The 144,179-nt window shown below is 37.3% G+C and overlaps 2 protein-coding genes across 2 annotated transcripts; both read right to left on the bottom strand.

Annotated features, from left to right (window-relative positions):
* Positions 1 to 35,560: 35,560 nt before the first annotated feature.
* Positions 35,561 to 80,169, bottom strand: SCFD1 (sec1 family domain containing 1). Its single transcript, XM_030452471.1, has 25 exons — positions 80,108 to 80,169; positions 76,915 to 76,985; positions 75,886 to 75,974; positions 74,457 to 74,547; positions 73,658 to 73,780; positions 72,383 to 72,470; positions 68,647 to 68,736; positions 67,944 to 67,999; positions 67,308 to 67,393; positions 65,465 to 65,564; positions 64,638 to 64,777; positions 64,132 to 64,222; positions 63,706 to 63,779; positions 61,325 to 61,406; positions 54,504 to 54,600; positions 50,258 to 50,328; positions 49,295 to 49,374; positions 48,482 to 48,544; positions 47,432 to 47,507; positions 45,324 to 45,377; positions 41,142 to 41,194; positions 38,541 to 38,574; positions 37,237 to 37,302; positions 36,674 to 36,742; positions 35,561 to 35,786 (listed from the first exon to the last, which is right to left on the bottom strand). The coding sequence occupies exons 1-25, from the start codon at positions 80,136 to 80,138 to the stop codon at positions 35,763 to 35,765; spliced, it is 1,899 nt and encodes a 632-aa protein (XP_030308331.1). The 5' UTR covers positions 80,139 to 80,169; the 3' UTR covers positions 35,561 to 35,762.
* A 2,427-nt stretch (positions 80,170 to 82,596) lies between these two features.
* On the bottom strand, positions 82,597 to 103,225 carry G2E3 (G2/M-phase specific E3 ubiquitin protein ligase). The gene is made up of 16 exons (XM_030452561.1): positions 103,009 to 103,225; positions 100,375 to 100,425; positions 98,906 to 99,003; positions 97,975 to 98,076; positions 97,254 to 97,378; positions 95,407 to 95,572; positions 94,589 to 94,695; positions 93,934 to 94,050; positions 92,513 to 92,637; positions 92,282 to 92,411; positions 91,480 to 91,605; positions 90,688 to 90,995; positions 89,836 to 90,017; positions 89,499 to 89,671; positions 87,666 to 87,865; positions 82,597 to 87,099 (listed from the first exon to the last, which is right to left on the bottom strand). Exons 2-16 carry the CDS (start codon positions 100,409 to 100,411, stop codon positions 86,867 to 86,869), a joined length of 2,229 nt encoding a protein of 742 aa, XP_030308421.1. The 5' UTR covers positions 100,412 to 100,425; positions 103,009 to 103,225; the 3' UTR covers positions 82,597 to 86,866.
* Positions 103,226 to 144,179: the final 40,954 nt, after the last annotated feature.

Raw genomic sequence — 144,179 nt, 5'->3', positions numbered from 1 at the left:
ATACCTTCAGCTTTTATGGAATTTTCATTTTTGTTTCATTCCTGGACTATCAGCTTGTTAGTAAATCAAACTCAAAATACGCACTTGGTAAAAACACCTGGAATAAATAAAAACATTTAATCCAGAAGAAGAAAGCAACTGAATGGTGGAAGCTCTCACAGTCTTTGAGATGGGTGTCTATGGACTTGACACAGTGAGGGACAGGTGAAATGCTTGCATATGTATATATACATACATGCACACATCCATACAGTGTTAAGCAGCATCAAAGCACAGTCTGGAGCGCTGGATCTCTGCCATTGCTCCTGTCCCACTGTCAAAATGCTCCTTGTCACCGCTGTGGCCCCCATCAACCACTCAGCTCCCAGCCAGGGCTCAGTGCAGAGGTTACTCCAGCATGGGAACTGTGTCAGCTCTTTCTTTTGGAGGCTGAGAATGCTCATGGTTGTGGGCAGGCTCCAAACCTCAGCATCTAGCCAAGGCTCATGGGGGAACCTCAGCAGGAACGGCAGAGGCAGTGGGCATTGGTGGCATTGTACAGCCTGGAGTTCTCTGGGAAGGAATTGCTGCAGAGGGCTTCTAACCAGATGTGGTGGTGAGCCCTCCTCCAATAAACAGGTCTAATTGCTCAAGCACCAAGGAAGACAGGCAGCTACATACATAGGAGATGGTCTTTAAGGTTTCTTCCAATCCAAACCATTCTATGAGTCTGTTTCACTGGCATAAGGATAAAAATGAAGCTTGGGAACAAAATAGTAGAGACAACAGCAAACAGTAAATTTGCTTCAAGCAGGAGTTTTAAAAACACCTACAAAACAGTGACAATTATTTCAGGAGTGGCTAAGGACTCTAGATTAATTAAAAAACTTTGCTTAGGCAAGCATTTTGAAAGCATTTTTCTATGTGCAAACACTGAGGACTCTTAAATAGTTAAAAAGACAAGGATGGGTACCCACTTCCATCTGCTGCTCATTCACTCTTTCACTCTGGGCAGGGACAACATTGTGTGCAGGAACAAACTACCAGTCAGAACTTAATTATTTTTTTTTAACCCTGAGAGCTGGGGATGCTGATCTTCAGAACAAAACTCAAAACATGCTTTCTGAAAAGATGATGACTTCTCACCATTTGAAATCCTGTTTCTGCAGCTGGCACATCTAGTCTGAGGGCTAACCCCTCAGTTCAGTCAAGAGGACAGAGGTACTGCTTCCTTTTCCAGTGCCATGGATTTCTTAGAGAAACATCCAGCTTTGGGTAAGTGAGGTGCATTTTTCTGCTGTGTGTAAACATTATGATAATCCTGAATGGGAAGTGCCTGGTCAGAGCCTGCCTGTAGTCATATGGCTGTTGTTGGACATGTGGCTTCTGTTATTCCTGGCTCTGCAGTTGGTGAACATGCTGTTCCTTCCACTTCCTTCAGTTATGGTCATCTGCACATTCTGAGGGTAATCCAGGGCACCACACACACATTGTAGCCATTCTTAAAAACATGGCTTTTTTGTCTTTACTTCGTGAACACTTATGCTTGCACACAGTATTTGCAAGGCTTTCTAAATGGAAAAGATATTTTCTGATTAAATTTATAAACTGAAGGTACAGTGAATTCAGTTTATCTGCTTTAACCCCTTCCTTATATTTGCAGAATGGGATAATATCCTTGTGTTACAATTTAAATTGGCAGTCAGATGTAAAGGATAAAGAAACAAATGAGAAATATTTGTAAAGGTGCATGACATGCAAAGGTCCTCTGTAGCATACATTTATTGATATTCCAGAGAAGTACACGTTGCCAAAGCTAGTTGGTGCCTGGCTATTTTTACTAGAAGAAATGTGTCACTGTTGGATTGCCCAAAATCAGACCAATGCAAAAACATTTTCTTTTATAATTCATAGGGATTTTGAATATCGAAAACTAACAAAAGTCTAACCTACCTATGGCTTGTTCACTGGTAGGAAAAAATGTTTTGATGAGTATTATTTAGTCATTTATACAGATGGCTGAAGAGATCCTCTGAGCAATTTCTAGAAAGAACTGTTATTAAAACACCTTACATTGGCATATTTTGTTTAGAATATTTTGAGCAGAACTTTAATAACAGCAAAATAAACAGATTTATTTTAGCTATTTCTATATCACTGTATCACTATATATTTAATACTGAGACTCTAATAACACTCAGATGTTTCAGAAAGAACTGGGTTCCTGCTACCACTGCAATAGGGACTTGCAGAAGAATAAAAGTTGCTCAAGCAAAGTTCACTAGAGAACAAATGTCTCTCAGTTTAAATCAAGGACACTAATGTCTACCAGTCTTTTCATAAATTTCAGTACAGATTTCACTTCAGCACTTACTGTGGTTTAAAAATGTTTACATATATGTGTGTTTGTATTTTGCTGCTGAAAAAAATCTAGCCTTTCGTGTTGTTGAACCACTGCTTTTTACACCTTGAATTTCATTTACACTCCCACAAGTCAGCTCCTTTGGCATCTCAGCTTGAACTCATAGCAGTTGGTGGTAAACCTAGCCTCTGCTTTTTTTGTAGTTTAATTACTACCCATAGCCAGCAAAAGATGGAGCTCTGAGTATTTTACTCCATTTTATTCCTTCATTGTTCTTTTTCCCCTCTCCAGTAATGTGAATACCTTTTCTCACCATAGGAATTATCCACCACAATACCAGTTAATCATAAATCCAAGCTATGCACTTGCTAAAACACAACCTCTGCAGTAACTGCATCTAGGATATGGAAAGAGCAGGCAAAGGGCAGAGCTGGAAGGAAATTGTTCACTCTGAAGGCAATACTGATTGCCAGCTTAATTCTTCCCATAGAGGGAAGGAGCTGTGGACAGTTTGCAGCACAAGTGAACGATGTCTGAGGATGCCTGGGTTTGTCTGGTGTCTGGTTTTGTGGAGGTGTGAAAAGGTGCTTGGTGAGGCTGCTTAACTCTTCTTGAGCCAGGCAAAGAGCTCAAGACAGGCAAAAGCAAAACTTCACCGTGTGTATATCCTTTACATCAAAAAGGATTATTTAAATCCAGAATGATTCAGAAACCCATCCTCAGCCAGGCTGATCACTTGGGCTCTGGTTGGGTAGGTAACGGGGAGAGCAGCCAGGGATATGAGGGTAAAGACAAAGATAGCACCTACACAGGGATATGTAAACCCATGGTTTCCTTCAAGTGTAATGGTCATAGTCTGTACGTCTGTGTACAGCCACAGGCTGTTTCTGCTGGTGAAATACGTGGCTGCCTTTGGTGGTGAAGCACTGCTTTTCAGAGGAATGTTTAGCACTGAGGGTAGATGTTTTTAAGGTCCTCTAGGGATTGCTGCAGGCATTTTTCAGTTTATTCTCTATGGCCAGTTTTTCTTGTGACATATTTACAGCACGGTGGGTCCGCTGTTTGTGAGGCTGCTCTTTGTCTCACCACTTCAGTGTATGCATTGAGATAAGGAGAGAGAAGCCTGGCTGCTTTTGAAAGAGCACAAGTTCAAGAGGAGAAGGCAAACAGTGTATTGGCCTCTGGCTCTACCAGTTCCAGCCAAATCAGAGAGATGATTTATTATAAGAAGAGTATTTAGCACAATGTTGGAGTGAATAATTAGTTTCTTTAGAAGTTGCTTGAGTGAATAGTAGTTTTGAACCACCAGAGTTTTCTGGATGAGTTCTTTCTTTTTTTATTGATTTTATTTCCTACTTTCAACACTGTATTCTGTCTTGGTAAATGAGTCTTAAAAACTCACTCAGATCATGAAATCAAAAGAGAGGAAATATTTTCGCCTCCGCAACAGCAGAGACTAAAAGACAGAAAAAACAACACTGCTTTTATTTTAAAAAGTCTTTCTGAATTATGAATACAGATTTTCACTTTGGCGTAATTTTTTTTTTCCTGTATAAATGGCAGTGCAGAGATTAGTGGCTGTCCATCTTTTTTTTCCCACGGAAAACTTCTTTAAAAACAGATGCTGTAACCCTTTGCGATAGGAACTTAAGGCACTTTATTCACATGTAGATGGCGCATTTTTGACAGGATTAGGATCTCTACAAACTAAGTTCAGACCTGTTTAGGAAAATAGTAAGAGTAACACTGGGTTTGATAGAATTGTTGGAACTGTTGATGACAGTGTTTACCTTGATGTCTCTGAGGCTCACATCCTGTCAAGGATTTAAAGGCGTTAAACTTGTACGCTTTGTTCTCAGATTTTTGTTTTATTTCCTTCTGGTTTTACTGTTATTTATTTCCCCCTCTTTTGTCATTGTTGTCTATGTTGGCTCATAAAATGTTACTTAGATCATGATATCAAAAGAGAGGAAGTATTTTCTTGTATCTTCCAGCTTGGCAGAGGGATAGGCTAATTCTTAAAATGTGAATGTGGCATTGGAATTGAAGTTCTTATTTTGTTACCCCAAATATTATCGTAATTTACTGTACCTGAGTTACATATTTATTTGTATATATTGTGACTTTTGCTATTGGGATGCAAGTATTTTCTTTTTATAGTAACATTTATGATACAAATTTATTATTGCTGAAAAAGTAAGTATTTTTTTATTTAAATCTGAATCAAAATTTAACATAATCTTATTTCAATTTGATTCTAAATGAATTCTTTGGTTTTATTAATTTCTTCATGTCAAAAATTTTAGTAAAATTAAATGTAATTTTGAATTGAAAATATGGCCAGTTTTACTCATAATAAACCCCCTGCTTTTCTCAAATGAAACATCTGATTTTGACATATCCTAACATCACAATTAGTTAAAGGTAGAAAATCTGAATCTTTTCACCAGACTTAATTTTTTTTTTTTTTGTAGAACAGCTCTCTGCAGTTCTGTTCTCTGAATAATTAGTTAATATAAAACCAGATTTCCTCAGTTGTTTTCTGCCCTTTTATGTGTTTTCTAGTAATAAAGAAATGTTTACCCAAATCACTTGATATAACAGGTGATTCTAATGCACGCAGTGAAACAGGAATGCTGAATGTTTAAGTTTGGTGTGTGTGGAGCAGTCAATGTCTCTTAAGATGGAAAAATTAAATCACTAAGGAAAATCTTGCTTTTCAAAACTGTGGAGGGGTAATTTACAGGTACATAAACGTTATCAAAGTCCTAAGAGTCTTGTAGCTGTGAAGGTAAAGAGAGAAAAAAATATATGATAGACTGGAAAACATGGATGAAATATGAAAGACGTGGGATAAATCAATAAATCAACAGGGGCAGTCATTGATGAAGCCTTGAGGTTCCCTGGTGGCTTCCTCTTCACTTTTCCTTTCCAAGCAAGCTCAGGTCTCATGCAATGGGTGAACATTTTCTGGGGTGTCTGTTCCTCCTGCAGAGGGTTGCCCAGCCCCAGACACCCTACAGCCCTTCAGCCCTACAGCCCTTCCCTACAGCTGAGGGGGCAGCTCAGGCTGCTGAGGGCAAGACAGGAACTTTTGGGAGTGTGCTTGATCTATTAACAAGATAGTAGATAGTGTGTCTATCAAGTAGCATTGTCTACTACTACAGCTATCTTGGAGAAACCACTTTGCTTCTCCACTGGAAAGTGGGCCTGGAAAAAAACCCAAACAACTGGGTCAGCCATGAGTGAAAAGTTAAATTGAGAACATCATCATCCCCAATAAACATTAGGATAACAGTTCCTTGGCTACTTAACGAGGCCACATCTGAAGCCACAGGGACTTTTGAGTGAGGTTGGATCCTCAGCAGGCGAATCAATGATCAGTACAAATAGGTTGATCTGTAGTTAAGACTTGTGGCATTCAAGTGTCCCTAAAGCCAAGTACTCCTTGTTTTTTCCGCTGCCGGTGGCAGGCGTGGCAGGCTCACATTTTTTTCCATGGATTTAGCTCTCCAAGATATCTGCTTTTATTAGCAGCAGTTGATCTCTCTGTAATGAGGTGACCACATTACAGTTTTGTCAAATTTCTTCCCAAGAATGGTACTTCATGTTCTGATTTTCTGTTTATGTCACATAATATCACACAAAGAGCTGCTACCAGCCTCAGTAGTTGATTTATTGCAAGCGTGTCTTACTGAGAAAGATTATTTTTATTTTTTGTGAATACGCATATTTTCAACTTTTACAAGGGAAGATTACATTCTCAACGTTTTTGTTTGTTTGTACTGCAGCCATTTAATTAATTTGTTAAATTAAAATACAGAATGCCTTTCAGGAAATGATGATTAAGGAATGTTTAAATGTGATTTTTAAAAATGTTTCTGATCCAACTACTGACCATTTATTAAAAGAACACTAGTAGGAGGTCCATTCTTGAGTTTTATAAACATTTTTTTTGCCGTACTATGGCCCACAAGACCTGGGATAAGGCCAAAGTAGACCAAAACCAAATTGTCCAAAACATGTACAGAACTTGAGGCCAATATAAATCCACCTATGAAATGTACGAGTATGAAAGATCTAGGGAAAACAGTTTGAAGAAGACCACCAGCAAATATATCACACATTAATGTTTCTTTCATGTGCCAGAATCAGTGCAGAGATGCTATGACAGTTTTATTTGTAGACTGTAATTTATTGTATCTCAGGAGAGAAACTGGTGTTTTACAGCCATGTTCAATCTGAGGGATGTAAAAAATGACCTATTATCCCTGGCCATGGCAGTACAGCTTGAATCAGGTCATCTTTAAGGTCCCCTTCCAATTCTAACCATTCTGTGATTATGTGGCATATGGAGGGAAATGTATAAGTTTTTTAAAGAAGAAGCTTTCATTAGTGAAGCAGTTATTAGAATACAAGAAGTATGTATCTAAATCTATGTTACTATGTAGTGTGTCTCTGAAGAAATGTTTAATGGTTTAGCAAATGCTATAAGTATTTCCTAAGTTAAACTGATTAAATATGCGTATATTTATATATATATACAAGCTACCACTATGAATGCTGTACTTCATCAGAAAATTTTAATAATGCATTAGATGCTCGAAAGATATCCCAAATATAAGAAAAAACCCACTAAAAATGTTATTTGTAAAAGACCTAAATGCTGTAACCCACAGTCACGTTCACATGAGCCATTTTGAGGTCGCTGACAGTAAGCACTGTTCTGCCTTAGCAAGGGTTGCAGATTTGCAGTGTTTATTAGGATTAATTCTGTAATTCCAGCTTTCAAAGGGAAATGTCACACTAATGCCAGCATTTATCAGTATCCAACAAAATTTAGAGACAATGAGCCCTTGCTCTTTCAAAATCAAACACTCTGTGAAGCAATTCTTTCCCCAGAAAAGGATTTGATCTCATTGTCGCATCTGGCATATGCAAAGCCACATCTAACTGTTTCTTTTTTCCTTGCTTCCAGGAGAAAAAAGCCTAAGTGCAAAGTACCCAAACAAACAACCTCCCTTCACAACCCTGGCTACAAAAAATATATTGTGCTGCAGCTGTCCCTCCCTTGCCGAGTTTCCCTGTTCTGTTCTTTGTTATTGGAGATAATGCTTTCTTTTAATTTTGAATAGTTATTGGAGACATATTTTAAGTATTTTTTTCATAATGACCAAGTATTAGCTTAGCTTCTCTATTCAAATCTAATGGTATTTGTTTTTATTTGCAATATTGCAATTCAGCTATCAGTAAAAATTCAAAATCAAAATTGGATAATTTCATGGCGACATACCTGAGTTAGCTAAGACAATTTTCTCATTAGAAAACTAAGACTTCATTTTGCAGGTTTTTGAAGAAAATAGAATATCTCATAGCATAAGTTTTGCCTTATATTTTAAATACAAAATGACTGCCTAATGATGCTAAGCCACATTAGATACGATGCAATACACATGCCAGTGACAGCTAGAATTGCTAATGATTAAAATGGGAATGTTGGCTATTATTTTATGGGAAATACTCATTACCACCTTATTTTGGATTGCAAGCCTATCTGGTAATTTAGAAATTAATCACCCCTTTCTTTGCAGTTAATACAGAAGGAAAAGCAGTAACCTCCTTAAGATGTACTTCACTGAAAGAAGGAACCAACGGAGCCTGGCTTTCTTCTAACTCCTGAACATCTTGCTGGTGTGACTGATACCTGACAGAGGGAAGAAGATGATTTAGAAGAAATCAGACCTCTCTTCTATAAGTAAGTGCCTTTACTGGTCTTGTGCCTGTGACCCCACTTGTTCCCTATCCTGCTGGGGTGACCCAGGGATTCTGGCTGGTGATGAATATCCTGTCTCCACAATTAGCAGGACACAAAACATTGATTTCCACTATGTGTAAATCTGAACTCTGCACACCAACGTGAATGTGAGTTATGGAAAAGGCAGATGAATATGTGAGATGATTTTCCACAAAAAGCTGAAATCAGGGTGGTAGCATGGCATCAGCCAGATCATAGTTTTTCTATACCAGGGATAGATCAGATGATACTGAGTAAAGGAGCACTCAGGAAAATCAGAAATTAATCTACAGGTGTTTTACATGTAACAGCAGATTGGAGGAAGTTGTCTGTAAATGTCAGCATATATACATATATTTTATGGGGGTGTTTAAAACCTGATATATATACTTATATAAATATCTACACATCATATGTAGATGTGTTCATAAAGTATGGAACCTCTAAGGGTAAATATGATGGGTTAGCAGCAGGTTTTCAGCATGTGAAGGATAACAAAGTAAATAGCAGGCAGTGAAAAAGTCAGCGCTGCGAATTTTAGGGGCAAACGCAACAGTATGCATTGGATCATATTTGCATTGTAGATGAGGCCCATTGCTACCAACTTTTGCTGGAACAGCAGTTGGTTGCAGATGTAATTTTTTAATGTTTGATATTGCTGTGGCAACAAGATGTCACCTGGAGTTTGGAAAGAGAAGCAGTGAACTCTTGGCAATGAGGGTGAGACCAAGCAAGGAAAGCTCAGAAAGAGGCAGAGAATGAGGCACTGAAAAAAGTTGACAAGTGGGATACAGAAGGAGAGAAAAGGCAGGGAAAAGAGAACTGGCTGGATGGGATCTATTTGTAGTTCCTTTTTGACTGTTTATCATTTGAAGCATTGATTTTGTTCTACTGTTCTCCAAAGTTCTTTGAGGCTTTTGTCCAACCAGGAGTTACAAGAAGGAGTAGGCAGACATGGTAAATATTTATTGACTTAACCAGAGTATAATATTGTCAACAAGGCTAAAGCCTTTTAGCTACATGGCAAAGAATCAGGTTTAAATAAGACCCCAAATCCTTCCTGGCTGCAATATCAATCCCAGATCAGTCTCAGTGAGTGAGAGTTGTGAAAGCATTAAAAATAATCTAAAAATAAAGACTAAAATAGCTAATATTGACTTCCTGTTTAGGTACAGAAACACTGATTGAACTGCTTGTTCTTACAGATTGTTTTTGCAGCCAGTCCTTCAAACAGGCAGCCAGGGGCCAAATGACTATTGAAATGTGCATGGAAGAGCTGAAAAAAAAGGCTGTGGGCATTTTCTCTCTCTGCTGCTCTCTGAGCTTGGAAACTTCCTTTTTATTCAAAAAATTCCTCATAGCAGTTAGTTCCCAGAAGCCTGGAGAAGAGAGCTGATTCTGAGCAGCTTCTATCAACAAATAAAGGAGAGAGCTTCTTAGGAAAAAGTTTTTTATTCCTCCTTCCAGTGTTTATTCAATGTTTATTGCACAAGTGCATGAACAACTGTCCAGTCTGTGTATGAGGATTCACTCACTAATACAGTTCTCCCATTTTTCAGAGCAGTGCCCCTCTTCACTCGTGACAAAAAATGGTTTCTTTTCCTGGTGTGCAAATATTCTTTCTTTTATTTCTACTACTATTTCCTTTTTGTGACACCATCATTAGAAAGGTGGTCTAGAAGGCGCAGTGCTACTAGGGCTGCGAGTAAGTGCTTCTGCTGTGGATAGATGCCATGCAGTTTATTGGCAGAGGGTTCACTTGTGAATGTCTCTGACACCCCATGACTTGGCTTTGATGGAGTCCTTTAGAAGAGGCACTGAATTACACCAAGAGGATAAAGAAAGTGAAGGAAAATAGTTATTTAATATTGCAAGAGATCTCTGTGTGTATATTTAGCTACAGGGACACACGCACAAAAAAGGGAAAATAAAAAAGTATTTTAATGATTTTTTAAGCATTTTGGGACTTTGTTGTTCTCTTAAGGGTATGACAAAAAACTCTGTATTCTCTCTGCTGTTATATATATTGTACACACACCTGGTATACGCAGATGTAGCTTCACAATGCTGTACCTTTAGGGGTAGATTCAGGGGGTTCCTCTTGCCCCTCTCCTCACCCCATGCTGTCGCTAACTTGTCCTGCAATGCTACATAGCCCCATGCAACACAGTGGCTTCTCAGGCCACCCTGAGATGATCCAAAGAGATCCAGGTTAAAAATAACTCTCCCCAAGATTTATTTTCTGCAATCCGGTTCCCCCCTGCTCCCACCAGCAGCTGTTCAGGTGTTGCAGGGGGCGGAAGCTGCAGCGGAAGGGCCAGGCCCACGCAGCCTGGGGTGGGAAGCAGCAGCTGACGGCAACGCCTTGTGGCCCTGTGCCGGCAGTCCCGAAATCATGATGGACTCTGCTGCCACTAGCACCTTTGCAGCTCTGGGTTTGATCCTCTTCTTAGAATCATAGAATCAATCATCTGGGTTGGAAAGGACCTCTGAGATCATGAAGTCCAACCCTTGATCCACTACCACTGTGGTTACCAGACCATGGCACTGAATGCCACATCAGTCTCTTCTTAAAAACCTCCAGGGACAGAGAATCCACCAGCTTCCTGGGCAGCCCATTCCAATGCCTGATCACCAATTTCTTCCTAATATCTAATGTAAACCTCCCCTGGCAGAGCTTAAGTCCATGCCCTCTTGTCTTACTGGTATCTACTTAGGAGAAGAGACCGACCCCCACCTGGCTACACCCTCCTTTCAGGGAGTTGTAGAGAGTGATGAGGTCTCCCCTGAGCCTCCTCTTCTCCAGGCAAAACACCCCAGCTCCCTCAGCCCTTCCTCGCAGGACTTGTGCTGGATCCCTTCACAGCCTCCTTGCTCTTCTCTGGACCTGCTCCAGAACCTCAATCTCCTTCCTGAACTGAGGGGCCCAGAACTGGACACAGTACTCGAGGTGTGGCCTCACCAGAGCTGAGTACAGGGGCAGAATTCCTTCCCTGGACCTGCTGGCCACGCTGTTCCTGTTACAGGCCAGGATGCCATTGGCCTTCTTGGCCACCTGGGCACACCTCTGGCTCATGTTCAGCTTCCTGTAAATCCAGACTCCCAGGTCCCTTTCTGCCTGGCTGCTCTCAGCCGCTCTGTGCTCAGCCTGGAGCTCCCCATGGGGTTGTTGTGGCCAAAGTGCAGGACCCGGCACTTGACCTTGTTGAACCTCATCCCATTGGAATCAGCTCAACTCTCCAGTCTGTCCAGGTCCCTCTGCAGAGCCCTCCTGCCTTCCAGCTGATCCATACTCCCCACCCCAACTTAGTGTTGTCTATGAATTTGCTGATGATGGACTCAATCCCCTCATCTAAACCATCAATGAAGATATTAAACAGAACTGGACCCAACACTGATCCCTGGGGTCACCACTGGTGAGCAGCTGCCAATTGGATCAGCACCATTCACCACCACTCTCTGGTGGCCTCCAGCAGTTCCTAACCCAGCACAGAGTGCTCCTGGCTGAGCCATGGGCTGGCAGCTTTTCCAGGAGAATGCTGAGGGAGACGGTGTCAGAGGCCTTGCTGAAGTCCAGGTAGACCACATCCACAGCCTTCCCCTCATCCACCAGGCAGGTCACCCGGTCACAAAAGGAGATCAGGTTGGTCAGACAGGACCTGCTCTTCCTAACCCCGTGCTGGCTGGGTCTGATCCCTTGTCCATCCTGTAGGTGCTGTGTGATTGCCCCCAGGATGATCTGCTCCATAACCCTGCCAGGCACTGAGGTCAGGCTGACAGGCCTGGAGTTTCCTGGGTCCTCTTTCCCGCCTTTCTTGTGGATTGAGGTGACATTCACCAACTTTCAATCATCTGGATGATTCATCTTGATGAAAACAAGAGGCTTCTTCCCAGTGGTGGTAACCGGGAACAAGAAGAAGGTGGTCTTCTATGGAGGTAATGGTAGGAAGGGGCACTGGGGGTAGTTTAGGTTAGATATCAGGGAAAAGTTTTTCACCCAGAGGGCAGTTGAGCAGTGGAACAAGCTCCCCAGGGAAGCAGTTATGGAATTTGAGGCATCTTGAACTGCCTGAGTTCAAGAAATGTTTGGATGACACTCTCAGGCATTATCAGGTATGATACTGGGGGTGCCCTACACATGGACAGGAGTTGGACTTGGTGACCCTGATGGGTCCCTTCCAACTCAGCAGATTCTATGATTCTGTGATTCTCATCTCAAATCACTAAAACTGCAAAGATTTTTGTTGGATTTTGTCCTCTGAGAACACTTTGCTGTCTCTTTCCTACTTACTAGCTCTACAACTATCCTAAAATGAGCCACTCATTTCTGTATTCCCATGTTGGATTGTTTGTGTTGGTTGCATATTTGCATGTAAAATTAGAAACCTGCCATCAAAAATTAGCAGCTGAGAATATTCTGCCATAAACCAACACAAAATTCACTTCTGATTTGAGTACACAGCTAAAGCAGATGTCGTTACAAATTAGCATAAGTTTTTTTGGGTGTGTTTAAGATATCTAAAATCTGAGCTGAATGTGCTTTCTCTGTCAAAATTTTTTTTTTCTGTTTCTGAACAACAAAACTGACTGGATAAAATTAATTGATAAAATAGGTTTTAGTTTGCAATTTTATATTTATAAACAGAGATTTTGGGCATTTTCCCTCAGTCACTTAAATTAATTGAATGTTTTTTGAAAATATTTTCTTGAGCTGGGACTCCTGTGTCCTACATGTCACTTAAGCGTAACACAAAAGAGTATTTTCATAATATTAAAATTGGAAACATTCATGTATAGTCCACTTGGCTGAGAATAGAAAGCTTGTGAAGGTGTGTGAGAACTTTCCCTGTTGCCTGCCTTCCAACTTGACCATCTGGACAGATTTAGAAACTGCTGTACAAATCAAAAACTTTAGGCACAAAGAAAAAGCAGCAGAGGGAAATGTATTTCATTATGAGTATTAGGCAAGATGTGGTGTCTTAATGTTTACCTGCTCAGTTATTTAGTATGAAAATACTGCTTGTAATTATCTTGTTATAAATTAAGAACTGACACAGCTTCCAACTCTTCCCTGTCTCATAGTGTTGTGGTTACAAGGTCTGGTTACCTCTAATGAACCTCAGCTGGAGCTTTTATTTGTAAAACTCTCCTGAACCACCCCGATGTCACAAAACCCCTTCATCTGTTTTCTTCCCTTTATCTGCTGCTGTGGAAGAGAGTGGTCATTCGCAGGCACATCCAGTGCTTGGACACAAGGAGATGAAATTTCCCTCTTTGGTCACATCAGCTGACTCCTCCACGTTGACCTGTTTCACATTTTTTTGCCCAGCAGCCTCTTCCTGTGGAGAGAGAAATTCCCTTCTCTCTCCATATTGGCGTCAGGTTGCTCATGGCTGCCCCATCTGATCTGCAACAGCTGTGTCCTCCTGATGACATCTATAGAGCAGTCAGAAACCAATCCTGGGATTAAAGAACATCAGGTCTTGTATTTTTTAGGTGCCGACCTACGCAGGGATGAATTTCCAACCCTCTGACCACCTGCCATTCTCATCAAGTGCTGTGGGAGTTAACAAACCTTACAGGATTTTGCCCAGTAATAATGGGAGCAATTTGTAAAATGGATGTGAAGCTCTCCATGCAAACTGTAACCAATCCACAGAATTTTTCACAGGAAAGTTTAGATACCAATGGCAAACTTGATCCTTAGGCTGCAAAGCTGACCAGGTGTCAGTGTTGGTATCAAAATAATTTGTATGGTGCTCCCATTGCATTTCAGCAACATTTAATCAGGAAATTATTTTAAAGCTATATGAAAAATTATTTCAACCACAAAACTGCTGGTAAAATTATTAAAGTTGCAGTTGGTGGGTATTATTATACATGGAAAAATGTTAACTATCATTCCAGTAAAAAAGGGGTTCATTTTACTGTTTGTCATTATTGGTACTAGGATACACACAGCTTCAGAGGTGGGAGAGTTTACTGCTTTTCTTAGTGTTTTAGTTTTTCTTAGATGCCATTTCATGGAATGAACAGTGATACTAGAAGTTATATGTCAAAGACTTTTAAAGATATATTAAGAAAAGCATCATGTATTTTTAAAAAGGAGGAAAATGGGCCAACAGTGGAAAGTTAAGTGTCTTACAAGTATTGTCAAAGAAACAGGTCTATGATCTTGCTGTTTTGATGAGATTGTTATAGTGCCAGTGAGCTCTGCAAAAATAATCTGTTGACAGGCACTCACAAAAATGAATAGAAAGAAGCCAACAATCACAGTTATAAAATACTGCTTCTAAAAACACATTTCTAGCACTGATATGTTCATTCAAAACAGCAGCAGAGGCTATGCTCCTTTGAGATCAATTCTGATCCTGAGATTTACTTTAAAGAAACATATAACTTAGCTTTTATAATTAAGAAAATGTCTCAGAAGGGGTGCTAGTGATCAGGAATGGCTTTTTTGTTCTGAGACAGTTCATTCAAAGTGCAGGAGATGATATTGACTATCTCTTTAAAATATTTTGGGTTTGGTTTTTTTTTCTGTTATAACAAATGACCTTCCTGATTCCTGAGAGCAACTCAGAAGGAAGCTCTGCAGTAACGTAAGGGTGGTTCAGCAGAGACATGTAATTATACTCTGAATTTCAACTTCATGCTTCACCTTACTTTGCTATAATCTGTGGCCCATGTTTCTTCATTGCATGTGCCTCTCTTGCCCCAGTTTCTTTCTGGAAATGAGGTGACATATGTGTAGAAATTGTTGACTGTAAGTGTATCAAGATGCTTGCAGTCAGATTCGAGCTACCCACTACATGCAGCCTGAAGGAAGCCAGCTGGATCACTAAGCAGTGATAATCCATCAGAGAAGAAGGGGAACAAAATGAGTTTATTTCAGATTCAGACTTCAGAAGTCCAGGCAGTGTACACAGATATGGCTCTTTTCCTGTCCACAGAGGCAGCCTGAACACCTATGCAAACATAGATCATTAGAACTATGGATATTGCCTGTACATCTAAAACCCAATTCATACCTGACAGAGACTTAACAGGAGAAAAAGGTTTAACTTTCTCAGCTTCTATGAAGATAATCATACTTTGTTCTCAAAATTAAAATCCAGTGCCACTTCTCTCCTTAGGCTTCAAAGAGACAGATTTATATGCAAATGTCCCCTTGTAACCAATGCTAGATCCCTGTGTCTGCCAAACTGTCAGAACTTCACCCAACAGCTACAAGGCTTGGCAGAACCAGACATACATGCATACACACATACACACACACACACACATATATATATATAGGTTTACAGAACATTCTGCCATTGTGTTACTCTGTGGTCTGGAAAACAGTAATGTTTGAAAGTTTATGAAATGTTCCTAAGAAACTTTAGAATTATGATGATTAGAAATTATTCCCAAAGTATTAGAGTATAATAGATCAGTGGTTACATTTATCATATGTCAGTGAGAGGTACAAAGAGATGAAACAATCTGCAAGAATACTGAATATGACTAGTTTCTGTGGTTTTCCAATCATTAGAACAAACTATGATTTCTGACAGGACCAGATGGAGCTGCGGTCTGGACTGGCAGCACAGATACTTGTCACCAGTATAGAGATTTGTAGATCTGGTGTCCTTGATGTCTTGCAAAGCTGCTCTTGGGAGACTACCAGCTTTGCTAGTTTTGGAAAAATACTTTAACCCCTCTCTACCTCAGTTTCTTGCTCTGTACAATAGGGATAGTAATTCTCTGCTTGGTGAGGCTGCTGTAAGACACCAGTGCTTGCACATCTTGCTGCCATTTTTATTTGTGAGTTTGGGACCAGCACGATGGAAGTACTCTGAGAGTCTGAGAGACCCAGCAAAACCTCAGAAGTTCAAACAAGCATTTACTTAAGATCAGAAAAAAAGGTAATTTCTCTGTTAGCTACTAACACTCAAGCATTAATCTATTTATTAGTCATGCCTTAGGTATATGATGATGCAGGCCTGATACCACATAGCTTGCTTGGATGGTTTTGGTGGTTTTTCTTTCTGAGACTGGTATGGCTGTGCTCAAGAGCTTTTCCCCAACAGAAAAAGTGAGGTTTCCTGGGCTCCACAGCATATCACTGATGTTCCCATATGCTTATCTGTGGACCAAGAATTGTCTGGTCCAAAGGATTTTTTTTTTTTTTTATTCCTTTCATGGATCAGCTTCTCTTTTGGCTTTCTGAGGATTGTATTACCAGCTGGGTGTCACCACCAGAGTACCAGTCTATTCTACCTTGTTTGGAGCAGTGCTACTGCCTGGCAGATTGTGTGCCAATTCTCCAGTTCCTTCTAATAGTTGTGGACTGTGTAATCCTAACTTTGTTTTAAAGACATACAGTTTGTTCGAGATGTACAGAAACAAAACACAAAAAAGATGTTTATGCTAAACTGAGTCTGATGGAGCCACTCCAGAGATGTAAAAAGTTATTTTGGTGTAAAAAGTCATTTTGATAGCATAAGAAATGTAACATTATGAACAGGGATGTAGAAAGCCTATTTCAAAAACACATTAGAAAATGAAAAGTTAATAGTGCCTGAAATGGGATGGTATGCAGGGCTATGACACTTTGGCACCTTTTGGAGTACTAACATAAACATGTCCTGTTTTGTGGGGGAAAAAGGGCTGCATCTGTATTGCAGAGGAGTCAGTCTCTACAGGTTTGGTCTCTCATGTATCCTTTACTATCCCATCACATGCTCTGTTTTCCTGCAAAAGGAACTGGAAGCATGTCAGCATGGAGGAAGATCAAATCCTCCCTAATTGATTCCCTTGGATAGTCAGTGAACCAGGATGCTGCAAACACACTTGTCCTGGTACTGGGACACATCCCCTGCACTGTGCACCTAAGATCAGGACTAAGAAGTGCTCTGCCTTATCTTACAGCCAGCAAGAACTGTATCATGGCAGTGACTGTCTCACCTCTTTGCATCTCCTGACCATAAATTCATTCCCTCCTTTGTATTTATTTCCTTCAGTTCCAGCACTGCATGATGCTGACATGGTGGCTGATCCTTGCCCAGCAGAAGGGCTGCAGACCATTGGGTCTCAGGGCACACAGCCTCAGCTGATAGAGATTGACACAAATGAACTTCTGGATATTTACTTCAGCTGAGGATTCCATTTGTCTGCTAGTTTGCTTCATAAGCCTTTTTGTAGCTGGGCTAGTTAGTTTCTTATCAGCTGAAAGCGATATGGGGAACTCCAAATTAATGAGCAGACAGAAAAAAAAATTGGGCATTGAGAAACATCATGCTTCAGGAGAAAGGTAGGTGGTTCTCCATCCTTATTTCATTGCACTAATTTATTTTATATGTGTCTCATTTTTCAGTTTTTAAATTATTTTGGTCTGAGATTATTAGTAGTATTTTTAAATTGTTGATAAACTCTATCCTATTCAAACAAGTGATGAAGAACACTATTTACCTGATAGTTTCTTTCATAATCCTTTCTGTAGTTGGGCTAACTAGTTGCTATACAGCTAAGCGAATCTTTTGTCTCCATTTGTGGCACTAGAAGCATTCTTTCTGCCAAAGCCCCTGTTGAAATCATTGCTGTATCTAAGAACTTTCTGAAGGCTGGGTTGTAAACAGCTCACAATAAGTCAGTCTGGTTTACTTATTTTGTATCATATTCCTCTAGATCTGTTGACATTTAGTCATTCCAAATGCATTTAAAAAAATTTTTAATGCATTGGGAAGGTGTGAAACATGCAGCCAAATGTGAGAACTTCTTATGGACTTGGGTGTATTTCAACAAAATAGTCCACCTAGAATAAATAAATGTAAGGGATGGTTGGATGGGATTTTTTTCCCCTCCTGGACTGTGCAGTGAAAGGCTGCAGTATTTCCTAATGATAGTTCTGCTTTAATCATGTAACATTCTTATAATAATTGGAAGCTACTTTTGGTAGACACTGTTTAAAAAAATCTCTTTGTTCAAATGGTAATTTTGCAATATCCATAAACTTGGATAGAAAAAAAAAAAAAAGATTCCAGCTTGTGAGACTAACATTTCTGATGAATAGATCTGAGTTTTCAGGTCCTCAGGTGCTTAAAGAGTTCCATAGCTAATCTAATTGCCCCAAAACACTTCAGTCCATGGAGGCTAGAAGTCATGTACTTAAAATACATTTAGGTATTTTAGAAAAAGCTTTTTGAAGGAGTAATATGGCAGGATAAGTAGGAGGACTGGAAGAAGAGAGCAGTGGAACAAGTTGTGAAATTAAATCTTAGCACTGTTTCAATCACTTGTTTTGCTGATTTCACTTGCCAAATGAGTTTTCTGTGAAGCATTCTCTTTATGAAGCTTGGTTTGTGGTGAAGATTTAATGCTTCAGCTAGGTAGTAGGTAGAATTGTTGACTACAGCTCTTTATGTGTAGAAAAGGTCTTAAGCTGTGATGCTGGGGAAGACAAATAAATAACATTGTGGAGAATGGGTGTTTGTAAATATGGAGAGAGTGTAAATAGAGATGTTGCAGTTGGACAGAGAAGCTGGGAAGGAGTCAAGACAGATTCTTGGTTATTTTGAAGCTTAAAGGATTAGAAGGATTTCATTAGAACTGTACCAATTTTGGAATATTTATCTAGCATGTAATCTTCAATTTTACCAGCAAAAGAAACATTAAAAAAGTGGAAAATTTCAACATCAGGTTTGCAGTCATGAGGGAGGTGCCTGTGAAAGAAGAGAACTAGCAAGTGTGTTAGGGGGCTCTTTTAATCAGTCTTTTAATGCTGTGGTGTGAGCCTTGGTGAAGGGAAAGGAGCACTTTGCATTTTCTGTGTGGCCTTGGGGTATCACTGCGAATGAGACAAACAAACAATGCATGATCTGTCTTCTAGTGTCAGAACAGGTCCATTGCTCTTCTGCTCCTTTTCAAAGTTTTGCTTTGAAGCCATGAAAACCACTTTTCTGATTTCTCTGGGGATGATTGCTCCACCAGCAGTACTGTAACACTGATGAACCCCTGGTTATATCTACCTGAATGAGAGTTCTGTTGGAGTTAGACAGCTATCAGTAGAGCTGGCATACCAGAGCTTGCCAAGATGAATTGGAGATAAGGGGGAGAGGCAGGAAGCTGGAAGTCTTAATTGAATGGAAAGACGAGATCAACATCATGTGGCAAATACATGATCCATCTGTAACAAATCAGGTTTATCTGTGATCTGCCAAATGCTTTTCAAATAGCATTGTTTTCAGCTTCTTTCAGTTTTCATGCTGTCAGTCAAAATGCTGGTGAACCACACACTTCCATAGGGCTTCCTATGTGAAAGTGATTATGTTGAAATAAAAATAAAACCATTACAAAGACCATATATTAATGGGATTTTTTTTTTGTGCAATTCAACTAAAGGTGTGTTTTGTTGACTTTTCACAAGTGTGGTTTGGGTTATGCTATAACACTGTTAGTTTGCATTTTACTGTGATTACATCCTTCAGCCAGACTACCTACTTAGCAAATTTAGTAGAGATAATTTTATTCTATGGGTAAAAAAACAGAGTATAAATCTAAGACCAGTGGGACTGAAAGAGGAAAAAATGAAAATTACTTTTTTCAGAGTTCCAACAACTAAAGCCAAGCCAAGGTCCTTTCAGACCTTTGGCTTCAAGAGTTGCCTTCTGAAGGGATCTCTAGAGTACTGTGTCACCAAATCTACTCTAATTAATGTAGAAGTAGCCCTGAAGTTTGTTGGGTTTTGGTATGTGCTCTGACTAACACTCCAGTTTCTGAGGTAAGTGCTTTGGATTAGTTTATATCCTTCTTGGAAAGTCCCTAAGTGCTGATGGAAACACTCCACAGTGTACAAGCAGTCCCATAACTCCACATTTTAACAAAAAAGCCCTGTTTAGCATCTGCTTTCCTGTGACCACAGCAGTGTGGCATGAGGGATTAAGCCTCATGGTTTTCAGGACCCTTCTTTGCATTTGCTGCATTCTGCTATTTTTGCAGGTGGTGCCTGTGGTGTGAATTGCATGAAGGAGCATCCCCCAGAGCCCCTGACACTCTGAAGAGCAAAGGGCTCCAAGTGATCGATGGCCTGGAGACCAGGATCACTGGTCTCTCCTTAGCCCTAGACACTGAAGGCAGATGTCCTTGCACTGCATAAATCAGCTCATATCTGGCTTTTTTTCCAGAATTTTTGCACAGTGTAGGCCCTGGTTGACACCAGCCATCTTCTTAGTAGCTGGCAGCTATAGCAGTGGGGGAATAGAATGCAGAGACGGGCAAATCCTTTTCAGTGCCTGGAAGCCCACATGATTTTGATGGTTTTCATGCTAAATCAAGCAGGAGAAAAATGGCAAATTAACTAGAGAAAAAAGGACAGCACTTTGCATGGTGTGTTTAAGAACAGTAGCATCAGGGTTTATCTGGAAACAGAAGTGATGTGAAAACCACCAGATTTTCCTGTGTACTAATACCAGTATCATGCTCCAACGTCAGTAGAATTGTTGCATGGAAATCTCCTTTTCTCCTTGTATCTACTCTGTTTGTCAACCTCATAACCAGCTCATGAAAAAAAAATAAGGTGGGATTGAAAATCAGTTTGCACAAAATCAGTTTGTGCAAACCAAGTTGTTTTTTTTATATTCTGGTTTTAATATATCTCATAATGACAAGCAATTGCATTGACTGATCATGACTGCTGTGTTCAGTGTGCATGTAATTAAAAACTTACTGTTATGCTTGTGAAGACTTACTAGTAAGCAGAGCATTTTTTGGATGCTGACAACTCCAAATTCATAACTAGCCAGAAAAAAATGGACATTGAGAAACGTTATATTTCAGGAAAAAGGTGGGTGACCCTTCATCCTTATTTCATTGCACTACTTATTTATTTTATCTTTGTCTCGTTTCTCAGTGTTTGAATTTTTTAATTTCTTTGGGCTAAGATGGTGATTATTAGTTGTAGTATTTTAAAATTATGGATAAACTATATCCTATTCAAACAAGTAATGAAGAACACTTCTTACCAGTCTCTGGAACTCCAGCAACAGCTGAGCAAAGTTCTTTCCTGTATTGTGATATCTACTCAGTATTTTCAAATGATATTTAATAAAGTTATTCAGTTTTTTCAATGTCTAGTAAAAACTTTTTGCCCAGTATTAGTCCTGAAACTACTTTATATTAAACATGGTTCAAGTTTAACACAGTTGCTATGGACATCTTTCCTGATGCTCCTTAACTAAACTGGTCATTTTGCTGCTTAGTGCCCAGATCTGTCCCTTTTGTTCTCCATATGAATTTCATCTTGGATTTGTTCTGCCCACTGAAGTTTACCCATTTTTGCCAGATGTGGGATTACTGATTCTATATTTACTGTGGGCTTCATCTTCCTTCCCATAGGGCTGGCCAAAAAAAGTCAGAGGCCATATGCATCTGTAGCAGAGGAGATGGATTCCCACCTGCAGAAACCCCCTGTTCTTTCATTTGTCCCCTTTTCCTAGCCTGGGTTTCCTGTAAACTCAAGCTCTTGGCAGATGAGAGGGAGAGGATACCTGATTCTTGTAATATTTCTGCTTGCATACCTACTAGGAAATTAATCTTCCTTTGTCCCTCTGGTTGTTTGAAGTAGTAGGTATGAAAAATTGCTGTAGAACAGTATTTTGGGCCTCAAAACTATTTTGCTATTGTTTTTCTACTACATTCCCTTTGCCAGGACTGACCTTACCTCTGTGTCTAAAATTGGCTTTTCATATTCACTGATCTCACCATGACCAGAATAATTAATCTGATACATCTGTAATCTTTCACTAGGGCTCCTTTTTATTGTATTGTATTTTATTTTAGGAAAACTGAGACAAATTAGAAAAGACATTTGGGAAATTTTCCTGTGTCAGAAAAATAAGATTAACTCATTGCTTGAATGAGAATTGTCTTGGCTCACTGTATCTCCAAAATAGCTTGGTATAGAGCTTCCAGATGAGTACATTGACTTAATATGTTAGCATTGGCAACTACTGGTAGTGTTGAGCAGCTTCTCTTCTAGCTGATAATGGTTAAGCAGTTGTGGTTGAAATTACTTTGTTGTTAGAACAGTTTCCACATATGTAAAAGGCTCTGAAAGGCTTGTAAAGAAAGATATGGGTAGTAAGAGAAATCTGACTCTCAGCTTTGTGGCACTATGTAGAAATTCTGGGAATTCTGCAGAAATGTCAATTTTGTTTCAGTGTGGTTTTTAATAGTAATTTCCAATCTAGGCAGTGAAACTTCAAATCTTCCAGTTTCAAATCTGAATACTACCACTGCTTTATTTTTTTTGCGTGTGATGTAAGATTTTGTGCACAAAACAAACAGGCAGGGCAATTGAGATCTTGGATGAAGGTGGATTTGTGGCAATGTCAGGAGTGCCAGGGCAGCCTGCAAATCCCAGCGGGCAGTATTGGCTGAATGCAAGGAGTAGGATTATGAGGGTCAGCAGGAAATGAAATGGGTTTAACACTAGAATTTTGCCTTTGCTTAGTTTCTTATATTTAATGCTTAAAAGTATAGCTTCAAAGTGAATCACTTAGCCTTTCAAAAGTAAGTGTTTTGTGGAGGAAAAAAAAGGTTTCAAGAATTGTCTTTGCCAACCCCCTTGGTGGCTTCCCGATGTTACTGATTCCTGTGCTTTCTGAAGTCTGTAAATCCTTGCCTTCCTGGCACATGCCGCTCCACAAATGTAAATGATTTCAAACCAGGTGTACATACATTAAGCTTAGTGAAAATGTAACTGAAACAAATTATTTTGGTGTGGCATAGACTAATACCTTTGTCTGACAACACATGGGGTATATCTTTCAATGGCTGTGCAAAGAATAGGTGCAGAAAAATGCATCATTATCTCTGTTTGCTTGAGAGACATATTTGAAGTAAGAGGGTGTATTTTAGGATTGTCATGTCTAATGGTTTCTATTTCATGTGATGGAGTTATTTAAGATATTATTAGAGATTTAAAGTAAGATATTCCCATGTATAGAGAGAACTGGGGGTGGATTTTCTGCATGAAATCTATAGGACTTTTCAGGGGGAAGACATTTTCCATTAGGTCAATAGAGAGTTCAGTGTCTTTCCCCACCCTTCCTGATTCTTGTTTTTCTATCAAGAATTTATTTTGATTCTCTGGATTTAACTATGCCTTGTAGGACTTTACTGAAAGCCAAGTGGAGATTTGTAATTGAGAAAGAAAATCTGTGTGTGAAAAATATATGGGTGGTGAGCACTGAAAAGAAATTAGAGTGGAAAAAAGAAAATAGTAGTGTCACAGTTGTAAAGAAAAATGAGTCAGTAATGGGTAAAACCATTAGAATTATTAGTGAATAATTCTAATGTGCCTCCTTAGTTTCCTAGAAGCAGCTTACTGAATGCTACAGTAATTCTGATGACAGCTTTTATCAACAAGCATGTGCAGTTTACACGTTCATGAAAAGAAAAAGTTTCTAAATATTTACTTGTATTTAAATATTTAAATTGTGTATCTTTCTGTCATGGTAGTGAGCAACACTTCCAGGACCCATCAGCAGTGGAAATCATCCTTTTAAATATTTATTTAGTCAAGGAGTTTGGTTTCGTATTTTACTCTGGTGGATTTCTTTGTTTCTTTGGTTTTTTGGGTTTTTTTTTAACTGTATTATGGTTGGCTGCGTTTTTTTGGGGGGGTGTGTGTTTTTGGGTTTTTTGAGAAGGTTCATGATGTTTACTCCTGCTCTCCTGAAAGAGGAGAAAGAGGAGATTGGGATCTTGTCAGTCTCCTACTACCTTGTCTCATGGACAGAGATATTTTATTGTGCTATCCTCAGTGTTTGCAAATGTGTAACACTGAACTCTACTTCTAGTTGACATTGTGGCTTCACTTGGAAAAAAAATTTGTGTTTTATATGTGTGTATTAGAAATTTTTGAGAAGAACTCAAAGTTGTGCTGTTACCTTTAAATTTGTGATTAGAAAAATAAGCAAGCTAGGACAGAGCTTTTTGTATTACAAATACGGTAAATGTGATGACAAAAGCTTTGATTATGACTTATAAACTATTGATAGCCTGGACTAACCTGTTGTCTGTGAATAGTAAGATGGAAATCTGTGTTAGAATCAAATGCTGGGCTCCAGAGGTGTCTCTGGAACTGGTGGTTCTGACCCTTCCGGAGGTACCAGGCTGAATGGATTGCCTGGGCTTATTAATACAGCTGTATCTGTTTCCTGCATTTTGCTGACTGTAGTTGCAGCAAAATTAAGATAATGATGAGTGTTTTCAAAACATTTGTCTTTCTATAAGGCCTATGCTTATTTTAGGAAAAACAAAGTGATTACAAAAATGCAACAGAAGTGGCTGAAAACAGTTTTAAGTGCACAATGTGATCTAGTGTGTTAAACTTTTCTTAGCAAACTATTTATAAAGACACAAACAGTTTGGGGTTTTTTTGTTTTTTTGATGGTGGTGATGTCTGTGACTTCATTACTGATGGAAATAATTGACCTGACCATCAAAGGTTTGAATAGCTGCAGCACTATAGTTACTGGAGTAGTTTCTGGCCAACTAAGTGGCAGAGAACACCATGTCCCTGCAGGTGTCCCTGCACTGTGTGGGTGCCTACCAAAGGTGCTGGTGCTGGTGAAGTCTCCTCAGGAGCATGGGCACTGTGAGGCAATGTGCAGCTGGGCAGTTTGTGTCTCGTTTGTGTCAGAAGAGCTTCACCTTCCAGACAGGAAATATACAAATATGTATTTCTCTCCTGACTTGTATTATGGTTGCAATTTGTGAAATTTTAAATAGATTTAGCTCAGCTGCTTTATTCTAAAATATTTGGACTTTTTACTAGAAGTATAATGCATTCTAGAAAGTTGTGGTATTGATTCAGGACTTCAGGTAAAATAAGTGTTTTCACAGGCAGCTCTATGTCTTCTGGTTGGGCCTCTTTTGGTAAGGGCACTTCTTGAACACAACACAACTTTTTTTGTTACATATCAAAAGTGCACATTCCTAAGTGTTTGCTGTGGGCAGGAGCAATAGTATGACAACACGTTGTGCAAACCACCAGTAATTTTCTTTTTAAATGCACAGATGTATTTTAAATTATAGTTCATGTATTTGAGTATTCTACTGCTTCTGGTGCTGCAAAGAGATTTGAAGTTATTTTGATTTCATCCTGTAAAAGCATCAATGGTGCAGCAGCATGAGGACAAGGTGTTTTGGGTGGTTTTGAGGCCACTGATGGTCAAGACAATCACTGGAAGTGGTTCAACTCTATGTAGATGAAAGATGCTGGTCACACAGAATGGGTGGCAATGAATTTATGGTGGGGTGTGGGTAAAATGTTTTTCTGCCCACGAACCTGGGAAAGCTGTGGGCAGAAGTAGGACACTGAGTGCTGCAGAAATACCTGCAGACTGGCCTTGTGGCTATTCCCAGGCATTTTATCAGATAGGAAAAATTAATGAGATTGAAGAAATTTTTGAGTTTCTTGCTAATTAGGTAGTTGTTCATGTATTCAGACTTCTGGAAACTTAGTTCGTACTGAATTACTTTAATTTTCATTATAAGTAGTACCACTGCTTCAGCAAAGGCTGGTTTCAAAATGAAAGCTGTTTAAAAGTTCAAGCATAGTTTATAGCATCATTATTCCCCTCATGTGCTAGTTCTTTGAGAAGTGCATTTGGACACCTGATTGTAAAAATATTTTTGCAGAGAAAAAGTTCTTCTTCTACGTGCTAGAAATGTTAGTTTTGAATTCAAGTAAAATACATTATTTACCAAGGCTGAGAAGCAATGTCTGAAAAACAGATGAGTATTGTTTGTGTCTTTTGATTTAATAAAGCCCATTTCCATTTTGGAGGTACCTTTCTTGGCCTCCTGGCATTCTTTCTCCAACAGAAGTCTTTAGTTATGCACAGCTTACCAGCTAAAATACACTTTAAAAAATGGTAATTTCAAAGCTCTGTATAGCCAAAATATGTCTGTTCCGGAAGGACTCACAGCATGGTCTTTAAAACAGAACACCCAGCTACTAAGCTGTTCCGTATCACCTCAAAACATCTGCTGGAAAACAAGGCTATAATAGATACATTGTTCTCAGATACTCTTTTTTCTTTTTTTGATAAGTCTTGTTAAATAGACTGTATTTCATTTCAGTAGAACAGGGCCCTTTTCTCTTGCAGTAGGAAAAACTTTCCTCCAACAAGGGTATTTCTGTATTTATGCGTGCCTGGACTCTCTTTTGCAACTTTTCTTTTAAGAGACTCCAATGAAGAGCTTATATTACTCAAATGGTGGCTGTTTCCCCCTCTTAGCCATTTCTTTCCTGCCATGAATATGGCTTCCTACTTCCTTCTGATTCCTTCAGTTGCATTGATGTGATTCCCTCAGTCTCTGGAAGAGAATTCCCCTGCCCCCTCTCTTTAAAAGTACCATGTGAAATAAGATGAAGTATGCCCATTGTAGTTGCTCTTGGATCTACAGGTCTAGAAATGTAGAAGTAAAAAAGTAGAAATTAAAGGTAGCTTTGATTTTCAGAGAACTCGTCACCTGAAAGGACCCTTTGGAGATGATCAATGGAGAAAGAATCTCCTGTGGCCTTTCATTTTTTTTATTCATCCTTTGATCAAAAGTGTTTGTTTCTGAAATGGCAAAGTTTAAAGACTATCTACAAAAGGATCTGCTATGAACCAGCCCCTGAGAAATTACTGCAGCTGTGGGCAAACTGGAAATAACATTTCCACTGCCAGATGAACTTTCAGTTAAATTCTGATCACAGTGGGAACAGGAAAAAAGGAACACTGAGTTATAAAAAACACTTATGAAAATAAAAAAATCTATTTCAACTTAATTGCACTCCATTTTAAGTATGATTTATAATAGCCAGCTACTAGTCAGGTTTCGTGTTAATAGCAATTAAAATAACTTGATGCAATTTGGTTAGTAATAATTTTACTTTAACTCGTATCATGCCAACTCTTCTTCCTATTTAAAAACAACTGACCTACTGACTTGTTGGATGTGTTCAGACCTCTCAAATAAGAAACACGATAAAAGTATTTACAGAAGGAAGGCAACCCATTCATCTAATGATAACTGTGATATGGAAAAGGTTAGGATTCCTAAAAATGTTTTCTGTTTAATAATAAAATCTGCTTCTGCCCTTATGGTTGAGAAAATACATCTTGCATGTCTGCCGTTATCGTACAGGCAGTACTGATGTTTCTGAGTTTTGATGAATCTGGGAATGAAGAACAGCACATCACACAAACACACAAACCAGTAGATATTCCTCTTCAATGATTTTTCAAGAATTTGATCCACATAGAATTGCATATTCTTGTAGGAGCAGCGTTCTCTCCAAAAGACTTGGGAATCTGACTGCATGCATCACAAGGGAGCTGGCAGGCACAAACTGATCTTTTCTTGTGCTTCCTGTCAAAATAGTTGTAGTGGTATTTGTAGCAAAAGATGATTTTATTATATAGCTGACTTTTGTCTGATACAATGGACCTGCTTAGGATTTTTATTTCCATTCCTATCAAGGCTTTCCAATAAAACAGCAGCAGGATCAAACTAATATTTTTAATCCTTGCCTTTTTTTTTTGGTGATTGCCAAACCACTAAATCTTTTACATACCAGTGAAGTTTTACCCAGTGGAACTCTAGCTGTGGCACCAAATAATGTGCAAGATCTGCTTTTTCTGACCTGCTGGAGAGAAGCTCTGGGGAAAAGGATCTGGGGTTCCTGGTAGGCAACAGGTTGACCATAAGCCTGCTTTGTGCCCTTGTGGTTGAGAAAGCCAATGGTGTCTGGGGGGTGCTTTAGGAAGAATGTGTCCAGTAGCTTGAGGGAGATTATCCTCCTCTGCCCTGGTGAAGCCGCATCTGGAGTACTTTGTCCAGTCCTGGGCTGCCAGGTTGATGAAGGACAAGGAACTGGAAACAATCCAGCAGAAAGCTGCTAGGATGATGAAGAGACTGGAGCATCTACCATACAAGGAAAGGCTGAGAGATCTGGGTCTGTTCAGCCTGGAGAAGAGGTGACTGAGGGGTTGGGGATCTCATCAGTCCTTATAAATATCTACAGGGTGGTCTCAGGAGGATGGCACCAGACTCTTCTCAGTGGTGTTCAGTGGTAGGACAAGAGGCAATGGTCACAAACCAAAACACTGGAGGTTTAACCAAAATATGAGGAAAAGCTCTTTTACTGTGAAGAACAGAGCACTGAAACAGGCTGCTTGGAGAAGTGGTGGCCTCCATCTATGGAGACATTCAAAACTCACCTGTATGTGTTCCTATATGTTCTACTCTAGGTGATCCTGCTTTAGCAGGGGGGCTGGACGAGATGATCTTCAGAGGTCATTTCCAACTTGTACCATCTTTGTGCTTATACCTTCTTTTGACAACAGATCTGCAAATACTCTTAGGGTAGGCACTATTAATTTTTTCTGGTCTTCAGTACTGTGCCTAAATATGTGAATTCATTCACTAGTTCCTTAGTAGCTGATTTTTTTTTTCTGGTGAAGAGTGCCACCGTGTCCCCAGTCTCATCCCTGGTTTAGTGAGGTGTAATTTTTGGATGCTGGAGCCTGCCTTCCAGCTCTATTAGGTGACAGATGCTGCTGACCATACGTGGTCACTAGAGGTTCATGGCTCAGTGCTCCGCTCTTCTCCTGGCCACCCTCCTGTGGAGGAGAGAGAAGGGAGGCAGAGAGATGGCTTCTATCCTTCTATTCCCTGGGATGGCCCCACTATTATTGCCAGATCCCCTATTCACAGCTACTGAAGATCCCAATTCTCTCTTTTCCCTTTGTAAGAATGGATGAATCCCATCTGGTTACCATTCCTCACCTGTGGTCATGCTGAAAAATGAGCATTTATTATTTGACTCTCCAGAGCTTTCCATAAACCAAGCCCTGCCAGTCCCATAAACACTTTCTCCTGATGGTGCCATCCCAACACCTCAAGACATGGGTGCAGGGTGCCTTATCTGGACCTGCCTCTTCCACAGTTCCTCCTGGCCCTAATGGACACCACCCATGTTCCCTAACCAGACACCAGAGCTTTCTGGTGGTGCTGGGCCTCACTGGATGCTGCTCCTCAAGCTTCAGCTCTGCTGGACTTGCAGCAGCTCTGGAGACTTTGTTGTAGAAAATCTGCTGCAGAGCTGAGGTCCAAGCTAGGCTGTGGCTTGCAGCTCTGGCAGCCATGAGGTCATGGACACATCCAAAATTGTTCTCCAGTGAGGAAGGGAAACTAAGATGGCAATCAAAATGTATCTGCAATTTGCAATCAGCTCTGCCACCTCTCTGCTTTTACCTCCATTGAGGGGGGGGGGGGAACCCAAACCCAACAAACCTGTTTGAGAAGTTGGACTTGGAGAAGGTTTCTGTTCAGATAAAGCATTCAGCTGCAGGAGTGGAAGTCTTCTTACATTTGTGAGCACTATGTGTGAGCAGAAAATTTAGAATATTGTGTAGAGTGGGGTAAATTTGGGGGAATCAGTGACAACACTTGAGGAAAATGGAAATAATTTACTGTAATAATTTTAAGTAAAAAGAAGGAGGAGACTAAAGTAAGATTGTCTTTCAGTGAATACCCTTTGAGGTAATTTAGCTTTTCTAATGCCATTGTGGAAAAAAAAATAGAACATCATCAAAATGTGAAATATTAACTAAATGATAGAGACATTTGTCCTTGATTTCTTACTGTGAAACTTTCCAAAGAATGCAGTCCAGGTTTCATCCTTTCTGGATCTAAGTCAGCCAGAGTTGCATTTATTTTTTTAGCAATGTTTTCATTTCCAAAATAAGTGTTTATTAGAAAAAGGTAACAGAAAGCAAGGTCATCCTGTGCCAAGAGATTCTTCTAAATCTGATGGGTTTTTTCTTCAGGAACTTTAGATGTACAAATATTTCTGTGGGTTTGGGAAGGGAACTAGCTGTTTCCTTTGAGGTATCAATATGAGCATTTTGGGGCTAAATCCCTGTCTCTGCTGGGACACTGGAACAGGTTTCTAAGGCCCTTATGTAATTTGGGGCTCATGCCAGTGTTGATGAATAAACTTCTAAAACTGTCAGGCTTTGTAGAAAGCCTAGCTGGGATACTGGTGAGCTTGGCACTCAAAGCCCACATCCTGACTTGATAGAGACTGGGAGGCCACACCAGGGGAAGAGTAGAACAAATTACTCATGACACCTAAAGGAGGAAAAAGTTTGGAAGACATCGTGGATTTGCTGTTTGTGGTTTGACTGCCACAATTGTAAAACTACATCAGTTTTCATTGGGTTTTCACTGACTGTCTGACTAAGCTGGATCCTATCCTGAAGTATAGGGACTGTGCTTTTGATCATTGCTATTCCAGTGAACTGAGAAGGAGAAGTAAGGGGGGGAAAAAAAAAGATGGAAGCTTAATTCTAACTACTAAGAGAGATTTTTATCATTAAAAGAAAAAAAAATGAACTTGTGCTGCAGAAGGGTGACCTCTCTTTGGTTCACCTATTTTCATGTTGGGCTCTGAGCTTGCTGTAATTCAACTTTTCTAGAGAGGGAGTGTGGCTACAGATGTGAGCACTCATTCTTCTCCAACAGCACTGAGCCAATAACATCAATGCTTTTTCTTGCCCTGTGCAAGGCAGGGTTAAGGGACTAGACTCCTCCTGTGGGGAGATGCATGCTCTGCGGAACCATCAGTATTTCTGATCTATGATCAGAAAGCTGGTGACGTGGCTAGCAAAGACTTGCATGATTTCCCAGTAGGAGCTGCAGAGCAATCCTAAGGGCCTACAGAGCAAGCGTGTTTGTCTCCTTCAATGTTTAACTCCTGGAGGATTTCCAGTTTTTAACTTGTTCTTCCTCCCTCTTCTCCTTTAAATTACCATATAACCTTCACATGATAAAACTGATTTCCAGGCTCATGCAGGTATAGAAACCACAGGAGGTAGATTTATATAGTTACTTTCCCCATGTAGTAGTGCCTCTCTTCATGTCATTCACTTTCAGAGAACTCATCAGAGTGGGGGAAGGCTGGCTACCCAAAGATTTTTTCATTGGCAAGGTAAAAAATATATTCTCAGTACCACAGCTGTACAGACTTTGATTTGTAGGAGCAAGTATATTTCCCTGGAAGTTACCAGTTCAAAACATAGAATGAAAAATGGATTGATGTTCTGTCAGTTCCATCTGGGGTGAATTCTCTATTCCATCTGGAGCTCAGTAGCTCAGTTGTCACCAAACCCAGGAAAATGAAGCAAAAGAGACTCTTGGAGGGGATTGGAAATAACTGGTAAGGGAATCTAAAGAAAATATTGCAGCAGCAGTATCTCACTTAATTTGCATTAAAAAAGAGGGTTTATTTCAATACAACAATTAGCTTTGCTGCTATACAAGCTCTACCCAAAAAAGTGTGCTTGCTGGTGAAACGTTTTGTGTCATGATCCATCATTTTTGCCAATACCTCTCCCTCATAAGGTTTTATGACCTCATCTGGAAGTTTTTGTCATGAACATGTAACAGAAAATGCAGATGTACAAAAAGCAAATCCAGTAGGAAGACCTCAATCATGTGGAATTTACAGATGGAAGAAAATGTTGCCCTTACTCAATCTGTTTCATGTGCTACATATTTGTGGTCTAGATAAAGTGTATGAACATAGTTACTTGTATTTGAAACAGGTAAAAACTGTTATGAATTGATTTACAGTTTTAAAACTCTTTTGAGAAGCATGTATCAGACTGAATACTTGGACTCTATTTTTGCACTGTTTGCATTGTAATAAACATTTCAGGGCAGAGCTCCTGATGCCATTCATGTATAAGGTGCCAAATTTGATACCTTATAGAAAGCTTTGCAAAGACTCTTCTTGTTAGAGATGCAGTAAAAACCGAGAAGACTGTGCCTCTGTAGCTGACTCTAGAATTGGTCTTAGTTCATTTGAGGGAGTAAATTAAACAACTCGGTTAAATCCACCATAAAAAATTATTTGAGAACACCTATGTAATTTTACCCTCTCAAAATGAGGAAGTAGTAATCCAATTTTTTGTTAAAACCACATCTTTGGTATAATTTAAGTACTTTTAAAGGTCTATTTGTAGAAATGATATATTATACATTTATTTGGAGGAGGGAGAAATAGGGGGAAGGAAGGGGTTTAGCTATGGGAAACATTATGGAAAATTCTATTCTACCAGATCATTACTACTAAAGCTAAAACAAAGCCTCCCAGCAAAATATGAAAAGAATGCACATATATTTTCATCCAGGTCAGTTTTAATCCATTTATTTTCATGACACATAACACAAGTAAGAATCTGGAGCAGTAAATATTAGTTGCATGGCATGTCCACATGGTGGTACTAGAAAGCAATTCTCTCCAAAAGTATCGTGTATGGTATACCTCCTGGATTACCAAAAATAATCCACATGCATGAGATGGGAAGTGATGTAACCACATTAAAGAGCAGAATGTATCTGAACGTTTTTAAATATGACAGGTTTCTACACAGGGTACTTTTACTTAACCATTTCCAAACAAAACAGAGCTGGGTCAAATCATCCACTGAGTCATGGCAAGAAAACGATCAAGTTTTTCTCTGATCTCTGAAGTTAGATAAATCACTGCCATTGTGGTTCGTTTTTCTGTAACACAGGAACACTGACTGAGATTGGATTTCCATGAGCCAGAGCCATCTGTCAGCTAAGGAACCATCAACCAGAGAGAGCCAGTAAGTCCCCCCCAGCCTGTCAGTAAAGAAGGGGTAGGAGGTTGCTTTGGCCCAATACATTTTATTTTGTATCTGCAGAACTGTGTTATGATAATTTTGAAGTTAGTTCCTATATACCTATAACTCTTAGGATTGCTTCAGTCAACATGCTGGACTAACCATTAAGCAATTCCATTTCGGACTGTATCATTTAAGTGAAAAGATAAATTGCACTTTTTTCAGCTCTAGTCATGGAGCTATGTATGCACAGTAGTGTTGGCTCTGTAACTGTGAATGACAGCAGTGCTCTTATTATCTGGAGTACTGATGTGTTTTGAGGAAAAAGCTGCTATTTCACATTCCATTCAGACTGATGTAAGCACCAACAACTTCAGCAAAAATTGCTTTTAACATAGGAAAGAAATACTGACTTATATCAGACAGTGTTATACTAGTAAGGACATTTAAAGTAAATAAAGTATTTGTCCCCAGAGGTTTCTTTTTATTGTTACATTTTCTTTTTAAAAGTGTATAATTCTAAAACCAAAGGCACTAAGTTAATAACTAGTTGACAAAAATAGTCATCTAAATATTCTAAAAACCTTTAAATGAAACCAAGAAAGCCAGTGAAGGGCTATTGTTTCAAACTGTGAATTGGTTCTTCAGTGACAATCATATGCAACCATTTGTAAGATTTGTCTATACTTCCTGAGAGCCAGATGCATCTGGTTTTCACATCGTAAGACAAGACTGCTTAATTTTTCCTGAGAACAAATATGGTGCTTGAAATTCAGTCTTGCTCTGCTCTTACTTCCTGAACTGGGAAGGTCCCAATGAAGAATTGCCACTCCCAACAGGGAGAAGCTGGACCTCCTGTGCCAGAGGCCTGGGCTGCCCCACCAGCCAGCCCTGCCTGAGGCTTTTTAACAAAGAAAACTTCCAAAACTCCCTGGTCCTCCATGATGAGTACACCATTACAGAGATAAGGGTGGTAAAAAAGAGATTTTAATGGTAACAGAGAGCTTCAGGACAATTGAAGCCAACCAAACCAGCCAAACAAAAATGTTTGAAGTACCAAGATACAGGATTTACTCATTACAGAAAAAAAAAAGAATAGCCAAAAAAACCCCAACAGGAACTGATTGTTCATTGCATGTTCACACAACAGATGTAGAGGTCCACCTATGAAGTTGGGCACAAATGCCCAGAGGCAGTGTAAAGACTGCCAATTAAAGTTTTTGAACTCAGCCACCAAAGTAATCTCTGATATCTTCACCTATTTACTGAAACTGCAAATTTTGTAAAGTGCAATCTAGAAGTGCTCCTGGTTTAAATGAGCAGGGTTCAGCACATCACAGGCTGCCATAAGTTCTGGACAAAGCAGTCTGCAGATTTTTCAGAAGCTGATTGTCAGCTGCAAGGTTAAAACTGCAAAGGAAGCACAGCTTTCTTGGGGCTGGGTTATTTCAAGCTCCTGGAACAAACTCCCACAGGGAGCAATAAACACCTTAAATGTAATTTTCTTCTTCAAATGCACTTTGACCTTGTTTTTCTTAACAAATTATATAGGGAATCAGGATAGCAAACTGCATTTGACACAGTGAGTCCTTGCAGACTGAACTTTGGGAAGTGCTCACATGGCATGCAACAACTATACTTACCACCATCATAAACATATTTGACTTGGCAAAGTCAGAAGTTTAAAGTAGTGTGGAGCAGTTTACAATATTCAACTGAGATAATTAAATTACATTATTACTTTTTCATAAGATGGTCTGGATTATGCATATTTTTTCCTGATACTTTGAAGAAATAGATCAACTGCTGCATCTCTTGTATAGATCTTCTGACATAATCTAGCTTGGGAAATATTATTGCCTTTAGAACAAAACTAACGTTATACACTGAGGAACAATACAAAAAACACTGCTGAAAAATTATGATCTCATTGTTTGTTAATGAACCCATGGTAAGTGGTTGCTTTTTGCTTTTTGAGTGTGTTAGGCCTCATTTTGAAGTCATATTATTGCTTCACCTGTAGCAGTGCTGTTTCCAGATATGACATTTTTAGAGGCAGAGAATTACATCTATAAATAATTACCTCTTCTCTAGTCCCACATAAGCTCTCCAGAGCTATCATTACTGGCAAAACTTAATTGTATCATGAGATTCTTTGAACAACTAAATCATCCTACCTAAAGCAATTGTTAAAAATATGTGCCCATAAAACAGTTGAGCTGTTCTGTGACTATAACTTGGTTTCTTCTCAAACACAACAATCCAAAGCAGTTACCATAAAAAGTGCAGAACAGAATTACTGAAGATGTAATTGTTTTATAGGTGGAAAGTGTGACACTGTAAAAGCACGGGGTTTTCTCAATCTTAAAAGAAAAGCTAAATTACTGTATCTGAAACTTGTACTGAAGGTAACTAACTGAAAGGAACTTTAAGGACATCTTTGTACCATGAAGCAAAGGCTGCACAGTCCAAGTACAATGACTTTGGTAAAAAGTAGCAGTTCTCTTGTACTAAGACTGTTTGTCTGTGGTCCTAACATGCAATTTTGTCCTTTTAAGTTTTGTTAAGTAAAAATAAGTCTGGCTTTTAGAAAGGACATAACTCCTAAAGACAGACTTGACTTCTTGAAGATATTGCATTCTTTACAGTTACAGAAACTTCAGGCAGGCCTGTCATATACCATAGCTAAGACTGCATTTAAAAAGTAATAACGTGAAACTGATCTCCACGAAAAATAGAGCAGGTTTTTAAGGTTTATTTCCGAAATGTTGATATACATTGTATTAATTACAGATTTTTTAAAAGTTATAGTTAATGAAATGGGCTAAAGTATTAATATAATGACAAAATTATAGATATGAAGATATCTGAATGTTGTAACAATTCTTTGCTGTCACACTGCCATCCAGGTAATGGTGCTTCGGTCTTACTTCTGTCCGAGTTGGGACAACTAAACACAAAGAGACAAAAGACCATTAGGTTGCTAATCTTATACATTCATTCAAACTAGTATCCATTTCAAAATGTAAACATTTCTGTTCTATAAGCTTTGGCTGTTTCTTACAACATAAAGTATGCTGAATTAATTAAGCTCACTGAAGAGTTATAAGCTGGTAAGTGTAATTTGTCTCCTTCAACTGCAACGAGAATAAATTTAGTTCCTTAAACATTCCTTAAAAAGTTGTGTTTCATGAAATTTCTCATCTTAGTAGAAAGTAAGGGCATAGCTGGTGTCAGCTCCTGAAGGGCTATTATGGGCTATTATGTGAATAATTATTATTTTGCATTTGTACTGGCACAAGGAACAAAGTAATGTCAATGATAGTTGGCATGGTGGTGTTGGGCTGATGGCGGAACTTAATGTTAGATGTCTTTTCTAAACTTAATGATTCTATGATTTTGTTCTATAATATTTTTAGCAACATTTAAAAATATTTTTAATATAACTATGAACAACTTCAAGCTCCCACTAGGTCAACATTTATAAATAACAACATTTAGGAAAAACATTTCAAGATTGTGGTTGAATAGCAATTTCTATCTTTTAAAAGTCAGCAGAAGAGCCTGGAAAGACATGCTATTTGTGGAAAGTACACCAAGAATTAAGTTTTTTCTTTTTTTTTTTTTTTTCATTAGTATTTCTGTTGAGGCAATTATTTAACTTGTTCACCTGCATTACCCATGAACTCACATTGACAAAACAGGCCTTCAAAAGTTAATTATAAAAATTGTTCCAAAACTCCATTTCAGTAGAGAGAAAACGTAACAGTAACTTGTCGTAATCTTTCAGTATTTTTTTTTAAGTGATAGATATTACAGGTTATCACAAGCACCTACCTGTTTTATAAACTGTGTAGCGTTAAAAAGTTCACTGCAGCCATACAGGACATGTTTGCCTTGTTTACCCTAAAAAGAGAAAAGACAGGAAGAAATCAGCAGAAGTGGTTTAAACTAGCTGTATATTAAAAATAAAATAATCTTGATGTTTAAATACTATCATTCTGGCTGGGAAAAGAAGAGTTGTTACCAGTAAAAAACAGTAATTACTGGTAAAAACCAGTAATTATATTGAAGTGGAAAAAATGAGGCATTTTACACCTCTAAAATCTATGTTCCGTGTACTTCATTTCCATATAATGATGTTGATGCTAACACCTGCATTTTTTTGTGAAGATATTCTGAAGCAAAATGTTGATTTCAGTCAGATGCATAACAAACCTAGTTCACAGAGAATGAATGGTTGAGTAGTATTTGCTTGATAGTAAAAAGACTGCCAAAGTGCTATGTTAGCATTTAGAAAGTGAAAATCATCTTATTTCCAGTGTTGGGCTAATAATCCCTGGGTTCCTCAAAGTTTAGTTAAGTAACTTACAGACTACAACTGACAGAAGTGCACATACCTTTATGTAGTCAATAAGGTTTTGATATTCAATATAGTTTCCTCCTCCAACTACAAACACTATTGCCTGAAAAGCAACACACACATAATCAGAGTATGCATTCAAAGTCTTAACATTTCAGTAGGAAAATGTATACCATATTGTTAAACCTACAGCAAAAGTCTTCCTAATAACCCTGCAGTCAAATAAGAACTGGACACAGAACCCCAGTAGCTTTCTGCCTGAAAGAAGATACTAGGAGAGTTTTAGTAGGATGCAGAAGAAGCTGAGAGCTTTTGGCATGGCACTCTCACCTACTATGAAATATTTGAAGCACATGCAGTTTTATCATGTTACTTTTTTGTGGAGATGCCTCCAACGTTCAGAGTAACATTTAAAATATTTCCATGGATGCTTAAGTATTACTTAAGGACACAAATGAAATAATTCTGTTATAAAGTAATACACTTTTTTGTCCTGTCCTTCCCCTCCTTCCCCCTTACGACTGGTAATAATGTAGAGTATTACAGGTAAAGACCATCAGTATTTTCTGGCCTATGTTTTAAAGAGAACAACTAATGAATAGTAAAATTAATAGTTGCATCATTTTTGTTAACATTCATTATTCAAATTTCTTCAACTCCATCACACAAATTTCATACAGACTTCATGTTATTACAGACATTTTTGTTATGACCACGTGCTAGCCAAACGTGTTATTTCTTATTTGTTCGGGAGAATAATTAGGGCCTTCCAAGAGAACTCTGAGACATTAGTATATTGCTGAGGTAAAGATTTTGCCTATTTTCTTACTTGGCAGTACGACTAAATAAGTAAGATTTTATTATTTACTTTGAAAAATACTGAAAGTTACTGGCATTTTTAAAAAATTACAACCTTTATTGTTTTGCCTTATTTCTTCAATTGCTGAGACTGTTTAAAATATTGTCACATTAAATCAGTGGTCAATACTGCTGTTTAAGACTGGACAAAGGATTACACTTAGAGAGTACACTGCAGATCTGGTATAAAAATGGAGCTTTAATCACTGTTGAACACTCAATTATGATATAAAAGAAATCCCTGTAATTACCTCCATAAGCATTTTCTGCATTTCCTCCAATATTAGCTAATATTTACATAGTCCTTTGAAGACGAAAAAACCTCTTCAGAGTAACAGCTAATCAGAATTAAAACTGGATGTAATTGGTCTAAGTGTTTTTTGCAAAGAAGACCTCTTGTTTTCTTACTAATGACTGGTATTTCAGGGTATTTTTGTTTTCTTTAACGCATGAACAGTGAGAAATAATTTGTATGTAACTTACCTCCTGGAATGGATTTTTGTTTCTTGGAACTGAGCTAAAAAAAGAAACAGAAACAAAATATAACTTAAATTTTATTATGTATTAATATAAATGGGCAAAAATAAGTATCGTGTACAGGTATGTATGGAATACTACATAACATTAGACAGAGATATAAAATAAAACAAATACCTTTCTGCATAAACTCTGCAAGTATTTTATTTAAATTATTTGCTATGGAAAATAATTCATTTTACAGGGATGAATACGTGAGTAAATGGGAGTTTTAAATCACCAGTTAAGGTTCCTGTGTGAATCATGAGCTTTAAATACAACACTTCTTGTAGGGCTCAAAAGCTCTAACTATAATGCTGCAAGCTAGGACCAAATGCAACGAGTAAAAAATGTCATGAGCAGTAGCACAGTTCCTGGCACTTACAAATCCTGCCTACTGGAATCTTAACCAGGCAAGTCAGTCACTTTGCTGTGCCTGCACAGATACTTATTGATGCTCACCATTTATAAAAACTACAGTAGGGCAGCAGGTATGCTTTCTGCTCTCAGGTGTCCCAGAAGTAGATTAAAATGATTTAAGGTAGAAGTAAGTTTTGGGTTGAGGGGTACAGACTCTTCCTCTCCATTTGAATACCCAGTCCTAGCCAGAGGGAGGTAGCAGGGACAGAGGGAGAAAACTCTTCCCCTGGAATGGGATGCACTTCCATCTCCGTGAGGAAGGGCAGAAGCAAAGAGAACACTCTGAAGAGTCAGCCTGCTCTCCTGCCCTTTGCTAACACATTACTGCTGCCTTCCTGACCTGGCCTGGCCTGCAGGCCTAGGCAAACACATCACTAAAAGCATTGCAGTTTCCCCTTCATTTTCCCCTTATTTAAGGAAGTTTTCTCTGACCAACAATTGACTCAACGCAGATTCCAGTGTACTAGAAAAATAGGTTTTTACAGGGAATGGCTATCTCTAAGATGGTTTTTGATCTTTCATGAATACTACAGACTCCCCACAAATAGAACTGTTAGCCCAATTCTGTCACTGTTACATGTTTTGTGACATCCTTTTAGAGGGCAAGGGCTATTTATACTGACACAGGCTTTACACAGGATGTTATGACACTGTTTTGCTAAGACTGAATTACAGTAACGCAGTTCCCACTCTATTTAAAAAACAGCAGATAGAAATGCAAATATTAAAACTTTTAAATATTGTTCTATTAACTATTCATTAATTATACTACTTGGTATTGTTATATTAAGCTAGTAATATTTTGTCAAGCCAGCTAACCTATTTTTTACTGTCTACATAAGTATTTGAAGGGAGAATTAGACAAACCTCCATATATTTGTAGCAGAGTTTTGCTGTCATGCTTGAATGTAGATTTAAGAAACATGAATTGATGTAAAAACCCAAAAAACCCTCAAATCAGAAATTAGAAGTTTTTCCTCTATGATGATTACACAGAATGGCACATTTATGAACCTCTCTAAATGTGTATCTTTACATTGTTTAAAGCAGCACAGGAAATATTTAAAGCAGCACAGGAAACACATACGAGTGGATAAAAATGCACATTTACATGAGAAAATCCCCTTGACTTTAGTAAAACAAATGTTTGGAATTTTGTACAAAATTCTCCAAAAATGCTATAAAAATAAAGCAAAACAATGAAAGTTACAATTAAAATTAAACATAAAATAATGACAATATTTTTCCTTGATGTTATAAGTAGATTTTTATCTACAAAATTCTGTAGTCTGTATTAACACTTTTCAGTAAAACAAATCTATTATCTGAAATTTGTTTCGTATTATTTGTCAGAACAATACTTTCCATGATTCAAGAACAGAGGAAGTAGGAACAGATTTTAATGCAAATAACTAAAACAAAGTTTGGATCTCCTGTATCCATATTTGTCCTAAAATAAACCCCTGCAATTAAATGAGCTGACTGTTTTCCCACAGATCAGATAAAAATTACTTTTAAGTCTCTTCTGTTTCTAGGATGTTAGAGGTGAGATTATCAGCCACAGTTATTGGTAACAGATAGAAAGCAAAAGATATAAATCTATAATCTTTTGCTGGCAAAATAAGTTTTATCCAACTCTCCCCTGCACATGCACAGGGATATAAAATGTGCACCTGCCTATCAAGAGCAACTGCAGTATATTTTTCATTATATTTTTGCAAATGTATTAACAAATTACTATGAGAGTTGTATTGAAATAAAAATTTTAACTGTTAAAGAAATTTTGGTGCATAATCTGATGACTTTTTAATTTAACAATGAAAAAACCACAACAAAGTTTCACAGAAACCAAGCACTATAACTATAAAAAATTGTAACATTTATTATTGCTAAACATCAGTACCCATCCCTGTGACTGAACTGATGTACATCTTAGCAGCATGTTCACTGGGACAAAGATTTATTCTTTTTTTGCAGTGTTACAAAAATTTATCTGGTTGATTCAAGTTCCCATGTGAATTCCTTGCACACCAACTGTCTTGACTTAGAATGATTAAGTACTTGAAGTCAGCACATAAAATAAAACTGGATTTCTCTAGTTAGCCTTTTCACAGGGTAGAAAGAGAGAAGCAAAACTGATAAACTCACCTGTCACTGCCTCGTAACATCTTGGGGTCAAAATACCGGTAGTCATCTGTCTCCTATTAAAAGATATATTTTTTTATCTAAAAGTATTAGAATTTTGGCTTATTGAGATCTGCTCCTATTTGTTACATTGAACATCATTCAAACCAATGTAATTTCCCATTCAAGAATTAATTGTGGTGTCTGCTGATATTTGTAGCACCTGTACATAACTGAACCAGTACAGAATAAACAACAGTGAGAGCTATGAAGGGTGCTATTGACCTTGTTGCTTCTGCTTCATCTAAAATTGACTATTACACAATTTCCCCCCAAAAAGACACTGGTTGCATAATAAATCCCAACAGAAAGGCAGTATGCAGAAAGAAAAATAAAGGTGTTACCAGCTTCAGGGAAACGTCATATGGTTAGTTACAAATGCTAACATTTTCCACGTTGCAGGGATCTGCTATTGATTTAATATTGTAAAATGAAACACTTCTATAGCAATGAATGCCAAATACAAGACAGATCAAAATTTGCTACTGTTATGTAACCTACCCTTTTCATTTCATGATTTATGACTATTATTAAATAAAATTTAAGCTCTTGAAGAAGAAATTAGTTCCACAAGAACTTGAAAAGTCTCATTGTCTAAACTATAAAAAAGTTTTTTCTTCACAGAAAAAAAATGAAGCACTTCCAATATTTTCACTGGCAAAAAGCAGGATTTTTGCCAATTATTAAGGATGGAAAACAAAACTTCTTACTAACTCGTCCTGACAACTACTTGGCTTTCTTCTCTTTCTATACTACACTGTCACCAAGGCACCATGAAGTTTAGTCTGTAGGATGCAGGACTACAGCTGATTTCATTTGGGTACTAACGTGAAAGATCTCTGTGTTCTGATAATTCTGTAGAGCAGAAATAATTCCTTCTGAGTAGTGGACAGATTACCTGGGGAATTTATTAGAGCTCACAAAGAGTAACTATCTCTAATACTACAACATATTTAGCATACCTGTGGTGGTTACACACACAGAAAATCTATTTGATATTAAGGACTTTTATGTAATTACATAAATTCTCTTATCCTGAAGCTTGGCTTTTTAAAAAAATTAATTTGATTTCACACTGAACCTCTATAAAATGCTTTTATATCCTTTACTGGTAATTTCAGCTGCATTTGTAAAGACTGCCAGCATTCATCAGTTTGGCAGCCTCACACATAAAGTCGGTATAGTGACTGAAATAAAGAGAGAGCTGGGAATGGGTAGATATTGGTGGACTAAATCTGAGAGGTATTTACTTCAGCTGAAGAGTAGCAGCTTCCTTGCTTGTTAGAATGATTTTTCAGATTGATGTCAGAAATAAAATCAGAGGTTAAAAAACTACAAACAAAATTAATAGTTTGTATTAAGGAAATCCTTAATTTTTAGAATTTTTCACTGTAATGCATGAAAAGTATATAGTATATTCTCAACCTGAAAGATACCATATTCACTGAAAGGGATATTATTAACCAAAATACAGCTCCATTCATATATATCATGACTTAAGATTTATCTACCTCTTAAGTTAATACAAACATACATACTGTACTTAACAGACTTTGGGTTTTTTTCATTAAAAATATTAAAGGAGTACTTCTCAAAGATTGTCCTTAAGCAAGGATCAAACCATTATGTGGAAGATATTTCAAAAAAAAGTCTATAATTCTACAGTTAAGTAGTCAGTTTCATATTTATGTGTTAAAATTTGTGTATTTATGTGTACAATACTTGACTATATGATTTTTTTGTGTGTGTGTTTGGAAGATTTAAGGTTTTAATTAATCGCTATTAAGTGATAGCACAACAATGCAAGTATTTGTGAATTTTATATTCCTTTGTGAAAACATAATCCCAAAAGCAACTGCTTAAAAACCTGCTCTGACCAGTAAAAGTGTTACTATTAAAAAACCCCGAAAAGTAACAGCTTACTTTAAGGTCATCAATGAATTGTTTCTGAAAAAAATATTTCAAGAAAAAGTATAACTATAGTTACACAATCTAGACAGATTTAAAAGGCTTAGTGTTGCTGCCCATAAGAACTATTCTGTCTGTTTCTGCTTCTGAAAAACTTGGAAGACACAGATGCAGACTCAGTTTTCCTTTCTGGTAGCTTCTCCCTGTGAGAGAAAAGCAGCAGCAGGGACAAGTAACATGCAAAGTGATTTACAGACAGCCCGATGGAATCTTACACAGTGCATCATTCTGAATAGGCTTATGACTTCAACTAACACTTATAAAGTAAATGTTGGTGGTACAAGTTGTACATTTCATATATTTATTGCTGCATTTTTTATTTAGAAAATAATTTATTTCATTCTAATTGTTTGACTTCTCAATAATATGTTCTAGTTTTGCATGACAACTTTCATCTGTATGTATCTTTCATGCACTGATCCTGTGGTTAGTAAGACTCAATGAACTAGAAAGGAAATAATTTTTTTTTACAACACGGAAAAAAAAAAATGTTTTTTGCCCCCCTCCCTTTGTATTTTGTCTGCAGCACAGTAGTTTTCTATTCTGGGACCTCAAACATCACAAGGTGAACACAGGTCACAGTGGTATATTTCTACAGATTGTCCTTTTCTAGACATAGTTTCACTCCTGTTAGTACAAGTGGAAACACATTTCACCATGATTTTCTGGCTGGCTTCTGTTAGTTGAAATTTACTCAAAAGTTGCTGTCAATTTTCCTGCAGATTAGGAGGACCATGCTCTAGGGCTGGCCTGGTGTCCTATGACTTGAAAAGCAAGACTCCCTGTTTTGGGCTATGAATTCCAATCTCTGGTATGGCAGTGAAATGTGCAGCTACCCTCTGACAGACTGGCTCAATCTCTGTTTTTTTAAGTGATGAGATCAATGTTTCTTCCAACCCATCAAAGTGATTGTGATGGTTTTCTGCTAAATGGAATGTGCCAATACAAAGTCATCAATAACACCGCAGGTGACTTGCAAACTGCCAAATCAGTTCCTTGTAGACTGAGGAAATCAGTTTTGTTTCAAAACAACTGCTTCATTTTTTACCTATTGTAAGTTTTCTGCTGTTTTTCATTCCAGTTTTCTGTATTAAGAGTTTTGAGTGACCTCTACTGGTCGACTAGATAAAATTAGAATAAAATACAATTCTTACAAGTCTTGCAAACAGTGGCAGTGCACTGCCAATGAAAACAGTGTTAATTTATTTGTTCCTTAAAAGAAAGCAAATTTTCTGCTAACAGTCATGACATACATTATCTATGAAGTGCAGTTTAAGAAAAGACAGGATTATTTGTGTGTTGACAATTTTAATATTTTACCTTTATGTCCCTTCACATACAGTTTAATCCCCGAGGGTGAAAGTGTACTAAGAATGTTTTATATCTACTAACTAGTGAGAGATACAACAATTATCTCTCTGCTGTTGATGTCACTAGAACAGGAAGACTGATCTGATGTATTAAATGTATTAGATATATGATATATGATATATTAAAGCTTTCATTTCACTTCCATTTCAAATCAACAGGTAATTTCTTGAGAACAATTTTGCATGGGATGGCTTTATATGAGAGAACTGAAGGAATGAAATATAGCAAGAAAAAAAAAGACTACTTTGAATATACACTGTCTGAAAAGACTTACAGATATTTTTAGCTACGAATTCTAGCAAATGTCTTGACTGTCTAGCTAACATTTAAGTGTTTCAAAAGTCTGACCTAAGTCTGAGTAAATTTTCAGAGAAATAAGGGGATAAGAGGACTTTTCTGACACAAAACTAACTCTGCTTGCAAACTGAAAGACTGCATACGTAAGTAATTTTCTCTAGGTAAGTGAAGTTTTAAAGACAGAGGAAACAAAGTTTTCTCAAACATACCTCTCCTGACCACTTTTCTTAACTTTTATAAGTTTAGGAGCAACAGAAACTTGGTACAGCACATAACTAGTAAAAGCTCAGAATAGAAAAAAACCCTCAAAAAACCTTAGTTCTAATGAGACACGATATATTGTCATTGTTTAAAAACTATGCAGATAAAATCTTAACAAAGAGTCATGAGAACAGTTCTATTGCTGAGAAACAGCATGATTAGATTTAACACCATTATCATGAAAAACTCTTCACAGGCTTGAGATTTCATTTGTTTCACCTGTTTCACGTGAAGGCAGTTTATACTCACAGGGTTTGATTTCATTTCCATAAGGTTGTCCAAAATGCGTGTGACTGGGAGATTCTGTAAAACATAATGTGAAATTAATGTAATGCTGAGTAAGAATTATTCAGACACACCACTATTTGTGGAATAGTTTACAGAGCATTTGTAATTTTTAAATGTCTCCCTCTATGTCTATGTCTCCCTCCCTCTAAAATGTCTATTTTAAAATGTCTCCCTCCTATATTTTGTAAGGTTGAGCATTTTATCATAACCTAGATTACCTTTCTGTACAGAAAATGCAAACATGAGGAGCATCTAGCTAAAGGATAAACAGTGTGAAAATAGGAACAGAGTTGCATTTAGGTATTACCCATGTATACAGACATGACAATCTGTGAATTTGTATTTTAAAAATACAGTTTAAGAAAAGAATTTTAAAGCTGAAGATGATAACTAAAAGGTGTGATTCTAAAAAAGAACTAATGTTGTCAAAGAAAAAGCAACCCTGACAACAAAAATTTGGATGAACTGGAAAGGGATAAACTGTGATAAGATGATTTTTCCTTATTTAAGATGGGAAATGTTATCTTGGGACAATAGATTTAAAGTATTGAACCATCAAATCACTATAGTTGTAATAAACTGAGGGAGAGTTTACATAGCAATGGAACTGAAGATGTGTCTTTTTGAGAAAGTATATAAAAACCACTGAGTATACAAATAACACTGAAAAACACTTAGTAAAAAAACCCAACCCAAATGAGAAAAAAAGTTAAATTGACTTTCATCAATCTTAAAAATATGAGGTAGAACAGTATTTTATGTGGCTACCCATAAAACACGTGGAGAATGAATTAAGAGCCAGAGGGAAAAAAATCCTGAATATGTTGGCATTGTAGCTTTTTACTCACTCAGAACCCAAAACAAAGCAAGCAATTTTGGCAAGAGTTCTTAAAGCCACATATGTTAAAACAAATCTCAAAATGCTTAATAAAAGAATAGGAAGCCTCATTTAGAATATAGTCATTATCTATTGTTACAAGTAACAGTTTATCTGAAGTTCTCCCTATAAAATAAGACATACAGGTAAGCTGCATATTTAAAACAATTTCCTCAACTGTATTTCATGACATACCACTGATTTGTAAATGTGCAATACTCTTTACCATATCTAATCATAGCAAAATTCCTGTAGAATTAATTTCAGTGACTACCTTAATACCACAGAGGTAATTTTTGTGATAGCTGATCTTCATGCACAAATTATGTGTATAACAGGTTGACTAAATAACTACTGGCTATGATAAGAGTAACTATGTTGAAAAGATGTACATGAGAGGGAAAATTTAATCTTATTTAGTTCTGAGATGCTGTATTTCTAAATTAAATTCTTATTCTTCCAGGAAGAATGATCTTTTTCTTAGAAATTTTGATATAAAATATTAGAGAATTAAGATTTTGAACTCTAAATATTTATTGCCATCTGACAAAAGCACATATTGGAGAAAATGTGTCCTTCACAGGGAAGCAGGTTTCTGGGAACCACAATTCAAAATTACAGCTATGAGTTCTACAATGATTGTCTTTCTTTTTTTGTTATTAGTTTCTTTTGGGGAGTGTACCTTGAAACTTGCTGCAAGTTATGCTCAGAAATAGTTTCTAAAATTATGTGCCTACTTCAAGGTGGCCATGTCATTATAAACATACTTTGATTTTCAAACTGGCTTCAAGGTTATGATTTCTGCATGATACTTACATGGGAAGTCTAGAAATGCTTGACTTGTAACTGGACAGTCACCCTGGAATAGATGCATTTAATACATGCTGTTCTAAGTAAAGACACAAAGGGGTTTTTTTTGTTTATGAAGGTCTAGTCTATTTTGAGTATTCCACAGCTGCTCAATAATGCTGTGGAATTGCTGAAAAAAAAAGATAATGCTGATATCAGTTCTAATTGGACATACTGGAATCTAATTCCATACAGAGGTATTCAAAGAAAATCTGAACATGATTTGTTGTATTTTACTGTACAACCACTTTTATTAATATGACAGAAGTACTAAAAGTTGTTTTTCTGAGTATTCACAATGCTCATGTGATAAGACTTTTTTTTGGCTGTTTTTTAAACTTACTTGTTGCTTTAATACCAAGTTCTTCACTCCTTCCATTACAAACTGTGATCCTGTATTCATAACACGTGAAAACAGACTGAAAAACAAAATAAAGATGACATGTAAGAACTTTTTAAATTTGCTTCCTTAAGATCTACGCTGATATCCAATTTCTAGTAAAGTTGATGGCACTTTATCAAGTACCAAGACATTCAATTTGCCAGAAACATACCCTTCAAATCACACGTCAAGCAAGTGTTTGGGAATACACCTATTATGTAGCAGTAAAATCCTCACCTAGCATTAGGAGTCTTGAGTTCTAATCTTTAATCCATTGAACAGTTTACTTTACAACCTCAGTAATGCAAGGATTTGAGTGCTCCTTTAAAGTGGCAGTCCTAAGCAGCAGACTTAACAGAGGTGCTCAGTGTCTCCAAACAAATAAACTGTAATTTTTCTGGAATTCTAACCATACTGCATCACAGTTTCCTTATGACAGTGACAGAGCATTCCTGAAAGCAAAGTTGGAAATGAGGATTCATGGAAAAACTGCAGTCTCATCTTCCATCTTTTGCTTGGGATATATGTACCCTTAGCACAGTCACTGTATTTTCATGTCTTGAAATTAATAGCTACATATAACTACAAATAACTACAACTTTCAGGAAGCAGACAGACAGTCCAGGACATCCTAATGAAAAAACAATGTTCTTGCATTCCTGGCAGTGTCTAAGCCCCTTGAATATAAGGTGCTGTTCTTACACTGCTGCCTCAATCAGACTCAGCATTATGTCTGCTGTGGATCGATTTCCTGGTGCCAGGTTAATGTGCCAATGCAGATATTAGTGTATAAAGGTACTTTGTGTATTTAGTCACAGATTATTTATTTTCATTTGTGTAAGTCCTATGTGTTATTAAGGGGAGATGAGTGCTTGTGATTGCCTATAACAATTTTTTACAGACAGAAAAATGTCTTATTCTGGGCCTTATATACCACTAATCACACTTCTGGTACAACTAAAATAAGCTAAAAGAACCCAAAGGCTTGCAGAAAATTCATCAAAAGCATACCCCAAAGGTTTAGGTGTAGTGTTTCCATAGCTGGTTGGCGCTGAAGCCATCTTAGTAAAAGCCCTGTGAAATCAAGGATAGAAATCAAATGGCACATACAGTTACAGAATGTAGTATGTAGATATCTAGAAGTGAAGAAAATAAACTCTTCCAGAAAGTGACTCTTTATTACATGCATCCTTCTTGTCTAGAAATACCATAGTTAAGGAACTGTTCTTACTTAAAAAACAAAGACTTTATTTTCATAGAATCATAGAATTGGCTGGGTTGGAAGGGACCTCAAAGATCATCAAGTCCAACCCTTGATCCACTACTGCTGCAGTTAGCAGACCATGGCACTAAGTGCCACATCCAGTCTCTTTTTAAATATCTCCAGGGACAGAGAATCCACTACTTCCCTGGGCAGCCCATTACACCCTCTTTGTAAAGAAATTCTTTCTAATATCCAGCCTACCATGTAAAATGATAATAACTGGTGGGCAGCATAGATGGCCCTTTAGTATGAACCAAAATAAAGCCTAAATCAGCACAATTTTTAATTTAATTCAGTAAGTTGCTCCTGTCCTGGATCATTCAGTAAACCACTCAGTGTCATGTTCACTAGACTTGGCATTACTGGAGCAGAAATTAAAAAAAAAAAAAAAAAGATTCACATATATTACGGCAACATAGACAGCAAAAAATTATGCCAGAATGACTGTTTAAGGATAATTTATAATGTATATGAGAAGTAATGCATAACTCTTCAATAACAATGCTGGATTCTATAAAATTAGGTTTAGCCTCAAGAAGGAAAAAAAAGAAATTACTTACTTCCACTGTTTTATGTAGCTCAAAGGAGCAAGATTACAGCCTGCATCTGTCAATGCTTTTTTATACTGCTCCAAATCAATCTGAAATTATGAAGTGGAAAATTGCAACAGGATGAAACTACTCTTAAGCCTTTTTTATGTGGAAAGCCCTTTTATCTACAAAGTTAAAAAATAGTTATGAGTTTTAATCCCATCTCTTACCAAGCATGGAAATGTAACTTAAAATGCAATTTGCCATGAGCAGCTCTCATTAAACTTAAACTTAGAAGTATTTGTAGAACTAAATCTTGAGAACTTTCAGATACAAACAGCTTTTTGCATCAACATCTTCAAAAAACTGACAGAATACTCATTTCTGTAAAATGTCACAAAAGTAAATACTAAAAGTTAAGAGGATTTATTACAGATTTTTAAGAACACCCTCCCTTTACCTAATTCCTCATGTTTTTTCTCCCACATAATATTTCTACAGTACAAAGAAATCTTCCTTGAAATTAATCATAAGTTCAAAAGAAATATTAAGAAACTGTTTCCTGAATTATTCTGATATTGGCAAAAAAAGCATTTCTCCTTTACTCATCTGCTAGTCAACTCATGCTATTATTTTTGAGTATACAAGGGTAGAGTGAAGTCATATTAACATTGTTTTATCTACGTCTATTCAACAGCAGAGCAGAAAAATAGAAAACATTTCAAGATGTGTCTTGAAGAAACTCTGAACTAAATATTGCAAAATATAATCTTCTTTCTTACTAGTAATTCATATCCCTTGACATGGTTGCTAAAGCTTTGTAAGCAGATTCCCTGCTAATCGTACAAAATTTATTAGAAGTCTTTTTTTATTTCTTGGCCACTTGATACTTTGCTTCAAAGAGAAGCAAAAGTACCTTTTTAGTGCTGAAATGATGTAGAAAAATCCGGTGTGGCAGAATTTGGTGTTGGAAACTGTAAAGAACATTCATACCTCTGAAGGTGCCTGAGCTGCACTTATGTAATAGATGAGAAATAATCGCATTTTGTCTTCTGGAGTTCCTGCTGCAGTGAGAAGAAACAATGAAATAAAAAAACCAGAATTGTAACTATGCTGCTATGTTAATTGCTCTTCAGTAATAATAAACATGTACCTTCAAACCTTCAGTTATGGCAATAATTGCTATCTATAACCATAGCCTTGTTCAGTGTATAAAGTGGCAGAAGGACAATTTTATTAAAAGTTGGGTTGGACTGTCTCACTCTTTTTGCAAGTTTACTTTCACTTCCTCCTTTTGCTGGTTGTGAATATTTTTCTTCAAATAACACACAACTTGGCTTATGTAGTGGCATCATGTCTTATTTTACACGGGGATTGCAAGCATTAGCAGGGACTAAATCCATGAAAGAGGAGACTGAAGAAAAGTCATAACAGTAAAAGCCACAGCACAGTCTATTTTAGCTCTGTGACTGACTCATTGAAACACTTGAGAGCTGCAAAAGCACTTAAGTGAACTTTTGGTCACGAAAAAAATCCTGAAATTCCAACTTGCCTTCAGGAAGGATTTCACCTCCTGAATTATCTTTTATCACATTATTCATTGGGAAAAAACACTGCTACATATTCTTGGGAAGCATTATCAATGGCTATCAAAATTAATCTCTTCCAGATCGAATTGATAATGTGGGCACCCCTGTGCTACCTATAGACTATCAGAGAAGATTTTGAACACCTGTTAATCACCCTGAGTAAAGACCACAGTTTCTAATGAAAATTTCAGAAGTGCAACTTCTCCAAACAAGCATTTCAAATTCGTAATTCCAGTATGTCATTAAAAAAAACTTGTTACCTCTAGATACAGTACAGTATTTTATAAAAATTTACTTTCTCACATTAGTGGATAAGAAAAAAGATATTTTGCTGGTTTGCTTGTTTGTTTTTTGGTTTGTTTTGGGTTTCCCACACACGCAAACACTATGGAATGTGGATCATGTTAGCAGGGGATCATCTAATTTAATCTGCAAGTTATGTTTATATGTGAGCACCTATTTAGTTTGGCAGAAGTTAAGAGTAAGCACTGTCATGATGAACATTTATGACCTGGTACAACTTTTTCTGGGAAACAAGTTTTATTAGCCTTTACCAAATACCAGTAAGCCAGTGTCTTCATTTAGGCAGCTGGTCTATCACCCCATGACCCTTCTCCACCTGGGAAGGGGAATAAGGAAAAGGAAAGGAGGCCCATACAAAGGTTGAGAGCTCCACAATCCCAGCAGGGAACGCCAGATGTCAAACACTGTGAGTACCCAAGCTCCACAGAAAGAGCATAAGTCACAGCAAATGGGAGAGTAGATTTCAGGAATGAGACCCTCTGGGGATGGAGACCATTGAGGAAAGAGCCCTGTCTAAGCAAACTTTCCAAATTATAGTGAGCATGATGTTTATGGTATGGAATACTTCTGTTGGCCAGCCTGGGTCAGCTGCCCTGGCTTTTGCTCCTCCTAGCTTTAGCACCTTGCTAACTCAAAGACCTTGATCATTATGGAAAAAATAAGTGTTTCAAGTGTTATTGAGTCTGTTTCCACTGAATTGGATACTGCAATCTTCTAAAAAAATACTGTTTTCCTGAACAGAAAACTGATTCTATAGTTCTATCCCAATGAAGCCAGGACAGACAGAAGATCAAGTATTTCAGAAACTTCGCATTATCTAAATCAAAAGCCAGCTTTCAAGGTAGACATTCACTTGGAGTTCAATTAGATTAAAAATAGCACTTCAAACATTCTAAATATACAGTGTAACTGACTTGAGTTTCTGTAACTCACTTGAAAATTTGGCTTTCAGCTTGCTAGTTCATAGCTTGTTCCAGCACTTTGCTGATCACCAATTGGAATGTACTAGCACTCAATAGCATTTCCCTCGTTGGTTTATGGTCACCAGAATGTAAGTGGTCTCAACTTACACAAGAGTGTAAGTGATATTATGTCTTACTAAAAGAACAATTAAAAAAAAATTGTGATTGTATTGTGTGCACTTTACCAAAACTTGGTAAAACTACTTTTTTTGACAAAAGTATTTTACTCACTTTACTCAACTGACTGATGTAAACCACAGCTGTTGTAAGACCCAGGTCAGTTGCCTATAAAATGTTCACTATTTTTTTCTAGGCTATGGTCTGTGACAGCATAGAGGGGGAGACTGCCGAATGTTCTGAAGAAGGAAACTTAACTTGGTAATCCTAGAACTGAACGATTTTATTTTCCACTCAAAAAAACCAGGCAGCCTTTAGGACTACTGAGAACTACTAGAGTGATGTAAAGCCAGTAACTCCTGTTTCATCACTACTCAAGGATATAATGATATTCACTGAACTGGGAGGCAGCTAATAGTCCTGAGTGGTAGATTAGTACAACACAGCAGGAAATGGAAGGCTGATGCCTGAACTGCTAAGTGGTCAAGTTTAAGTGTTTTTGTGAAGAGCTCTTCTGATAACATAGGCTACAAAACAAGTATCCTCACAGATAATGCAAAGGAGTAGTTTACCACTGAAAGTGCTGGAAGACTTGACACAGTTTTCCTTCCAAATGATTACTGCTGGTACTTCTCAGTGAATTGCTGAGAAGCTGGACACTTTTACAAGATCACATGCCTGGAAATAACTGCCATGATTTAACTCAAGTCCTTTTGTTATATAAACTCATCTTAAACCTAAACACTGTGTGTGAAGTGCTCATGTGCTATTGTGGCTACCTGACCACTTAACTCCGGGAGGAAAATTCCAGTTTGGAAATCTATATCTAGGATATATCTAGTATAATAGGAATATTGATATGTCAGCTTTGGAAAACTGTTTCCTATATTCTGCAACCTAAAAATACATAGAAAATGTGGATTTGGGCACAACATAATTAACTCAGTAGGAAATACTAGCAAGCACGATTTCTTTTTTCATGCAAACACAAATGCTGAAATCATAATAGTACATAAACAGTTAATTCTGGATGTGGAAAGGGACTAGTTTGTAGTGATAATTAATAAAAGTACAGGTTATACATATTCCTATTAGCTTCACATAGCAATGAATGTCTATACTGAATTACAGATGGAGGCCTGACATTAGATTTCCTGAAATTCTGCTAGTTTCTAGACTAGTTCCAGTAGGAGATCTGTAAAATTTTAGCTCAGGCTTCTACCATCTGTGTACTATTTCTTCTACTGCCTTTTGATTCTCTAATACAGACACTAGTAAAATATTTTTTAAGATGTCAGCAGGATTTACGTATACTTTTTAAATAAATATGAATTATTATACTATCTCCAAGCAGACATAATGTCCAGTAAGTAGCTACAAGACTACAGTTGCATAAGCATGCAGTAAGAAAACATCTTAAGGAGCATAGTGGGAAAAGAGCAGGAACCCCACATCTCTAAAGGCTTCAGGTTTGACAATAAACTTGCCACTGCAGATAGGCAAGTGGTTATAACTTAAGTTTTATAATCTTGCTCTGCAGGCTATTTTGTTCCAGCCAGCTGGTATCAGATCATATTGAAATCCATCAGAGGACTGCGACATAATGTGAGAGGCTGAAATGAGAGCTGATGCTATGATATTGTGAAAAGCTGAGAACCCATTCTGGTCCACATCCTGGACCACAGGTAACTCCTGCTAATAGAGAATGTGAGAGTTACTAGTGTGTAAAGCTTTGTTATGCATGAACCACATCTGAAACAGAGCTGGGATGCAGGTGAGTCTCTCAGTTAATTGGCCAACTTAACTCTTGCTTCCTTTCTTTCACTTGCTCACATCCATAGTTACCTATGCTACAAGTCCTTGATCTAAAGAAATTCTATGAAATGCTCTTTTTCATTTTGTTCATGAGGTATTATGCATTATAAAACATGGAGTAGGATTTTAAAGAATCAGCATTGTTCAGACCAGACAGCTCCATCCTATACTAATAAATACTGGAGAAGCACGAGGGTTAAAATATTTTGACCATCTGAAGTAAGGATCTAGGAAACGATTTTACTGGAGCTGTAAAAGTTGCCAGTATTTTGAGTTATATACTCAATTGAAATACTAAACTCTAGGACTGCTATTGAAACTCAGTAAAAAGTTATCTTTAAAAGTCTTGCACAACTTGCATATAAGCTCTCTACCAACCCTGAAATCCTAAAAGGTACAGATTTATTGTACACCTTAACAAACTTTATACCAGTTCAGATTTAAAGTACTCACCATCTGGGTCAGAAATCATGTCCAGAAGAGATTTATCCAGAGTGGATTTGCTCATTATTTTTTCCTCATATTCAAAATACACATCCAACTTTCGACTCTGTTTAAGAGTAAGCATTAGGGTTAACATCTTAACACTGTGAAAGAATATTGATTTCCCCTTTAAAAAGGTGTATAGTTTTAATTATCAAGATTTTTTTTGAAAATTATTTAAAAATAGTATTTCAGTAAAAATAACTAATGCTTGCATTATAATATGCTTTTATTAACTCTCTCAAGATTGATCCTTATGTGATTTTCATATTAAAAATGAAAATGCATTTTAAACAAGGGATGTCTGACATGCAAATAATAAATTGGAAGAGGCGCTTTGTTTTCAACTATGGTTTTGCCATAGCTGAAAACTACACACCATCATATGTAGTGTTATGCTGTAATAAGACAAATTAATGTTCAAGTGAGTATTATGCAGCAGATTCCTAAGTAAAAAAGCCAGCATCCCAGAGAAGAGCTGATAACTGCCAACTTTAGCTGCTACTGAAATAACTACCTCATATCAAAGGCCTTCACACCAAAAATGAAGGACTTCATATTTACATTGCCTCACTAACACCAGAAAAGAAGTCTCATTATATAATGACACATGTAGATAACTCGTGAAATACTTTTGTAGGGAGGATGGCACAGGGACTGCACAAAACCAGTGAGGCAAAAGCTTTATGGAAGACATCACATGGCCATGCAGTTAATGACTGCTCTGCAATACATCTGCACAAACAGCCATGCTTTGCACTTCTCCACCGCTGTATCATGAACTTACAACAAATGCATTCCAAACATTACAATGTTACTCATTCCAAAACTGATTTAAATAACTCCAGTTACATCACAGATCATTAGGAGTGTTTGAACATTAATATGCAGCATCACAACACATGTTACAACTACTCATCTTAAAAATCCTAATCCAGTAACTAATTCCTGGTGTTCAGACACATTCAGTTAGGTTTTGGTTCAAAGAGGAGACAAGCAGAGTCGATCTCCACCTCATTACCTTGGGAGTGTTTCAGTTCCTGATCATGCCTGCTGCTGGGAGACTGAAATGCTATTACCAGGATGAGGTGAGAGTCCCCAAGGCTCTTCTTGGGTTGAGAGATTCAAGAAATTTTGCATGATAATGTTGAAGAATGCAAAACTTCTATGGCACCTCCTAACCCAGAGCAGTGGTTGTTGTAACAACACAAAAGCTGGCTTTCCTATGCTTCTAAATTCTAGTAAAACTATTTCTGAGACTGCAAATAAGGAAACAGAATTTTAAAACATAAGTTTTAATTGTCACTACCAAAAATAAAGGGGAAAAAAAAAGGAGGAAAAAAGGGGGTACTTTTCTAGCTTCAGGATATTGAGGTATTTCACCTTCTGAATCCTGTAAGTTCATCGAAAAAATAGTTTCAGTGTTGAAAGCCTTTGGCAATCATCTTATAATGTAGGTAAATATGTAACACTTCTATTTCTCAATCATTATCTCATGAACTCACTAAGAGCAGTTACTTGCAGAACAGCAAATTAATTTAAACTCTTTGTGGAAGCTTGCATTTACAGCTTACAAGTAAAATACCATGAAGAGTGCTCAAGAAATGACCACTCACTACTTTTAGGGGCAAAAGGTTCTCGTCTGTTGTTCGTAGTAGTGACTACAACTACATAAAAAAAAAAATTAAAAAGGCTAGAGTTACTTTCACACTGTATTTACCTACTTACACCTTGAGCTGGTGTTAGAAGAGTAGTCACAGCCAAATTTTGGTAGTTACATTACTGTAAAACCTTGGATTAATCCTGTATTTAGCCAAAATTAAACTGATTATCAGCGGTTGTTATACTAGTTTAAAGGCTGAACAGAACACAAGTACCAGCTTTTTTCCAAGTCCTTAATTCAGATGCAATTTGGTATCCAGCATGTCAGACACATTCTACGACTTCAATTCTACAGCATCTTGAAGATTATCTGCCTTACAGTTTACTTCTGTATATAGACAAAATGGTTGCAAAGAAACTACTACAATTTTTCTAGTCTTTCCATTACATTCACTTGATTGTTTGTTTTAACTACATTTGCACCTCCTTCCATGAAGCTAATTTCAATGTTTTCAAGCTAAATGTATTTTTCCCAGGACAAAAGGAATGCAACAAAGGACTTTGTGAAATATGGAAACTTACTAAGATAAATATATTGTTGTTGGATTTGGCAGTACCTATGTTATGTTAGCGAGTAATCTAGGACAAATTTATTCAGTTGCCATGTAAAAATGTACAACATTAAAAACAAAGATTCACTGATTCACTATATTTGTTTACATATAAACCTTTAAATAAAATTATGTTATTCAAACATGAGATTCTTTCACTTGTAAGAACAGATTCACAGTTTTTACTTACTTTGAGCACAAACGAGGTAAAATTCTACTGTACAACTTTAGGACTGTTTGACTGGGACTACTGAACAGAACAGACTAACCACAGCAAAGGAAACTCACTGGTTCCATATATTTGCTATACTTTGAGCCTAAACTGAAACATCAATGGTACATGTGCACACTCTTCAAAATTCTCAAGCATTTCTTTTGAAGTGTGAACTTAGCACTCTTCCAAGAAAACAACCCAAACAACCCCAAAACAAAACCTGAAAGTCCTAAAACTTCAGGTTCCGTACTTCTATCCACAATAGGGACATCAGAGGTAAGCAGCAATATAACGTTTCTGAGAGTCTCTTTTTGATGAGGCAAAAGCACAAAGTAAAGAGATGAAGCAATATGGTGTGGCTATCCAGCTGCTTCTTCACTAGATAACTAACGAAGCTTACAAGCAAGATATGCTAAATAAGGCAATACTTTCCTTAACCTGGATTGCCAGAAATTAGATGGACACCTAATCAAATTTCACACAGGTTACTGAATAGCCTTAAACACTACTCGTTACCTTTTGACAGACTTCCCAGATATGCCACATCAATGAAAGTTACTTCCCGAAGAGCCAACTTGTCTAAGGAGTGCTGATAAGAAGCAGATGTCCCATTTATAAATTAAATTTTGCACACTCAATGGCAGGCTCACAGACATGCCAAGAGGAAAAGCTGGGAAATAGGAGCTAAACAATCCTGTAGATTCAATAAAAAAGACAGCAAAGAATAGGTTCTTATGGGGGCCAAACTGGCAAGCAAGGTGAAAAAAATAATAATAAAAATCAGTAATAAAATCAAGATGCATTTATATTTACAGTTATTCCCTTTCTGCCTCCTGTTTTTGATTTCCTACTATGACATCTTGTTCCATGCTGACCCCATTCAGCAGACCTTTTTGGTTGCCAGTTCAGGGACAGGATCTGTATCACTGTGAAAGTGCTACAATTCAGCTTGCTTTGGCTTTTGTTTGTTTGTTTGTTTTTAATATATCTGTGAAAGCTTTCAGCTTAGCAACTTTAGAAACAGGCTGTTCATAAGTCAAAACTTATTTCAGGGAAAATTACCAGTGTGCATGGGAATCTCTGCCTGAGCAACATCCTTCAAAACAAACACAAATTCTTTCACAGAGAAGTGGAAGCAGAACCCATCAAAAACTCTTGGAAGGTATTTTTTGGAGATTCTCCTATCCCCTTTGCAGATTCTTCCTTTTAGTAAGACCGTGCAGAAGAAATTTTCTTAGAAATTACTAGGAGGAACTTCTCATCCATACTGACAGAAAACAAGCAGAAATAACAGCCCACCCAAATGAGTGAGGTTGGTCTGGTAACTGTAGTGTGCTCCTATCAACAGGAAGAGAAACCCTGAGAGAAAGCTGAAAGTGGCAGCTGCAGCCAGCTCCCTTTGACCAAACTGCAAGAAATGATGCCAGAAAGGTCACTGTAACTGAACTCAGAAAAAGCTCTTGTTTACTGCAAAGTTACTCAATTACCAGTTCTGAAATACAGAAAACCAGCCTGGACCACTGTAACATACATATTTCACGAACACATTCTGTAACCTTATTTCAAACACAGTAGTTAAAACAATAGAATTCCTACACAGAAAATGTGAGTTTGATAATCTGAAAGCCTACTGGCAATCTCAATAATGTAGTAAATCAAAGTATCAGGCCTTGAGATCAACCAAAACGGAGATGCGTGACAAGAAAAATATGTAGGAATTGAAAAAAACCAAAACTAAACCAAACAAGTGTAAGTAATACAAGAGAGTTAGCAATTCACAAAAAAACCTGCCACTTGAATTCATATGTACTGAATACCACTATCAAATCTACCACCTACACCTTTTTATATGCCATGTTTTAACATACTTCAGTAATCCTAATACTCATACTAGAATGACAAAGATAAGCATTACTCGAAACTCTAAAGCAGCAAGAAAGATATTGCTAATGCCAGTCTGAAATCTGTTATCTGTTGGACACAGTCCTTTAAGTCACCATTTTCTTCAGAGAAAAAAACCAAATCAATGGAAAACAGGGATGTGTTTGTTATAAGCACTGACAATAAGTACTCAATGGTTCACTTAGTGAAAAAAGCGATGCATTCTTTCCATTATTTCACTAAACATTTAGATATGCCAGAAAACTGCCAGAACCACTTTGTGATTAATTTCTGGTTTCCTCTTGCTGTGTTTTAGAAAATGATCCAAGAGAATGTGGAAAGCAGCTGTAAGCTGAACACTAAAATATGACCACAAGAAAATTAAATTCTTAGCCTATTGAAAGGAGGTCTCATAGCATTCTTTGCACTGATTCTCATATATGTAGTGAAGAAAAATAGTCGAATGCTAAATGTAATAAAAAAAACCTGTAAGGGACAATGTGAGCAGTATATTTCAAAATATGAATGTACTTCTAGATTATCTTAAAATTGAAAAAATCTGAAGAATTAGTGGTTCACTATCTCCCCATGCAAAAAAACGATTTCTTATTCTAATCTGGTTTATTAATTAACTGTACATAAAAACCTATTAACCATAGCCTCAAGGTGTCATCAGAATTTCTTTTAAAATTACCATCTTAGATACTGCCCTTTCTGAGAGTATTTTTCAGGAATCCAATAGGTAGCATATCATCCTGCACATTAAAATTCCACAGCATGAGACAGAAAGACACATTTTGTAACACTGAAGGCTGAAAGACAGGATAAAGAAACTGGAAGCAACTTTGCATTTATTCAGTGAAATGGCTTTAGTGTGGATAAATTCCAACAGAAAAACATGTGCTTCTACATCAGTTTAAGATAGTTCTGTAAATATGAAGATGAGATGAAGGAAGTGATTCTTTCTAAATTAAAAGTAAAGATGATACAGATGCACATATCATCAACATATTGGAGAAACTGCATGCTCATCTGTCTCAATCTCCTTTGACAGCTATACAATAACAAGGGAAGGAATATGAGCACTTTGCAATGCTAGAATTAAGAATCATTCATGGAGAAACAGATCACTACTCCCTGACAGCTCCCTAATAGCAGTCTCCCTCTCTGAGAAGGGAACCTAAGAGCTACTAGAGTGCTACAGCAAAGGGGCCCTAAGGTAATTCCTTCCACCTCTAGGTAAGAGAAGTGTGTCATTATCTCACCTAACAGAGAATGTACAAGTGCATCTGACTGACATCCATTGCTAAGAGGACACTGTTATTGCCATTCCACATTTTGCTTGGGCACCTGGTTTCCATCCAAAAAATAACACATAAAATACTACTCCTTTAAAATTCCCAGATATGAAAACTGAATGACTAATACTGCACAAGCACATAATCTAGCCTCTAAAGTAATGTCCCAAACACAGACACACACACACACACTTCTTCCTCAATTTTATAAATATGGAAAATTAATTTATTAATTAAAATTTGGAATTAATCAATTGTTCATTTATAGTACATTAAAATAATCAGAAGCAGTCATAACTGAGGATGGAGCTTATACACTTTAGAAACGTGACAGTTAAGATTCAAAACATATCAACTTCCATGAGTTATAAATAGCACAGGGTAAAATTTTCTAATTGATTTTTCAGTGAGACTTTGTGCTTGAATTACTTTCAAAACCATATTTCAGTGTGAAAGCCTCACTTAGAATTTCTGTTCTCATACTGTGAAAAAGATCCATCTTCTAATTTATTCTAGTAGTAACTAATACTGATGAAACAGAGACAGAAATAAATACCTTTGCTGTTTAAAGGCCCAAAACTGTCTCTAAACAGTTTCGCAGGCCTTTTTGGGCTTCACTGAAACTGTCAGCAAGTTGTGTGATACAAGAGCAGAAGACTTAAACAGGAAAGAGGACAAGCATCCTTCTGACGTGTTAAATTATGCAAAAGGCATCTAATACAGACCCTGCTGGAAAGCTCAGTTTAGTAACTCCCATATTACTGTCACACCTTTGGATATCATTTCCATTGGTGAACAGTAAACAGTATCCTCTTACAAACTCAAACTGCTTATATTGAAGTGCTAGCTTGCCATGATACATCCCTGAACACTTCCATCATGAACATATTTTAGAACAACTTCAACTCACAGTAAAAGCTGTGGTCATTATGAAAAAAAAAAAAAAAAGAGAGCATACCACTAAATAGTGGTACTAAAAAAAATTGATATGTTTGCTTTGTTTTCCATGAAGAGGCATTCAAATTTCATCCCATCTCACCATTCAACACTAAGTAACATCATACACTAATGTCTGTAAAGGTAGAACAATTGGAAGTATCACTTTCTTATCTTCACCTGCTCAAACATATTTCTCCAGGTAAGGAGCACTACTGATAGAAAACTGAAACCGGAGAGCAATCATACCTTTATATGCTCCAAAACAGCTGTTGCAACATTTGTATGAAGATCAATGAGCCTCTTCTTTTCCAGAAGTTCTGGAAGAGAGCTGAAGAGATTAAATACAAACTAACCTGCTGAGTTGCACTGTTAGTTGAATTGTGTATCGTAGACAGTCAGTACAAAAGAAATTATAGAATCATAGAACAGTTTGGTTTGGAAGGGACCTTTGCAGTTTATTAAAATCTAAAATTATAGAAAACAGTGGGATTGGGAACTAAAAAAATCACAAAGTACATTGGTACTGTGAATGTTATTAATGGGCAATACAGTAAAAACATGTTTTTTTACCTTGGCTAGCAAAAAATACACATAATATGAGTAATTTAATATCCCCATTGAAAGCTTGTAATCAGCATCTGCTTACCTAAACTACTAGTATTATGGTTTATATAACCAACATTTAGTTTATGTCTGATACATAAAAAAGTATCAATGTGTGCCAAATTATTTTTGCCAAACAATATTCAATTATGTAAAATAATTATCAAGTAATATTAAATAAGAATAGTATCTGTCAAATAAACAGAGAACCTTTGGATGTTCTGGAATTTGTCCCAGGTGTTCTGCACAGAACACAATCCTAAATGGAGAATTCATGATGGAAAGCTTTTCCTTTATGAAATAGGAAGCTGAATGGTTAAGTTTAGTTCATAGAAAATGTGTTACTTAAGGTGATGTGATGTACATGAATTTCACTGTCTGGTACTGGGCATCACATGTATAAAAGACTACTCAAGGTCTATACACTTTCACACTGGGAAGCACTCCAGACAGTCAGGGTCTTACTCAGTTTAATAATAAACAGCTGAGAAGGTGCTTAATGCCACTGACTGACTGCATGTCCCTGAGGGCCATGAGCTGTACCCTTCTGTCCTCCCTCCAGCAATTACAAAATCAATGTTACTGATGGTGATTGGCAATCAGTGACCTCATTTATAGCTTGAAGATGATTTGTACTGCCTTTGTAAAGGACTGCATTTAAAAAAACCAAACAACACAACAACCCAGGAAATCTGATATGTTGGAACCTGGTTTTCAATTACTTTTTCTTTCTTTTTATTTTCTACTTTTCTTTCTTTCTTTTCAATTACATTTTCTTAAAGACTAAGACAACTCCAAAGGGCATCTCCTTCTGGCTAGCAGATAATGGACAACAAAACTGCAAGGCCCAGTTTAATTCTTCAACTAGAAATATGCGTACATGGAAGGTCTTAATAGTGTTTGGATTTCTCAGCATAATCTTAAAGATTAGAGACGAAAAAATTGCAATAAATGAGTTTACTGTTATCCACTTTTCTGAACAGGGTACAAGATTTTCCTCAATTATGCTGAATTACAGTCATAAGGAGGCTACCTGAACAGTAAAAGTTCCTGGTGAAGCTTTAGTCATATGATTTTAATTCTTCTGCTATCAGTTTAAAGCTTTTCGTGTTTGTTACTTTCATACTTTGCTGCCTCAGCCTGAAAGCCAGCAACTTGCAAAGTACAAAACTTTAAAACTTCATAGGGGTGTCTGGAAACACCTGATTCCTTTTTTGAAACTATCTGATCCAACACTTATCCTTTGTAATTTTAATAAAACTCTAACTAGGCTATAGCATACCAAACAACTTTTGAAACTCACAGAGAGACAATGCAGACACACCTTGGATTTCACAGGACACTGGGCATATCACTTAATCTATCCTTGAAATAACTATTGTTCCTTCTTCCTTCTGACTGGGGTCTTAGCAAAAGGCAGCAAACTGAATCTGTCTCTTTCCCCAGGACATCAGTAGAATGAAAAAGTTATTTACAATGAGAAACAAGTCTAAAACTCAGACTTTCAGTCATCTTGTCATCATCCATGGTGGCTGGGTCTCCAAAAGCAGGGAAGTAAATTTCCCATGCAGAGTTCTTAATGACTATAATCTTGCCAACAGATGTTAAAGAAACTATATTAATAAAAATGTAATTAATTACACACTGTGCAAAGCAAGCAGATACTTGGAGGTGGATTTCAGTAACAATTATTTTACGGAAAGAATGCAGAAGAAGGTAGTTGGGTTCTTCTGCTGAAAAAGTGTAAGTAAATCTATGATGCACTTCAATTATTCAGCACTGCTGAGGGAACACTCCAGAGCTGTATGTAGAGGGCTCACACACACACAAGCTGTGGAAGTTACATCTGCAAGTATTTGTCTATGACACTGTGTTAAACTTTACTGTAGAGCATTTAAACTCAGTAATTTTGAACAGCCTGCTTTTAAAGCTATTTATGTCAAAGGATATTAAAAGTTAAATGTTGGAAAGAACTACAAATTGTTCCAAATTACTTAAACAATCATGTACTATTGATTGCTTACCTGACAGCTGAAGTCAGCTTAGCTGTATTATCAGAAAGCATACTTATTGCTCCTTCATCCTCCCCTTCTATGCCCTGGGTTTTGGAGAAGAGTTTGGAAATAGAAATAGTAATAATAAACACAAGGATCACACATGCAAACACAGTAATGCATTTTGAGTGCATTTCTCCTAACGGTATCAAAGTCTGGATTGTGTTTTACAGTTATTATGAAAGTTATATAAATGTAACACAAATAAACACAAGAAATTGAACCGTCTCATAAAATATGGCACTTTTAGTCCTGCTTTTAAGATTGTATTATGCCTAAAATTCAGCATATGCTGATAATTTGAGAAGGGGTATGGAAGGATGTGACAGAATGGGCTAAGCATCTCTGTGAGTCCAAATACGTTTTACATAAAACACATATAGGTGATAATCTTACCATTATACTTTTAAGTCTTTTGACTTCATCTTCTTGGGCTCTGTAGGACTCCAGTTCTTGCTGAACAGACTCAGCTACCTCTGGAAAAGGACTAATGCCACACTCTGCATTAGGCTCATTTAAACAAACAAACTGAACATCTAAAACTAGACAGGATGCATGATGAAGATGATAGTGAAAATGTTTTGAGAAATGTCAGTACACAAATCATGCATGGGTATCAAACCAGTGAAAATAATGACATCTTACTCTAGGTTTACTTCAACTTACAAAGATACCATCACTCTTTTCAATAGTTTTATGTAATTTTCATGAGAAAATTTTATGCTCTGTAACAAAAAGCTAATGTGCAATGTATACAGGCAAGCATCCATGCTTAACAAAAAAACCAAACCCAAACCAAAACCAAAAATATTTTCAAAGAAGCTTAAAGATAAAACTACCATAATATGAAGAATACTTAGAATTCTTATTGACTATATTAACTCTGTAACTATACAACTTACCTGCCCTTATGCTTTTGCCAGAATTTATCAAATGCAGTTAAATCATAGGACTTCTTATTTTTTTTCTTAGGTCTAGCACCTGCTGGAGAACTTTCCATTCCAGTTGATTCTTCCAAGCTAACTCTGTTCAAATGGAAATCCTAAAATAAAGGAACCTTATGTAAATATTTTACAGTTTTAAATTATTTAATCAGTCTTCTATCCTCAAATATTTTTTTAATAGTTTTTTTTTTAATTAGGTGAGTAATCCTTGCTTTCGTTCAAGGAAAATTCTACTGATGGTTTTATGAAAATAAACTTGAGAAAATAAAAGTGTCTTAAGGCTATCTGAATTTCAAAAAAAATTATTAAAACCCCCCCTGAAACTATTTTAGATCCCTCACAGTAGGGTCATATACCACTTGGTGTCACTAGTTTGAACACCTACACCACCTTGTGGAGTAAACCAGAAATAGCTAATTTTAGAAATTCAAACTAATGCTGAAATAGGTTTAAAAACTCCTTAAAAGTATTGATTTTTCAAAACTGAATTGAACTTAATGGAGTTCGGAGTTTACATAACATAAAAGATCAGGAACTATTGAAGAAAAATACCAGGATTGCTGAATTACCTATCTTTTGATAATCTCAAGATCTCAACTTTTTTAACTTCTTAGAAGTTTTTGCTAAATAAACCTAGAGAAAATCTTCCAAACTGTTACTTGCTAAGCAAATTTTAAGTGAAAAAGACAAAACAGATTTTCGATTGAGATAGTATCTGCTATTAAGTTTAATATTAAACTGAGTGAAAAACAAAGATTTAGTAACAAAATCAGATTTTCGCTTACCAGAACATCATGCACTAAAGCTTGGTATGTCCAAGTATGATGTAGAGGAGTTGCTAAATCTATGTTTCTGTCAACAAGGACTAACAGGGGCCTTTGGAAGCTGAAAAGATGACACCATATGAGTAGTTAGAACATGCTTTGAATATCCCAGTAACATGAGTGATACCAGCCACCTTCTACATTATATTTCAAGTTAAAAGTGATACTGCCCATGCAGAGTTCCTCCGACCTTCCACAAAGCATCTGGGGATGATCACTACCCAAAATGTCATCAATAGCTTTTTTAGTAGTGATTCAAGTAATTTTTATTTTTTTTTTTTGTACTAAGTGAACACCCTGTACTCAGCCCTGGTGAGGCCACAGCTTGAGTCCTGTGTCCAGTTCTGGGCCTCTCAGTTCAGGAAGGAGATTGAGGTGATGGAGCAGGTCCAGAGAAGGGCAAGGAGGCTGTGAAAGGATCCAGCACAAGTCCTGTGAGGAAGGGCTGAGGGAGCTGGAGGTGTTCAGTCTGGACAAGATGAGGCTCAGGGGAGATCTCATCACTCTCTACAACTCCCTGAAAGGAGGTTTCATTGATATTTAATTCTGTGGAAAATGAATGCAGACACGTCTAAATGTCTTGAGTTACGATTACATGAAAAATGTATAGTGAAGACAGGAAGGCTGTGAATTAACAGAATATTATTGCAACCATTTCCCTTAAGCACATTAACTCTACAGTAAATTGCAGCTGAATTACAGTGTATTTGAACAGAGTAAAAGCATATTAATTCCATGTTCTGGATTTCCTTGCAGTATTTCCACATATATATAGTCTCAAGAGCCTTAGTCACCTGATTCTGAAAACCAGACTAAAGATCTGAAGCCTTTTAACTGGTTAAAGGTTCTCATGCTTCTCTTCCCTTGCATTTTGATTTTCTGAGGCCAATGATAATATACTGTCAGGAAAACAAGCCACCTCTCTAAAGGAAAAACAGTGGTTACAACTCAGTTTCCATAAAAATGAAGGAACTGGCATTTCAAAGCTCTTCTCTCTTCAATCTCATTCCATTTTGCCAGTCTTGATGTTTTTTGAGTCTTTTATCCAAGTTCTGTTTTTAGTTTGAGAGAAAAATTTTAAGAGACTATTTTATATCAAGACAGAAGATAAAAATTGTTCCCTTCAGCTACAGTCTTTCCAATGCATCTCCTCAACATTTTCATGTATAGTGTAAACCTATGTAATACACTTTCCTAAGGCAGCATGTGGAGTATTTAACTATGTGGGAGCAACAGCACACATGGGAGGAAAGCACCCAACATTGTCTTTCCCCCCAAAAGGTTCCAAAGGTCATGACTTAACAATCCTTTATCCATTTAACTATCTCATTATCCAAGTGGTAGTCCTCATGCAGTCCTCCTCTGCTAGATACAGAGAACAGCTGAGAAACTACAACTGGTAACAGGCTCACAAGTGAGAAAATGATCTTGCTTTTTCATGGACTGAATGAAGGTTGCTAATGGATATGTTCAGATATCCAACTGCATACTGTGGTCCTTTAAACTGAGTGTATTTGCAGGAGCTTGGCTCTTGCTGGGTTTAGAGGTTGAAAAAAATTGTCTGGTTTACTAAGTAATTTTTGTCTCACTGTTCTAGGGCTGAACACTGATAAGCTAAAAAAGTTTTCAAACTGGTTATGCAAAGAGATTGGAAAACCCTTTAAGAGTATATAAATTCTTAGAGAATTTGAACCAAATTCTTGTAAATACAGTTTTCAGTATAGTGGTGAATTATCCTAATGAGGTATTTCAGATAACTGAAATACAAAAAAATAAAAATGCAGAGTTATTACTAACACCATACCTGAATTGGCCAGCTCCAAGTGTGTCACCTGTAAAAAGACTGTTTCTGGCATCTCTTAGATTCTCTCTCAGCTTCTTATCTAATTTCTGAGGGGAACAAAAAAACAAAACAGCTTTTAATAAATTAATGGTTTTCTAATCCTTTTATATGATGAACATTTAAAGATCCATTGTGCTGTTTTTGTAGTTTATAAATGTCTAAGCTGCAGGAAGTCTAGGTCTACTGTACATGGGAAATGAATAAATAAATTTCTTCTATTTTCTCCCTCCAGCATTCATATCTATATCCAGGCCTATACAGAAGATGTTTCCTTTATGTCCACAATCTCCTTCTGGGCAATTAACACGCTCTATTTAAACGTGCAAATAGAAAACACTAGTAGAAGGCACTGTATATATAGCTTAATGGTTGTAATTATAAAGCCTGTCAGAAAATCCTTATAAACTCTAGATGAGGAATGATTATTTATGCTTAAGTTTCTCATCAGTTTATCATCACATATTACATTTTCTACAGATGGGTTCTATGGATCTGAAATCAGACAGAAAAACTGGTATGACTCCTTTCCAGTTTTATTTCCTTCATAAGGAAAAGGATACAAAGACACCAGATCTTAATTAAAAGCTAGTTTCTTACCACTGCCACCATTTCAGCTGCAGTTCCTCTTGAGCATCTGATTATAGGAATAGCTCCTAATGAAAGATACATTTACTTCTACTTGCATTAAAATTTTCAGATTATAAATCTGTGTACATTTTATACAGCAAATCTTTAGTAACATTCCAAGATTAAATTTTTGTCTCCTGCAGTCTTTATGAACCAAAAATTACTATATAGAATTGTTAAAGTATTAAAAAGTAAGTGAATATATCATACAGAAATTTATGAGAATTATAGTGTACATTAGAAAGACAGCTGATGCACTGAGGAGACAACTGTCTCATACAGAAGCATTAAAACTTATGTTTCAAAAGGTCAGAAGTCCCTTAAAAACAGTGTACCACCAGAATATACCAGTTGCACCAGTTCATCTATGTCTTTGTGTTTCAGTATTCTTCTCCCATTGATACTGATGACCAGTACTCAACTCTCATGCAGGACAGCCTTTGTTGACTTTTGCAGTGATTACAGTAGCAATAATTTAAGCAAGATCATTAACCCACCCCACAAACTATTAGGATTAGATCATTAACCCACCCCACAAACTATTAGGATTTGTGTCACAGATCTGATCCCACCTTTGCTACATGGTATCACTAAATTTCAAGTGATCATAATGAATATGTAACTTCTAGAAATAGAAAACATAAGGAAAACATGCTAGAATTTGAAAACTTACCAAGTGTAACAAAAAAACAGAAGAGACTATCAACAATGGTGTCCATTATAGTTTCCATTTCTGTGTCTGTTATATCTGGTCGGTTAATGGCTAAAACCACGTGGAAAAGAGTTAAGAACAGGGTTAAAGTTTATGCCACTTGAATACTGAGAAAGCAATCCTCTTCTTATCTAATGGCTGTTAATAGCCAAGAGCTTGTGCTGCAGAAGAGATCAAACTCTGAAATGCCCCTCTTAGCAAATCCATTATTTTTACTTGTTCCCTTTCATTATTTTTTCTTTTAGCAAAAATTGTGAGAACCTAATTTTTGCTCATCGTGTAAGGTCAAACTACACTTTTCTAATTATATATGGTATTGCATACTCCAACTACTGGGTTGTGTTACTTGCATTATTAAAAAACTCCTAGAAAACAATGTTATAGAACAGAAATTGCCATACACTTGGAAAACAATTTTCACATAGAAAGTAATCAAGAATTACTTGTGTAATTACAATATATCGTCTATATTTAAAGATTCTAAATATTACCTCTTCTAATGGAGATTCCTTTTCTTTTTTCCTTATATTTTTAAAAATTAATTTACTGACAGTCTCAAGGTTAAGGATAATTCCCAACTTTTAAAACATTACACACTACAGAGATTTCCCCTCACATGCTTAAGTCAGAAAAATAGATACATAGCAACATTTCTATTAAATAAACAACAGTGACAAGAATACAGTGACAAGCAGAAAACATCAAACCTAATCTTATCACAGGTCTCAAGTCAAGCACTACCTCAGGATTCATGCCATAAATCCCATCCTTTGTTTTATTCTACCTTTAAAAATCTCTCGCATAATTACCTTACACTCTTCTGTCAAAGATGAACTTCAAAGCTCTGAACAGTAATTAACGTGTTCCACCCCAAATGTATGCATGGCCAGCTATAATCACTCCCTAACTTTAAAGGTGCTTTTTTTCCCCCCTGGCTTTTTTCCTCCAAGAACTTGAGAAAGATGGTTTGTATCAGCAGCTATACTTAGTAAGTCAAACATTTCACTGGGCTGCTAGGATGACAGGAGCATTAGTTGTCATACCAGACACCCTCCTCAGCATCCTTTTTATTTTGAGTTCGAGCTTCTGAAATATCAGCACCACAAAAAGCACTTTTCAATATCCATATTTTTCTGTAATGACAAACTTTGAAATAAACTGGGAATATCATTCTGCAGTTATAACCAACTGTTTCACCAGTGTACAAGGAGGAAAAAAAAATATCTTATTTTTACTCACTTGTTTTTGTCAATGTTAAAACTGAATTCCCTCCATATTTTTATGTTTAAGGTACTAATTTATTATGTTTCAGTGATCTGCATACAGTCAGTGCCTTATGATTTTGTGTAACATGTACCTTTTATGAGCACACTCCATTTTTTGTACCACAGCAATCTATACAAATATTGAATATTACTGATCCTTAGGTCAACTTTTGAGAAAGCCCATTTGGTAAAATGTTCTACCATGTATTATATATACTCCTCTCTCTCCACTGTAACAAGCTTATTGGAGATTCATCTGTTACAGAAAAATAAACTTAGATCTCCTACATTTTCTTGTACAAAAATGATCTAAAGTTGGTAAAGAAGCATTCAAATGGCAATCAGGATGGAAGGAACACTGATTTTATATCAATATTACCCATTTACTCATCCTTCTACACACATGAAAGAATCAAAGGGAGCCTGAGGGACTATCTTGTCAGTTATCTTGCCCAAAGAGGAATTAAACCTGTTATTTGTGTCTAAACCAATTCCCAAACACAACCAGTCATGAAAATGCCATAACGTTTATAGGTAATTTATTCCAGCTAATAGGTAATCTATTTCACTACCTTTAATGTTAGAAAGTGCTCCTAATATCTGATCAGAAACTTTTCTGCTTCAATTTAACTCATCACGTCTTGTCCCTTACTACATGGCCAGTGTGTTCTTTCTGTCTGTGAAAGCCTTTTACATAACTGAACAATGTTATCATGCTTATTTGTCCTGACATTACCTCCCTCTAAATGCAGTCAGACAATCAGGAAATTGGGAAATAGAAAATGAACCTTTTTTGTTATACTTGTTTTTAGTTCACCCATTCAGTTACATGCATGGCCACACATGGCAGTGCTGCTGCAAGAGCAGCAGCCATCTTTCATCACTATCAGATTTACATTGAGTAATGTAGATTATTATATACAAACTGCTGTATTTTTATATATATATAAACTGCTAGGATTACTCTCCAAAGGCAGAAAAGACCACTTCTTTTTCACTCATCCACTCCTCTGTGAGATCCAGCACTCACACAGCAGATGCATCAGCTTAGTGCTGATGGGACAACTAATCACCCTCAGTGGGAGATCTAATTTCTCTTCAGCTTTTGTTAACAGCCTGTTTCTAGACTGATTTATACATAATGTGAAACCACACATCATGTGGCAAATTTCAGCAGCCCAAGAGAGGCAAACAAACCCCACAAACTGATGTGTGCAAAACATTTTCAGTCATTTTAATTCAAATTCCCTGTTAGTTAGCAGGAAGCATATGAAAGCTTGTAAAGTCAGACACACAAAAACACATCATAAACCAATTATTACTAAAACTTTTTAACAGCAGGTTTTAGCAAAAAAAAGAGTCTGCTTTTCAAACAAAAATGACTTTCATTCTGACAATGAAAACAATCTCTAGTGTGAGACTGATTGAAAAAGGGCTGTCTTGCCACTATTACACAATTCTGCTCCTTCCTTTGTGTTGGATCTGGAGATCACACAAATGAGCTGGTATTTTCTATGGATAAAGTCAAACTGAACATGCACCCTGCAGCTCCATGATTACTGTTTTGGATTTAAAAGGAGAAGAAGATGATGCAAACTGCAGCAGGAGCAGCAAGACAAGCCACCCTGTAGCAGCTATTTGAGTAATATGGAAAGGAGAGCTGGTGCTAGTTCTCTGTTCATTTAGCATATTCAATGGGCACAGAGAAATCACATCAAAGGAGGAAGGAAAAAAATGTGGACAACTGACAACCAACACATCTATTGACTTGAGCTGCCATAGCACCATCATTGTAAAGGTAACTGACCTAAGGCAGCCACTTGGTTTTCCTGGTAGGTTCCAAAATAGGTTCCAGCAAAAGTTCCAAGAAAAGGAGTTTCATGAGGCTGACTTCACTGAAAACTCTGAGAATGTACAAGGAAGCTGGCATGCTTGGTTCACATGTTTGCAGAAACTTTCAGCATTTCTGGTATTTCTAGAAAGCCCTCTTCCCAGATTCTCCACTGTGCTACTCCAGCCCCTGATCCTAACAATCTTCCCTTGTACACTCTGACATATTTTCGTGGCTTGAAAAGAAAAGTTGGTGTTGACTGGTTACTCTCTAGAAGATACAGTAAACTGTATAGTCATCTATCTTCCTGTGCATTCCTTACTGTAATCTTCCAGCTGACGATTAACACAGAAAGAAAATACTGTAGAAGGGATTATGACTAAACAGTAGTGTCTAAACATGTACATGTGTAAACAGTATGAAATTTTTCCTATACTTAATTCCTATATTTATTACATGTATAAAAAGCCCTATTATGCATATATGTCTATACTGCAGTTTGCTTTACTAAATTTCTAAACTGCTTGCTATTAGCTACAACTTCAGAAGTAACTTTCAGCTTTAGATGTTCTGGTATAATTTTCATATAAATTTTACTTACCACGATACGAAACAAGCTCTTTGTTTTGATTACACAATACAAACATGTCGTCTTCTAAAGTAATAAAATTAAGATATTGATCAAACACCTAGAAATCAAGGAATAATAGTCAGAACAGTCCAGAGTGAAGCACAAAAAAACCCTGATTTACTGCTAATTCTTTTTGAACCTTTTACAAAACCTACTAAAAGAAAGAAATGCAAGATACTATGTATGAATTAAAAAGCTTGTGTGATAAAGGATTGAGTGATAACACAAAACTTTACAGCACCTGAAAAGTGTTTCAGGAACACTTCAAGTACCTCTGTGGACAAATTTTTAGCAGCCAATTGTCACTGAAAAAAATTAATATGTCATTATAATATTACAGGTTTATTTTTTATTAATACAAAGGACTAGGATGTAAATGGTGCAAAGATCTCACACAGGAGAAAGGAAAGAGGAAAATATCTACACAGTGAGAAATTATAGCTCACCAACTCTAATTTTTCTGTAACATATCTATACATCCAGGAAAAAAAATAAAAACTCTCTATAGCATAAGCTGTTAGTGGGACATCAGAACAAAAAAACAGATTTAAGAAGGTTAGTTCACAGTGCTACACCAATTTGATCCTGATGAAGACCTGAGGCTTAAACAATACTAGTAGTTTTAATTTAATTTCACACAGTTTCCTTCTCTCATGCCAGTAGTACTCCCTAACAGAAGTGAGAAAAAGTGGAAGTATTTAAGCATATATGAAAATAATTAGAAAGTAATTTGCCAGGTTTAGTACAGGCATTCAACAAAAATAAGAGGATACATACCTGACACCTGCCTTGAAATCATAAAGGGACAGGCATGAATTGACTAACAGTGTGTATGTATGAAGCATACACTTCTACAGTACACTGCCCATTTAAAATATGACAAATGCACTTTTTGTGCTGTAAGAGCTAAAAGCCCCAATCCATGACATATGCATTGGATATATTCACGGAGCTGATAAGATCAGGAATACTCTGAAAACACTATTTCCCTTATCATTTAGCAGAAAAGTATTGCAGTATTTGGATATCTGACTAAAATGAAGTATAGTACTAAGCTGTCCAGCTGAGATGACTAAATTCTGTTTTTTCCCCAGGAAATCTAAGCCTGATATTGAATCTACTTAATATTTTTTTTCATGATTCAGTCAGAAAAAGCTATGTATGGCACTGAAGTGGCTATGTAAGATGCAACAGCAACTGTAATGGCAGTATCTTTAAACATTAGAGACTCAGGGATTTTCTTACCTTAGCCACTTGAATTACTGCATTAGCACCTATGGCAGCATTTGCAATATCTTCCAGTTTACTTCTTGAAATGGCAGAAATAAAGTTTAAATAGTAAGACTCATAAAGCTGGTTTCGAAGATCCTAAACAGAAGGAAAACCACAACCTTTTTCCTCAGTACTTTAAAGTACTAATACATTTTTAATTAATAAAAAAATACTCTTACTTTTACTATGTGATATTCCAGTTATCCAGTTAAACTAAATTTTTTGAAAGTGCTTAGATGACTGTTCAGACAGCCCTGCAAGCAGTATTTTCACTATTTAACTAGACATAACTATCCTAACACAGAAGTGCAACCAGATAGAAACTCCTGCTCCATCAATTCCTCCCAGAGAATGTGAAAAGGTCAGCCTAGTCCAAACCCCCCCACTCAAAGCAGAGTCAAACAGAACAGGTGGCTCAAGATTGCATCTAGTCAGGTTTTGCACATTTTCAAGGACAAAGACTCTGGCCGTTCTGTTTGAGCATTTGGCCACCCTCAACTGCCTGTATTTTGACTTGTACCCACTGCCTCTTGCCTTTACAGTCCCAAAAATATCTCTCTCTGAAACACAGACGATGAAGTTTTTGTATGTAAAAATTTTTGGTAACATTTTTTAGGACAAATATGTGCCACTATATAAAAAATGCAAGCAAAGGTATTTAGACATGCACAAGAACTAGATATAAGACTGTTACACTCTGATGTACAGGATTACTTCACACAAACAATCTCTGCTGTGCCCACTCATTTGAAATACTAAATGCATGAGTTACCTGGCACATTCTGTCAATATTTTCTTCTGTTGGCATTACAAAGTAAACAGCTGGAACATCTGGAATAACATCCCGATCTGAATGCAAAAGCCTAAAAGGAAGACAAAATCATACAATCACAGAATGGCTTGGAAGGGACCTTAAAGAAAGTAACTAGTTCCAACCCTCCTGCAAGGACAGGGACACCTTCCAATAGAGCAAGCTCGCTCAAGGCCTCATCCAGCCTGGACTTTATCACTTCCACAGAGGAGGCAGCCACAACTTCCTGGGCAACCTGTTCCATGGGTTATTTTGCTCCCCTACTCCACACGGGTTCTCGTGAGAGTGGAGTAGAGGAGCATAATCACTTCCCTTGACCTGCTGCCCACACTTCCTTTGATGCAGCCCAGGACATGGTTGGGTTTCTGGGCTACAAGCATGTAATGCCAGCTCTAATTTATTCCTCTTTTTATTTGGGTAAAATCATACAAATAAAATTAATTATTCATACAAACACATTTAATTTCCTACAATTTCTCCCTACGTTTATCTAATTTTTAGCAAGACTAAACATGAAGAAATAGAACATGAATAATCATACTTGTATAATTTTTAGCTGAATATTTTAATAAAGGGCTGTGAAGTTTATTCAAAGCTTGATAAAAGGCTTTGCAAATCTTCAAAAACAGGTACCTCCAATTCAGAGGAAGGTAAAATACTGCATCCACAAAACTCATATACAAATTCTTCATTGTTAACTTGGTATCAAAAAACCTGCCTATCTCGTATTAAACTTGCCTTTCCTGCTCATTAAAACAGACAGATAGGGTGCTTACAAATTTCTCTCTCATTTCTGCTAGTATGTTAACATAAACTACATTTCCATTTCTAGCCTTCACATAGTAGAAGTTACCAAACTTCTGAAAAAATTAAATGTACCTACAAAGTTCCTTCATGACGATTACAACAGCTAAGGAATGATAATAAGCTACAGTATTGTAATCTAGAGAGAAAGAGAGAAATGGGAAATCTCTCAAAAGAATACTACGTATCTTTGATAAGAGGCAATTAAAATCTATATGGCAATGACAAGCAGAGAATACAGAAAGTTCCATTAAACAGTTTGTGCCAAAATAATTTTAAGATATATCAACACAGATGGAATTGCAAGGTCAGATTCCCCAAAATATCTATTGGATAATTTTTACTTTTGAGCAGAAGCCCCCTCTACTTCATAGGAAATACTACTGAGCAGTGCTTAGGATGACCTTTCCACTCCCTGATTCTGAACAATACCAGCTGATTTTAGAAACAAGTCATGGTATAATCTTAATTCTAGTTATTATTAGCAAAATCATTTTAAATGCTTGTGATTTTGGGGGAATATTAAAAAAAGTTATTTTTAGCAAAAAAACCCCAAACAAACCCTACTGATTTTTTTTAAACTTACAGATGCAAAGTGATCCCCATATCTCTCAGCTCTTTCACTGACAACAAAGGTGAGATTATGTCTTGGCCAAATCTGTCATAAATGAGAACCTGAAACAGATACACATCTTTTTACAAAATGGTGAAAGAAGTGAACATAGTAGTAGAACACAGAATACAGTGGATACAGGATTAAGGAACTACTGTCCTAATCTGTAAAGTGCTAAATGTATACTAATTTATAATACATCATTAATTTGTGATGGACTTCCATTTGTTTACTACTAATAATAATTTAAAAATTATAAGGAACTGAATTATAAAGAGAAATAAATTTATCATTTCCATCTCCTGAAAAGTGTCAGCTAAACTGGAACCTGCTGTCAAAAATTTGTTATTGTAAGTTTTGTAGAACTGTAGAATTTCTCTGACTGCATGTCCTGTTTTGAGAGTACTGGATGCATCTGTTACCTGGTCATTGACTAAAACCCTGACACTGCATTTGGGAAGAAGCAAATGGAGAAGCAGAGAGGAAAAAAAAGAATGTAAGAAGGCCAAAAAAAAAAAAAAAAAAAAAAAAGGACAGAATATATGCTTTGTAGTAGCAAAAACTTCACAAATTACTTAGATTTTAGAGGTACCAAAGGTAGCTTGAGCTCAGCTGTCCTAAATTTAAGGACATAGATAGTTTGTTCCTTTCTATTGGCTTCTTTATGACTCTCCTGGTGAGCTCACCAGTAAGGTACCATGTAAGTTTCTGCCAATAAGTATCAGTAAGACCTAAGTACATTTTTAAATTGTCTGCTACTCATTATAATATTGCCTAAAGAATCTATCACTGGGTCTTCAAGCAGCCAATATCTCAAATATGAATTTTTCTCAGCAATTTTGTTATTCTGTTCCATATATTCATAACATATATTCACAACAAACACAAAACTATTTTGTCTTAGTTAAGAACACAGAGAAGATACTTGTGTTAGTTAAAATTTGAAATCTGAACTTTTTTAGCACTGTAAAATACTCCCACCCCTGTTCAAATAGTTCTTACCTTCCAAACTGGTTCTCCTGTGCTGTTTTTAACAGGAGGAACATTGAAGTTTAGCATACGTTTCAAAGCCACTAGAAAACAAAGCAGAATAATGCTTTACTCTCTTCACACTTCAACAAGAGAGATTAAATACATTACTAGAATGTCATTATACATTTGAGAGAAAAAACACCATAAAATACAAGTGAAACAAGTCACATTTGCATTATTTTTATGGAGCTCTGACAAGTGGCACATATGTGAGCTAGAAATTGTAGGGTCTGAAAGACACTGAAAAAGAAATGCAAATCTCAAAACATGATGAAGGAATCTCTTTCTCTAGTTACACAGGCTATATTCTGTTGCAGTTTGCCTTAAAAACAATGTTGCATTCTGTATAGTAAGAACTAGTTAGCTTTATTCCCCAGATCTGCTTTTCCTACACTACAGAAACAGCAAAAAATACCCTTTCACCTGAACAAAACTTTTCAATAGTTTTGAGAACTTGCACAAAGTAACTGCTGCTTTTAGGGGTACAAAAATACCCCTAATTTGCAGCAGTAAAAATCTTTGAAACAGGAATGAGCTCAGATCCCTTCACCTACCTCTAACTTATAAATCTATTATGAAGTCCTTCCTCATTTATCTGATTAAGCAATGCTCTATATGTACTTCTCCCATCTTTGACTAGAAGACTGTTTCCATCAGTTTGTACTGGTTTTTCTCTTCAAGCTCATAAACGAAATCAGCACAAAGCTTTGCACAAAAGGGAAACTTTCAGAAATCAGGGCGACGTACACCACTTTGCTCAAACTGGAGAGCAGCAGAAACTCCTGATTTCTAACTCTTTGTCTGAATGAGGCTTGTGAGTGTACTCAGTACAGCTACAGCTTCCCCAGGGATTTACAGTATCACAGGACAGCTCAGGCTCGAAAAGGACCTCGGCAGATCTCCCGCCTCACCTCCTGCTTAGCTGTGAGGCCAGGCCAGGCTGCTCAGGGATTTATCCAGTCAAGTCTTGAAAACCACCAGAGGCACCATCACCACTAAATGACCAGCTCTATTTAGCAATGGCCCAAAATTTTCTCTTATTCATGTTTTCACTACTAATGTCACAGCCGCAGCTTCTCTCATTGCTCTTGGCATCCACTGCCTGTCTCAGCTCCAGCTGAACTTTGGCTTTCCTAACACCATCCATCCATGCCCAGGCAACATTCCTAAAGTCCTCTTTTGCTGCCTGTCCCTGCTTCCTCCTCCTGTGCAACAACTTTTTAAATCACATTTGCAGCAGTGAAACTTGACCACAGAAGGAAGCAAGCTATCAGTGAGTTCTGAGTCTCTGCAGAATCCAGCCTTCTACATACTTTGTTTTGTTTTGTTTTGGGTTTTTTGGGGGTTTTTGTTTGTTTCTTTGTTTTTATAAACACCATGGAGCAATCCTGATCACAAGCTGCTCCTACAGCCTTCATTCTGCTGCCCGTAACATCTGTCATACATTTCAGCCATACAAGCAATTTTTGTATAAAGTTGCACAGTCATATATTTGGTACTAATGGACCTCAAGCAGCTGATTTGTGGAGGTTAACATTTAAATTAAAACCTTGCATAAGATGTTTATTAAGAAAGACAGCAATCAGACAGTGATGCGCTCTGACAACCATGACAAACATTCAGCAAGTCTCTGAGTTTCTCTTTATTTATTGTATTTGTATAATTGTATTTAATGTATTTATATTGCCATTTCATTCACATTTAGACTGAATACTCTCTGGAATCAAGTTTTTATTGTGCTTGCAGAATTATATGTTTTGACTGGTTATAAAACAGGCTAAAGGTCACAACAGATGGTGCACATACATGTCAATATCAACACAAACTGGTAATAAATATGTTCCTTTCTCTGAGTATTCTTCTAGTTGTTCAGTTTACCTCCTTCCAAATAAGCTCTCCTATGGAAAGCAACTGGGCTCAGTAGTAAAGGCTGACTAAAATAATCAATTAACAAGGTGAAGCACAACATAAAAGAATACAGCTGTATGGAATAAGGGCTTAAAGACTGTGGGCTTTATAATAAAGGTAGCAAAGAGAAGAAAAGTAAAGGATTGCAAAAGAAACCAAATAGCACTATTTATGGTAGATGATCACAGGAATGAGATTACCAAAAGCAGACTTCTGGTACCAAAAGAAAATGGGGAATACTAATAAATATTAAAGGCCCACAGACACTCAGACTGAGATTTTTAGGCAGATGATGTTAGGCATTTCATGTGACACAATACTCTCAGAATCTTCTATACCACCAGAAAGATACTGCAGTTGTCAATAAGGTGATAAGCTTACAGCTCAAAGTATTGACAAAAACTTCGGCAAGCAAAGGAAGCCACAGAGTATGGAGCTGGCGTGCTCCACACTTCAGGAGTATGTTCAGCTCAAGGTCCCACAAAGCAGAATCAAAACAAAAGTAAGAGTCCATTAAGGTCTTGTAGCAGTGTGTAAGGAGGGACTGTATAACTAATCCTTTACCCAGAGAAAATCTCTGGCACAACTCGTTGTTGCTGTCGTGTTCTCAGCTTCTTGAGGGTCAGTACACACTCTTGAGACCCCTGTATAGTCTTGACAGCCTCGCAACAGATGCTTTATTTTTGCACAATTAAATGATATTATGTATTGATCCTTGCCACAGGCAGAGATGAAACTGAAACAGAGGGACAGCACAACCCGCTCTCCACGGCCGCGGGCCCGCAGAAGCCCCTCTCAGGGGCTACTTCCATGCACCTGCGGCCACGACGCTGGGGGCCTGGGGCCGCTGCCGCTCGGGCAGGGCAGGGCACGGCAGGGGTGGGCTCAGCAGAGCAGGGGTGGATAGGGAATGGAGTACGCACGGCCTCTTGCCCCACAGCAGGACCGGAACACCTCGGCAAGAACTGCCAGGGGCCCTCGGAGCCACGCTCCCCGGCGCCTCAGCGGCAGTCGGAAAATAAGGAGGGAGAAGGGCACCATCCTGTTGCCGGGAGACCCGAGCGGCGTGAGAAGACTCGAATCCCTCGGCGGAAATGCCCACCTCCCGCCCCGGGCCCCCGCCACGGGGAATAGGCGAGAGGACGGCAGGCAGAACCTCCCAGTTCAGCATGGAGCTGACCTTGTTCCCTTCTTCCTCCAAGCCCCGGGGAAGGCAGCCTGCACCGCCCGACGAGTACCACAGAAAGCCGCTTACCTGTCTGCTTCTCCCGTATACTGGCCGCCATTTTCCTGCCAAGCCCGGCCGCCGCGCCGCGCTCCGCCCACCGCCGCGTACGCAGCCGCTGGAGGACGTGGCGGCCCCTACGGCAGCGGGAGGCAGTACCGAGACGCCCTTTTCCCGCCCCGTCCCGAGAGCCGCCAGGTGACGAGTCCTCGCCGCCAGCTCTGCCCGGGAGGTCCCCAGATCTCCCCACCTCCCCAGTGGAGCGCGGCACAGCTGTGCGCTGTGGGCGCAGGCGGGGCCTCCCACCCAAAGCACCTCCGGAGCCCTGTGACCTGCCCTCGTTCTTGAGGGAGCTGTAATTAAGAAATTGCGTCTTAACGATTTAAAATTTGAGCCTGTGGTTTTTTCCCAGCTGAGAACAAAAGAATAGGTTGACATTTTTCAGACAACAGAGTTCTGCTGTTTCCCACCTTTTTTCTTCTATTAAAAAAACCACACAATCATAGAATGGTTTGGGTTGGAAGGGATCTCACTGATCCCATCTGGTTCCAGCCTTCCTGCAGGGACAGGGACACTTTCCAATAGACCAGGTTGCTCAAGGCCCCATCGAGCCGGCCTTCAACACTTCCAGAGGGAGCAGCCACAACTTCCTGGGCAACCTGTTCCAATTTCTCACCACCCTCACAGGAAAGAATTTCTTCCTAATGTCTAAATTAAATCCACCCTCTTTCAGTTTGAAACTGTGCCCCCTTGTCCTATCACTACATGCACCTGTAAAAGTTCCACCCCAGCTTTCCTGTAGGCTTCCTTCAGGTACTGGAAGGATACTTAAGGTCTCCCCAGAGCCTTCTCCAGGGCAAACAACCTCAACTCTCTCAGATGGTCCTCATAGGAGAGCTACTCCAAACCTCTGTTCATCTTTGTGCCCCTCCTCTGGACTTGATCCAACAGCTCCATGTCCTTCCCATGCTGGGGACTCCATGATCCAACAGCTCCATGTCCTTCCTGTGCAGGGGACTCCATAACTGGACACAGTACTCCAGGAAGGGTGTCACAAGAGCAGAGTAGAGGGGGGAGTCACCTCCCTCCACATTTTTCATGCTTCCTTTGATGTAGCTCAGGATATTCTGAGCTGCAAGTGCACATTGTCAGATCTTGTTAAAACACCACACACAAGTCCTCCTCAGTGCTGTTCTTAATTCACTCTGCACCCAGCTATTTGCCCTGGGGGTTGCCCTAGTCCAGGTGCAGGACCTTGCACTAGGCTGTTTTGAACTGGATTAGGTCAACATAGGCCCAAAAAATAAGCCTGTCAAGGTCTCTCTGGATGGGACTCCTTCCCTCCAGTGTATCGACCACACCACACAGCTTGCTGCCATCAACAAACTTTCTGAGGGTGCACTCAATCCCACCATCCATGTCACTTGCAAAGACATTAAACAGTGCTGGTCCCAATACTGATCCCTTGAGGAACGCCACTCATCACTGAACTTCATCTGGACATCAAGTTGCTGACTGCAACTCCGAAGAGTGTGACCATAGTCAATTCCTTATCCAGCAAGGGGTCCATCCACTGAATCTGAATCTTGCCAGTTTATGGACCTGGATGTCATGCAGGACAGTGTTGAACTCTTTGCATAAGCCCTGGTAGATGACATCAGTTGCTCTTGCCTTATCCATGCCCTATCACAAGCTACCAAATTTGTCAGGCATGATTTGCCTTAGTGAAGCCACGTTGGTTGCCACTAACCACCTCCATGTTTTCTGTGCGCTTTAGCCGAGCCTTCAGGAAGATGTGCCCATGATCTTTCACAAGGTAAGACTGACTGTAGTTCCCCAGGTTTTCCTTTTTTCCCTTTTTGAAAATGAGGGCTGTGTTTCCAGCCAGTGGGAACTTCACCAGTCAGCCATGACTTCTCAAATATTTTGAAAGGCAGCTCTGCAGTATCACTCTCCAGAGCTGCTGATGGATTTCATCAGATCCCATGGACTTGTGCATGTTTAGGTTCCTTACATGGTCTTGAACCTGCTGCTCTACAGTGGGTGCATCTTCCTTCTCCCAGGCCCTGCCTTTCCCTTCTGAAACCTTTCTGAAATTTGGGTGGTGGGGCTAGAGACCTTGATGGTGAAGACCAAGGCAAAAAAGGCATTGATTACCTCAGCCTTCTCCATATCTTTCATGACCAGTAAGGACTCCTGTTTCCCTCTGGAGAGGGCCCACATTTTCCTACTCTGTCTTTTATCACAGGTTTTCTTCTTGCTGGTGATGTCCCTAGCCAGATTTAATTCTATCACAGCTTTAGCTTTCCTAACCTGATCCCTGGCTGCTTGGAAGCTTTCTCTGTATTCCTTTCAGGCTACCTCTTCTTGCTTCCACTCTTTTCAGACCTCCCTTTTATGTCTGAGTTTGGGCAGGAGCTCCTTGTTTATCCTTACAGCCATCCTGGTGTTTTTGCATGATTCCCTCTCTGTTGGGATTTGCTGAAGTAAGAATATTGAAGAAAGTTACATATTTGTTCCAACAAATTTAATCCTTTATTGCACTCTGAAAATACACATAACAGTTACTTCCCACAATTACTGATTATACTCAACAGGTGTAGCATCAGTGTTGAAATAATGTTGATTGAAGATGCAACATTTCAGGCACTGATTCTGCAGTTCAAGTTAGAGATAAAACTATTTACAAAATTATACTTTCTTGTGTAATATTCTCATTACCATAACTTTAAAAAGAACACTGGTTATGCAATACAAAATCAGTGGGTTATTTTCAAACATTAATATTTTGATGGTGATTTCCTGTATACTTGACATTTCAGAAGTCTTGGAATTTCATTTTTTTTATTCAGCTAGCCAATCCCCTTCCTCAAATAAAGAACAGTAATGCCTGAGCTTTAGATGGCTTTACCCTATAATGTTAAATGCTTTACCATATAATACAGAATCAAGATAAACTTTAAAAACATATTTTTGTAGCCTCCAAAGCTGCATTTCCTTCTATTTGAATGAGAATGTCTTGATACTGTTTTCAAAATGCATTCACACGAGTGTGAATTGTGTTAATTTGTGACTAATACTATGCTTTAAATTTAAAATATACCTACCTCTAAAATCCTCAAGTATTCCAGTCCCAAGACTGAACATACATACTGAGAAAAGTAAAAGCTGCAGCACACAAGTTAGACCTCAAGTATAAACAGACATCAAGCTCTTCTCCTTTTGACTCAAGCCACTTGAAAATGCTAACAGCTTTTTCCAATAAGCATCCTTTGCACAGGGGAAAGGAACTCATAGAAATTTCTTATACCTTGGTTTTAAACATAGGTCTAAAATACTTGTGGTTTGTTTGTGTTTTTTGGTTGGTTGGTTGGTTTTTTACATGTGTTTTGTCAAGGAGACCATACTAAAACCATTAATACCAATCTAGTTTTGTTTACTAGAAAATGATCATGCTAAAAAATTCATAGCTTAACTGATGTGCTAATTCTAGAAGAAAGCCTAAGGTTTGATGCAGGAACTTCAGGGTGAAGATCCTTGCTCAATCAGTCTAAGAGGACTGTAATAGTTCCCTTGTGGCCCTGACAAACCTTATCGGGGAGAGAAAAAAAAAAAAGCAACTTTAATAAAAAAATACTTAATACACAACAGCTAATGTATATGCAGTTATTTTCCTCGTTTTATTTACAGAAATACTGAAAGTAAGCAACTTCTCTAACTTCCAGGTATGCCTTGGGTTAAAGTGTACACAAAATGAATCTACCTGATAATATTGCACTTCAGTGACCTGCCTGCTATAGCAAAGTAAAAACTTTGTCATTACAGCAACAGAAAATTGCTCTTGGTTTCCAGACTAGAGACCTCTCTCTACTTTGATGGGTTGAAAGTCAACTTATTCTACAGAATGTTAATGAACAGTTAGAGCAAATTCAAGATTGGTGTATATAAATGTATATAAGTTCTTCTCTTTACCAGCATTCAGGAATACAACTTTGGTTATGTCAAAGCTTACACTATGATGTCTAGTTAGAGCTGATCAAACTGACAAGAAAGACAACTTGTCCTGAATGTGTACATCAGCATTAGAAAATGGGAACAAGTTCTGTGTAGTAAAAATATTTTCAGTATTAGAAAATAGAGGATTTTATAAATTTGTAGTTTTGATATAGCATTATATAGCATATAGTTTTTAAGTTAAGATTTATCTTACAGCTGATAAATGTTAGTTCTGCCTTTACAAATTATCAACTGTTGAATTCAAAACTGATAGGCAAAAGGTGAATCTGTTTTTATCTTGAAAACTTTCTGTAGCCTTATATTCACACTACCTTATTCCTTTTTCCGCTGAAGGTTTTAAAATGCAGTTTTATTTAGTTCCAAGTTCTAAGCCATCTCCCTTGCCATTGCTGGTACCAGAAGTCCAAGAATTGTCCTTTAAAATTATCTGCTTGCTACTTCTGTGAGTTTTGTACTTCCCATACAGAAAAACATAGTATTAAAGAAGACACCATTAATTAGACAAAAAAAAGGAATGCTACAGTGGGTACACCACTTATTTTAAAAATATAATACTATTTGGAGGACATTAATTGATATATTTAAAATATATGAATATAAACCACAAATTCTTATTATGCAAATTAATCTGTAACAAACTACCTTTTTTTTTAAGGTACTAACAGCCCATTCTGAAGGGTAAGAATATTAAGTTATTGGTAGTATGGCATTCAAAAATTATGTGAGGAGTACAAATATGGAATATTATTGCAGAAGAAAATTCAGAAGGTAATGAGAAAATACTTGCTTAAATATTAAATCAAATGACATTCCCCAAGAGCTTGTTCATTTATTTTAAAGGGGACTTCAATATGATTTTGGCTTAGAACAAGAAATACACCACTAGCCCCATCTTAATTTCAAATGTTCTAAAATTTCTAATGGGAGGATTTTGATGAGATTAGCTTGTCTCACCTCGCTGAAAGTAGTGAGAAATGCCTGACCTATGCCATTCAATTTTAAAGAGTTTGAACTAAAAAATTTTAAAAATTAGAAGTGGCATGCATGCTTTTGAGATAGAAACAGGTCTGTAGAAAAAAAAGATTAGCACCTCTCCCAAGATCAAGAAAGAGAAAGTATGTCAGTTTAAGAAAGATCTTAAAATACTTCCATGTTGTTAAATGAACTGTCTAAATTAAATACTCATACCTATTTGTCTTTAACCTTTTGCAGCATGGTCCCAAACATAGCAAGTCTTGACTGCCACTTCCATTTTTCTTGAGTTGCAATACACTGCTAAGTAATTAGCATTTAGTAATACAATTTGCTAATTAGAGAAATACTTGCAGTGGACTATAAACCACAACCTGAATCCATGTGAGTTTGCATTATTATTTTTTTATAAGCACCTGTCCATTTATAATTTACTGCAGATGTACTTTCTTGCTAAGACAGCCCAAAGAAAAGCAATCCTGCTAGTATTTTCAATTAAAAACAAGCTATATCAACAAAAAAGTATGATTACTTTTCAGTGTTCTGAAGAATGTGGATATATGCGTGCGTGTGTGTATATAAATATAAATATATAACACTACATACATGCACAGCACATAATATAGGTGAACAGACTGACAGAGGGAAACAGTAATTTCAAGAGAGATGCATGCTTTTAAAAAACCCGTGCTTTGTCTCATAGTTTTAGTATTAGGAACATTAATGTGTTACCATGTAAGAATTTAACTACTCACTTTTATGTCTTAACGGTTTTTAAATACTGCAGAATAGAAACATATTTTATACAGCTGAAGTTCCCCAGAATTCACCTACAATTGAACATTAAGTTTAAACTAACTGCTAGAAAAGTGTCAGGCACTGACAAACTTGATGGTAAACTGCTTTTAGTTTAACAAATTGCTTTAGAGCATATTCCTACAAATAGAAGATGAAGTAATATGTTATGATGAGCAAAAAGTTATTACACTTTCATACTCTTATCTTACACTCTTATCTTTCACTTTGAAAGACCACTTAATTGCATATTCAAGATTTGTTTCTAGTTCTTACTATTTTGGCTATATGCATCCTAAAAAGTAACAATATTATAATAATAGAACACAGAAACATGTGCAAACATCAAACAGAAACTCAAGTTCAACCAGATTTTGTTCTTTTGCACCTTATTATTTTGCCTAGGTTTCTTGCAGACCTTGATTATAACCACAATGACTTTAAAAACTCCATGTCTTTTTAACTTTCATAGCTTTGTATGAAGCATCAAAACATAGATGTAGCATGAATTTAAAAACAATTACTGAAAAAACATACATGGAACAACTGAAGAACTGCATCACAGTTTTTCTTGAGACAAAGCTCTACAGTAGTTATCTTCAAAATGTACCTGGTTTGACTTTGACAAATAAGTTACTGGAGTATGCAATACAATCAACATACTTACCTGTCTGAACCAGTGGAAATATTAGAGGTTGCTATATTTTCATGTTAGAGGTTCATAATTTTTCATACATTTCATGTCTAAAAGTAGACATCAAAAATACTTAAGCAAGAGATCAATGAGAGATCAATTTTAAAGCCAACCTCAAACAGGATGATGATTCAACAGATAGTGTATTTTCATTTGAAAATTGTTTTTCAAGATTACTACTTTTAGCATATAATTGTGGAAAAAATGAAAAAAGGCCAAGAGCATGCTGTCCAAAAATACAGTAGCAACTTGCAAGGAGATGATCCCGCTGAAAATGGAAATTTCTAATACCTGGTTTAGTAGCAAAATATTCATTCTCTTTCGACTTTTAGTGTATTTTTGATGGTGAACTCCATTTTTTTTTTAAACTCCTCGTATGTCTTTGTTATAGGGAGCTCTAAGCAATTGAGGAGTCTGTTTCCAATGGGATACCTCATATGCAAGAATTTAAGGGTAGGTTCAGGATCAAAACCCATAGGTGGTATAGAAGAAGAGCCTGTTGCAAAGAGCAGAATATCTTCCAATGTCACTGCAGACTCGCCACCTGAAAAAATATGATTAAGTTGTATCATCCATTGCTTATTACCCATAAATCATTATCCTTTATTTTAAGTTAGAGGAAAAATAACCCCAACATCAGGAAACCCCAGATTATGGTAAACAATTGCACAATTTTATGGCCAAGTAAGAAAAACTCACTTGGATTAGGTCTCAAAAATTTTAATAATAATAATAATAATAGTAAAACAACAACAAAAAAGACCCCCAAAAACCACCACCAACAAAAAGTTCACTCTTTTGCAAGAACAGACCACTTTTTTTTGAGACACATTATCTAGATTTTTCTGTACCACCCACGTTGTTTGTGGGGAAAAAAACCCCACCTCACAGGTGGTTCTAGTACCACTCTCAGATATTGACACCCCTCTTAATCTTCAGTACAATTGTGCAGCAGTTTGAGAAGAGGAGAGACAAAACAAAGAGGAACTGACAGTGATCTCAAACCATTATTTATGTTTTCTATTGAACTTTAAAAACCAAACCCTGTATGTATACCAATAGCTAAATACTCTGAACAGGAAAGCAGGGAAAGAAAAAAAAGATACTTACTTTCCACGTCTTTCAAATAACCAATCCAAAAATCAGCACCTTTGACTTTATTTACATCTGATGAGGAACGGATAATAAAGAGATCACAAACAGCTTCTGCTGAAAGTCTTTCAAGTTTGCGGCAAAATATACTAGAGAATGCATCTGGATGCGCTTGCATTTTCTCTAGCACACCAAGAGTTTTCAAACCTTGACTAAAACTGGAAGGAGAAAAGAAAAAAAGGAGTGAGCATGCATCAGCAAGCCAGTAGATAACTAATTGTACTCTACATTTTGTAAAGCTGTTAACACTAGACAAAAATCTGCATTCTCCAAGCCTGTAACATGCATATAGTAATCCCATTTTATTTTAATCTTGGAAAATATATTTAATTCTCATTTTAACAATCTAAGCTTTTTTGGCAGATGAAAAAAAATACCAGTGATATGCCAGAAATTAAATTTATTTCCTAGATTTTCACTGTATAAACATGGTTTATCTTTAATATTTATGTAAGGAAGGCTCAGGTGGAATTTCAGTGCATAAAAAGGAGTGTGCAAAGAAGTCAGAGCCAACAGGCATAAAAAAACCCACCAGAGGTTCCACCTGAAAATTAAGAAACATTTTAACAACTTTTATTGTGAGGGTGACTGAGAACTGTCAGTCTGCACAGAGGTTGTAGAATCGCTATCTGTAGAGATATTCAAAGCCAGGACAGTCCTGGGCAGCTGATTTTAGGCGGCCTGGCTTGAGCAGGGGGTGATGGACAAGGTAACTTGCAGAAGTCCTTTCCAACCTGTACAGCAATTTGATTCTTCTGTGATTTATCTAGTATTTTTTAATATATCTTTTTTAAACAGCTCTGCAGGTTGAAAAAATTTCACTAGTTTGCACTGTATGCTGCATAATGTTTCCAGCAACTGACTTTACAATTTAACCAACATGTTAAAATAGAATTAAATTTTTACTTAAATTGTTTAATCATCTTTTCTTAGACAAGAGGCTGAATCAATAAAATGCAGGATAAACATGCTGAAAGTGTACAGTCAGTGATGTAGAACATTAACAGCTAAACTGACCAACTCTACTTATACTCTTTAGTCCTCAATATTGACAAGCAAATTCCTACTCTGCTTGCTTTTGCACATTTTAAGCCCACCAAAAATGCACAAAATCACTTTTTCCCATAAACAAACAGGCTCTTTACTACCTCTCACTTTTGATTGAAAGAGTAATTATTCTGTTAAAAAATCCTCAAATTCAAAATTAGTTTTGCATAGAAGATTTAGTCAATTAAAATTTGTCAAAGATAACACCCTAAATTTATTAAGCATAAAGATTACTGCACTTGTTGGAAAACTTAGCATCCAGTGCTTTTAGATGAAGAATGTGAAGTCATCACTACATCATGGAAACATCAATACAATGCTTACATTTTACGTAGGCTACCTCACACATTTGCACGTTAGCGACCTCCTAACTGGACACACAAACTCTCTAATCACAACTCTGGAAAACTAATTTAAATTCTAAACATACTAAATTTAAAGATTCTAAATTCAAGCAATTCTGAACTAGAAATGAAGATAAAAGTAAAGGAATTTTGTAGTAAACATCGTTCTCATGTTTACAACTGTGCATCTGCCCTCTTTGTAAGGCTGAAAAAGGAATGTGAAGGAGAAATTCTCAGTCTTTCAGTTTAACAAAGCAGTTGGCAATTGATATTCCATCCACTGAAAATTACAGTACATTTTATTAGTTTAAATGGAGAATGTGTTAGAGGTGTATTGTTTAGTATTTCTGTGAAGAAAAAAAAAAAAAACAGGAAACTTGAAAACTCAAACAAAACAAACCTTTCCAAGGGTGATTTAATTCTCTTGATTACATGATGGATCAGTAAGTCATTCACCAGCATGTTCTTATCAGACAAATCTGTTATAGGTCTTAAGCATCCAGCAGCAGCAAGAAATTCATAACAGTTATATATCGTAGACTGTAGGCTGGACAGATTATTAGTATATTTTATCTGTATCAGGAGATAAACATTAGGAATTTATTTACTACATGCACGTGTATGTGTATATATAAGTAGTATTTTCAAGTTTAACTAGAGCTATAACAAATAAGCCCTTCTTTATGTCCAAGTATAGTCTTGAACAAGAATTTGCTAATAAATTTAGTTTTACTTACCATTTTTATTGTTTGTGCTACATCAACATCAGCAACATCTTCCAAATCTGGCTTCACATTTTCTGGACCATAGACAAGACAGTTGAACAGTGTTTTGGAAAAGAAACCTGGGGCTGGGCCACCGTGAACCAGAGAAACAGCAATCATTTTGCCAGCTTCAAAATAAAGATTCTCTTTTACAGCTGCAAATAAAAAATAAAAAAAACCAGATTTACTATACATGCATAATAATAATTTGTGATTTTTTTTCTTTTATAGAAAACCTCATATGCAGTTCCTTCTTACTTTAGGAGGTGCAACAAATGAGGTTTGTCAAGTCCTGCTGGTTCAAACAATAATTTGGTATTTTTTACACAGGAGTAGCATATTCTTTTACTCAGGTCTTCAGCCGCTATCAAGGTTTGGGAGGAGATGCAACTTCCTTTTCCACTTTGTACCCAACGTACGTTTAATTCTGAAGCATAAGAACTCAAAGAAGCTAGGTTTGGGTATTTAGGAAGTGTGCTATCAGAGATAATGTTCTAAAAATTTGAGGAAAGGAAAATAAGTAACAGAGAAAGTGAGTTGGGAAGGAATTCACCTGTAGAGAACAAATACATAGTTAAAAGCTCCAAGTGTACTCATACGCTGTATTTTTAACTTGGTTGTCAAAACTTCTCCAACTAAAGAAATCTTTGTTATCATAAATCCACAGCCCATTTAAGAACCAAAAAGCAAAAAAATTCAAAAAACAATTTCTACCCCTCAAGAATATTAACTGAAAACTGACAACCAACCATACTGGGCGAAGATTTAAAAACCTTTCAAGTTACATAGTACTGAATGTATTTTTAAACAAAACAATTAATTTACCTTGAAAATCAAGGGACAAATTCTTTGCAGAAGAGCCCTCAAACAGAGATGAATTCTGAAGATGAAGCATTAATAACTTGAAGAAACGCAGTTTTGCTACAGAAGTATGTGTCTTCGATTTATTTTTGCAATTTGTGAACTGTATCTCAATGGTGTTTGTAGGACTGAAGTTTCGTTGTCTAAATCCTTTTAAAGCACTATCCCAGATATTTTTTTCATTGATGTTAAGCCTTGTAGTTTTTGTATTAACTTGTAGCTTTAAGTCCTTCAGTATATTAGAAACTTCCCTTTTTTGCTTTCTCAAATGCCTGCAAGAAAATTGCATGCACTTTCAGGTTAAATTTATGATTTGTAATTAGTAATAGTTATGCAGAAAACATCGTAAAATCTATTAAGAAAACACAGCTTTCAATACTTTGATATAATAATTTAGGTATCACTGAAATTTTATAAGTAAAATACATGGTGTAGATTCTTCAAATTTTAGCTCTGTAGAGGAAAATTTTTAAGTGTCTCCAAGATCTAGAACAAAGAAGGCTAAAATAATTACTTTGGCACAAAATGAAGTTATTTTTTTAATTCAACACCAAAATAGTGCCAAACAGTTTTCACATTATCATTCTACATTTGAACAATGTGAAACACGTGACAAATTGGCTTATTGTGTTAAATACATGATTTGCAACCAAACTTCAACTATTCACTGGTATTTTAACTTTGTCACTATAAGAAATACGGCATAAAGTCATGCGCTAGATTACTCTTCTATGTAAGAAAAATGGAAGAAAATACTTTTTCCTCAGGGACAAATTCCTGTCAGGCATCAGTGGAGACAAAGACATTGTCAGCCTGTTGGATGCTGAGAGTTCTAGGTGCAAGCAGGGTGACAAGCTGTTGTGGCACATTATCTTTGGTGATCTACAAACCAAAATAGTATTTGAAGAAAAGATACAGTCGAAGAATACATGAACACTTCTTATTTGAAGGCAGCAGTATAGTTTTCCCCCATTTCATGGCTGTATCTCATTACATGTTCATTTATGTGAAATCTATTGGTACCTGAACTACAATTAAAAAAATAGCAACTTGGTATTTTATTATGTGTTTGGTTTAGGATCCATTTTTATAATTACATCCCATACGGTAGATGGAAGTTCTGGCTGGTACTATAATTAAAACCTAAGAATATTAACTTCTACAGATTTGAAGTTTTTGTTACAGCAGAGGAAAACATTATTCGTGTAAAACTCTGTAAGCTAAGTGCCTAGCACATTTATTTAACATGGAAAAATACTAATAAACAACATTAACTTAAAGTTCTGCCATTTGTACATTTGAAGCTAGCTATGAATTTTTTAGGATTCCCCTTTTAACAATCTAATTATATCAAACTACAAACTGCTTTACATACCACTGAATGCGAGCAACTACAGCAAATTTCCAAAGTTATGAAAACTTCAGTCTATTAACTTTACTCTGATTGTATTCAATTTGCAATTTAGTGTAAGTCTCTCCTACAGAAAAAGCCTCCTCATGTTTAAATACTACCATATTATTAGTAACAGTTTCTGCTTGAAAACAGAAAGTTACACACTGGAGAAGAAAACTGCGCTGAGATCCAGGTGACTGCCGAGGACACTTTGGAGATGGCTCTTCCAGCAAACAAGTCCCATCTGTCTTTTCAGAGGTAGCCAAAGAACGCTTTTTCTGTTTGCTATAGTTCCCTGTGTGATTAAATTGTATTAATTTAGTAGATATGCTGGCTGTAAAATAAAAAGCACTACAATTTTATCACATGAAGTCACTGTCACATCCATAACGTTACCTGATTTTGCGAAGATACTTCTGCATTCCACGCACTCCCAGTTTTGCTCCCATGACTTCAGAGATGAACAGGCCAAATGAGTTCCTCGGGAACCACAACACTGACAACGCTTTATTTCCCATTTACTAAAATTAAAAACTTAGGTATTTAGAACTAGACAAGGTATATTCAACATTAAGTGTAATTCAGACGCTAACCTAAAAAGCATAATTTTATCAATTTGGTAGGACTGAGTAAAATCAAGGGGAACTTCTTCAGATGAAGTATACTCACAAATCCTGGCTGCAACACTGAAAAACAAATAACCCACATTCCAGCAGCTTGTACTCAAAGAGGCCATGAGTTAGAGTGTTCCCCGTTGCCTTTAGGTCAATATCTTGCAGCCAATATTTTCTCTGCATTTTGCCACTCAGCAACATCCTCTGTGTTTTATGGGTATCCGTAATTCAGCTTTTCCAAATGGTAAATGTTTTAAAGAAATGTATCTGCTTATTCTTACACATTCTGAATAAGAGTCTTCATTAGTGACAGTGTTTAAGTATCTGTTAACTTTTTGTCTAGCTTTCTTCAATTTTTCTTAAACAGACAATGGAACAATTTGACTGATATTAGTTCAAATATTGGAAGCCCAAGATACAACCCTTAAAGAGAAAGTAAACCCCAAGGTGCACGCATGCCATGAATGAACCAAGCAACGTTTGGTCAAACCTGTACAAAGCAAAGCTTATGTCTACAGGGAGTAACCTACCACAGTACTACAGAAGCAAGTCTTTAAAGTAGAGGCTCTAACAACTTTGCATGCTCTCATGCCACTAGAAGATAAACACTTAACAAGCATGCAAACAGACAGGAATGCATGCAGATAATGAACTGGTTAATGAAAATTAAGCAAGCCTGTAATATGATCATTCAAGACTCTCATTAAGCTATCAGCAATATTCTAGCTGCCATTTCCATGCAGAGAGATAGCTGACAGCTAGACTTATTTTACATAGATAGTTAATTTTCAGCTAAGTCTAGTACTTCAGTTAATTACTTGTAAAGGTAATAAGTATTCTAACAATTACCCATTTGTTGAATTAAGCTTTGAATTAAAGATACACATTAGTTTAGGCACATGCTATTCTACATGTTACGTGGATGTACAAATTCTACTCCAGCTCTGTATCAGTTAAAAAGGACAAGATAATTGATTATCAATTGGCTTGGTTTTCTTGGCTTTTATAACTTCATTAAATTTGAGAAAACTAGTACTGTAACTCTATTATTATAATAGTAAACCAAACATTTTATTTGGACATGGAGTCTTGACTTGGCATTAAAGCCTCATGGTGAAAAGTATTAAAGCACTGAAATGCAACAAAATCCCCACTGAGTAATTATTCCATCCTAGGTTATGCCTTCCTGCAGAAGTGACATACCTGTCAGGTTCATTATAGTCTCTTCCTTTCTTGCAGAGACATCTTCTAATGTCACAGTGTTGATAACATTGCAGTAGGTCTTGATATGCATTCTCTTCAAGTTCCCAAGATGCATCCCTATGTAGGATAACAGGCAGTAGACCTGTTACTACAACTGTATTTCTGATTGCGTAAATGGACAACTCATCTTTGTAAAAGATGCATGTAATAACCATGTGAAGATATTTCAGTCATTTAATGTTCTAGGCAACATGTAGATAACAGAGAGGGGTAACAAAAATAATATTATAAACTGCGCAAGACAGAGCTTTTCTTATACACGATTACTTTGAATAAAGTATTTATTTTTCACACAACCTCAGTGCATGTTTGCTCTGCGCTATATTACTATGTTTCCCCTTTCACAGCAGACATGGATATTTGTTTTGGCAATCAACTGAAGTTGGCCTCTTAAAACCGTCCCATGAAAAGTAACTCAGAACTGCATAGCTGAAAGGAAACAAGATACTTCTTACCTAACCAAACAATTCTGCTATTAAAGGTAGAATAGAGGTTTCACATATTAACAGACTCAGTTCTAAACTATAAATAGAAAATGGTTTTAGCACCCTATAAACGGCTTTATAGAAAAGTGATTATTTCCTAAATTACTCACCTTTCTGGAATGTGTATGCCCATTCTCAGCATTTCTTTTTGAAATTTGTCCATGTTACTACATACTGTGCACCTAAAGAAAAATATCCCAGCACTCAAAGCTTGATACTGTGTCAAGAAAGAAAAAACAAAACAAACAAAACACACAACATAAAAACAAACCCATTATAGAATTACTATCATCATTAGGTTGTCAATAAATAATGCCTTGGTGTCTCTAACAATTACTTTGACAGATACTATCCTGACACAGATATTAAAACTGACATCGATCATAATGTCACTTGACACTGAAATGAACGGTGAGCATTTTCTCTCCTTCATAAGGACAAGAGATTGCCTGGTAAATCAGATTCATAACACAAGCACAATCCTTTTCAATCGACCTCTCCAAACCCAGAATGAGTTTACAAAAAGAACCTTTCAACTTGTTCCAGATCTGGACATAGGCAAAGAGAACTGATGGTAGATACATAATACTGATAGCATTTAGATTCTGTGCACAATGACTTGCGAGAGTGACTATCTAAGTTGGACTTTAGTTCTTAAACATAACTAAAGGCATGAAGTTACCACATGTGGAGAAACATGGTGTAGGGGGTAGGGGGCTGTGGAAAATTAATAGCAATAAAATAAACCTTGTCTCTTAAACACAATTTCAGCATTGTCCTTCAAACCTAGCATACTTCCATATCTACTGCCTACAGTAATCCTAACCATTTTTACACAATTTTCAGCAACTGTTCCATTATTTTAAAACAAAACAGGAATGTGATCTCTGTGTATGCAAAGAGAAAACAAAGTGAGAACCTGTGTTACCTGCAAACATTCTCGATGAAACCAAGCATTTTTACAGCAAGGACTTTTCAATACATTGTATGCTGGGAGCTGTTCAACCAAATCCAGGCATATTGTACACTGTGAAGTTCCTCCAGATTCTTTATCCAGAAACTTTTGGACTGGTCTATGTTCCCAACAGTATGATCTAAAAATAATAATTTAACGTTCCCTTGTAAAAACAACATTTTAAGAAGCTCTCTTATAAAATTTGAAGACAGCCAAGTGAATTCTCTATTGTATCTGTTTCTCATGAATAAGCACTGTTCAACAAGCTAAAAATGCAGACGTGCACGGGTTTTTGACTGGGGTAGAGTTAATTTCCTTCCAGCTTGAAGGGTTCTGTTTCAGATTTGTGATGAAAACTGTGTTGATAATACAAGGATGTTTTAGTTACTGCTGAGCAGTGCTTACACAGAGACAAGGCCTTTTCTGTTTTTCATACTGCCAAAACAGTGAGTAGGTTGGAATCACACAAGAAGCTGGGAGGGGGACACAGCTGGGAAAGCTGACCCCAACTGACCAAAGGGATATTCCACACTGTAACATCCAAGCTCAGCAATAAAATTAGGGGAAAGGAGGGGGATGGAGAGGCAATTGTCTTCCCAAGTAGCTGTTACACACGATTAAGTACTCTTTCCTCTAAATAGCTGAACATCTGCGTGCTGATGGGAAATAGTAAATTAATTCCTTATTTTGCTTTGCTTGCACATGCAGCTGTTGCTTTACCTATTACATTGTCTTTATTTCAACCCATGAGTTTTCTCTCTTTTACCCTTCCAATTCTCTCCCCATCCTGCTGCAGATAGAGAGCAAGTGTTTGTGTGGTGCTCTGCTGCCTATCCAGATGAAACCACAACACACATGGTAAACCAATTATGTATATTTAACAGAGCAAGTCAATAGAACAGTAGCTTCTAAAGCAAGAAGTGTGTTTCCGACTGATGTTCTGTAAATTATTACAGATCATATACCTCCTTTCTCTCAAAATTTCTGTTGGTCCAAATAACCATATCCTTGGAACCTCATGTTCTTCCTATAATTCAATGTTACCATGACCTTAATGGAATAATTCAGAGTTTGCACATTGATTCTGGGTCTAGGTACTATGATAAATGTTATGATTTAGCATACTTTCAAAGCAGTAGGACAACTTCAAGATGCAGCTCTAGAACAAACCTTTCTGAAAATGCATTATTTTTACATATACTTGACTTAACAGAGATTGTCTATTTAATAAGTTTAAGTGTCTGCCGGACTTCAACCATCCTTCAAGCTCAGCTTACAGTAGACAGAATTCAGCTGTTGTCAAATGCACTCATGAGCCCATTGACTACAGCCAAGATACTGGACACATGACAGTAAATGAAAATATATATTTTTTTAAAATGCATTTGATATTAAGCCCATTTCTCCCGAAGTACATCTCTAATCAACAGATCTAGAGGTCTTGTGGTTTTAAACACAGCAGAATGTTATACAGTGTTCTGACTCCTTTGAGATAGGCAGCCAAACCACTGTCATTTCAACAAAGGCACAGGAGGTGAACAAAATAAAAAATAAACCCAACTATTTTGGAGTTTGTTTCAGGATCTAAAACTAATTTAACTACTTGGAGAAAACATGAATCTGTAGACTTGCAAGCTCTGAAAATTTAGTTTATAGGTATCTGGTATGCAATATAACTGCTTTCCCTTCATGTTTTCCACTGATTCGATTATTTTATCTTGGATAACCTTGATGTCCTATATAATAAATATGGAAAAAGAAATCACCTGCTGTATAAGTATAGTGAATTGAAAATGTAAAAAAAGGAACGGAACACTCACCTGAAGTCTTCCATGAACTGGAAAATACATTCCTTTTGTATCCCACAAGGAAAATGGTAACTTCGCTTGCATTTGGGAGCTACACATCCAACTGAAGCACCCTTTTTCCTACAGATATTACATTTCTAAGAAGAATTTGTTTTAGAAATAACAGAATATTAGCTTCAAAAATCCAAGTAAAATTAGAGAAATTAAGCCAAGAGAAAAATTAAAGTGTATAAGAATATCAGCCAATATATTGTAATTGCAACAATTGTAACAAGTTTTACCTCTGTTTCAGAGTAAAGATATACTTATTTCACAGACCTTGATTATGTATTGTTTTATACGCATGTCGACTTCTGACAAGTAAGCTAAAATACAAGTTATTTTACCACTCCCTATTGTTTAGTTGTACCTATTAAATGGTATGTCAGCTAGAGGCTCAACAATTTCATGAGGTATTGTGCTCATATAATTTGCTTTTATTCATTTATCTGCATCATACCCAGGAAATAAACATTAGCAACTTTTGCAGGTTTTGTTGTCCCCTGTGGCTTCGAGGAACCCAATATATTTTGTTACTTAAATGTGAAATTCAGATGCTTGAATGGGCTCAGCACACTGCCCACTAGAGAAAGAAAACAAAATCCACCTTACCCCCCTTTGCCCCCCAAGCCACACAAGGTGCACTTAAAAGTTTCTTTTTTTCCCCTGTAAATATCAAAGACTTAATTCTTACCAGTTTTGCTGCTCTATTTACTTCTTTTTTAATATCTTGGATTAAAAATCCATCTACACCTTCATCTTCTTCCCCTCTCTGCCATATACCACTTGACATCAACTATGAAAACAAAGATTTTAAAACATTCATCTACCTAAAGATTTAAAATTATGTACAGAGAGTTTAGTCTAACAAAGCTTGTGTGCAAACATTTTAACGATTAAAAAAGCTTACCCAAAACACTAAGAAAACAGTAACCAATAACATGAAAATAAATACTTTGTAACATCAAAGCCTTATGCAACACTGGAGAGCCCAAGATGCTGGCTGTATTTTACCCTCCTCGTTCAAATATACAGACTATTCAGATAATTATCAAACAATTACTTTCAGCATATGAAGCTTCAGAGGAAGTAAAATTAAATTAGCTTAGTTGATGTGAATGACAATTGTGCTGTGGAGTTAATGAAGCACAGTTGGAATTATCTGTACTGAAGTGCAGCCTAAGAGGAAAAGTAATTCACTTTAGAGAAAAAAAAACAAAAAACAAAACCCAACCAAACACAACACAGAATCAAGTAACTAGGCAAGTCAGAAGAGCCTGATGATTCACAAAATTCAAATAAGTAAATAGTTTTACAATGCAGTACCTCCTATATTCTTTACAATCTGATTTTATAGATCCCATTTTATAAGTCCAACAAAGCACCATTTTCTAACTGCAGTTTTATCTACATTTTAGACAAATAAATGTAAAATTTTCTACCAAAACCAATCAAGAATATATTTTTTCCAAATGCGAGACATGGTGAAGAAACACAAAACTGCACTAGTAATAGGCCTTTTTGTATAAGAGCACTTTTCTTACATATTTACTGTATTTAAGTAAAATCCTAGTTAATTTTCTAGTTAAAAAAAAAGAGCTCCAAGATCAACACCAGGTACTTACCAAACAGTAATAATGAACAGTGAGATTGTGTTTCTCATAGGTCCTTTTTTCTCCATACTTTTCAGGGCAGTCATCAGTCCGTCCGCAGAGAACACAGACTGAAATGCAGAATCATGTTTACATTCACAGTGAATAAAATGGAATTACTATGGATCAGCTGTAAAACAGTAACTTTTTACCAACTGTCTTGAAGTACATTACTAGGTAAAGGACAGCATGTATTCTCTCTCAGAAGAGGGTACTATTTGTTCCTTCTCTAATTCCTAAAAAGTAACTACTTCACCAGTCCCACCTGCCTGCTGGTTCAGGAGAAGGCTGTCAGTCAAACAAAATTCACAAGCAGACCGTGCTCTCAACTGAAATCTTTTTCCCAGGACATTCAAAGATAATTACCAAATGAACAATAATGTCCAGATGAAGGTGAAATGTCATTTGTTTTCAGCATCACCATATTACAATTTGTGAGGCAACTGAAAAGTTTCTTTGTATACCTATGTGATAACCTTTGTGAAAAGCATGAATGGTATCCTGACTGCATCAAGTCATATGCTATCAGTGCTTTTGAAATGTATACTGGTTTTAAAACATTCAAGGAATTTAGGACAGCACTGGAGTCAATTAACATACTGAGGGTTTCTCCATTTCTGCACTTCCTGGGCCACTAACATACTTCTCTACAGATATTTAATATCTTACCTTCAATTCTCAAGAGATATATAAGAATATATTTTCATAAGTATAAGAATATATATTAGTATTCTGACATCAAGAACAGTCATACTGATGAGAACAGAGGCTCCTTTAGCTTAAGAAAGCCTTGAGTGATAAATCTTAAACACAGCTGTGTGTGATTTGACAGCTAAATTTCCAATGTCACTTTTTAAAAACATCTGCAGATTACTATTTTTAAAAATTTCAGTTCCATCTGTTGGGAAACTGTCTGGAAGAAAACAGACATGTGAGCAATCCTGACTATTTAGCTTTAGCTAGAGTAAGCTAAGGGCCTTGAGTTCCAGTTGCAAGGTTACTGAAAGATGAGCTATGGGAAAAAGATAAGGAAGCTGGCAGCAGAAAAGAAGAACAGGATAATGATGTAGCCAGCAGAAGTTCTGTGAAAACAGGATTTGTGGCCAAGATATAGCCACCTGCAAGATATCGTTATATAAACGAGGGCTCTATATAAAGCGAGTATGAATTGTTAATAGACGGCTTCACTTTAACCATATTGGTGACTACGTGTTGTCCTTAAGCCTCCGCGGATTTTTCTATATCCACCAAACAAATCCAGGGAAATTTACAAGTTATTTCTCTTTCATTCCTTGAGAAAAGTAGTTCTCACACAAATTGATTATTGACAATCCACCTGTTCTTTGAGCCCAAATAATACATAAAGATTATAGTAAGTCAGAATTGGTTTTGTATATGCAGATTAAAGATTTCCCCAAGTACTTAATGAAAACCTTACTTACATGAACTTTGAATGCCAAAATTACAGTTTTTACTCATCCTGAGGCTTCTAGCTGTTATCAAAAAGAAAGAAGGTGTTAAATACATCTTGTACATAAACAATGACCACTAGATATGACTTAAATTTCATTTTATTTTAAATTAAAAAAAAAATCCAAAGTCAGTAAAGAAAAAATGGGATCAAGAACAAAATAATATTATAATTTAACTATAATTTTGGGAAATAGAGATTTATAAAGCACGATGAGAATGTTCAGAAAAAATATTCCCAGATCAATGAAACGTGTAGCAACTTTAACAGTTTCTCTAAATTATCAAACACGACACTGTAGTTTCAAAAGAGAAAATTAAAAAGTCCGGCTACTTATTTATAGAATGAATTTTGCAAAAGAGTTTGTAGATAATTTAAACATCAAAAGTAATGATCCAAGGACAACCAAGGAAGAATCACTGAATCCTGCTTAATTAAAGAGTGTATTAACATGAACAACTTGGAACTGGATAGGACAGTGATGTAGCTATGAAGACAGTCTCTGTTATTAGTAAAAAAATCCTGGATCCAGGTTTAGCCAAAGAAATACAGATCTAAGATTAGAAAGAACAAACATACACACACACACACACCACTGGTGAGGAATCCAACAGAGGAACATGCATGCAGGGGAATTTACACCGTTTAGACCTATATATTATACATTCTGAAGTGGAGAGTAATTAATTTCGAAACACTAAAATAACCTGCATTTCTTTTAAACATCACACATCCCAAAAAATTAGATCTCCGAGACCCATTAACATGGATATACCTGGTCTTTCCTAGGTGTCACAACATGTATCCTAGCCAACCTTGGGAAAAAAAATCAATGCATTTTTCTTCAACTCAACACTAGTATGATTACTCTTTCTTTAGGGTAATGTAGAACCTTTTTAGGAAAGTATTTGTATATCTTTGGCTTGCCTTCTGTTCAGAAGCTGAGAAAGAAGTAAAAATGTTTAGCAAGGCCAAACCAGAAGCCTGATGGACTAAGCTATGGCAGCTCTGGGTTGGATTTTTTTTTTTTTTCATTTGGATGGCTATGTGGTATAGGCTTTGGGAACAAACATTAGGCTAATCCAAACTACTGCAAATAAAGTGCTGCAGCCACTTTTCTCTTGGACTTCTAGAACAGGAACTGTATTGAGAAAGGGGCATAAGGCAACTTCTGGAAAACAAATAAATAATGCTGCAATAAAATTAGGTCAAAAGGCTCTTAATGGACACACACTGCACTGACAGTCATATAAAATAATTGGTTTCTGGTTCCCATTCTTTCTTTCTAAATTACAAAAAATTAAAGATTTAAAGTCAAGTAGAGAGGATCAAAAGAGGAGCACCCAGCTCCCTTCTTGGGAATTTCAAAGAATGTTCACAGCCAGTTTCACAGTCTCCAAGGGTAATACAACAAAGAAACTATCTAACCACAAGACTAGACTTTCACCTCAGGGTGTTGTAAAAAGCCCTACCAAGTGGAAAAAGCACAAAGATATCTGAAAACAAGAAAAACACCTTACTACCTTTCTCTCGGTCCAGCAAGACAGAAAAAATAATTACTATTTTACCCTCCAGCTCCACATTCCCTTATACCTTTATCCAATCCTTTCAGGACAACGATCCCGATGTTCAGATTTACAAATTAAAGGATAAGCCAGAACAATCATCGAGGCTTCATGAATAAACACTATGGCTCTCAAAAAGAACACAATAACTTCTTATCAGTCTGTTTGCAAGACAGAAACACATCATCACCCAGAGCTTACAAAAAAAATCTAAGTGCACAAAAAACGTATCTAAGAGTCCTACATAGGCTAAAACACCACAAAAAAATTCTCAGAGAAGATATCTAGGTTTTACTAAGTTCTAGGACTCTTTAGAGATCCAGAACATCAGGTATTTTTAAAGGTTGTTTTTTTTTGTGGGCTTTTTGTGGGTTTTTTTCTTTAACTAGAGCATGGGAAAATAAAAATAATTTTAACAATCCCAAGAGGCAAGGGTGCAGGCACACGCTTGCTGCAGCGGAGGAACAAAAGCTTCACGGGAACCCTTCCCGATCCCATTCCTTCCTGCTGCGTGTCCTACGTTTACATACAACAGCGTCTCCCGTTCATCTCGGAGGGTACAACACATCCCATCAGCCCAATTGGTTAATAATCAGGAAGCCACTTACTGTCCCCAGCTTCACTCGGGTTCTACCACAGACCCTGACCGCCGTCCTTTTAAAAGGCACACGGCAATTTTTGTGGACAGAGCCACTCAGGCAGCCCCGTCCCGCCGCCCGCCCGCGGCTGCGCTGAGGGAGCCTCCTCAGGACGCATCCCCCTAGTTTTTAACCCAGAAACATGAAGAAAAGGTTTCCTCTTATATTATTTTTCACCACAGATTATTACTACCTCCTGTCTCTGGAGAAGCGGCGGGAGCCAAGATGGCGGGCCGGGAGCCTCTCGCACGTCGCTCCCCAGCTCGGCTCCCCTCATGGAGAAGCGGGGTCTCTCGCTCGTCTGCCGCGGTACCTAAAACCGCCCCTCCAGCGGCTCATCGCCACCGCCCCCACCCCTCCCGCCTCTCCTTGCCCTTCCTAAGGCGGTACTCGCCTACTTACCCCCCAGGCTCAGCCAACCCCGAGGCGAGAGGCAGCAGGGCACAGCCTCAGCCCACCGAACGCGTTATCACGTCCCCCTCAACAACGCGGTGCGGCGGCCATGCCGCCGGCAGCTCTAACTGACAGACAATTCAAACCCCAACATCCGCCGCCGCTCCGGAAGGGGGGAACCACTCCGTGCTCCGCCCACCATCCGTTCCATCGGCGCTCCGACACTCTCGCCGCGCACGCCGGCGCAGCGGGAGAGGAGGGGAGAGGAGGCGGGGCCCTGCAGAGCCGCACTTGAGCGGAGGGGCAGCGGCCGCTGGGGGCGCTGTTCCGTCGGGCGGGAGGGAGGGAGGGAGGGAGGGAGGGAGAGAGAGAGGGAGAGAGGGAGAGAGGGAGAGGCCGTGGCGGTCGCGGTGTGTGGGGATCACAGCAGTCCCGCTCAGTCGCGCTCGGCGTTTCCAGGCTTTGGTGCCGTATGGGGCTGCGTGGCTGCTGGGGATGCCGGGGAGAGGGTCACCGCCCCCCAGAGGCAAAACCCGACGAGGTGCAGGCTGTTAATGCTCTGCCCTTCTGAACTCTGTGATACCAGGCACACTTCCAAAGGCTTGTTCAGAGCACTTTCGTAAGGAAACAATAAGGGTTTTTCTGAAAAATAAACTTTTTAATTAAAAAAAATAAAGTATCATAAGTGTCTTTCACTACATGTTCTAAAGGGGTCTAAGCCATCGTAAAGCTACAGTGCTGACCTCATCTTTTTTTTTTCCACAGCTCATGGGAGCACCTCTGCCCAGAGGTGCAGAGGCTGAGCAGGTGTCCCCAGTACAACACCCACCCACCCACCTGCCTGACGGGGTCAGTGGCTCAGCTCCCACCTCATCATCCCCTACTCAGACAGGTCTCTCCAATACCACTGGTAATTCTCCTGCCAAACCTAGAGTGTCTGGAGTACTTGACCCAAAGACCCAAGCTCTCTCCAGGGACTAGGTTACAGACTGCTTACTTTGGCTGCCAGTCCTCCTGGATTGAAGTTCACTGCACACACAGATGGAACAGAGACCTTACCTATGAACATGGCTAGAACCTAGCTAGGTGTTGACCAGCAGCTTGTTTACCACAACAGGTCTTTTTCCCTAAAAATCCCATAAAGCATTTTGCACAATCATACAAAGGCCCTAAAATATCTCATAATAAGTTTGCTTTCCCCTAAAAGACTTGATAAACTTCCCAGTTATGTGTTAGGAAGTTCCAGTTTAATCTCCTCAAGGCTTTGAGTGGTTCCTCCAATGGCCCATCAATGGTCTGAGATTTCCAGTCCTTGGTATTGCCTCAGTTATCTTCTGAGTTTGTGTATCTGGGGCTTAATTCCTTTTCCCTATATGTTGTCCAAGTCTTGCATATTGAACACTGTCAATCAGATATCCTCAGAAAAATTGAATATTACACATATCCCTATTTCATAGAATCATAGAAGGGTTTGGGTTGGAAGGCACCTTAAAGATCTACTTCTAACCCCACTGTGCATGGGCAGGGACACCTCCCACCTCCCACAAAGCCCCATTCAACCTGGCCTTTAACACTTCCAGGGATGGGGCAGCCACAACTTCCCTGGGCAGCCTGTTCCAGTGTCTAACTACCCTCACAGGAAAGAATTTCTTCCTAATGTCTAACCTAAATCTAACCCTCTTTAAGTCTGAAACTGTGGCCCCTTTCCTGTCACCACATGCCCTTGTAAAAAGTCCCTCCTCAGCTTTCCTGTAAGCTCTCTTCAGGTACTGGTACTTTGCACTTGGTCTTGTTGAACTTCATGCAGTTTTTCGTGGCCCCACCTCTCAAGCCTGCCAAGGCATCTCTTCCCTCCAGTGTGCTGACCACACCACACAGCTTGGGTGTCATCAGCAGACTTGCTGAGGGTGCATTCTGTCCCAGTGTTCATGTCACCAACAAAATTGTTAAACAGAGATGGTCCCAATACCGACCCTTGAGGGGTTGCCACTCATCAGTGGGGTCATTTAGGACACTGAGCCACTGACCACAACTCTTTGAGTATAACCGTCCAGTCAATTCCTTGTCAGGAAGGATTTGCCTTAGTAAAGCCACATTGGTTGTCACTAACCACCTCCACATTTTCTGTGTGCCTTAGCAGAGCCTTCAGGAAGATGTGCCCATGATCTTTTGCAAGGGGAGACTGACTGGCTTGTAGTTCCCCAGGTCTTCCTTTTTTCCCTTTTTTTCACCTTTTCCAGCCAGTCATAACTTTACCAGCCAGCCCTGACTTGTCAAATATTTTGAAAGGCAGCTCTGCAGTATCACCTTCCAGTTCCCTCAGAAGCTGCCAATGGATTTCATCAGGCCGCATGGACTTGTGCACTTTCAGATTCCTTACATGGTCCTGAACCTGCTATTTTACAGTGGGTGCATCTTCCTTCTCCCAGGCCCTGCCTTTACCTTCTGAAATTTGGGTAGTGGGGCTAGGGACCTTGATGGTGAAGACCATCAAAAAGGTATTCGAGTACCTCAGCCTTCTCCATATCTTTCATGACTAGGAAAGACTCCTGTTTCCCTCTGGAGAGGGCCCACATTTTCCTACTATTTCTTTTATCACTGATGAACCTTTAGAAGCTCTTCTTGTTGCCCATGATGTCCCTGGCCAGATTTAATTCTATCAGAGCATTTTCTTTCCTAAGCTGATCCCTGACTGCTTGGAGGATTTCTCAGTATTCTCCCCAGGCTACCTGTCCTTGCTTACCTTCTCTGTAGGCTTCCCTTTTATGTTTTGGGTGTGTCAAGGAGCTCTGTGTTCATCCTCAAAGGCCTTCTGGCATTCTTGTCTGCCATCCTCTTCTGAACTCGGAAGAATCCAATTTTCTTGGGTTCCTTTTCCCTCTAGGGCTTTCTTACATGGTACTCTACCAAGCAGATGCTTGAAGAGGTCAAAATCTGCTCTCCTGAAGTCCAAGGCAGTGAGCTTGCTGCACACCCTTCTCGTTGCCCTCAGGATCCTTAATTCCATCATTCCATGGTCACTGCAGCTGAGCCCTTAAGCTTCCCGTTGTCCACCAGCCCACCCCTGGTGAAAAAAAAAATTAGTGTAGCACCTTTTCTTATTGGTTCCTCTACCACTAGGAGAAGGATATTGCTATCAATGCATTCCAGGAACCTCCTATGCCCTGCTGTGTTGTCCCTTTAACAGATTTTGAGGTGACTGAAATCCCCCACAAGGACCATTCGAAGCTGCTCCTGTCTACAGAGGGCTTAATTTGCTCAGTCTTCCTGGCTGGGTAGCCTGTAATAGACCCCCACTATGATATCACCTGCTTCTTTCTTCCCTTTAGCCCATAAACTGACCCATAAGCTCTTGGTCAGCTCTTCATTCATTCCCAGGCAGAGCTCCATGGACTCCAGCTGGTCACTGATGTAGCTGGTAACAGCCCCCCCCTCATTTTTTCCTCTGTCCTTCCCAAAGGACACATTCATTCCCACACTCAGCTGTAGGGGTCATCCCCTCAAACATTTTTCTGTATTTATGTACAATTTGGACAAGCAACAGCACCCTCCTCTAAACATCTGAAGAATGGTAGGCTGTCTGTAACTGTAAATCACTTACAGTCTATAACTGTAAGTCATGGCATAGCTTGTTAAGTTTTTAGGGTGCAACAATGATTTCAGTATTTTATACTCAATTTGCATGGTTATATATTAATGAAATTAAACAGGTAATATATTTAGGTCTTTATTCTTTATGTTTTTTAAAATCGTGGCCTCTGTTGGTTCTTTTGTTTTCACATAACCCTTTGAAAAGTACTAGCTCCCTATTTACCACAACACAGGAGTGTTTTTTCCATGTTCTTCTCTATTATCTTTTATGGTCTTTGTTTGGATGTTTTGATCTGAGATCACTTCTGACTGATCTCGGTTTCTTCTGAACTCAAACATACCACCTCTTGCCAGCAGGAATTTCCTCACAAAACAGCAATTTCAGGTCTCCTGGTACTGGGCTGCTCAGATAATAAGGAGGTATGTGAGCAGCAGTGGTTAGGGGTGATATTTCTCCTGCTGTGAGACTGTGTGGCTTCAGCCCACAGAGCTCATCTGCTGCCTGCATTGCTGTTCATTCTGGGTCAGGAGCTTAATGTGTCTATATAAATGCAGTACGTCTCTGTTCCATTCCTTGGCCTTTCAGACAGGACATAAGCTGAATGGCTTATGATTTTTTCTTCCCAAGCTAAAAGTTTAAATGGTGCTTCTCATTTGATGTATCTGCTGAGGGCAAGGCAATTGCATTGGGTAGATGAATTCTGGGGGAACAACCATGATACTGAGCAGAAAGTGACCCTTTCTGCAGCTGAGAAAGCACTTAGAATTACCTTTTCTACATGTGATAACCAGTTTTAATTTATGTATCCATATGTACCTATGTTTTTTTCCTTGCTCGCTTAGGCTAATTGCTAATTGCTTTAGGCTAATTTAAAAAGAAGAAAACAAACCTGGAAGTTTTTCCTTTTTCATCATAGAACGACAAAATGGTTTGGGTTGGAAAGGACTGTAAAGATATCCAGTTCCAACCCCCCAGTCATGGCCAGGGACACTTCCCATGAGATCAGGTTGCTTAAGGCCCCATCCAATATGGCCTTGAACAATTTTTAGGGAAACGGCAACCACAACTTTCCTGGGCAAGCTGTTCATCCCCAATATAAATGAACAAACTCTACATGGTAGATGTAAAAGTTCTGGTTTTTTGTTTTGCTTGAATAGTTTATGCTTTGTTTTATGCTTGAAAGTTGTATTTAAATGTCAGTAATACTTGCCTTTGTAGGGTCCTTAATTGCAGACTGTGGGTGATGCTGATGGTGCTTTATGAAATATTTTATTAAGATGCAAACAGCCACCTCCAATATCTTTTCCAAGATCCTGGTTTTTAAAGGACAGGAGAACACTGTTAGGTCATAAAGAGAAGCATCTTATATGGCTTTTTTCCAGCACTCTGATTTTGTTTCTTTAAAGAGAAATGCTTTTGGTTCAGAAAGTTATAAAATATTACAAAAGAAAGTGGTACCTTTTTGTACTGCAAATAGCTTTAAGAAAAATAGGTAACTGAGAAAATGTTTTGGTATTTTTCTACCACATACTTCTAATGTTGAAGTCTTTCTGTATCTTGTAAATCTTTATAATAGATGAAGGTTTCTTGAAAGGTTCATTTGAACGTGCTATTTTTATATAATTTGGGAGATAGGTAACTTTGCTTGCAAAACTCCTAACCCACATCAAGCAAAAATCTGAACAGGTTAAGGAGAATATAAAACATTTTCTTTGAGCACTTAAATAAAATACGTATTTTAAAGGTGGGTGTGGGTTGGTGCTTTAAGGGCTGGTATTTCTTTTTTAGTTTACTATGGAAATCTTAAAGTTTTTATAATTAAGCAGAAGTAAGCAAACTTAACTGAAATCTGTTGAACTGAAGTACACTAGTCAGATGGACTGTATCAGCTCACTGAGTAATAATGAAACAAGTCTGTGTCAGTGCAGAGTGAAACAGGTTCCTTCTGTAAGCCATCCAAGAAGACTCAGGTGAGGGACCAGTCAGTAGATTTAGAAACAGAAATTTTTCTAAGCATCTCAAAATCAACTAAAAGTGTACATCACATGATGCCTTTTTAAAATTTATTTGAAGAAGGTTTTTGTCTGGCCCTTTTTATTCCTCTTAAAAAAAGTCTGTTCTCCTGTTCAGCTGCATTTCCTTTCTATAGGGTATGAGTGTAAAAAGAGAGGAATGTTCTGGTGTACAGCTGCAATACCACAGTATCAGGACAGTGCAGTGGGGACCAGCTATGGGGTATATAAAAGGCAACTTAAGAAGTGCCAGTACCTGACACTGGTCTTTTTAATACATTAATAAAGCTGTGTTTTTTACAACTCTTGTTTGCTGCATCACTTAGAGTAAAAAATATAGTACTGTATTTGTTTCAAGTTCTGCAGCTATTGTGTTTATGTTATTGTGTTTATCTAAATCTTATTTATGAACAATCAGAATAGAAGCGAAGTCTTACTCATATCAAGATACTCATACCAAATCATCAGCTCTATGCTGCTGAGGATGCAATATATCTTAAATATGATCTCTTGCAAGGTTGCAGCTGCTTCATATATGAAGACCCGAAACCTTCCTGTATCACCATCACTTGAAAATTGAAAAATAACTTACTTTTCCTCTATTTTTTACTGTGAGAATCATGTCTGAGAGATAATTATCCTAAGAAATTCCAGAATTTTTAAACTGTTTGGCTATTGAGTCACTCTCAGTTGTCTAAAGAACTAATTAAAGATAATCTATTCATCCACAGATGCTGACAGGGACAGCATGTAGTATAGTGTCCTGGAAGCAATGAACTGAACACGTGTAATGCTTTGGGAGAATGAATGTAGCATGAATGCTAGCAGCTCAGAATGCCTTCAATCCAGTGAATTTTCACCAGCACTCTTATCACAGGCAGATAGGTTTGAGTGAGAGAGGGCCTGGCTGTACAACTTCTGTGACCCAACTGTGTTTGATAAAAACCAGCAGAGGTTAAGTGAGCTTCTTTATTGACATGCATTATTTATAGTGCTTCTGGAAGAGTACTCTATTTGCCAAGTTTATTCACTCAAAATAATCTTGGGATCATTTAATCATTTAACGCTTTCAACATTCAAATGTTAGCTCTGAAAGCCCAGTTCTGTAGAGTGCTAATCCTTCCCTCAGTGTCAGAGGTGTTACGGCAGATCATGACTGACAAGGCAGTGATACCAGATAAATCATCCACTTACAGAATGATGTTTACTTATACCCATAATTAGTGGTTTTCTCATAGCTGTGGACCAGTTCTCAATTTGTTGGTAACTTTCCAAAGTATTAATTGGAAGTATCATGTACTTCACATAGAACAGAAGAGTATTGGGGGCATTTTTGTTACCCTGTCATGGAAACTCTAAAGATCAATACTGGGACTCTTCCTGAGGTACACCATATTGCTTGACCAGTATTATTATAACAAAAGAAATAATAATTCACCTTGTTTGATGTCCACATGCTCCCAAAGCCCCAAACTTTCACAAAGTTAAAAACTTGTCTCTAGTTCATTTGATTCTGATCACTATGGTACAGGATGGACTTCACTATGGACTTCATTTTCCTTTCAGCAGCCTGGAGGATACTGCTCCAAGCTTCAGTAGTATTCCAAGCTTCTCAAACTTAGCAACCAGACTTACATTTTAGTTGGTATATAAACAAGAATATCCAAATACTATAAAATAAACACAAATACTATAAATAAGAATATCCAAAATTACTTCATCTGTGTCAAATGCTTTTGCATAATGTCAGTTATTGACCTGTAGATTTGACATTGCTTTTTTTTCTATAGAATAAGGTGGATCACTGGGTAGTGGCAGTGTAAACTTCTTTGTATTGTGCTGCCACTGTGATTCAGTTGTACACTGGTGGGGACTGTGTAAGCAGATTGGGTACTAAAGTCTGATGAGTTTTACATCATCTCAGCAGGCTGCAAACATGCTTCCTTGTAATGGTTAAGGTACTGACTTCCTCCTCTAAGTTATAAAATGAAAACATACCATTTCATTTCTAATGTCAGCATAGAGTGCCAGTCACCACCAGTTTTGTCATTGATCTGAGCCAAAAACATCCAAGGAGGAAGACTTCCTCCCTTATCCTGGTTCTCTGCTGGGGTCACGCAGGCTCAGGTTCTTTTCTACATTCTGGCACTGGCCAAAATTGTCTCTTTTCCTAAACTGAGAAACATACAAGTTTCCAAGTGTATGAAAAATAATGTTGACTTTCTTTGTGATATATTTTTAAACACCACTCTTGGAAGAGATACGGGCATGACTACCAATTGGTTCTTTTATGGTTAAAAGATTAAACTCTTAAGCACAGGTTTTGAAACTGATTTGCTTCAATGCTATAAAATATAAAAGATTTTCCTATACCAATCAAGTGGACTGCTGTTTTTACTCCGTTTTATTTCTTTAAGTGGGGCAAATCAGAGTCAAAGATTGGAGCATAGTTCCCTACTGAAGCAGAACTGCAAGTGAAAATTACAGAAAATCACCACTAGATGGAGTCAATGATTTTCTAAATTATACTTCATCTTTGCAGATATAATAGAGTTGCAAAATTATTATGATCACTGAGTTGTTAAGTGGAATATGATAATTTAAGTAGCCCACCTGTATCTTGTTATAATTACATTATTTGTTCTTTAAGCTTTACAATTCTATGATTTTTCACTGCATCTACAATATTTTTACAATTTGATGCTGAATAACAGTATTTAAATAGAATTCTTTATCAGACTTACAACATCCTGTATCAATGCTCACATTCCCTATTCATGTCTCTGAGTTGTTCTTATGATTCTCTTCAATCCTGTAATTTCAAAAGGTAAGTTAAATTCTAGTGGTTTCATCCTTTTTAGTAATTATAAATTGATAAATAGGGTAAGTTGCCATCTGTATAATTTTAGTTCATGTTTAAATAAAAATACTGTTATGCACTGTTCTGAAAAGTAACTTAAAAATCATCAAAAGTCATGAAATCCCAGCTGTTTTAAGTAAGTTGTTCTAAATTTACTGGAACAAAGAGTTTTTTGTCAGGATCTGCAAACTTCACCTTAGACTAAGGTTATTTTAATTTCAAATATCATCCAAGTGAAAGTGTAGTAATTTTTTTTCATGGCACAATACTGAGAATAGCTTCCTTATGTGAAGACAGATAGCCAGCAAAAAAATTCTTATTTATTCCATAAAACTTGTTTTCACCAAAGAGTTGTCCAAACGTGCCAGCTTTCTTCCCATCGACCATTGCTGATGTGCCACTTGTGAAGTTCTGCAAATATGCAGCCATTCTCATCTTACTCTTTTTTCTGAGATTTTTGCCCTGAAGGCAGACCCATTGTGGTTTTCTTTTGTACAAAACAAAACAGGGAGAAAAGATTTCCCTTCAACAACAACGTTGCTCTTCTTGAACCATGAGTACCTGGCAGATTTTTAGTAATTCGTTGAAGAAAACCTCTTCTTTTCTGGCAAAACAAGCACGTGGCAGTACTTAAAAGGAACCCTCTCACTATTTAGTGAATATAATCACTAGTTCAGAACTCTTTTATGCATGCTGGATCTCATCTAGCACAACTCTTATCTTACATTGTTTATTCTGTTCATAACAAGAAAAAAGAAATAATAAAAAATCTCATCTTGCACTTGATGTTTCTGCTACTAGACAAATCGGTCAATGCTTTCAGGATACTACTTCTACCCAGCTTCTTAGAGCATTCATTTATATTGCTAAAAGATTTTAAAATGATACTAGAAATAGAAGATAACAATTTTGTGTATATTTAGCACATAGTGAAAAAAACCACACAAAGATACATTACTATTTAAATACTATAGAAAAACAATTTAAAAAGTATAACTTTTAAATCTATTACTGACTGTAACTTTTCAAAATTGTATTTATACAAAGGAGGTGACTTCCATCTTCTCATCGAAAAGTTACACCGAAAAGAAACATTATTTATTGATGTGAATTCCTTGCTTGTTTTTTATCATCTTGTGTTTAGTGACAAACATAAAGAAAACCAGACTTTTTTTTGAACCAAAAGCCTGTGCTTTGTTTTATATCTAAAACCTGAGTCCTATTATTGCTGTATAATATTACTGTGGACCTTAAGCAGTCATATTCAAGCCTATCTCTAGGTGGCTATTTAGGTTGCTGAAAGCCAGACTGAGAATTTATCTAAATTCATCTAATGATTTTTGATCGAGTATTGTCCAAAGCACAATTGTTTTGCAGTCTAAATTCATGTTTAATCAACTACTGCTGCAGAGCCATAGGTTTAAAAATACACGGGGCAGTTACTTTCATACATAATGATTTAGCTGCGACTTTTAATAGCTTGTGGTGTCTTTTCACATCTAAACAAGTAAATGGGTTTATGCAGCCAGTGTGTTGAATAAAGGTCACACACTGACAAACAGCACGCATTAAAAGAAGCAATTTATATATAAGCTCTATTTTATGAAGTTTATGAAGATTATTTTTAAACCATGTGTAGGTACGGAACCAGCTATATATATTGTGTATCAGATGAGATAGTCATCTCTTGGAATAGTTTGTTTCACTATACAATTAATTTCAGAATAATACCATACAGATTTGACGTGTTTGCTTTAAGCATTCATAGCTGTTATCAAGAACTTTAATGGCTTACTAACCCCCACCTATGAATAAAGCTTTTTCCTTTGTAAAACTGGAAGCATGTGGCAGAATAGAAGCAAGAAGAATTTTTACACCTCCTCTTGTCAGTCTGAATGATTCACTAGTCATGGTAGGCTGTGTGCTCTATATCAATACAATTAAATAATCAGTACCTGTAAGTTAAATCACTTCTCACACCCACTAGTAAAAATATGACAATAAAGCTATTCCCATTATAGTTCTCTTTTTCATTGAAAGCAATTACAGATAGTTTAGAGACTACAGCTACAAGACATAAAAAGTACCTAAAACTTTTTCTCTGTAACTAACAAACTAAGCAGAAGACAAGATAAATTTCTGTAGAAGTACAGCATGTAATTTTTACAGGGACAAGACACTGAGAGATGGCAAATTATCTTCTGTTTATTTAATTGTAGGCCCTGTAAATGTCATTAGCATCCTAGAGAAACTGTAATTTTGACTTGGGAATTAAATGCATGATGCAGTAGCTAAGAAATGAACAAATAAAACTTTTTTTTTTGAAGTTAAGCATTTGTTTAACACTTAAACTTACTTAGTAGGAAGGAGGTACTTAATCTTAGTATGAGTTGCATGGCTAGATATGCTAATAACCTGCACTGGGCCTTGACAGCTCATCCCATGTAAAACCCATGCCCTCTCCCTATATTAAATTTCCAATAGAAACACAGGTGGCAATGAAAGGTTTTTGCTATCTGTTCATGAGATTTTTAATCTCAAATGAAATTGTCACCAGTTGTGGCAGCTACCTTGGTAAAAAATATGATTATGATTCAGAAGAACTAGTATCGCTGAACTTGTGACCTCATTCATCCACTCTGAACTACATCCATGCACCACAAAAAGTCCAACATGAGCCTGTCTTTCTACTTTAACAGGACTTTAAAGAAACCAGTGAGAATACAGGTTTCTGTTCTTCAATAACTTGTGCTCTAGAGGTGGGCAGGCCAACCCTGGGCTCTCTACATCTTAGAACTGCAGATAAAAAGTAACTTCTAATTTTTGTTGTGCTTGGGTAATGAGTATCTTAATAATGGAGATGAGCTCTTTTTGGCACCATTAACACCTGCTTACAAAACAGCATTTCAGGGAAGGTCTAGGTATGAAATTTAGATATTCAGTCTAGAAAGTACAATCAAGCATTAGTATTTTTAGGCTGCATATGGCATTCAACATATATGCAAAGACAACATCTATGTTATGTATTTTATTTTGGTAACTTAAATGGTCATTTTAATGAAAATCTTAGAAGTACTGCAACTGGCCATGTATGAAGAGAGGCCAGAAGAAGCACTGCAAGGTATTTAATTTCAGGAAGGTTTCATTTTACCTCATAAACTCCTGAATGTATTTTTGTCACTTTAGAATCTTACATTTTTATTATGAGAAAAGATGGTTAAGTATACTTTAGGACAAGAATGATATTTTGACCTTTTAGACTTTTTTTTTCACAGATTTAGAAGGAGCACAAATGTCTAACTAAAAGGCAGATGTCTCAGTAAGAATTCACAGTGAAATTTCTTAAGCAGGGGAAGTAATATATGCAGAAGTTACAGCGGAGAGCAAGGAATTTTGAGGAATACATCTTGACAGACTCATTTTGTTGGCTTGCAGTGAAATGGACTATAGACTTTACTGAAGTTTGAAAATAATATTAATTTTAGTATCTATCTATGTAACTTAAGCAAGCTACCTTTATTTTGTAGTGTAATGCAATATTAGAATGCACAATATGTCTTCCCCTAATGATAGACTTGTAGGAAAGAGGGTGGCCACACTGGAGACTTTTGAGACTGCCAGCTTTATTAATATTGATACATGATGAGAGATGTACTTGGACTGCAGAAAGTTGCTGGATTTTTTTGATGGGACACCTAGGGCAACAGCAAAATTTAATGCTGATAGTAAAGTGTCACTTTTTATTATAGAGTTCACAGCTCCTCTTAAATGAATAGGCAGAGTTAATGAATCTGATCGATCAGTACTCAAGGATGCCTTCAGACTACACAGACAGGGCAGCACTGGTTACTTCAGGATTGCAAAATGCCCTCCCTGATGCTTTCTGAAACACAATTCTGTCTGGCATCTTTTACCAAACTATACGAGCCAACTATCCTGTATCCAAAATGCCTTCTGATACCCTTCCAAGGGCCATGCCATTCATAAGCAGCACTGTAGGTCTTCAGCATGCCTTGGAGTGAGTGTTTCCTAAGCCCTTAAGGTCTAGTGACACACCATGCAAATCCAGGTGTACTGCAGTGACCTTTGTTCCTCTGTAAAGGCCTGCATGCTCTTCCTCTGCAGCAGAGGTCAGTGCAAGGATAGTAGAAAGCAAGGAACAAGAAGGAGAACGCTGGGAACTTCTGTTTGTATCACAAAATATTACTTGGTTATTCTCTCTGCTGAATTTTTCACCTGTTCTTGCAGGCTGGCAGTGGGATTCACAGCAGTTTTATATCATCTGCTATGTACTGACTGTGCCAATTGCAATAAAAGGTTTTCTGATGATCAGACTCTTGAGAGAGAAGGAGATGGCCTGGGATACCACAGAGAAGGCTATTCCCACAGCTGAAAACGTCTGATATTGAAAGTATGGTTTCCAAAAATTGTCTAAGATTCAATTCTGGAGATTAGATTATTGCAGCACTGAGGGTGTGTCCCTTGCTGTCCGAGATCAAAATTTACATACAGGTTGGATTATGCATATTCATTAGTCTCCCAAGAAGTGATTAACATACTCAATAAATTTCCTGGAGCTCATGAACATCTGCAAATGTCCATAGCACAGTGCCTACCTGAGACCCTGGATGGCTGTCAGGGGTCCTCTGGTAGTTTTCATAGTCTTCATCACTGTGCCTGATACCTGAACTCAGTCACACAGGTGCTCAGTCCATCCTTTGCCTTGTCCTTATCAGCCTCACCAGTCTCCATTGGTGTAGCTCTTTTATCAGTCATACTCCAGGACATGGTGCCTCAAGTCTTCCTCCTTTTCTATTCATTCCACATCTTTACATAGCTTAGTGATTACTAAAGGATTTCAGAAGTATGCCTTGTTCTTCCACTCTAGCTTATTAGAAAGGAGTCCAAAGTCCTGGGTATCACTTCCTCTAAATTTTTCTTCTCTTTTTTTTTTTTGGGTGTGTATAAAGTGCTTCAATCAGAGTTGATACTGATAGCTAGACTACCCTTTGACATACCTTGGGTAAAGGCAGGAAAAAGAGATTTGGACAGTTTGTCAACAATTATTATCTTGCACAGAAGTGTGAGAAGTGTAAATCATACTTTAAGTTTTTAAAGCAAAACTTGGCTAAAAGTCTGTTGTGACTGATTAGGGGTGCTGGAGATGAGAGACTGTTACAACAGGTTATTTAGAAATGCTGACAAGACTTGCTGGAGCAGAGGCTTCAGAGGGCTAGGGGAGGGGGCATGCTGACCTTGGAAGCCATTGGGTAGAGGAGTGTATGAGCTGCAGCTACAGTGATCCATTCAGGTCATGCATGGGAAAGTTTAGCCAGGGCCATTTTCAGGCATAAACATACATTTTTCCTCCATTTCTGACAATACTGCACTCTGCACTGATGTGGTTCATCACTCCAGGAGGTATACTAAGGTTGGGGCAGCAATGGCAGTCCAGGGAACCAGTCCTGCACAAAACAGGCAAGGCAGCAGACTATGATTACTGAATTCTGTGAACGCAGTATTACAAACCAGGCAAATGGCAGCATGTATGTCTTGGCAGGTCTCTGAGGCAGGGTTGTCCTGAAATGACTTGAATTAAACTTTGGTCTTGGGGCAGTTTTGAAGACATCTGTTGTGATTTTTCAGGTATTAGGTATGAGCCACATTTACATCAATAGATGACTCATATCAATAATTAGATCCTTACTCACGCAGCTCAGTGCGCACTCTGCTTAAAATATTTAAGTAAATGGTTTCCTTTCAGAGGCAGAACAAGTACTGTGAATAATTCTGCTGTGCAATTTCTGATTCTGTTGTGTAGGTCTTTGGAATTATTCACCAATTTTTTTTTTACATATCAGGTACTTTTGCTGTTTGCCAGAACTCAAAGTCTGTCCTTATATGTTTGAGCCCTATTTTTATGTACCTCTTTGCCTTTTGTCTATTCAAAAGTGAACATAAACAGAAGGAGAGAAATCAAGTTTTTAACAGGAGAGCTGACTGATTAGTTTCCAAGAGGAAGACATCAGTGGTATTATATATAGTTTTAGGTTGCACAGCCCTGGTGGTATTTATCTACATATGGTAGGTGTACATAACTGAACATGTTTGTGTGCATGTGAAGTGGCATTTTATTGAAGAATCTGAGGTGGGTTGTCATGGAGATTAAAAGCTTTGAAATGCTGTTCATTGGTATTAATTGTGTTTGCTGGGATATTCATTGTGCTACTTTAAAAGTTTCATTGAAAAAACAGTTACACTTTCACCTGTACTGCAAGGGCTATTCTGATAGCCAAAGTAAATAAAGAACTGATGAGCAAACTTATTACAAACTGCTATCCCTTTTTGATCAATGCTACAATTTTAGTTTCTAAGCCATTAAGATGTTTGGCTTTTAACTGGGTAGTATTTCAGGCTATTTATAAGGTGGCAGAAAATTGCCAACACCCATAAATCTTCCTACCTCCTACCAAGAAAAAATAAAGATCTGGTCATTGGTAAAGAAAGGTATTTTCTTTAGATGGAAATGATATGCAAATGAGAAGTATCACATATGTTTTGCTAGCATTTGCTTTTACAGTATTATGTACATTTTCAGCTTTCTCTATATACAAAGGTAGGAAATGTTTAGTGCTCTTTCCTTAAGTAATTAGAATAAAACATAGACAAGTTTAACTTTGAAGAGCATTCTTTTCTGCATGAGAACACTGATGTGGTGCAGTTAGTATGGTTGTTTTTTTAAACAATAAATCAATGAAAATGCTGCAGCAAATGCTGCATACATACACAGCATCACATGCACTCTGAATGAGTAATACAGTTTTCATAACAGACTTGAAGTGATGATTATTAACTAGAATTATATATATTTATATTTAAACTGACACTACAGAATTCTTTTGAGTCTTGACAGATATGTGGAATATTTAAATGGAGTAATTGTAGTTACCAGACCTCCTGGGACTAACCTGCTGGAAAGAAAGTGACATTTTGCAAAGAGAAAAATGAATTTATAATGTAGAAAAAAGCTAAAAATGAGGTTATGGTGTGCCTGTTTATAACAATTCAGGGGGAAAATATGTTTACATGGAGCCACTAATATGCTGCAGCAATATACTGCACTTACACATAATTATAGAGGGTCTCTGAATGTAACTTATTGAGATCTTGTTTCCTGAAATAGAATAAGCCACACTGAAAGGAAACTTATCAGTTGTTTTATTTTTGGTGCATTTGTGGTTAGGAGTTGATTCTGTGCTATATATATTTTCATCAGGAATAACTCCACTAAATTCAACATGCTGTATGCCAATAGAGAAAAAAATACATCTAAAAGAGAACAATACCAACCTCGCCCTCTGCGACACAAACTACTTTTGGATAAATCACATCCTTTCACTTATAAGAGGGACCTATTCTTTCAGGCATACTCAGATTTTCAATTAGAGTAGTTTCTTCAATGACAAACACTGCCTGCTGAGCTCTCCTGAACTGAAGTTGAATAGAATCACAGAATCACCATGTAATTTAGGTTGGAAGAGACCTTTTGAGGTCACACGGCTGCCTCAAAGCAAGACCAACCTCAATAGTTTACTTAGTACCTTCCCTGATTTGAATTTTGAGTGCTGGCAATGCCTCAACTTCTCTGGAAACCTATTCCATCATTTGACTATAGTGAAAATACTTTTCCTAACATCCTATTGGAATTTCCCATACTGCAATTTGTGTCCACTTCCTCTCACCTTGACATCATGCACCCTAGAAGGAGCCTGACTCTATTCTGACATACCCTCCTAGTAGATAGCTTAAGACATCAGTAAGATCTCCCCTTCACTTTTGCTTCTAGAGACTGAATGAACCCATCCTTGTGCACCCTGTGGCCCAGTGGCTGCCTAGCACAGAGAGCCACTGTCCATAGAGATTGTGGTTGATCATTGCCAAGCAAAGAATGAGTAAAAACCAGGATTAAGTGGAAAGAGGAAGTGACTAAGAAGGAGAGAGACCAACTGTTCTTTTTAGGATCTGTGAAGACCCTAACATCATGAACATGTTTCATGCAACAGATAATGCCATCCATGAGCTGTCAAGGCAAACTAAGCCAAAAGAACCCAAGAAATTGCAGTTTAAGAGAAACATTACATTCATGAGTATTGATGTGACCTTAACTCATGATCTATGTCTGTACTATATTACCTACAGAGTAAATAAAAGTGAGGCATGGTGAATGACAACTGTATCTTCTTGCATTATAGAATTTTCATCACAACTATTATTTAAGTATATAGTGTCTTTCTTATTAAATTAACATATTTATCATATTTTCTCATCAGTCAGAACTTCTCCTGAATTGTCCAGGCTAATGAATTGATACTGTGTAACTAAAGTGAAGTGAAACTCACACATGACCCTCCCTTACATGCCATTTAGCAGATAAAACCTGAATTACTGACATTGCTTTTTCTGTAACTATGGTTATTAGTTAACTTCAACTGCTATTACTGGGGAAAAAACGCTGTCACGAGTCTTTGTTAGCAGCAAAATTTCTCCTGTTTTTCCTTCAGCAATCGTTCAGCCTTTGGTGAAAGCTACACATGCCCAGAAATAGTACCTGCTTCTATGCTTTTTGGTCTTTCTTCCCTTGCCCAGGTAGAAAAAGTGGATTTTAAAAAAATAAAACTACATTATAAATTGCTTCAATTAACAATGCAACTTGTTAATGAAATACAAACATTTCTCTGCAAAAAGTTTAGGCAAGTGTTTCTTGAAGGCAATCACATGCAGTTCCAATTACAGAACGACCATCCCTTTCCTGAGAGGTAGCCATGGTAAATGAAGAATAAATAAAGGAAAAAAACAAAACAAAACAAAACACCTGACAACTCCAAACATGCAAAGTCCCCTTTAAACTGTTATATTCTACTCTTACATTAACTTTTATCATCAGGATAGCATCAGCACCCTATAGCTGTGCATTAATTTAAGTATGTAATGAGTGGTTCATTCTCTTTCTTGGCTTCTCCTCAGGGGGAGAATTAAATGTGCACTCATACATCCTGGTACGGTGGGGTTTTATTTTTTAATTTTTTAGAAGGTCTATGCAGAAGATGCCTTAACTGCAGAAAGTTGTCAGAATGAAGGACTCAGGGGACAGAGAATCACAGCACAGAACATTACTGCATATCCAAGTAACTGTTCTTTTAATCCTGTCTCAGCCTATACATCCACAAAGGGGCAGGTGGAGGAATTAAGGCCCATTTCCCATATTTCCTGAGTCTGCATGTGGTTTTTCAAGGCAAGGCAAGCACTGCTATGTCTGACTGCTGGGGGCTGGGTTGGACAGTAGGGTCTTCTTGGAAAAGCAAAGGAAGTTCGAGAGTGTCATCCTACTCACAAGTGACCCTAGGTGATGGGTGTATTTCTGAGTTCCTCTTGTTTGAGACAACTTTGCACAGATATTAATTCTTCATTGGAGATGAGAAAGTGGGCAAGTATGGGATTCAAAGCACTGAAGGCCACATATAGGTCTGTAAAAATGTCTTACTGCCCAGCAACTATATATTAGGGAAGCTTTAATAATAATATTTATCTTTTTCAGTATTCTGTCTCTTGCTCTTTTTTCATCTTTTGGATTGTCACTGTGAAGAAGAGGTAGCACTCTGGAGAAATTAAGGAAAATTTTAGATAAAACTTAATAGGTGTCTCCTTTTCCTCACTTTATTCTTTCATGTTTTGCTGAATATTGGGAGAATAAAAAGACAAGGAAGAGAGGGAAATATTTGCCTAATATGAAAGAGATAGTTACAAAATGAGCATTCAACTTGAAGGGAATGTCAGGGAACAACAGTACCTTATACTGCACTCTGAAAAATTGTAAAAAAGTACAAAGGTTCATAACATATTGTAAAGAAAATTCTTTAGAAATTGCTCTGTTATCGTGGAGGTAACAGACACACCATATGGTGTGTCTGGCAGTTGCTATGGCAACTACTTTTAAAATTTAAGCATGGGGAAACTATTGCCTAAAATCTCCATAACTTGGGGCCAAATCTGGCATAATACTGAGCACTGAGACATAAAGGAAATCTTAAAATATCTTTCTTGTTAGCTTTTGAATTTTTATCTTGAAATACTTCATACTTGTTTCAGGAAACTGCAAGCCCTGGACTCCTGATAACATCAAAAAAGAGATTAACAGAGTGATTGCAGTATCTTAAATTTAATACCATATAAACAATTTGCAAGGGAAGATAGGAAAAGCCTGTTACTTCATAGGGGCATTTTACATAAAAATTGTGATCTTGCTCTGAATGTCATCTTTTTGTCACTGTTTATGTGCTTGGGAGGTCTTGCCTAGAAGTCAGAGAATTGTATAATTCTTCAAGGAAAGAAATGGGGAGGTAATTTATCTTAATAATGTCATTACATATTAAAAATTAGCACATGCAGATTTGTTCCTGTGGAAAAATGGTTTCAAGGTTTGAATGATGCTTGTATTGTCCCATCAGAAGCCTGTATAATTCACTTATGAGGCAAAAGAGGCTTAGAATATCAAACAATGATGCTTCTAAGGAAAAATCAGTGCAACTATAATGAACAAAATTTTATTCATCTTCACCTAAATAAAGGTGAAGGTGTGTTCACCTAAACAAAAGTGTGTTGTCTGGTACAACACATGCTGTTACAAACAAGATCACCACTTCAGTCACCAGATTTACATGATCAAGCTTGATCATAAATATTGTCTTGCCCACATACCTTCTATAGTTCCTCCTGGAGGAGTCTGCAAAGGTGGGACATCTGGCACTGCCCATGCTGATAACCTTGTATCAATACGGATCAGATTGATCATTACCAAAAATGTTTCATGTTCTGAGCACACCTCATGTAGCAACTGGCTTTTTAAAATTTACTTTTTAAAATGTATCAAAAAAATCTTAAAATTGCATGAGATCCTTGAAAGAAAGTTTAACTGGTCTCAAGTGTATTTATGTCATGCTGTTAGGTCTCACTGGGGTGAGAAATGAAGTTCCCCCTCCTAAACAATGTATCCTGGGAGATCTTATCCTGTCATTCTGGCTCTTACAAGCTGCCACTCTATTGCCAGTCCTATTATTCACCAGATAAAGAATCTCAGCTTCAGACCTAGTATAAGCACTATTCCACCCAAAGCTCTTGGAAGAAATTAAATTATTTACATCATAAAGAAAATTTTGTGTTAATATTTCAACTCTGTTCAACTGTGTGGATCATTAGTGTGTCTTCCTCACATTGGCTGCTACTCATTAATGAAAGCACCTTAATTTAACTGGAAAAATTCTTTGAAGGACAGCAGAAAGAGTGAAGGTTAAACTGAGCTGCAACTATTGTGACATTGACTAGATTATGAAAATGGCAAATACATTCCTTATGTAAGAAATTATTCATAGGTAAGGTTCTGAAATGAGTAGCAGATTTTGGAAGAAAGTGAGAAAAAGGCTTTATTTTTCAGGTCCCAATCCTGTTTAAAAGTTTGGGTGGGGAATTGTAAAAGGATCAGGATTGTACTGAAGGAAATTAGATTTAGTGTGGCAGAACCAGCAGTCAAAATCACAGCTGTTTTGTGGACTTAAAAAGGGCTTTAGCATGTTTAGTTCTCTGCTGCAACTTCCTTTCTGGGGAAATGGTGACCAACTCTTTCCCCTCTCTTCCCTGTCCACACATCTTTGGAACTGAGTCTCTGCCAAGTCTGTGATGAAGACAATCCTTGCTGACTGCTTGTTCCTGTCCCTGTTCTTTGGCTTTGCCTTCTAGAAATGTCTAATATTTGCTTGGCATACTGAAAATTGCCAGAATCTGAAGGGGATATGCATAATTTTGCCACAGATCTGACAATTCTGGTTGCCATGTTAAGGTATTTGCTTGCAAAAGCCAACCTGCTGCTGATTATACATTAAGGCACTGATGTTCACAGTATAGCTGATAGCTGGTGGAAATGAAATAATCTGTATTGACACATTTGTAAGTTTCACATCTTTTTCCACTTAACATGCTAACGTGATAATTGCTAGACTGATGATTTTTCCAGTGACACGTCTTCTTTTGTCAATATTTAGACCTGTGTATAGAAAGCTTATCTATCACACCTGGCTAATTTTCACTTAATTTAAAAATAAATGGAACATGTTTAGTTTGCAAGGTTAGCAGAACAAAAAGAGGTTTTTATAAACATTTTTCTTCAAACATTCTTTGAAGGATAGGAAAGGATAAATGACAAAAAGGATACAAAATCTGGCTACAGTGAATTTTGATTCCATTAAACAGTCAGTTATTTTAATACTTAAATAAAACTAATAGAACACTGAAACTGAGACTTCATTTTGCTTACCATTTATACAAATGAAAACAAATGTAAACAGCAAATAAAAATAGCAACAGCCACACTCTGAGAGACTTTTAGCTGAAATGATTCTGTTTCACTGGACATTTGTTCATAAGGTTTTAATATTGCATCCCAGGGCTTTATTATGCAAACAACACATTCCACTAGAATTCTAGTGTAGTGTTTGTTTGCTGTGTGTGAGATAGCTTTCACTATTAGTGATTAGGTGAGAATCTGCCAGTGGAGGAACAAAGGTAGCAGTATTTTCAGTATCTCAAAAGAACAGGAACACTGTTAGCCTCAGTTTTCTTTAGCTTTGCTGCTTTTTCACAGAACTAATCCTCAGGAATGAGGGTGACCAAACTGATCTGCAAGAATAGTTATCATGACTACCATTACTCTGAAAGGTTGAAGTCACGATGTTTTTCCTATAAACAATTATTCTTGCTGCAGATCTCTTTTCACACCAGTGTCTTGCAATTCTGTTCCACCTATTGGGGTTGAAAATTTATCTTAAATAGCAGCACTTTGGTTGAAAGGAACTGTTTTAACCTACTTAAATCTCTTATTCCATAACACCTTTTAAATAGTCTTGCTTTATTGTAGTACACACTAGTATTCCAGTCACATGATGGGGAATTCAAACATGGTCAGCTGTTACTTAGCCTGGTATGAGATCTTGCAAGTAATACTGGTTTTCAGTATTATACTTATGACATATCATAACTTTTGGCTTTCATTAAGCCAGTTGATTTTTTTTTTCGCACTATTTTTCTTCTGATAATGGAACCCACCTTCGGGGTGTTATGTTTGGAAACTTTTGTCTTACAATCTGAAGGATGGTTAGTATCCTAGAAATATGCCACTGTGAATTTGCAACATACACCTACACATAAAAGAGTCATAATTCAAAGTTTTATCCATCAAGTCATCACCATTCCTTATCCTTTTTGAATGCTAATTTGTTTCCAATATCAGAAACATGTAATCTGATAAAAAGTTTTGTCCTGTACATTTTTATGAGATCCAAGGAAGAAACCCTTTTTGCATGACCAGTCATCACAACAGTGTAGTGCAACTTGTGCTGAAATGTGGAAATGATCATTTTCACTGAGTATCTGACACAGTGCTTCTTAGCTGAAAGTTTCTGAAACTGTCTTAGAAAAAAATCTGTTTTTTTCAATTTGACAATATTAATATTCTGCTTTAATGCCTGTTTATTAACAGACATTATTTCATATGCCATCTCCCAGTAGATGGTTTTAATTTATCCTTCAAATACTGCTGCTTATGCAATTTGCCAAATAGCTTGTCTTTGATCAGATATCAGGGATTCTGTATGCAGCTTTAACTGGTTTTTCAGCTCCATATACTTCACCATTATTGTGCAGGCCTTTAAAATCAGAAATGTGGGTAAGTGGAAAGAAAATGTGCTTTTGCAATCAATAGTCTTGTTAGAAATAGTCTGCATTATTCTGTCTTGCAAGCCTTGCAAAGGACTTTGCAAGTCTCTCTCTTTCTGCTGAAAGATTATGTTGTAGCTTTCTATAACGTGCAGACACAGCTAAATATCTTATTTCCTGAGTGGTAATGCCTTTTTCCACAAAAATCTGGAAATATTGCCTTTACTTCTTTCAGTTCTCAGGTTCCTACCCAGACTAAGAGATTCAGATGGCTTATTTTTACCAGAAAGAAAGAAAAATTCACCCTATCTCATACATCAGAAGTGTCAGAACATTTGCAAAATGACAGTTACTTGAAAAGGTCACAATTACAATAGGTTTGCACCCTTTCATGTGACAGTACCCATAAACTTTTGGAACAAAAAATCTAAGCTGAAGCCCATACATCCCACATTGCGATCTTTCAGATTTTATCATAGTCTTGTGATATGTCATGTATTTCTTTATGTTTCAGCTGCTAAAATTATATGGACAAAGGGGAACCTGATGATTTCTTGTAATAGAAATACAAATTCCTAGACTTCACTTGTTTTTTTAAAAAAAAACAACATGATTTTGATTTCTGGAAAAGTTTTAAGAATAAAAATTAAATAAAGTTCTAAAATGTGTTGCAAAGTGCATGCTTTAAAAATATTTTAATTTTGGTCCCAAACCAAAGGGAGTGTTTAATGATGCTTGAATGCTTGTGGTTGATAATGTTGTGAACGAGGGCACAATTTTGCCAAACACTTGCAACTTTTTGAACTACTGAATTTCTGTAGGGGGTTGTTCTTCTGTAGGTATATTTGCACAGAAAGGGACATTAGGACTCTGGTAAGGGAATACATGAAACCATAGCAGACTAGCTTTGCCTTAAGACTAGACAGTGTTAAAATCACTCTCCACAGCTTTGGGAAACAAGTCTTGGTTTTGCATTTAAATCTCTTTGGCAATATGTACTATGTCTCCCAGCCACTTGGCTATTTGTAGAATTTTCTGTATTCAGGGGTCTGAAATACTTTAAAACAAACTGGGCTGAATGGGGATCTTAAACCATTTCCTGACTGGTGTGTCTTCTAGTGCTTAATGTGCCTTTCTAGGTCTTAGTTATTTCCTTTTCATAAAAAAATAATTGCTCTTAAAAATGTCTGGTTGGATTTTCTTGTAAAGAGCCCAACTGAGGAGCTCCAGGCAGATTAACTGGGCCACTTAGTTTAGTAGGCTCTCTGAGCTTTGAAGAATGCTTCAGAAGTATGGAATAAAGCTCTTTTTCTTCCTATTTTAACACAGGCTAGCAACTTCCCAGTCTTCTAATATGCTGTCCTGTTGCACTGGAGTTCATTATTTTTGTGTTACAGTTTAGGAATTCTGCCTGAGTTTCTATCCTTTTTCTCCTGTGAGTCCCTGCTGAAAATGGCAATACAAGTAACACAGCAGAAGCTTGTATACAGACAGAAGATATAATGAGAATAGTACTTCTCGTGGGAATTAAATGCTGCATTTGAGGGTTTCATTTGCAAGTATCTGCAATGGAAAATCATGTTTAAAAGTGTTTTCAGATCCACTGTTTGGAGTCTCTTCTGTAGTATGTTTGCAATGTTCACATTATGAAACAAGGGATGAAGATGGTGGTTGGTTGAGGGTTAGATATGCAAATTTGGAGAAAAAAAAGTCAGAACAAAGTCATTTTGTCGTAAAGACAAGACTGACTTTAAACCTACAACAGAATTCCCAAAGCAATTTGCAAACATTGGTTGATGATATATTTACAAAGGTCAAGTGACTCATCCAGTGTTGTTTGGCCAGATGGTGGCAAAATCCATGTCTTCAAATGAGAATACCATGTGCTGACTTCAGAGGGAGATTATCACTTTGGCTTTGAACAAATAGATTATGTTCTCAGTGGAAAACCTGACCGAGTCTTGTACCAGTCCAGAAGTCTTCTACAGCATAATAAAAGGTGGGGAGAATGGGCACGGATAGTTCACTTATGGAACTGCTAATTCAGCGAAATGCTTAGCTACTGTTATAACTATATGTATTTACAACTACTAATTAGGGGAGGGGGAAAGGATATACAGCATGATAAAAAATAATGTCCCATGTATGAAAGTTGTTCCCTTTGGCTTTCAAAAGAACTTCCATCACCTCCTTTGATCTTTTAAAATGAGACTTGGGAGAAACTTAAAATGTCAGAGTGGGTATTTTTGCTTTTTATGACAAAGAATGCAAAACTTCCAGGAAGGTAACCCCGGCTTTCAAAGAGATCTTGTCAGTTCTGTTGATGTCAGTATAAAAAAAAAGTTAATAATTATGTAAAGAAAACACATTTCCCTTAGTTACTTTCCTATACAGAATTTCTCAGGTTAATCACAGCAGCAGATCTGCAGGTAGGCTCTGTGCACCTTCACTTTTGCAGCACATTGTCTAAATGCTAACAAGTTCCTACAGGCAGTTACAGCATTGTACGTTCTCTGGCATGACTAAAGTCATGTTTGATAGGCTGCAAAGAAAAAAACCTAGTAGTTATCTTAAACATTTCTTGTACCAAAGGAGTGGGCTGCCCTTCTGCTATTTATAGGTCACATGTTCTGCTATGCTGGGCATCACTGACAGGGGACTATAGCATGTACTGAAGGAGAGCAGGTAACATATGGAAAATGGTGAACGGATTTCACTTCTATATGATTAGTGTTTATTTGAGACAAATAAACCCCAGTCCTCTTATTTAATATCATGAGTTCTTCATCCAGAATGGGCTCTATTCTGTGGACTGTTGGTCCTGATTTTGAACTGTGACCACTTCTAAAAGCATGTTAACTTGTGAAGCTTTGTGAAAATTACCCAATGAGAATTTAATTTCTAACTGAACTGCTACCAAGATCAGTTCTGAAAATCACCCAGATAATGAAAGTAATAAAAATGCCTTACTGCAAACAGAGCAGCAATCATTCTTTCTTTTCAGTAAGGAATAAAAGAAATTCTAGTACAGTAGTGCTCTTTGGATTCTCTTAGAATGCAACAGGGTAATCCTGTCTGGAACTTTCTTTGCTTGGGACTATGTAGGATGATCCAGACAATGACATCTCCAATTCTGCTCGACAAGAATTATAAGCAGAATAGCGTGCAGTAATATTTATTATTTATTTTATTTTACTATATTTTATTATGGTCCATTTTACAGAATTTTTAAAGATCTTATAGCTTAAAAAGGCGTATTTTGCCCATTATGTTTCTTTCAAAGCAGTACCCATGGAAAGTAAAAGGAACTTGGAAATGCTAGAAATTCAGAATTTCTCACATACTAATTTGATCTCCTTTGGATTTTTCATAATGACAAATCAGTCAGCACATTCCTGTGCCTTAGTTTCCTCAGCTGGAGAAAGAGTGGAAAAAAAAGAAGCTGTGCTAACTCCCACATATATTGGGAGGATAAATGCATTCGATAGGCTTGAATGGAGGTCTTTACATGAGGATATTTACAATAACCAAAGCTTTATTTTGTCTGGCCTCTCATCAAAAGAAACACAGGGTTAATTCTGGAAGCTAATTCTTCGAGCTTTGCTGTTGTATAAATCTAACCTTGGTATTATTCAGTGCTGTTCTAAAAAACACCACATTTTTTTTCTCTCTCTCTTTTTTTTTTCCCCCAGATAGTACTGCACTATAATTACAATTGCTGTAGAGGCAGGAGCTAAGCAATTAAATTCCCCATAGGTGTCGCATGTAATTGTTCCTGGCGAATCAGAAGATTAAACATGGCAACAACGCACAGCACAAGAGAGCCTAAACTCAGTTTTTCCTGTAGAACTGCAAATAGTAGCAAATCAAAAGACTGTTCTCCTTAATTACCACTGTATGAGGCATCAAGCTAAAAGCAGGCTCACTCTGTAATGTTTTCTATACAACTGCAGTATGTACATACAATGCAAGCCTTTATGCACCACCTAATAGACAATATTATACACACAATGATTGCTAACTTTCATTTTACAGGGAGAAATCACTGGTGAGCCTAGGACATTGGCCTCTCAGCTTTCCCAGCAAGTAATGTGTTGACTAAACTAAGGGAACAGTTTTACTTCCTGAAGCCAGTAGAGACTATTTATACTTAAACACATTTCTTCACAACTTACAGCACGTTGTATTAGGTGAGAGTTTGTGAGCTGGATGGGCTGCAGTCTCAGCGAGATTTGCAAGCTGGAGCTTGTGGAGCACTTCACCAAGTTTACACATTTTCTCCCTCTTTATTCTGCAATCAGCTCCCCTGCTGATCAGAAGTCCATTTGAGACATGAACTCAAGTCATCAAGAGTCTAAGAGCTGAAACAATAAAAGCAATGTGGGGTTTGGGGGAAGACATTGTCATTCTTGTACTCTGACATAATATGTAGCGATCCAATCAATGTATTTTTTTGTTGTTTGAAGCCAAAATAAATTTTGGTGCAAGCTGAAATATCCGTCATTATCCTCCCTACTGCTTTTGCCAGAATTTTATCTAGTTTCATGTAATTATCTCTTTAATCAGCTTTCTAAGTGTTGTAAGGCAGCAGGCTAGCCCCGTAAGGAGTTTTTTCCTGTTGTAGGTTAGCTGCTTGTTGCTATTTCCATTCAGTTGGAGAAACCATCTTGCTCTCTGACATATTTTACTGATTATCAGGGTTACTGCATACACTGTGCACTGAATTTTAATTGGCCCCAAACTACAAATTTTTAGAGAGCAAAATGGGAAATAGTTTTCATGAAATCCTTGGGAATTCAAGTGCTGTCTTTGAGGAGAAATAGATTAGCAAGATTTACTGATTCACACATCAGAAGATTATAAATCAGCCTTCCCATTTATGAAAGGTTCACCTGAAGCATAAACAAGGGAAACAGTGAAAATCCTTATTTAAATATATGGTTATTCATCTTGTTGTAGCAAGTATTATTTTAGTTACTATACCAGGTCATCAGCAGCTTGCAAGTGGATTTTAACTTTGAGCATATTAAACTGTTTTTACCTATTAACTTAAATAACTCAATTGTACTAAAGAATAACTCCAAACAGTTGCAATTTATAAGGGTTTCTTTTAGGAACATTAGTACATCCAATAAAGTTTTGGTTTTTTCTTGGTTTTTTTTTATGCTATTAAAATGCAATGTTGGAAAAAGTGAGAAAAAAGGAATTTATCAGTAAATTATAAATTTTCAGATCATAATATTTAAATGGTAAGTAAATCAGACGCATAGTTTTAAAAATTGTTACAAGTGAGTCAGAAAAAAAGAAACTTAAGTTGAAGTGCATCAAACATTTGTTAATTACAGCAGAATACATCCATGTAGGAAGCCTAGGTGCTATCTTTCCAGCCTGTAGTTATAAAAACCATTACTTCACCTTCTTGAAAAGACAGAAATTATTTTGCCCTCCCTCAGATCATCACAGTCCAGCCAACTGCAGAGAAGAAATGAACTCTCCAAAGCAGCTTGTAGTTCCACATATTTGCCACCAGTTAATTAAAAGGTAATGTCCACAATCTGTATTTTCATTAGTAAAAGGAGAAAGAGAATCATTATGGAAAAGAGAATTGTTAAGAAATACTGTAGCCAAGGTAACACCATGTTGTTGTGGAATTAAGATACACATATTTTTAGATCATTTTGTTACTGATGATTACTCTGCAGAAATCAAAAATATTCATTATATATGTCAGTAAAGAAGTTGCATCTATATTTATACCTTTAGAAACGTTTTAAGCACTGTGGAATGAACCAGCCTAAACTTGAAATGCAATGTAGATTTTTTTTTTCTGATTTGCATGAATTCAAAAGCTACTGTTAAACTGCAAAAAAATGGAAAGAGATAAAAAATACACTAATGAACATGTTGCAGTGAGACTCTCTCAATGACTCTCTCAATGCCCGAGTCTATTTTCCTTCAAACATGGTCTGATTTGGAGTTGTTTGCAGTTATTAATAGTTTAATTTTATTAGTTCGCTGCAGAAAAACCTGATTTACATCTTGTGCAATTAAGTGATGAGTCAGACTCCATCACATACTAATCTCCATTACTCGAATGCAAGTGGAAGGTGACCTCCACATGTTTTTGACATTGAAAATACAAAAAGCATTCTGAAAAAGGAAATTTTGTGTTGTGACTAAATGGAGTGACTAAATTCTGACTCCAGTGACATGGTAATTAATGAACTTCTGATTTTACACTACTTTAAATTTTACAAATGTAGCTGGTAGCCATCTGGTGAAAAAGGTAATCCTGCAAATACAGAAAGAATATTTAGTATGGGAAATAGTCTAACTTGTGTGCTGAATAGCTATGTGGGAATTTGCTGCAGTAATTACCCTCCTATCATTAGTGACAAGTAATTGCTATAGCAACCCCATTGCCACCTGTCTCACACACTCTCTCTTTCAAACACACACAGAGGAGACGCGCGCACACACACACACACACGCTCACTACATATTCATAGTACTGAAACAAAAGCAGAAAAAGCAGTAACTTTATGTCATTTCTTGAATCACTTTTTTTCTAATCAGCAGAATGAAACCTCTTTTTCCCCTGCCAACTCCTCATAAATATTTATTGAAAATAAAATGTTTGTGTTCTAGAAAGTAGTGCTGTTCAACCAAAGTATCTCTATTCAACACCAGTGCTCTGAGGCAGAGAAAAGAGAACTCTCACAGCTTGATTTCTTTTTTTATTTTACTGCATACACTGGGCCTGAGACTGATTTTGCAGATATGGATGGGACATCTCACAAAGGCAACCATCTGATGTATGTAAAACTGGTACCATGTTCAAAACCAGGGCAGCTGAGATGCATTCTTTTGCATTTAGACACATCTAAACCACCATGTTTTCTGCAGCTTTCAGCACCACGTATTGATTCATCACATACAAGCACTTACAATCTGTACACAATATTTTTTAATCTTGTTGGCAGTGGGTAGATAGAGACTGAAGAGCAGGCTGGCTATCAAGGTTTCATCATGGAATCATCTAAGTCCGGTTCTAATCTTCTATTTTGCTGCTACTCCTGACAATATCAGTGGAACTGGACTGTGAAATCTTGAAATAATCTACAAGAATGACAGTTTCTTTGTATTTTAAAGTACGAGAAGTACACTGCTCCGATGATTAAGCAGTGAAAGAAAAGAATTGTTGCTGAGCCTTTTCTCCTGCAGCCTACAAAATGCCAGCCTTGCACCCAGTAGCAAGCGATCTCAAATGTGGCGCTTCTCCTAGAGCAGCTTGGAACAAGCTAACAGCTCTGTAACCACTAGGTGTCATCAAAACACCAATAAACAGGGTTCAGATGTGCAAATTAAAAAACACTGTGTTTCTCTAACCCTATCACTCAGCATGTTCTAATGCGTAGAGGAAATAAAACAGCATTTAAAATATGAAAGAACAGCAAGGAAAAGCAGGACCAGCACACCTTGACACAAGCCATTTGTGTCCCAAATTCTTGTTCCACCTCTTTTGTTTTGATCAAAAGAGGCTGTTCATAATTACTACTTGATATACGTACTTTTTTCCTAAATAAGACACACATATTCCCATTATGCTTACTTCATCTAAAAATAGCCTTGTCCTACAGTTCTTCATGCTGCTGGAGAAGGGAGATGTCTGAAGAAGTACAGTACTATTAAATTTTTTTTCAGATTAAAAAATAATACGAAATATTATTCCACATAAAAGGTTTGAAGCAAAAATGAGATCTATGTAATACTTCTATGGAAATGAACCCTACTGTATTAATTTTTTTGTTTAAAAATTGATTAAAAAATTCAGATCAATTGGGTCATAGTATTAATTTTCAAGTGATGTCTAAGACTTTTAATAAAGGCACTAAAAACTTTATATGTTCTTAAAGCCACAGAACAACTCACTGCATCTGCCAGCAATCTGAATGTTTTATCTATTTGGTTTAGACACTCACATCGAGAAACCTGCTTCCTATCAACTCACCATTTAGTGTGGAATGGTTGGCTGGTCATGTGAAGCATGAGTAGACTTCAGCTTTCAAGAAGGAAATCCGTGTACTGTCCGTTATACTATTTGTCTCATCTGTTTCTGATTAAATTATTCATCCTTTTTCTGATGTTTTATCTCAAGACAATATGGCCTGTCAAAATACAGCGTTTGCAAGCAGAAAGTCGTATTCATTTCCCAGACACGCATAGTCCTGTGCTCAATCTTCAAACAGTATGCATTAAGCTGAGGCATTTGTTGGTAAATTATGTAATTATTTGTTGGTAAATTATGTAATATGTTGGTAAATTCACCTATGTCTTCAACTGCTAAACATATTCGAGGATTAAAGGGCCACATATATTGTTAATGAGAAAATTTCTGCCTATTAACAACTAGGAGTACTTAAATTAACAACAAGAAAAAAGAAAATTCTGCACACATGGAAAATATTAAATGTGGTTTAAAAAATTTTATAGTAAGAGCTAATAGTTTATGATAAAGAGAAGACAGTTGTTTTTTTTTAATGCACATCAGAAATTGTACTGTGCTATGAATACATCACAGGAGAGAGATAACAAGCTGCCAGTGCTCTCCTCACACGTCAGGGGTGCACACCTAAACAAAAACCTGTGATGGTATTAAAATCCAGTAACTGTTCAAGACTCAAATGTTTAATAGCACATGAACTTCTTATTTCTGCCCCTGAAAATTCAGAGCCTGATCTCTCTCCTATCCTGCTCATGTGACAGCTCCTCCCAGAGGAAGAGGCAGAGCTTCCTTCCCAGGGGCTGTTCTCTCATAGGATATGGTTCCCTCATAGCTGGGCTGATGCTTGAAAAAAAACCCCATTGCCAGAGCCTTTCTGCTTGCCAACAGAAATAATATGCACAGCTCTAAAGTCCATGGGCAGCAAGGATGGTTATTTCTCTAATGTAAGGGAAATGACAGAAGAAAATATCTAGTTCACACCTGACTGTGGGTTCTGCAGACGTAAGGATCATTCTATTAAAGTCAAAGCCCATTAGCAGTGTGTAAACAACATCTTAGACACTGACTGTTCATGTTGAATATATTTTTAAATGTTTTCAGTTCTCATTCAAGGCAGAAATGTCAACACTTTTGCCAGACAGTAAAGGGCAGACATTAAAGGGTGCTACAATCTTGAGGCTGCCATCTGGTATCCTTGAGTGCCAGTCCTGATGGAAAGGAGAGGTGATACTTAAGAAGGATGACAAGGGAGAGGCAGTGGGAGGGATTGAAGGGGGGGAGGCTTTGTCAGGCATTTCTGTTGCTCCTTCACATTGACTTTTCACTAAAACCTTTCACATAAATGATTTTTTTTCTTGTTCCAGAGATGAAAACTGCTGACCTCTCAAAATCTGCTTGGTATCTTATGAAATCTCAGTGCCTTATACATGTGATTCAAATACAAATAAAGGATTGATGGCATTATAACATCTTATACAGAAGGCATATTGATGGGGATTCATGAGTCACAAACAAATTGCACATGTGAAAGCAAACTGTATTGGAACACATTGCACTTCCATCCAGAGGCTGCTTTAGGAAGTTAAATACTATGCCTCACTCACCATGGGGGAAACTGCTTTTCAAATGGAAGGGGAATATATTCTCTGACATAAATGGATGTGCAAAGCTCTTTTCCTCTGTTGCCAAAAAAGAGGGAGAAACACCATCATCATAGTAGGATGGCAAATGTTTAAGCACCCAGAGAATGCAAATGATGTTCCTTCCTCTCCACTGGACATATGCTGAAAGGGAATTAATCAGTAGATACCACGTTAAGTAAGGATAGTAAGGATGAGGAAGTCAGAATAGATTTTACCTTTTTTGTCAAAGATCAATGGTTTTGTTTTCCTTTCTGACCAATTTGTTCTACTCCTAAATCATGAAATCTACATTTACATTCTGGTATTGCAAAATTCTAGATCTCTAGCTCTGACCACAGATATCTGGAATAACTTTAATCAGCAATTTTTTGTCATAAAGGAATATAAATTCAGCTAACGAAACTGAATGGTTACCAAAGTCAGTATGTATTTTGAACCCCTATTGTCCTTCATTATAAGGTAGACCAAAACTCAGAATAAATTGTACTTCAGTACAACTTCACAGACAGTTAGCTGACCACTAGTATATTTACACTGGCATGGCTAAAAGCAAGGACAGCAAATATGAAAAGCATTGGACCAGGATGTTCCTCTGTTCAAAATTATAAGACGGACTGGTACTTAAAATCAAACATTAAAGATCGAAGTTTCCATTTGGAAGCATCACTCACAATACGAGTTAGAGTATCTCCCAAGATAGGTCATGGGGAAAATAATGGGTAAGCCAGTAGCAACCTGCAGAGTCCTTCTATCTCCTTGAAGACCGATCTTATTTTTAAAGCGAAAAACTGGGGTGTTGTGTTCAGGGGTTCTCAGGCAAACATTCTGGTGCAGGGAAAGGGAAGCTGGCTGGGCACTCAGAAAGAAGTATATATAAAGGGAGAGCACTCTTCATCTCACTCTTGGTGCTAAAAAAGAAAACTGGGACACTTTCTAGTAAGGACATGTTGGGATAAGTTTTTATGACTCTGTCACCTCTTCCCTATCTCCACTATCAGTTTGATTCATTGAAATCTAGCTCAAGTTTTGCATCTTTTATCAACATGCACACCACCAATTTTATACATCATTTATTTTACTTTTTCTGAACTCAGTTTCGACAAAGCAGTTCTACCATTCTTAGCTCAGAATCTCCCATAATTTTCCAGTCATTAACTTAGGATATCTAAGAGAATTTAACCTCTCTTTTCAGAAATATCCCATTTCATCTACAATTTCCTTTTCCTCTTGTATAATCATTTTGCACTCTGGGCCAACATTTCAGGGCTGAAACTTCCACCAGCCATTACAAGGCTCAGGCTTTTCCCCTTACTACATTCTTACAACAGTGCCTTCCAAGATCAAAGCTTTTCCGTTGATTAAAAACTCACCTTTCTTTATAACACAAGTATCACCTCACCATACCTCTACACTTCTCACATGTATACCCCCCCCTGCACTACCTTTACTGACTGGGAAGTCTGAGTATCTAGCCAAAAAGGCAATGATGAATTTTGCATGCAGGGAGATCACTTGTGTTAGCTGCATACTTTGCTGCCTCTTCATTTTCCCCAGCCCTCTGCTGAACTATTGTAGTAGCTTTCACAATATTTCATCAGAATCAATAATTCTCAGATTTATGGTAAGAAGAATGTACACTTTATTGCTATTCAATACGTTCTTAAGCAAAAGATGGTAGGCAGTAAAAGAAAATTATCCTTCAAGAAACCTGCCTAGACCAATAATGGAGGAGGAATGCCAAACAGTTTCCCCAAAGATAACTTGAAAAATAGATTAGACTATAAAGAAGGTAACTGAAATCCTATCACATTAACAAGAATACTATCAATTTATAAGTGCATGAGATGTTTATGGATACTGATGAATATTCTATGTTATAATGGTAGAGCCATTTAGCAGGAAGGACATTTAAGCAATTCAAGAAGGAAATAAAATATGTAAATAAATAAAAGCTGACTTGAATACAAGTGTATTAGTACAGTGAGTTTGTGGAGTCTCTGTATGTGGAGATTATCAACACCTGGCTGGACATGTTCCTGTCCACCTCGCATGAGCTCACTGTATCTGAGCAAGTGATGGGACTGATGACCTTCCAACCCCAAGTGTTCTGTGAGTCTATGATCCTCCCAAGATAATTTCTTCCACTAGCTAGAAATAGCCAAGTGCTCCCACTGAAACTATGTTGTTGCAAAGCAGGATATACAGGATAGATCCTGTTGATAAATATGATCTTGTTATCACCAGGAAATAAACTGTCAGTTAATTTAATTAATTAAAAAAATAAAACTACATATCAGATGAAAGCTAGCTTGGAAGCAGCCCAGAGGTCAGAAACTGAAATTTTTGATGTATGCTTGATTATCTCAGTCTTCAACATATGTCCTTGCATGATGCTGTCTGTACATTTCTGAAAATGATGAAGACACTCCACATTTCCAGTGGGTGTAGGAACAGCGAAAGCAAGCAAGGAAATGAACTTCCTGGATAATGCAATGGAAATAGCATCTCTATGCCCATCTGAGCCTTCATTTAACTAGCTAAGATTTACAGTCAGTCTAACATTGCAGAGCTAAATTCATGCAGGTTAAATTAGCTTACTGCAAGTAAAAAAGAATATTCCAAGCTTTGTCATTTCTGAATTTGACACTAGGCATAGATACTTAGCAGGAATACAGGTGATTTGAGTTTGGCTTTTATGTAAATCTATGTAAACTACATCAGAACAACACAAAATTCTCTATTGAAACTGTAAGACGATCAAACCCATAAACTTGTAAAATAATTCCGCTGGTATTAAGGAAATCTGTACAAGAAACTGAAGTTTTGAAAGGAATTAAAATGATCAAGTTTTCACTGATATTTCACTAATTTGAAAAGAGTTTGAGCCTGATTTTTCAGAGTATTTTAAATCACAAGCATAGATCCAACTCATTTCAGTCACAGCTGTGATCACTTGGCACTTCTGTGTATCTGCCAAGGATGACTCAAATAGGTACCCAGAAAACGTGGACATTTTTAGCAGCCATTAGCAACCATATGTGAAAATTTTGGTTTAAGTGTCTCGATTACCATCACATTAGAACTTTGTGGTAGATTCAGTTTTCACTGTCACAATTCAAATCCCTTATCCTTCACCTGCCATTTCCAGACATACTCTGCTCCTACAGACTTTCCAAGTTAACATGATGGATGAATCAGTTTTCTTTTGGTCATTAACCTCCCTCACAGTTTATCTTTGAAAAGCTTCCAGAACATAATGTAGTCTATTCAATTAGGCAAAATGTGAAAAAAAGACTTGCAAGAACAGATAAATAAGGATGACAGCCTAAAACATACATGTGAGGGCTGAATTAACATTGCTAAAGCAACCTCAGTTCTTGGGTTCCCTAAGTTTTGAGTTTCTAACGTATTTAACATCCTTACACTACAGTAAATACAATTTCTGATTTTTTCTGGGAAGACAAATAGCAAAAATTAGCTGCATAGTAAAATGCAACTATCTTGCATATAATCACCAGCACAAGCCTTAGTAGTGTATCCAGAAAAAATACCTGGCAAGTAGCAGGCTCCAGCCTTTAAGCTGATGGTACAGCCATTTTGCCAGCATGCTTCACAGGTATTTGTCTCACACCAGAATAATTCTGGAGTAATTAAACAGGAAATGTTACAGCTACATTGGCAGATTGTTGCTCTGTAGCTAATGAACCTGTAGTCTTACCAGGTTTACTAGAATGGATGCAGTTTGCTGACGTGCCTCAGACTTTTGGACCTGTCTATTTAAAATGGAGTCCACAGAACTGTATGGGTCTGTTGGCTGCTGGGTGGAACTGAAGGGTGTCCAGTGCACACAGTGTGATGCACTGTTAAGCATGCCTAGTGTTTGGAAAATTATACTGCTCAATTCTAAACCTTCATACTGGTATCTAGTATGTGATATGCCTTACTACAAGATGAACTGTAATATCTAAAAGTTTGTAACCTGCCTGTATTTGGATGGAAAAAAAGTGAGGTTTCTGCTCCTAAGCATGAATGGACCAAGAATTCCTCATGAAAGGTATTTTTTTGCTTTAGCAAATCTTTGGAAAGTACTCAGCATCCAACACCTGACACAGGAACTGCAGTCCAAAATTTGAAAATTTAGCAAATTTAAATGTAAGTCAAAACTGATTATTAAAATGGTAAAGTGTTAGACAACTTTACGTCTAGGTATTTTGTAAAATTAGTGTTTTCATGTGGGAGCATGTGTAAATACGACAATATAAAATTATTACCTCTTTGATAGCTTACTCCTTATCTGATGTCAAACAAAAAAAAAAGCACAATGCAGCTGCTGTGATCCTAAATTATTTTCTCCCCTGTACATGGCAGGGTATGTAACTAAGTTTTCATAAGGCTTCTTCAGAAGGAAAACAGATATTTATTTTTGGTAGCTGTGGAGAAACTTTTTACAAGGATGTGTAACAAAAGGACAAGGGGCCACAGTTTCAAACTGAAGAAGGTAGATTTAGGTTAGACATTAGGAAGAGATTTTTTCCTCCCATGAGGGTGGTAAGAGACTGGAAAAAGTTGCCCTGGGAAGCTGTGGCTGCCCGCTCCCTGAAGTTTTCAAGGCCAGGTTGGATGGGGCTTTGTGCAACCTGATCTAATATGAGGTGTCCCTTCCAACCCAAACCATTCTATGATTATGTAGAAACTTGTGTGATTTCAACAAGATATTAAAGATAATGCAGATACCTCTCAAGGTCTCAAATGTAATAGATACATATCCTACATCAGAAAATTAATCTTCTGTGTTAGTAACCACATTATTGTGACTCTCAAAATATGAGTAAACCAAAGACGGGAAAAATTTTGGTATGGCTGTCTTTCATGATATTACTAATATTTTATAATATATGGCAGTGATACATAACCTTTAGTGGGCAAACCTTTCTTGGGGCACACTGCTACAAAATCAAAGAGGTGTTCTCACCAAGGTGCAGTCAGTGCTCCAATTTTGCTGCCTTCAGACTCAGCCAGCCTCACGCAGTGCTTCTGCTCTAGACTCAGGTAACCTCCTCCTTTGGCTGCTGGAGAGTGAGCTGAGTGTGTGTTGGGAAGCTCCCCTTTTATTGGCCCCCCAGTCCTGCTCATGCGCAGCTGAGGCAAACCCTAATTGGGGGTGGAGGCTTAACACAGGTGGGCTTAACGCAAGCTCATGCCTCTTACCTCGTAATTAGCACCTGAGTGCCTCAAACATGGGGCTGTGCACGCATGCTCTGGCCATTCCTCTACACATTCTGCTACAACCTTTTATGTATGTTTACAAAGTAATGACATAATTGTTCATGCCTGCATGATAAGGAAAAGTGTTGATGTTTTCAATTAGATGTTATAACATAGAAATAGTCTGAACATTTGTCAGTGTAATGTTTCCTCTATCTGTAGCTCTTAAGAAGTAAAACACACATGCACACATATCTAAACATGATTAGGTGGATAAAGTAATCATGTTTTTCATATAAGTGCCTTACTTCAGTCTAAGGCATATTATCCTCACAGAGCACAGAATCACAGAATGGTAGGGGTTAGAAGAGACCACTAGTCCAACCCCCCTGGCAGAGCAAGTTGCATAGGATGGAGTCCAGGCATGTTTTGAATGTCTCCAGAGAGAGAGATTCTATCACCTCTCTGGGAAGCCTGTTCCAGTCCTCTGCCAATTTAAAGTAAAGAAGTTCCTCCTTAAGTTTAGTTGGAACTTTCTATGTTCAAGCTTGTGCCCACTACCTCTTCTTCTACTGCTGGGCACCTCTGAAAAAAGACTGGCCTCATCCTCTTAACAACACCCTTTACATATTTATAAGCTTTGTTAGGATCCCCCTTCTGTCTTCAGACTAAAAAAGATCCAAGTCCCTCAGCCTTTCCTCATGAGAGATGTCCTAATCATCTTCACAGACCCTTGCTGTACCCTCACCAGCAGTTCCCTGTCCCTCCTGGACCTGGGAGCCCAGAACTGGACACACTACTCCAGATGTGGCCTCACCAGTGCAGAGTAGAGGGGGAGAATAACCTCCCTCAACCTGCTTGGCACTCTTCTTGGTGCTCCCCAGGATGTCATTGGGCTTTGTGGCCACAAAGGCATACTGCTGGCTCACAGTCATCCCGCTTTCACCAGCACTCCCAGGCCTTTTTCTACAGAGCTTCATTCTAGCAGGCCAGCCCCTAAACTATACTGGTACAAAGGGTTACTCCTATCTGGTGCAGTACCCTACAGTTGCTCTTGTTGAATTTTATAAGGTTTCTGTCCAACTCTTCAGCCTCTCCAGGTCACACAGGATGGCACCACAGCCTTCAGGTATGTCAGCCACCCCTCCCAGTTTTGTGTCCCTGACAGACTCACTAAGGGTACCCTCTATCCTTTCATCCAGGTCACTGATGACTCTATTGAACATGACTGGACCCAGTACTGACCCTGGGGATCACCACATATTATGAACCTCCAACATTACTCTGCATCACTAATGCCAGCCCTCTCAGCTCCATCTTTAAGCAAGCTTTCAATCCAGCCCCCTGTCCATCTAACCAACACTTCTAAGCTTGCCAATGAGGATGCTATGGGAAAAGCCTTGCTGAAGTCAAGGCAGGCAACATTCACTGGCCTCCCCTTATCTATCAGAACACTTTGTTTGGTTTAAATTGAAATACAATATAGGTAATTGTGAAACGTTTTATAATAAGTTTTACATTATTTGACAATATGAAAAGACTTTTTTTTTTTTTTTTTTTTTTTTGTGCAATACAATCTTTAACCATTGCAATTAACCACAGCTTCCTTACAGAAAAAGGGTAGATCGTGGGCTATTTAAATACCACAAATAAATACTAATATATTTCCATTTTTAAATGTTCTTTGACAAAGATTGATTTAAGATTTAATTTTCAAGGTCTGGGAATTAATATGGCCACTGTACATTTCTGAAGAAACAGTTTATTAAAACTGACCTGTAGGAAACTTAAACACAGCAGGAACTTAATAACCTTTGTTCATTGCAGCTTTACAGAACCTAGAAAAGAGGACAGAGCATAAGTACTGCTTAGCACATTTGATATGTTACAGTTGGAAAACTGTAACCATGAGCAGCTAATCTAATTTAAAAAAAAAAAAAAAAACAGAAGTGATTATTAAGCTTCAAGGGAGCTGCAAACAAGTGTTAGTGGTTGAAGAATATGTGGGACTTCCATTCAAACAGTCAAATTAAGTGATCAGCCCCTATTTAGGAGCCTTTTCAATATATTTTATACCCCAGGGAATCTAGATCCAACCAAGAGCCATGGCCTGAGGTTGTTCTGCCTACATTTGCAACAGCTTGAGGTATTCCATCTCACGTGGCTTAGGGAAATTGCTGCCAGCATAAACCAAATAATTCCCTCCCTCTGGTCCTCAAGAATAGCTGGAAAGTGTAATCTCTCATTATCAAACCTTCTGTTTTATTCTGTCCTGCTGTAACTCAGTGTCACTGGCCTTGTTCACAGACATCTCATCTTCATCACGATACATTTTTTTAATGTGACAGAACTGTGTTTAGTAATCATGAGCCTGACAGATATGTATCTGTAAAAGAAAAAAAAATAGAGGGTAAATTTGGAAATTTTTCATCAGTTTAATGCAAAAATGTATACATTTTTACCCATGTAGGTTCACACATTTCAGTCAAACAGATAAAGCCTTGATAATGATGTAACCCTATATATTAACTGAGATAAAAAAGATTGCATCCTACTTGAAGATTTCTTGCAGTGTTTATTTTCTTCATTCCAACAATTCCTTCAAACACACTAATTTCAATAGCTTCAAATTTAACCTGTAAAATCCAACCTTGTATTTTAGATTTATCATAAACTTCGTACTATTTCCTTCTGGGCTGTAGTAATATGCTGTACTAATATAATCACTAGAAACAGGATCTTGCTTTCTGAGTAGCAGGGGAAACAGCAGGGAATGCTACAATGCCTCCAATGGCATGCTCCAACATCTTAAAATAGACTTATGAGAAAGGACAGAACCAAAGTACCGTAACTGGACTATCTGGGAAGAACTGTGTTCAATATTTTATAGTAAATTAGAGGCAGTATGAAATAGATTTTCTGAGACAATTTCTGTACCTAACAATTCTTCATAAAACAGATTACACATATTTTGTCTTTTCTAGTAACTTTTAAGAAGTGGTTATTGGATGTTAGAATGCCATGTAAGTGTAATGCATGATGAGAAAAATAGGAGGCAAAAAACCAAAAGGTCATACTTGAATTTATATACCCCAAACTACATGGGGTATAAATATAAATTAGAGAACAGTAGAATTGGACTGGATGCTAAGAAAAAGTTTTCACCATAAGCATAGTAGAAAAATGGAGCAGGTTACCCAGGGAGGTAATTCGGCCTCATCCCTGGAGATATTCAAGGTGAGGCTTGTTCTAGTTGAGGATGTCCCTGCTTACTGCAGCAGATTTGGACTAGCTGACCTTTAGAGGTCCCTTCCAACCCAAATTATTCTATGGTTCTATATACTGAGAGTTGCCCCAAATGGCTATTACAAGAAGTTGGTCTCACACAAACTCAGTGAACTGTGATGCAGTATTCTTTGCCAAAAGTTATCACTTGGAGAAGAAACAGGAAAAGGTTTACAAACACAGTGTTATCACATCCCTTGAACAGGGTGCTCTTTCCCAACCAGCTTGATTTCATTTGTCCCATCATGGCTAGATTTAAATTCTAATTCTTCTCAACAAGCTCCTTTAGTAATATTTAGGGAGCTTCTCTGTCTAACTCATTTCCAATAGACCCCAGTATTTTGTTCCTAAAAAGAACAAAAATTAGAAGTGCAACTAGAAGCAGTTTAAGATAAGAGGAAGAAAAATAATATCTGGATCAGACCATCTCCGACACTCCAATCACTGGACATTAGCTCGCTTATATTATGCATATCTGTTCTTTCAATCTGTTCTTTCTGACTTTTTTTCAAGGTCAATGTTCACCTTGCCTTACACCCTCTAGTTTTTAGAATATCATTAATTTTACTGGATTACCCTCCAAGTTAATTTACTGGATTTATTCCACTCTGTTTTACTGCCGGAGATTAGGACATGGAAAGAGCTGTGCAATTGTCTCATATTTGCGTTGGAATTTCTTGAGAATTCCAGCTGTATTCTTTCTTGGAAATTCAGTGGTTTGTCACTATCAGAATCCCACTGTTGTGGATGGAGTGATACACTTCACTTGTAAGAGAGAAATAGCTGTAAATTTCTTGATATAAAACAGTGATTTAAC

This window comes from Calypte anna, chromosome 5A (assembly GCF_003957555.1).
Source record: "Calypte anna isolate BGI_N300 chromosome 5A, bCalAnn1_v1.p, whole genome shotgun sequence".
In the NCBI taxonomy this organism is placed as follows: Eukaryota; Metazoa; Chordata; class Aves; order Apodiformes; family Trochilidae; genus Calypte; species Calypte anna.
The sequence above is the reverse complement of the archived record's forward strand: the minus strand, read 5'-3'. Positions and strand labels throughout refer to the sequence as shown.

Bases quoted from the DNA above. Each gene is read 5' to 3' on its own strand.
- G2E3 (XM_030452561.1), bottom strand. From the start codon at position 100,411: ATGAGTAAAAACTGTAATTTTGGCATTCAAAGTTCAT. The intron at 92,638-93,933 runs GTATGTCACTTC...TTTTAATTTTAG, and splicing joins GACTATAATGAACCTGACAG to TAAATGGGAAATAAAGCGTT. The intron at 90,996-91,479 runs GTATTTTCTTCC...ATTTTCTTGCAG, and splicing joins AATTTGTCCCTGAGGAAAAA to GCATTTGAGAAAGCAAAAAA.
- SCFD1 (XM_030452471.1), bottom strand. From the start codon at position 80,138: ATGGCGGCCAGTATACGGGAGAAGCAGACAG. The intron at 54,601-61,324 runs GTATGATTGCTC...ACTCTTAAACAG, and splicing joins CTGTTTTGGAGCATATAAAG to AGTCGAAAGTTGGATGTGTA. The intron at 48,545-49,294 runs GTAAGTAATTTC...TTGATTTCACAG, and splicing joins AGCTACATAAAACAGTGGAA to GGCTTTTACTAAGATGGCTT.